Below are 144,179 nucleotides of genomic sequence, written 5' to 3' on the forward strand. Positions count from 1 at the left end.
TTGGTATTAGGGTGATGGTGGCCTCATAGAATGAGTTTGGAAGTTTACCTTCCTCTGCAATTTTCTGGAAGAGTTTCTGTCAGCTCTTCTCTAAATTTTTGGTAGAATTCAGCTGTGAAGCTGTCTGGACCTGAGCTTTTATTTGCTGGAAGTTTTGTGATTACAGTTTCAATTTCCGTGCTTGTGATGGATCTATTAAGATTTTCTATTTCTTCCTGGTTCAGTTTTGGAAAGTTGTACTTTTCTAAGAATTTGTCCATTTCTTCCACGTTGTCCATTTTATTGGCATATAATTGCTGATAGTAGTCTCTTATGATCCTTTGTATTTCTGTGTTGTCTGTTGTGATCTCTCCATTTTCATTTCTAATTTTATTGATTTAATTTTCCTCCCTTTGTTTCTTGATGAGTCTGGCTAATGATTTGTCAATTTTATTTATCCTTTCAAAGAACCAGCTTTTGGTTTTGTTGATTTTTTGCTATGGTCTGTTTTGTTTCTTTTGCATTTATTTCTGCTCTAATTTTTAAGTTTTCTTTCCTTCTACTAACCCTGGAGTTCTTCATTTCTTCCTTTTCTAGTTGCTTTAGGTGTAGAATTAGGTTATTTATTTGACTTTTTTTCTTTTTTCTTGAGGTATACCTGTAATGCTATGAACTTTCCCCTTAGCACTGCTTTTACAGTGTTCCATAGGTTTTGGACTGTTGTGTTTTCATTTTCATTCATTTCAATGCATATTTTGATTTCTTTTTTGATTTCTTCTGTGATTTGTTGGTTATTCAGCAGCGTGTTGTTCAGCCTCCATATGTTGGAATTTTTAATAGTTTTTCTCCTGTAATTGAGATCTAATCTTACTGCATTGTGGTCAGAAAAGATGCTTGGAATGATTTCAATTTTTTTGAATTTACCAAGGCTAGATTTATGGCCCAGGATGTGATCTATCCTGGAGAAGGTTCCATGTGCACTTGAGAAAAAGGTGAAATTCATTGTTTTGGGGTGAAATGTCCTATCGATATCAATTAGGTCTAACTGGTCTATTGTACCATTTAAAATTTGTGTTTCTTTGTTAATTTTCTGTTTAGTTGATCTATCCATAGGTGTGAGTGGGGTATTAAAGTCTCCCACTATTACTGTGTTATTGATAATTTCCCCTTTCATACGTGTTAGCATTTGTCTTACATATTGCAGTGCTCCTATGTTGGGTGCATATATATTTATAATTGTTATATCTTCTTCTTGGATTGATCCTTTGATCATTATGTAGTGTCATTCTTTGTCCCTTTTTACAGCCTTTGTTTTAAAGTCTATTTTATCTGATATGAGTATTACTACTCCTGCTTTCTTTTGATCTCTATTTGCATGGAATATCTTTTTCCAGCCCTTCACTTTTAGTCTGTATGTGTCCCCTGTTTTGAGGTGGGTCTCTTGTGGACAACATATATAGGGGTCTTGTTTTTCTATCCATTCAGCCAGTCTTTGTCTTTTGGTTGGGGCATTCAACCCATTTACGTTTAAGGTAATTACTGATAAGTATGATCCCGTTGCCATTTACTTTATTGTTTTGGATTTGAGTTTATACATCGTTTTTGTGTCTCCTGTCTAGAGAATATCCTTTAGCATCTGTTGGAGAGCTGGTTTGGTGGTGCTGAATTCTCTCAGCTTTTGCTTGTCTGTAAAGCTTTTGATTTCTCCTTCATATTTAAATGAGATCCTTGCTGGGTACAGTAATCTGGGTTGTAGGTTATTTTCTTTCATCACCATAATATGTCTTGCCATTCCCTCCTGGCCTGAAGAGTTTCTATTGAAAGATCAGCTGTTATCCTTATGGGAATCCCCTTGTGTGTTATTTGTTGTTTTTCCCTTGCTGCTTTTAATATTTGTTCTTTGTGTTTGATCTTTGTTAATTTGATTAATATGTGTCTTGGGGTGTTTCGCCTTGGGTTTATCCTCTTTGGGACTCTCTGGGTTTCTTGGACTTGGGTAATTATTTCCTTCCCCATTTTAGGGAAGATTTCAACTATTATCTCCTCAAGTATTTTCTCATGGTCTTTCTTTTGTCTTCTTCTTCTGGGACTCCTATGATTCGAATGTTGTGGCATTTAATATTGTCCTGGAAGTCTCTGAGATTGTCCTCATTTCTTTTAATTCATTTTTCTTTTTTCCTCTCTGATTCATTTATTTCTACTTAGGAATATATGTACCTAAAGAAACTAAAGACCTATATATAGAAAACTATAAAACACTGATGAAAGAAATCAAAGAGGACACTAATAGATGGAGAAATATACCATGTTCATGGATTGGAAGAATCAATATAGTGAAAATGAGTATACTACCCAAAGCAATCTATAGATTCAGTGCAATCCCTATCAATCTACCAACGGTATTTTTCACAGAGCTAGAACAAATAATTTCACAATTTGTATGGAAATACAAAAAACCTTGAATAGCCAAAGCAGTCTTGAGAAAGAAGAATGGAACTGGAGGAATCAACCTGCCTGACTTCAGGCTCTACTACAAAGCCACAGTCATCAAGACAGTATGGTACTGGCACAAAGACAGAAATATAGATCAATGGAACAAAATAGAAAGCCCAGAGATCAACCCACGCACCTATGGACACCTTATCTTTGACAAAGGAGGCAAGAATATACAATGGAGAAAAGACAATCTCTTTAACACATGGTGCTGGGAAAACTGGTCAACCACTTGTAAAAGAATGAAACTAGAACACTTTCTAACACCATACACAAAAATAAACTCAAAATGGATTAAAGATCTAAACATAAGACCAGAAACTATAAAACTCTTAGAGGAGAACATAGGCAAAACAGTCTCCAACATACATCACAGTGGGATCCTCTATGACCCACCTCCCAGAATATTGGAAATAAAAGCAAAAATAAACAAATGGGATCTAATTAAAATTAAAAGCTTCTACACAACAAAAGAAACTATAAGCAAGATGAAAAGACAGCCTTCAGAATGGGAGAAAATAATAGCAAATGAAGCAATTAACAAACAACTAATCTCAAAAATATACAAGCAACTCCTACAGCTCTATTCCAGAAAAATAAATGACCCAATCAAAAAATGGGCCAAAGAACTAAATAGACATTTCTCCAAAGAAGACATACATATGGCTAAAACATGAAAAGATGCTCAACATCACTCATTATTAGAGAAATGCAAATCAAAACCACAATGAGGTACCATTTCACACCAGTCAGAATGGCTGTGGCCCAAAAGTCTACAAGCAATAAATGTTGGGAGAGGGTGTGGAGAAAAGGGAACCCTCTTACACTGTTGGTGGGAATGCAAACTAGTACAGCCACTATGGAGAACAGTGTGGAGATACCTTAAAAAACTGGAAATAGAACTGCCATACAACCCAGCAATCCCACTGCTGGGCATACACACTGAGGAAACCAGAATTGAAAGAGACATGTGTACCCCAATGTTCATCGCAGCACTGTTTATAATAGCCAGGACATGGAAGCAACCTAGATGTCCATCATCAGATGAACAGATAAGAAAGCAGTGCTACATATACACAATGAAGTATTACTCAGCCATTAAAAAGAATACATTTGAATCAGTTCTAATGAGGTGGATGAAACTGGAGCCTATTACACAGAGTGAAGTAAGCTGGAAAGAAAAACACCAATACAGTATGCTGCTGCTACTGCTGCTAAGTCGCTTCTGTTGTGTCTGACTGTGTGCAACCCCATAGATAGCAGCCCACCAGGCTCCCCCATCCTTGGGATTCTCCAGGCAAGAACACTGGAGTGGGTTGCCATTTCCTTTTCCAATGCATGAAAGTGAAAAGTGAAAGGGAAGTCACTCAGTCGTGTCCGATCCTCAGCGACCCCATGGACTGCAGCCTTCCAGGCTCCTCGGTCCATGGGATTTTCCAGGCAAGAGTACTGGAGTGGGGTGCCATTGCCTTCTCCAATACAGTATACTAATGCATATATATGGAATTTAGAAAGAGGGTAACGACGACCCTGTGTACGAGAGAGAAAAAGAGACACTGATGCATAGAACAGTCTTTTGGACTCTGTGGGAGAGGGTGGGTGGGGGATGATTTGGGAGAATGGCATTAAAACATGTATAATATCATATAAGAAACGAATCACCAGTCCAGGTTCGATGTAGGATACAGGAAGCTTGGGGCTGGTGCACTGGGATGACCCAGAGGGATGGTATGGGGAGGGAGGTGGGAGGGGGGTTCAGGATGGGGAACATGTGTACACCCATGGTGGATGCATGTTGATGTATGGCAAAGCCAATACAATATTGTAAAGTAAAATAAATAATTAAATAAATAAATTTAAAAAAAGAAAGAAAAAGTATCAGAATGAAAATGTTTTTAAGAAAAAAAAACAAAAAACACATCATGAAGAAGGCAATGGTAACCCACTCCAGTACTCTTGCCTGGAAAATCCCATGGACGGAGGAGCCTGGAAGGCTGCAGTCCATGGGGTCGCTGAGGATCGGACACGACTGAGTGACTTCACTTTCACTTTTCACTTTCATGCATTGGAAAAGGAAATGGCAACCCACTCCAGTGTTCTTGCCTAGAGAATCCCAGGGACGGGGGAGCCTGGTAGGCTGCAGTCCATGGGGTCGCACAGAGTCGGACACGACTGAAGCGACTTTGCAGCAAAACACGTCATAATAATTCCATTTTTAAAAAATCTGGGCCAGAATTAGGAAAGTCATTATTAAACGTCATTGTTAGAACATACTGACCAAAACACAAAGAATTTTTGGTGTGCTGCTTCCTTTGTTAGTTAGAATAACTTGCAATATTCAAAATAAATATGCATAGTTAAATATAATACACATCGAAAATTCTAGTCCTTCTTAGATTGAAAAATTCTTATTGCTCTATTTAGAACAAACCAGGAGCATGCTAAAAGACAGCATGAAATACAAAATTAACTCATGAGAATTGAAAGTCTACATAAGAAAACTTTGATTTACTGAGTGAAATATATGAATGCCAAACAGTACTTTTTTCTCCCTTATGTGAAAAGCCAACAGTATAATCTAAGGGCACAATTTCCATTTACCTATCAGATCTTTCCTTTTTTATTATATTTGAGGCTTTTATCTTTTTGATATGGAATAATATATTTAAACATAAATCAGTCATATCACACCAATCATGGATGATGTACTGATATAGTATGCATATAGTGAAGAAAATTCACATTTAAGTGGACCCAGGCAGTTCACTGGGAGGAGACAATGGCACCCCACTCCAGTACTCTTGCCTTTTTGCTTTCACGCATTGGAGAAGGAAATGGCAACCCACTTCAGTGTTCTTGCCTGGAGAATCCCAGGGACGGAGGAACCTGGTGGGCTGCCATCTGTGGGGTCGCACAGAGTTGGACACGACTGAAGTGACTTAGCAGCAGCAGCAGCAGGCAGTTCACTCATATTGTTCAGGGGTCAACTCTATACGCAAGGTTGTAAGTAAGTACTATATGACAACTCTACATGTTTGTTCTCTGATTTAAGGAGACTGATTTCTGTAGGAATTATTGTTTCTTTGTAATTAAAATATTATTCACTAATGACTTGCGTGCATGTGTGCAAAGTTGCTTCACTTGTGTCTGATTCTTTGAAATCTTATGAACTGTAGCCAGCCAGGCTCCTCTGTCCATGGGATTCTCCAAGCAAGCATACTGGAGTGGGTTTCATTTTCTCCTCCAGGGGATCCTCCTGACCCAAGGATCAAACCCATGACTCTTACATCTCCAGCATTGGCAGGTGGGTTCTTTACCACTAATGCCATCTGGGAAGCCCCTCACTAATGACTTTCAAGTACTCAAATTCAGTTGCAGGTCATAGAGAGTAAGTTAGAATCATTCTTTAAAAAACAGTGTGGTCACTGTTAACATTATAAAGTTCTAAAAAAATAAAGCACTTTTTAGAATTTATGTCAATGATTTAAGGATATCTCTCTAGATTCACATAAATTATAGCACTATCTGAAGTTGTAATAATAAGTTTTATAGACACTTTAGTTATTATAAGTCAATTTGATTAAAAACATGTTTTCATTTTCATAATTGGAAACATATATATAACATCAGAGTTAGTGCATCTGACCAGTAAAGTCAAAATAGGAAATTTAGAAATGTCCAATTATTTAGGCTTTCCATTGAAAAATTGAGCAGTCTTACATAAATTAGAATACTTTCTAGTATTATTTTTACATGTTATTATTTTTATATTCTCATAAAATCAGAGAGAAAGTATATTATTAAACCAGTATAATTTCCAATTATTCATCTTAATTAAATATATTAATTGAATGTGCCCCTTTTTAGACATATATACCAATTACTAAAGCTTCCTAAATCACTTATAAACAATGAAGGCTCTCCCCAGCCCAAAGTTTAATGGCTTTATAAGATTTCAAGCAATTCAAAAGGTCATTATTATTATAGTAAAACTTCCCCTCTTAGAAAATGAAAATACTTAACATATTAAAGTTATTTTTCTTTTGGAAATGTTTCAGTTCTCATATCTTAAATGTATATAACCCCTTCTAAATCTCTATAAAGGGGCTTCCCTGATAGCTCAGTTGGTAAAGAATCTGCCTGTAGTGCAGGAGACTCTGGTTTGATTCCTGGGTCAGGAAGATCCCCCAGAGAAGGGATAAGCTACGCACTCCAGTATTCTTGGGTTTCCCTTGTGGCTCAGCTGGTAAAGAATCGACCTGCAATGCAGGAGACCTGGGTTTGATCTCTGGGTTGGGAAGATCCCCTGGAGAAGGGATAAGGCTACCTGTTCCAATATTCTGGCCTGGGGAATTCCATGACTGTATAGTCCATGGGGTCGCAAAGAGTTGGACACGACTGAGCAACTTTCACAAAATCTCTATAAACCAAATATCACAGGTACATCTACAAATTTTAAAAGATCTGAGAAGCTGATTTATTAATTTTCACTTCCTTTATGTTAGATTTATCTAGGCAAGATATTCTAGAGTGAGCTCCAAACAAGTATTTGTGGGAAAAAAGTAGCTTTAAGTGTGAGAATCAATGCTCTGTTTTCCTATGTTCTCCAAGATCTTGCCTTTTAAATTTTTCCAAGTCTTGGTAGCTCTTCAACCCATTGAAACAAACTTTACAAAAAAATCTTATTTAGCTTTTCCTATTGGATTTAGCTGCAGATGGTGATTGCAGCCATGAAATTAAAAGACACTTGCTCCTTGGAAGGAAAGTCATGACCAACCTAGATAGCATATTCAAAAGCAGAGACGTTACTTTGTCAACAAAGGTCCATCTAGTCAAGGCTATGGTTTTTCCAGTGGTCATGTATGGATGTGAGAGTTGGACTGTGAAGAGAGCTGAGCGCCGAAGAATTGCTGCTTTTGAACTGTGGTGTTGGAGAAGACTTTTGAGAGTCCCTTGGACTGCAAGGAGATCCAACCAGTCCATTCCAAAGGAGATCAGCCCTGGGATTTCTTTGGAAGGAATGATGCTAAAGCTGAAACTCCAGTACTTTGGCCACCTCATGCTAAGAGTTGACTCATTGGAAAAGACTCTGATGCTGGGAGGGATTGGGGGCAGGAGGAGAAGGGGATGACAGAGGATGAGATGGCTGGATGGCATCACTGACTCGATGGACATGAGTTTGAGTGAACTCCGGGAGTTGGTGATGGGCAGGGAGGCCTGGCATGCTGCGATTCATGGGGTCGCAAAGAGTCGGACATGACTGAGCAACTGAACTGAACTGAACTGACTGGTCTTAGTAGGAGGATTTGTCCTAGTTACCTACCAGGCTATTAGCTAAGCTGTATTTGAAACATAATGCTAAATATTCTATTTATAGTAATAATACAAAATTTCCATTAAGGTAAATTTAGTGAGTACAATGTGAGTTCATCTAAATAAAAATATCAAGTCAATAGTATGCATAAAAGTTAGGTAGGAATTCTCTGGTGGTCCAGTGGCCAAGACTCCATGCTCCTAATACTGGGGGCCCAGGCTAGATTCCTAGTCAGGGAACTAGATCCCACATGCTGCAACTACAAGTTTGCATGCCCCAACTAAAGATTCTGCATGCTGCACCTAAGGCCTAGTACAGCCAAATAAATAAATAAATAAAAATATTTTTTTTAAAGTTAGGCAAATGGCAAAAGAATTAAAGAATATGCCAGTGACTGAAGTCTAGGAAAGACAAAAATGAGGCAATCTATATTAAAAAAAAATAGTACAGTGGCTTCCAAGTTCTTGATACTCAGAGATAGCTGCCTTCCTTAAAATTAAGTCATCCTCACTGGTAGGCTCTCTGTTCATAAACTCAACTACCACAAATCAGAGTTTCTGCTTAGTTTCTATTCCCAAGCCCCTGTGTAGTAAAAGTTGTTGTTGTTGTTTTTTAATCTCTTATCAAACATTTACTTAGAATCCATTGTGTGTCAGAAAGTAGATAAAATGTTGGTTATTCAGAGTCTGATCTCAAGGAACTCACAGCCTGCCTGGTGAGACAGAAAAATGAACAAATTGCATTAGTGCCATTAGAGCAACAACAGAATCAGGGACAAGAAAGAGAAGTTGTATAGGGTTGGTGTGATTAACCTCTTGGGGTGGGAAGTTATGAAAAATTTCTTGGGGAATCCGGGGGTTAATAAATTAATAATAATCTGCTAGGGAAAGACTGAAGGCAGGAGGAGAAGGGGACGACAGAGAATGAGATGGCATCACCGACTCAATGGACATGAATTTGGGTAAACTCTGGGAGTTGGTGATGGACAGGGAGGCCTGGCATGCTGCGGTTCATGGGGTCACAAAGAGTTGGACATGACTGAGGGACTGAACTGAACTGAACTGAACTAAGGTAATGCAGAAGGAAAGTGAAGATGTTCCATTGAGAGTCAGAGATGGAATTCTTGGGAGAGAAGAGTGCCTGAGTGCAAAGAGATGTGAAGCACCAAGGTTCGGTTGGATCACTCAAAAGAGCCCACTGTTGCTGATACTGAGAAGCAGTAGTAAGATAATCTGGTTAGAGAGAAAAACAGGAGGGAGATCATGAAGGAATACAGAGAGCTCTGGTGATTCTCTCAAGTCAACAGAGAATCCCTGATGGATTGAACAGTTTAACCAGAGCAGGGATATCATCAAAGTCATGTTAGTGAATCAAGAAAAGATGATTTGGGCATCAAGGGGAGGACTGGGGCCTTGGTAAGAGGATCAGTGAACAACAAAATGTGTCATGAAATCATAACACTAATTTTTTTAACAAAGTTGCATCTTTGATCAGAGTTGCAATAACCAACAATTCTTGAAGACTTCAACATTTATGTTTTTTGTTTGTATCAATATTTGTGGGGATACAGTCATAGGACAAGAAATCAAATTTCTGTATTGATGGCTGTAAGTGGTATTTTATGAAATGTATACTTAAAAATATATATGCTAAACTTTTGCCTAGAGCAAAAAATTCTTAATTTTTTTCATGAGAACACAAGCAACTCAACTTACCGGAGGGCAATTTTTCCTATATTCTACAGGCAGAAAGCACATTCAAAGTCAAGTTAGCTTTTGAATATCTACTGAAATTTGTGGGAGAGGGAGGAAAAACTATCAGCCACTGTAGCACATGCCTGTGTGTTGTGCAGAGTTGGCAAGTTAATATGAGAACTCCTAAAACTAATTTTTGTCAAACATCATCAATAACAGCACAGATCTTGGCCCTAATTTGCTGAGTATCATTTTGTTTCAACATTTCTGTAATAATTATAAATTAACTGGAAACAGGGATAAGGATAAAACTGGAAACAGAAAAGAGGTAAGTAAAAGATAATAAATTTTTTTCATATTGTAATGGAAAAAATCTCTTTTGATTCTCTTCTCACCACATATATTTAAAACTAATTATTCCTAATTTTGATAAAATGAGAAGTTTCAAAACAAAATCTCTCACAGGATATGTACTCTGAATTCTCACCATTAAATAACAAGTTCTTCTATTCTTCATGAATAAAATCTGAATAAATTTAATTAGTAATGAGAGAATTCCAACTCAAAATTGTTACTTCTACTTGTTTCAGTGACAATGGACTATGAAAAGGGACATAAAAGAACTAATTTACTACAAAATATACTCATAACTTTTATTATTAGAAATAATATTAGCCTACCAAACAAGAATATAATTAACTTTAATGCATTCATATCAATCTGGGTTTTGAATTTTTACAAAATATTTTTTTTTCAAAATATTTAAAAAAAAATCAAAATAGTTTCAAATGAAGATGTGAGCAAATACATTAATATTGGCACACTTTTAAAAATGTACTGCTGCTGCTGCTAAGTCACTTTAGTTGTGTCTGACTCTGTGTGACCCCATGGATGGCAGCCCACCAGGCTCCCCCATCCCTGGGATTCTCCAGGCAAGAACACTGGAGTGGGTTGCCATTTCCTTCTCCAATGCATGAAGGTGAAAAGTGAAAGGGAAGTCGCTCAGTCGTGTCTGACTCCTATGGACCCCATGGACTGCAGCCTACCAGGCTCCTCTGTCCATGGGATTTGCCAGGCAAGAGTACAGGAGTGGGGTGCCATCGCCTTAACCCACAATTTTAATTAAATAATATATTATTCTTTTAATTATTTCAAAGAATGCTCACCAAAATGAACATTAAATATTGAAAGCTACTGAAAAGATATTGTTTGGGATCATTATCATTCATGGGTTTCTAGAGCTCTGAAATGTTTGTTTTTAAATATTCTATCTAGTTTTATAGTTATTTGCCAGGGAAAGGATGTGCCAGCCTCCTCACTCTGCCATAGTGGAAGTCCCATCTAGCCACACCTTTTTGTAAAGGCCCACAGGACAGTTTTGTTTTAGGATACATCTGCTAACAGTGAATACTGGTTCAGAATTGAACAGTTAGGGGCCATTGCTTATGACCAGCAAAGAGTTTATGTGTTCCTAAACCTGGAACAGATCTGGATCCAAGTGGAGTTTCAGATGTACAATCACTGCAACTGGATTATGGAATATTGACTGCGAGGAAGAGACAGATGTAAGTCACTTTAGATTTTTCAGTTTATGTGACTGTATAATCATAGTTTTGTTATTTCGAAAAAAAATATTTATTTACCTTCGGTTTTGTGCCAAGCAGTAAGCTAAGCATTAGGAATACAGGGTAAACAAAATGATGCTGTGTGTAATTTTAGCTGGCATACATCAACAGTGTCATCAAATAAATTGAGAAATTGATAAATCATTATTATTTTTGACATGATTAATTGGGTGACTTTCATCAGAAATCTTCATAAATCTCAAGGTACCAAGTATGAACAAATGGAACCAAATTGAAAGAGGTAGTAATGATTACTTATTTCCACATGGGGGCGCATTTAGACTCAGAGACTTTTAGTTCTCTACACTTGTCCAAATGTCAGTGCTACTTTTTGGGAACAGAATGATTGTGGATATTTAAGTAATTCTTAGCATTATTTAATGTCTTCTTTTTGAGAAAAAGAAACAATAAGCACCTTTTCTCCAAAATAGTTGACAGAAATGTTATCTTTTGAAAATACAGTTTCTTTCTCTCCTATTTTCCTTCCTATGACTCTAGAAGCATTGCACAAAGAGGAAACTTGGCATGTGTTCAGTTTTTTCCCTTTTACATTTGCTCTTCAATTACTTAGAAAATCTAGAGGGATAACTGGTATGTGAGAGCCGGCACTCACGTAAGAGCCTGAATTTCCCCATGACCTAAAAATTTGTATTAAGTTAGTAGACAACTTTTAAGAAAAATGTGCAGAATTTGAGTGCTTTTCTGTCAAATGCATAGAATTCTCTGACCTTGAATTCTGACTTTGATAAAAGGAACAATAATTTTAGATTTTGGCAAAACTGTGGGCTATCTCCCTAAAAAGAAACATGTTATTGTATAGTAGCTTTGCATTTTTTCATTGTGTTTATGTACATGTTTCTAGTCATAATGTGGAGGAATAAAGCTATCACCTACCTTATTGATACAAAAAACCTTCATCATTATCTTACCTGTTCTAGAGGGAAAAGGTATCTTAATCAATATTTTGCAATCTTTCTTATTGGTAAGTGTGATATGAAATTTTTTTCACTTTAAATTGATATTAGTTACTTGCAGCAATACCTTCTATGATTTCTATAATTTAATAATTTGTTCTGTAATATTTTGAAATTTAGTTACACCCCTATCCCTCTCTACTCCTGAATGGAGGCAGAAGAACAGAAAAAATGGGAGAATTTTTGTTGCATTGTGGGTCTGACATGAGTCTTCTTGAGAGTTTTGACTGAAATGAAGAAAAGTGATTGTATCAAGTTTATAAAACGAGAAAATTAATCTATTACATTTTGACTCTAAAATTCTGTGATTTCATTATTTTTATATGATTTGTTATAAATTAGTGAGAAAATTTCTTAAACAAACATACTTGTCTGAATCTAACCATATGCTTTTTCTTTATTTGAATAGTTTTCTGTATTTTGTTCTAATAATACTGCCCAAAGTAATACTGAATCTACGCTCTTTATTAAATATTCTATTCTCATGGATGTAATACTATTTCTTATTTCTCTCAGAATATTAATGGTTGTTAATTTATTTCTCTTCCTGTTTTTAAAAATTATCTTCTCCCAAGTTAGTATCCATTTGTTCCCTTCTAATAGCTTTTTCTGGTTGTTTTCTGTGTCATGTTAAAAAATTTCGTGCACATTCATTAACTCTTGTTTTGTCTGTTTATTTTTTAGAAAGGCTACTATAATCTGATTGGAAACTTTGAGCATATATGGAGCTTTTTGCTTTTTGCCTGCACTTGAAAAGAATCTGACTAGGCCATTAAAAGCAGTATTAGTATCAATTGTTTAATACACTGTTTAGCTAAGCTACTCCATTGTATTGCTGCTGTGGCATCTTGTTTGTTTGGTCAAGTAGCCTGCAGGGACCTTATGCAAGCACTCACCCTAGATAGCATCCTGCAGATTCACAAGCGAATATTAGCTCCTGATGTGACTTTCCTAGTAGCCCTTGTAATCAACAGTCTCCTCCACCTCCCAGTGCCTTCCCCTCATATGACCTTTAAATATGACCCCTGCAGAATTTACCAGCACTCTGATCTTTTGGGTTGAATTTATCAATCCAGCCCAGCCTGGGAACCCCACAGCACTCCACCCATGGACCCTAATAAAGCTTTGTGCCCCAGGTCCTGCTTCTCTCTCTGCACTCAGCCTTGATTTCCCCATGTGGCTCCTCGAAGCATGCTTACTTCAGGACCTGTGAGTAGTAATCTTCTCAATTTCAATTTCTCTTGTGGTCTGGTGTTGAACTGCAGCTAACTTCTGGCATCCTGTGCTCTACTTAACATTTTTTTAACTAATTCATAACACACGCATACATACATATATTCATTCACCACATATATGCTGTTATTTCAAAACTGGAATCATGTGGTTCTGAATCTTGGAATTACAGTAACATTATCTTATGGGAATTACATAAAATTATTCAAATATTATTTGGTAATATGGTAGTTAATTCCCCTACAAGATTTCATTGTATGAACTGAGTATATGTGCTTTCATAGGTAGATCAGGTACAGAGGGAAGACACAACCCCCAGTGACATCCTTCTTAAGTCTCACTCCTCTGACTAGACTTGCCATGTTCTAATAAGAGTTCCCATAGACATCGCCAAAGTGGTGTCACCAACCAATGCTCTGCAGCGCCTTACCTATTTACATCAATCAAAGACGAGTCAGGCATCAAGCTTCAGGTTCAAAGGATATATAGGGACATAAACAGACACACAACAAAATTATGAAATAGAAACTGCAGAAAAAAGAAATAATTCTAGATTGTAATTTAAAGCTTATTAGGATGAGAAAAAGACTATTTGCTGCCATGTCAGTAAACAAGGTTACAGTCATCAGTGATTGCAGACCCACAGATGGCGACCTAGTGAGCCCTGAGGGAACTCAGGAAGGAAGGAATGCCTGCCATCTAGCAGCCATCAGACTGTAATCACTCTGTAAGGTAAGCCATGAAGAAACTCTGGATGTAAAAACACAGGATACTGGCCTCAGTTAGCTAAGATGAATATCAAAGGACTGATTTCAGTGAGCCCAGACTCTTCGATCTTCCCATACATAGAAATGTGCAAAATTCTTTAGGGATATCTGGTTTACTTTAATTAGCAATAATCTTTTGATATTCAGACTACCTGCCCTTTGTTGTAAAACGTCTATATAAACTGGCTCCCCCTACTCACCTCCTTGGAGCAATTATCTCAGGGCTATGTGAGATGCTCCCTCTCGGGGTTGAAGTCCTAAAAATTCCCACTGAGTAAAACATAACTCCCAACTTTTAGGTTGTGAATATTTTTTTAGTCTACAAGGGTATAATGTATGAGAATAAAGAGAATGAACAATTTGAGGGATTTTCTTAAAAATAAGTTTCAAACTTATTTGAGACATTTTTAGGGTATAAGTAGAAACACAGGCGTAGAGCCAAATAGACTGGGTTCAAATCTGACTCTACCACTCACTAGTTATTAGATGTTGAACAATTTATTTAATTTCTAGGACACTTTCCTTAGTTATTAAATGTTACTATTTAGTTACCATTTCTAACTTATAAGATTACTGTGAAAATTTTAAAAGACAATGAATTTAAGTTGCTCAGAATAGTGCCCAGCACAAGTATTTACTCAGCGAATGTAAATTTTTATGATTACAGAAGAATAAACATGTGCTTATTATATAAAATGAGAAGAAAGTGTAAAGGAGAGAAGCACTATATGACCCAAAGAGAAGCACTCTATGATCCAAGCATCACTAATTTATGCGCAGGAAAAATTTTTCCTGTTTGGTTGGTCAGAGTCCTCAGAGAAGGACTTTCCAGGTCTTGGGAGAGATGGGATGGCAGAATTCTGGGAACCAAGTAGGGCAAGACATCTGAGAGTATCAGGTTTCACCATATAATTATTTTTTCACCTATTTTCTTTCAATACCAGAATCCAGCTTGCATCAGGGGCTGGTATACCTCAGTTCTGAGTACCTTTGTTTTACTTTCTCTGTGGAATTAAGACTACATATTTACATACTCTCTATGGAATAAAACTACACCTTTAAAAAGTGGATCAATAGTCATCCCATTGCAGAGGAGGAAAGATTTCTTACCAGGATTTTTAAGCAGATCGATTCCAAGCTTTGACCAGAGTTCCAGGAAACATTGGGAAAGAGTTCAACCACAGAAACCCAGTATTGTCCATTATGATTTTTTACTCATCAACACACATCTGCATCTGTTTTTTCCCCCAAACCCCTGACTTCGTGCCACTACCAGATTTCCCAAGCATCCAATTTTGCTAAATCACCATATTTGCCATTGTGGGCAAATTCTCATGAAACTGCCCTCCTCCTAAAAAAAATAAAATAGACAAGTACATGATTTCCTTTATTACAAGGTCCTATTTTCAGCTAAGTAATTAATAAATTTAATAAGCTACTATATTGTTATTCATTAGATAATATCCATTGCTTAGATATTAATATGAGAGGATTCAGAAATAAAGATTCTGAACTTTAGTAACATTTTCCAATAGATAATCAACAGAAGCAAAAATGCTAGAAAAGACAGTTGCCACTCTTGCTTCAGCTGCATGAATATTCCAACAATGGACAGGGGATGAAGCAAACTCAGGCAAAGTTCAGGTTTACATCTGACATGATGAGACTGGAGAGTAACAGTGTACAGCAGAGTGTGGCTGGCCAATCCAAAAGGCATGGCCGGGTAGTCACAGATGGCAGGTGCTGATATACCAGGTCAGACAGATGCCATCACTGTGGATCCAAGTGCTTCGTCCATTTTACAGCCAGGGAATGAAGTGCAGCAGTAGTGAGAGTCAGAGGAGTCATTAACTGTTAGGCTGTGTGTCAGAGCTTTATCCACAGGGATTCAGAGCTGAACCAAAGCTCCAGTTCTATCAGGCATGGATTGGAAAGCAAGGTGGGAGTATAGGAAGTGTGGTGACGTAGAGACAATGTGCTAGCAGAGAGCATCCTGGTCATTAGCTGTAAGACCATTGCTAAACACTGCAGAAAGTTTCTCATAGTGTAGTCTACAGACACCCTGGACTAGAATCATAAGGTTAACGTGCCATGAAGACAGATTCTTGCTCTTTCTGTTTGGCTAGAGAGCTTAGGAGTTGCTTCTCTCACAGAAGACAATGCAGGTGTCCCAGTCAGTAGTATCTGGGGTTGTATGTTATACGGGAAGCAAGGTATCACAACAGTCCTTCACTTGAAATAAATGAACTGGCTATAATAACTTACAAGAGGCGCTGAAAGCTGTGTAACTATGTACTTACACCTTAAGAACTTTTATGATTAAAATATAGTTGATTTACAATATTAGTTTCAGGTGTATAGCATTGTGATTCAATATTTTACTAGATTTCATTCCACTTAAAGTTGTTATAAAATATTGGCTATTTTCCCTGTGTTGTACATTATTATACCTTTGTGTCTTATTTTATACATAGTAGTCTGTGTCTTATTTATTTTATACATAGCCCCTTATTCCCTTTCCCTGTCTTGCTGTTCCCCCATCCTCCTAACTAGTAACCACTAGTTTGTTCTCTGTAGCTGTGAGTCTGTTCCTGTTGTGTTATATTTTATGCACTTGATTTGTTTTTCAGATTCCACATAGTATAAATAAAAACATACATTATTTTCCTTTCTCTAACTTATTTTACTAAGCATAACACACTCTAGGTCTATCCAAGTTGTTTCAAATGGCAAAATTTCATTATTTTTTATGACTAATATTCCATTATGTGTGTGTGTATGTGTGTGTGTATGTGTATACCACATCTTCTTTATCCATCCTCTGTTGATGGACACTTGGGTTCCTTCCATATCTTGGCTATTGTAAACAATGTTTCTGTGAACATTGGGCTGCACATATTTTTTTTGAATTAGTGCTTTCATTTTCTTTGGCTATATACTCAGGAGTGGCATTGCAGAATCATTGTTTTTTTTTTTTAATGAATATCCATACTGTTTTCCATAACAGCTGCACCAACTTACATTTTCAGTAATATCCCAGTGTACTAGGGTCCCCCTTTCTCCACATTCTTGCCAACATTTGTAATTTGTTCTTTTTGATGACAGTCACTCTGACAGGTGTGAGATGATATCTCATTGCAATTTGATTTGCATTTCACTAATAATTAGTGATGTTGAGCATCTTTTCATATGCATGTTAGGCATCTGTATGTCTTCTTTGGAAGAATGTCTATTCTGGTTTTTCTGCTCATTTTTCAATTGGATTTTTATTTGGTATTGAGTTGTATAAACTGTTGATATATTTTGGATATTAACCCCTAAGCAGTCATAGCATTTGCAAATATCTTTTCTTTCCCATTCAGAAGGTTGTCTTTTCACTTTATCAATGTTTTCCTTTACAGTGCAAAAGCTTTAATTTCAATTAGATCACATTTATTTTTGCTTTTGTTTCATTTGCCTTAGGAGATAAATCCAAAAAATTATTGCTCCAATTCATGCCAAAGAGTGTTTTGCCTGTGTTCTCTTCCAAGAGTTTTATGGTTTTAGGACTTACACTTAGGTATTTAACCTATTTGAGGTTTATTTTTGTATACGCTATTAGAGAATGTTCTAATTGCACTCTTTTACATGTAGCTGTCCAGTTTTCCAACAATGCTTTTTGGAGAGATTGTTTTTTCCCCATTATATATTTTTGCCTCTTTTGTCATAAACTATGTTCAGCAAGGGTGTGACATTTCCCTCACTCCTCTGTTAACATTTTTAACAATTTTCCACCGTGGTCTGACCCATCAGCTTTCTCTGCTTTTTTCTCTAAAGTATCCATCATTCTCTCCTATACTATATATTTAATTTATTATTCAACTATTATTGTGTACTTTTACCAGAAGTTAAGTTTCATAAAGACATGAAGGGCAATTACTTATTTGTGTCTGGAATTGGTAGAAAGACAAAGATTTCTGTCTGACTTAATGCTATATTTTCAGTTTCTTATGCAGTATCTGACATACAGTAAGTGCTCAACAAATGAGTGAGCTAAGTTCACACTGGTTCACAGAAAAGAAGGAGGAGGTATGCACTCAACAATGTTTTCACCCTCCCAAGACATAAGGAGTCTCAAAAACATCCATTACTTCAGTAAATGAAGCATTTCAGAGACAAGCCTTCCCAGGGAGGGACCCAGGACTCATAAAAAGTGTTAGGAGATCTGCACTTCCATCACCTACAGACTGTACAAGCAGCAAACAGAACAGAGATAGCCAGACGTGGGTTATGGAAGTCTGCACTTTAGTGACTGAGCTTTTCAAACAGAGGAATTAGAAAGAGACTGAGCTGTACAAAAAAGATGCAAGGACCACCCCCAGACCCAAAGAAGAGCTGAGAACAACACAGACATAAGTGACAGCTGATAAAGAGAAAGTGCATAGACAGAGAACAGAAGCAATGGCTTAACCACTCCTGGCTATGGTTAAACAACACAGTTCTTAGTTAAGAAAGATTGCTAATGTTGTCTAGTTAAATTTTTTATATCATTTTTTAGCCTGTTTCAAATAGATTCATACTAAAGTTATTGGTTTTCTAAATTGAGGTTTAGTCTATAGTTTTTTAATTTAATTTTATTTTTAAACTTTACATAATTGTATTAGTTTTGCCAAATATCAGAGTGAATCCGCCACAGGTATACATGTGTTCCCCATTCTGAACTCTCCTCCCTCCTCCCTCCCCATACCATCCCTCTGGGTCGTCCCAGTGCACTAGCCCCAAGCATCCAGTATCGTGCATCGAACCTGGACTGGCAGCTCGTTTCTTACATGATATTTTACATGTTTCAGTGTCATTCTCCCAAATCTTCTCACCCTCTCCCTCTCCCACAGAGTCCATAAGACTGTTCTATACATCAGTGTCACTTTTGCTGTCTCATACACCGGGTTATTGTTACCATCTTTCTAAATTCCATATATATGCGTTAGTATACTGTATTGGTGTTTTTCCTTCTAGCTTACTTCACTCTGTATAATAGGCTCCAGTTTCATCCACCTCATTAGAACTGATTCAAATGTATTCTTTTTAATGGCTGAGTAATACTCCATTGTGTATATGTACCACTGCTTTCTTATCCATTCATCTGCTGATGGGCATCTAGGTTGCTTCCATGTCCTGGCTATTATAAACAGTGCTGCAATGAACATTGGGGTACACGTGTCTCTTTCCCTTCTGGTTTCCTCAGTGTGTATGCCCAGCAGTGGGATTGCTGGATCATAAGGCAGTTCTATTTCCAGTTTTTTAAGGAATCTCCACACTGTTCTCCATAGTGGTTGTACTAGTTTGCATTCCCACCAACAGTGTAAGAGGGTTCCCTTTTCTCCACACCCTCTCCAGCATTTATTGCTTGTAGACTTTTGGGCCACAGCCATTCTGACTGGTGTGAAATGGTACCTCATAGTGGTTTTGATTTGCATTTCTCTGATAATGAGTGATGTTGAGCATCTTTTCATGTGTTTGTTAGCCATCTGTATGTCCTCTTTGGAGAAATGTCTATTTAGTTCTTTAGCCCATTTTTTGATTGGGTCATTTATTTTTCTGGAATTGAGCTGTAGGAGTTGCTTGTATATTTTTGAGATTAGTTGTTTGTCAGTTGCTTCATTTGCTATTATTTTCTCCCATTCTGAAGGCTGTATTTTCACCTTGCTAATAGTTTCCTTTGATGTGCAGAAGCTTTTAAGGTTAATTAGGTCCATTTGTTTAATTTTGCTTTTATTTCCAATATTCTGGGAGGTGGGTCATAGAGGATCCTGCTGTGATGTATGTTGGAGAGTGTTTTGCCTATGTTCTCCTCTAGGAGTTTTATAGTTTCTGGTCTTACGTTTAGATCTTTAATCCATTTTGAGTTTATTTATGTGTATGGTGTTAGAAAGTGTTCTAGTTTCATTCTTTTACAAGTGGTTGACCAGATTTCCCAGCACCACTTGTTAAAGAGGTTGTCTTTAATCCATTGTATATTCTTGCCTCCTTTGTCAAAGATAAGGTGTCCATATGTGTGGGGATTTATCTCTGGGCTTTCTATTTTGTTCCATTGATCTATATTTCTGTCTTTGTGCCAGTACCATACTGTCTTGATAACTGTGGCTTTGTAGTAGAGCCTGAAGTCAGGTAGGTTGATTCCTCCAGTTCCATTCTTCTTTCTCAAGATCGCTTTGGCTATTCGAGGTTTTTTTGTATTTCCATAAAAATTGTGAAATTATTTGTTCTAGCTCTGTGAAGAATACTATTGGTAGCTTGATAGGGATTGCATTGAATCTATAAATTGCTTTGGGTAGTATACTCATTTTCACTATATTGATTCTTCCAATCCATGAACATGGTATATTTCTCCATCTATTAGTGTCCTCTTTGATTTCTTTCACCAGTCTTTTATAGTTTTCTATATATAGGTCTTTAGTTTCTTTAGGTAGATATATTCTTAAGTATTTTATTCTTTCCGTTGCAATGGTGAATGGAATTGTTTCCTTAATTTCTCTTTCTGTTTTCTCATTATTAGTGTATAGGAATGCAAGGGATTTCTGTGTGTTGATTTTATATCCTGCAACTTTACTATAGTCATTGATTAACTCTAGTAATTTTCTGGTGGAGTCTTTAGGGTTTTCTATGTAGAGGATCATGTCATCTGCAAACAGTGAGAGTTTTACTTCTTCTTTTCCAATTTGGATTCCTTTTATTTCTTTTTCTGCTCTGATTGCTGTGGCCAAAACTTCCAAAACTATGTTGAATAGTAATGGTGAAAGTGGGCACCCTTGTCTTGTTCCTGACTTTAGAGGAAATGCTTTCATTTTTTCACCATTGAGAATAATGTTTGCTGTGGGTTTGTCATATATAGCTTTTATTATGTTGAGGTATGTTCCTTCTATTCTTGCTTTCTGGAGAGTTTTTACATAAATGGATGTTGAATTTTGTCAAAGGCTTTCTCTGCATCTATTAAGATAATCATATGGCTTTTATTTTTCAATTTGTTAATGTGGTGTATTACATTGATTGATTTGCGGATATTGAAGAATCCTTGCATCCCTGGGATAAAGCCCACTTGGTCATGGTATATGATCTTTTTAATGTGTTGTTGGATTCTGATTGCTAGAATTTTGTTAAGGATTTTTGCATCTATGTTCATCAAATCTTAAAAATTAGAGCAGAAATAAATGCAAAAGAAACAAAAGAGACCATAGCAAAAATCAACAAAACCAAAAGCTGGTTCTTTGAAAGGATAAATAAAATTGACAAACCATTAGCCAGACTCATCAAGAAACAAAGGGAGAAAAATCAAATCAATAAAATTAGAAATGAAAATGGAGAGATCACAACAGACAACACAGAAATACAAAGGATCATAAGAGACTACTATCAACAATTATATGCCAATAAAATGGACAACATGGAAGAAATGGACAAATTCTTAGAAAAGTACAACTTTCCAGAACTCTACCAGGAAGAAATAGAAAATCTTAACAGACCCATCATAAGCACAGAAATTGAAACTGTAATCAAAAATCTTCCAGCAAACAAAAGCCCAGGTCCAGATGGCTTCACAGCTGAATTCTACCAAAAATTTAGAGAAGAGCTAACACCTACCCTGCTCAAACTCTTCCAGAAAATTGCAGAGGAAGGTAAACTTCCAAACTCATTCTATGAGGCCACCATCACCCTAATACCAAAACCTGACAAAGATCCCACAAAAAAAAGAAAACTATAGTCTATAGTTTGATTACAGTAATCTTCAGCCAATCATCTTGCTCTTAAGGATAACCTCTGGATGGGGTGGTCATTTTATCTATGTCTAGAATGTGCAAAACAGCAAGAGGAACCAGAGTCAGAATAAGCCTTGAATATAGCCTTCTACCATTTTGGGTGAGGCAGTCATAAGAAAAAAAGTGAAAAAGAAAGATGTTACATTGTTACCTGCTGCGCAGTGCTTAGTTTCTCAGTCCTGTCCGAGTCTTTATGACCTCATGGACTATAGCCCGCCAGGCTCCTCTGTCCATGGAGATTCTCCAGGCAAGAATAGGGGAGTGGGTTGCCATGCCCTCCTCCAGGGGATCTCCCCAACCCAGTGATTGAACCCAGCTCTCTCTCATTGCAGGTGGATTCTTTAGCCACAAGCGAAGCCCAAGAATACTGAAGTGGGTAGCCTATCCCATCTCCAGCAGATCTTCCTGACCTAGGAATCGAACTAGGATCTTCTGCATTGCATGTGGATTCTTTACCAGCTGAGCTACTAGGGAAGCCCTGTTAACTGCTGCTAAGTTTAATATGGTTGGGATTTAATATTTTAAAAATGCTAATTCATGAATGGTTTAAACTAGTCAGTCTATAGAGGGAAGGGAAAATACTGGTTGTTTGATTCTTAGGGAAAATGCTATCATCCTGAATAGACCAACAATAGTAAGACCTAATTAAGTCTATGTAAATTATATAATTCTTAGTTAGACTTATATTGATATATAGTGCATACATGCAATAATATAAATTAATTTATACTATATATTTTCTAAGTGGCATGCAATCTAGATACTTTTCCTTTTTATGATTTCCCTCTTTATTTCCTCTTAGGATTATGCCACTTAATTTTGGTGGGAATTATATTCTTACACTTTGTTTGACTTTTACTAGCTTTTTTCTTAAAGAAAAAAATAGTCCTTGAGCATTAAAGAATACAATAACATAGTCATATTCCTAAAATATTGTTATTTTTACATTGTGTTGAAGAAATTTCACCTTCATATGACACTGAAATTTCTGCTTTATTGACTATGCCAAAGCCTTTGACTGTGTGGATCACAATAAACTGTGGGAAATTCTGAAAGACCTGGAAATACCAGACCACCTGACCTGCCTCTTGAGAAACCTATATGCAGGTCAGGAAGCAACAGTTAGAACTGGACATGGAACAACAGACTGGTTCCAAATAGGAAAAGGAGTACATCAAGGCTGTATATTGTCACCCTGCTTATTTAACTTATATGCAGAGTACATCATGAGAAACACTGGGCTGGAAGAAGCACAAGCTGGAATCAAGATTGCCGGGAGAAATATCAATAACCTCAGATATGCAGATGACACCACCCTTATGGCACACCTTACCTCTTGATGAAAGTGAAAGAGGAGAGGGAAAAAGTTGGCTTAAAGCTCAACATTCAGCAAACAAAGATCATGGCATCTGGTCCCATCACTTCATGGGAAATAGATGGGGAAACAGTGACAGAATTTATTTTGGGGGCTCCAAAATCACTACAGATGGTGATTGCAGTCATGAAATTAAAAGACGCCTAGTCCTTGGAAGAAAAGTTATGACCAACCTAGATAACATATTGAAAAGCAGAGACATTACTTTGCCAACAAAGGTCTATCTCATCAAGGCTATGGTTTTTCCAGTGGTCATGTATGGATGTGAGAGTTGGACTGTGAAGAAAGCTGAGCACCGAAGAATTGATGGTTTTGAACTGTGGTGTTGGAGAAGACTCTTGAGAGTCCCTTGGACTGCAAGGAGATCCAACCAGTCCATTCTGAAGGAGATCAGCCCTGGGATTTCTTTGGAGGGAATGATGCTGAAGCTGAAACTCCAGTACTTTGGCCACCTCATGCGAAGAGTTGACTCATTGGAAAAGACTCTGATGCTGGGAGAGATTGGGGGCAGGAGGAGAAGGAGATGACAGAGGATGAGATGGCTGGATGGCATCACGGACTCGATGGACGTGAGTCTGAGTGAACTCTGGGAGTTAGTGATGGACAGGGAGGCCTGGCGGGCTGCAATTCATGGGGTCGCAAAGAGTCAGACACGACTGAGCGACTGAACTGAACTGAAAGGGAAAATCTTGTATAAAATGAGTTAATAAATATAAAACTCTAGTTTTCTGTGAGCATTTTTCAGAAAAAATGAAAACCTTAAGTGTCTCTTCATTTGATTAATTTTCTCCAGGTCAGTGGAATAATAATCTTTTAAAATTATTTATTTGAAGATAGATGAAATATAAAATAGTAGGTCACTTAAGGGAGATTTATCCATTTACCAACAATTTAAAATTTGTTTCCTAATTGAAAATTCTTCAACAAGGGGTCCAGGTTGATACCTTATTACAGAAACCATGAAGATAATACTTGATCAAAACACAGATTTATTATTCCTGGGGGAAAATAGATTGCCTAATTTACAAACAGGTTGTGGTTTTATTCTGCCATGCACTTGGCCTTTAATATTGTATGCTGTTTCAAATAGAAAATATTCTGTATTTGAAACATATAGGTAGGCAACTTTGGCATATTTAAAACCATGATCACTGTGCCTTCACCCACACCAACATGTCAAAAATAAGTTCTCTGTGAAAAGCACAAGGAGAAACAATAGGGACACCAGGAGGATGAATAGTAATCACTTGCAGTAATAGTCACTTGTTAGAGTTTACACTTTAACAGAGGACATTCCCTAAAATGTAATACTCAATACAACATGGGCTAGGAGCCAGTACCCTTAGCAAGATGGTTATGCAGTAAGCATGTGATCAGTTGCTTCAGTCATGTCTGAATCTTTGCAACCCTATGGACTCTTGCCCACCAGGGTCCTCTGTCCATGGAATTCTCCAGGCGAGGATACTGGAGTGGGTTGCCATGACTTCCTCCAGGGCATCTTCCTGATCCACATTTCTATGTCACCTGCAGTGGCAGGCAGGTTCTTTACCACTAGGGCCACATGGGAAGTCCATGGAGACGGTTACTAAATGCTATAAAGAGGAGATCACTGTGGGACTGTTACATCACAAAAGGCTTTGAGGCACAAGGATTTCTGCTCAATGTTATGTGGCAGACTTGATGGAAAGGGAACTTGGGGGAGAATGGATACATGTATATGTATGGCTGAGTCCCTTTGGTGTCCACTTGAAACTACCACAACATTGTTAATTGGCTATACTCTAAAATAAAGTAAAAAACTTAATTAGAAAAAAAGACCTTGGGAAAGTTTCTATTTACCTAGACTTTGAAGTACTTGCAATTCAGTTCAGCAGACATTCATGAATAGCCACCAGAAACTGAAATTCAAATTGAAATGAATATATGCCATATCTTTTCTTATCCATTCATCTGTTGATGAATACTTTGATTGTTTCCAAACCTTGGCAACTATAAATAATGTTCCTGTAAACATTAGGATGCATGTATCTTTTCAAATTAGTATTTTGGTTTCTTTTTAGATATTTTGGATATATACCCAGGAATGGAACTGCTGGGTCATATGGTAGTTCTAATTTTAGTTCTATGAGAAAACGTCACACTGTTTTCCACAGTGACACTGGTTGTACTATTTTACATTCCCATGAACAGTGTACTAGGCCTAGCTCCCTTTTCTCTACAACCTTGCTAACTAACATTTGTTCTTTTTGTTCTTCTTCGTGACAGTCATCCTGACAGATATAATATCTCACTGAGGTTTTGATTTGTATTTCCCTGATGACTATATATATATATATATATAGTATTCTGCATACAGTGGAATATCATTCAACCATAAGAAGAATGAAATTTTGCCATTTGCAGCATCATGGATGGACTTGGAGGCATTATGTTAGTGAAATAAGTCAGAAAGAGAAAGGCCAACATTACATGATACTGCTTATATGTGGAATCTAAAAAAAAAAAATACAACAAACTAGTAAATAAAAAAGAAATAGACTCACAGATATAGAGAACAAACTGGTGGTTACCAGTGGGGAGATGGAAGAGCAGGGTGATAGACAATATAGACGTAGGGAAAAAAGGGTCACTATGGGATTTTATGAAATCAAGTATGTGAAACTTTTTAAAATTGTGAAGCAATATAGAATTTAAAGAATCTTTTTTTCAATAAAAAATTAAAAAAAAATGTTTTAAGTGAAATGAAACTAAGACTCACAGAGTTCTTCCTATGTGCCAGGCACTGTTGTTGTGCTTAAAACAAAACAGCTTTACTTAAAACAAACGGTAGAAATTATCATCTCTAGACTGCAAGTGAGGAAATGTGAGGATGAGAGGAGTTGAGGAAGCATGCCCAACGACAAGTAACAAAAGAACTGGAGATGGAGCTATGTCCAGTCTGTCTTTTCTAGTCTTGCTCCTCACACAACACCATCATCTCTGCTCTTGAAGATATAGACAGAATGGTCCTAGCTACTAAAAACCAGTTTGATCGATCATCACACTGTACACCTTAAATGTATACAGTACTGTATGTCAACTATATCTCAGTAAAACTGGAAAAAAAAAGGATTTGATCTATGCAACATGCAGCTAATCTGAATATTGGCTGAAGTAGTGTATTCATGACAAAAAGGACTAAGGTATTCAAAGAGAGATTGTGGACAGATATTATGACATTTGGATTTTATTTTCTTAGGTAATTATTATCCATTGATTATTATCTAGATGGTTGACTGAATTTAACTTCTTTGAATTAAACTCTTAATTATTTTTATTGTGATAAGAAAACTCATGAAATCCACCACAAATACTAAAGTACACAGTACAGGATTAATAATTATAAAAGCACAGTTGAAAAGCAGATATCCTCGCTTCATTTTTACTTGAGGTTTTTGAAAAAACCCTTAAAAGTTCAAACATGTTTACAAAGCAATGGTGTTTAAGACAATAATTTGTCTTTTTCTGAGGATGTGTTCATTTAAGGCATTTTAATTTTAATAACAGCTGCTATTCTACACAGATGCTACTAGTAGTATTTTTTTTTTACATTTTCTGTAAAAAAAAAAAAATCTGTAAAAAAGTTCAGTTAAAAAACCATTTACCTAATTTTTTTTTTTCATAGTGCTATCAGCCCTGGGATTTCTTTGGACGGAATGATGCTAAAGCTGAAACTCCAGTACTTTGGCCACCTCATGTGAAGAGTTGACTCATTGGAAAAAACTCTGATGCTGGGATGGATTCGGGGCAGGAGGAGAAGGGGACGACGGAGGATGAGATGGCTGGATGGCATCACTGACTCAATGGACGTGAGTCTGAGTGAACTCTGGGAGTTGGTGATGGACAGGGAGGCCTGGCGTGCTGCGATTCATGGGGTCGCAAAGAGTTTGACACGACTGAGCGACTAATCTGATCTGATCTGATGTTATTTGTTGATTCTGACAGTGCATGTGTTTCTATTAAGAATGCTTTTGGCTGCAAGCAAGAATCTACCTAAGAGTTCGTTAAGAGATTCGGAGGTACAGTTGAAATTTGCTGTAACATGTCAGTGATTTCAGGGCTAATGCTCAGTGGCTTGTAAGGTCTGGGGAGCTGCCATCCTCTGTTTCAATCAAATGATTACTCCCCAGGTGATGATTGTTTTTAAATATTTAGAAGGTCATCCCACAATATCATGAAAGAGCTGAGTCCTTTCTCTCTCCTATACCCTCCATTTCTTTTTGGCTTAAGATAATTATGGAAACCTCAGACATGAGAATTACATTCAGTGAAGGAAATGGAGAAAGAATGGCCCATTCTACAGAACAACAAAATTCTCCTCAGGACACTTCCCCTAAAATCTCTTTGGACAGGGCCATGCCCCTTGGCCTCCTCTAGCTGCAAAGAAAGGTAGGAAATGTTTGTTATTTCTCTATTCCCTAGAGTAAAGCATGGAAAAAGGATTGAACATGAATACTGAGTGAGTTAAACAATAACTGTCACAATTTGGAGAAAAGCACTCAACAATTTATAAATGAGTTTTTGAAGTGATAAATTTTGTTCTTTCTCAAGTATCTAGGGTTGAAAGAGAGGATGAGACAAGAAGTATACCCAGTAAGCAGTACCATGAAGTCTAAATGAAACAACTGTCCTTACAGCTTGATGGAGCTATTTCCAATCCCATTACACAACTTAATTTTGATTAACTTGTTTTTATTTACTTAGGATTTGAATTCTATAATTACAGCTGAGTGTACTTAAGTAATTCTCCCAAAGCATCTTTTTAAATTAATTCTCTTCTCTTGTGAGGTACTGTGAGGAAATTTAATTTTACTTAGTCTTTATGAGATACACAAAGAGCTGAGCTGTGAGAGTATTCTCATGAGAAAGGAATCAAAGATAGGAAAGAAAAACTAGTATTTTTCTGTCTAGGATGCAACAGCCCCTGTCTGCTACATATACCATTTCATTTAATCCTCAAAAACCCTGTCAGTTCAGTTCAGTAGCTCAGTCATGTCTGACTCTTTGCGACCCCATGAATTGCAGCACGCCCAGGCCTCTGTGTCCATCATCAACTCCCGGAGTTCACCCAAACTCATGTGCATCGAGTCTGTGATGCCATCTCATCCTCTGTCATCCCTTTCTCCTCCTGTCCCCAGTCCCTCCCAGCATCAGAGTCTTTTCCAATGAGTCAACTCTTCATATGAGGTGGCCAAAGTATTGGAGTTTCAGCTTCAGCATCAGTCCTTCCAATGAACACCCAGGACTGATCTCCTTCAGAATGGACTGGTTGGATCTCCTTGCAGTCTAAGGAACTCTCAAGGATCTTCTCCAACACCACAGTTCAAAAGCATCAATTCTTCAGTGCTCAGCTTTCTTCACAGTCCAACTCTCACATCTATACATGACCACTGGAAAAACCATAGCCTTGACTAGATGGACCTTTCTTGGCAAAGTAATGTCTCTGCTTTTCAATATGCTATCTAGGTTGGTCATAACTTTCCTTCCAAGGAGCAAGCATCTTTTAATTCATGGCTGCAATCACCATCTGCAGTGATTTTGGAGCCCAAAAAAATAAAGTCTGACACTGTTTCCACTGTTTCCCCATCTATTTCCCATGAAGTGATGGGACCAGATGCCATGATCTTTGTTTGCTGAATGTTGAGCTTTAAGCCAACTTTTTCCCTCTCCTCTTTCACTTTCATCAAGAGGCTTTTTAGTTCTTCTTCACTTTCTGCCATAAGGGTGGTGTCATCTGCATATCTGAGGTTATTTGTATTTCTCCTGGCAATCTTGATTCCAGCTTGTGTTTCTTCCAGCCCAGCATTTCTCATGATGTACTCTGCATATAAGTTAAATAAGCAGGGTGACAATATACAGCCTTGACGTACTCCTTTTCCTATTTGGAACCAGTCTGTTGTTCTATGTTCAGTTCTAACTGTTGCTTCCTGATTTGCATATAGGTTTCTCAAGAGGCAGGTCAGGTGGTCTGGTATTCCCATCTCTTTCAGAATTTTCCACAGTTTGGGTATACTTAAATAGCAGTAAGACTGAAGCTGGAATATAAACCCAGGTTTCTTGTAATCCTAACACTATGATGTATTTCACTGTAACTGGAGATTTAAAAAAAAAAAAATCCATGAAGTATTATTTAGGATGTGTTGACAGCAAGTCATACAATGCAAGTGAATCACTTAGCACAGTTCCTGTCATGTAACAAAACATATTTTAGATTTAGTTATTCCTCACATTCCTAGGTATAAATATTTTAAAACACTCTTATACATGAAACTGACAAAGATTACCTGAAGTGTGTTTACATTCATGTAACTCACTCATGAACTGGGGAAGGACAGATATTGATTGGCAGATTTCCCTTTGTTCACCACCAAGGAAAGAATATCTGATAGAAATGTTTCATGCTGTCAAAGTGTTAAACTTTGGGTGAAAGTTAAAGTTAGTTTAAATGTGTGATCTTTTCCTCTTGTCTTCATTCCATTAATATTTACTGTTTTCACTCTGCTCCAGGCACTGACTGACTTCAGTGCATACAATAATGAGTAAGACACAGTCTTTGGCCTCAAGAGTATCATTATCTATTTCAATTCTTTCTGACTAGATCTTTGGTTTGTTGAGTGCAAAGCTCTTGATACTCGTTAATCTGTGGATGATGGGGATACGCACAGGGCCATAGGGGAGCTTAGGGAAGGCTTTCTAAGGATGCACTGATAGCCAAGGAGAGCCCTAAAGGTTTTTTTTTTTTTTTTTTTTCAAAGCAAGATCAGTGAGGCTAGGATCGGGAGCAGAGAGAAGGAGTAAAATGTATTTCAAGCCAGAAAACTGCATATAAGAAGTAAAGAAGTTAAAGAAAAAAAAAAAGAAAATATCAGGGAAGAGGAAATACTTTCATATGACTAGAACATGGAATTACTCAGTTCCATATACTGACCACAGATGCCTATTCAGAATTTGTAATGTTGCTACATGCTAGATTTCAAAGACTTAGAAAAAAAAAATTTTTTTTTGAAAAGGAAATTAAAATTTCTCAATAATATTTTTAGACTGATTTTATACTCAAATGATATTATTTTGAATATTTTTGGTTAAATCAAGTATATTATTAAAATTAATTATATCTTCTTTCTACCTTTCTAATGAGACTACTAGAACATTTAAATTATGTATGTGACTGCATTTGTGTTAGTGTTGTGTTTTTATTGGACAGTACTACTGGGAACATCAAATAGGAAGTACCACGGAACTCTCGGGAGATAATGAAAAAGAGTGAGGGAAAAAAAGTGATTGGTTTTTATTTTGCCTATAATGCAGGCTTTGAAGATAACACTTTCCTGTTTGGAGGACTTAAGTTTCTCACAAGTCCAACCACTGTAAAGGCCAAAACTGTATCTTTCTTACTCCTGGAAATTCACAACGTTTGTGTCTAACATGCCCACAAACAAGTGTGTCAGCTACAGTCACCATGAAATGGTGTTAGAGTTTCTTCTTTCCTTCTCTAACTTCCATTTTTGCGTGTTCCTTGGGAAAATCTCTTAGTGGTCATTGCAGAAGGACACCAAAGCCCACATAAAGGAAGTTACAGTGGAAACCTTTGGAGTTGTCAGCAGCCTCTCTCTCCTTCCTTCATATATCCTACCCTAATTGCACTTTAGGAAATCCACCCTCCTCCCACTTTTAGTCAGAAGGGTTCAGAAGGGATTTTCCCCTTGTCCTCAAACTTCAGATATGGACTTCCATTGGCTTAGAGGTGTCTGTGTGTCCCAAATCCTTGCCCACAGGGATTGGTTCAGAGACTGGCATGTAACCCAGTTAGAATCAGTGAGATATTGGTTAACGTTTGCTGTGGCTTCTGTGAGAGAAAATCTTCTTTCTTCTTCTATTGGAAGACGAGGAAGAGATTTTCTGTTGAGCTTGTTGTGCTCCACCTGTGCTCAGCTGCCAGCCAGCTTACAGTGATGAAGGAAGATCCTGCCAAAATGAGGCCAGGACTGCATTAACAAGACTGAAAAATAGCGAGGGAAGATGATTCTGTCTACTCTGCTAGGGAGTTCAACAAGCCAATCAACTTCGTGTACTGTTTGAGCCATGTTGAGATGCGTATTTCTCTGTTGCTATTCCCAGATATTCCAAAACCAAAGGGCCCTTGTGGCTCAGAACAGTGGTAGGTTGTGAGCAGAGGAGAGAAGAAAAGATTTCCTTTTCTGTGCCTTTGTCATTCTGTTCTCTAAAAATTTTTTGCTTGAAGTCAGAGTTTCATACACTTGCTAAAATTTACTTCTGAGGGAGAAGACAGAATTCTAGCTCCCTTTTGTAGCCCTGCATCTTCATCTGTAGTTCATGATAAAGTTTATCTTTAAAATTTGCCTCCCTTTCCTCAGTTATGCTTGCTCCTTGGAAGGAAAGCTATGACAAACCTAGACAGTGTATTACAAAACAGAGACATTACTTTGCCAACAAAGGTCTGTATAGTCAAAGCTATGGTTTTTCCAGTAGTCATGTATGGATGTGAGAGTTGCAGTGTAAACAAGGCTGAGTGCTGAAGAACTGATGTTTTTGAACTGTGGTGTTGGATAAGACTCTTGAGAGTCCCTTGGACTGCAGAGAGATCAAACCAGTCAATCCTAAAAGAAATCAACCCTGAATATTCATTGGAAGGACTGATGCTGAAGCTGAAGCTCCAATACTATGGCCACCTGATGTGAAAAGACTCACTGGAAAAATCCTGACACTAGGAAAAATTGAAGGTAGGAGAAGGGGATGACAGAGGATGAGATGGTTGGATGGCATAACCGACTCAATGGACATGAGTTTGAGTAAACTCCAGGAGATGGTGAAGGACAGAGAAGCCTGGCATTTTGCAGTCCATGGGGTCGCAAAGAGTCAGACACAACTGAGCAACTGAACAACAACTTCAGTTATGCAGTAAATACATCCATGAGTATAACAGAAGTAAAAGGACAGTGTTGTCCAGCTTGGCAATAGTCAAATTAAAATGTCCTGACACATAAATTTGTTCATATGATTAAATGTCTGTGTACATATTTTTATATCTTCTAGTTTATTGAAAATTGGACCAGACTTTTAAAGATGCTAAATATGAGTTCATTTATTTTACTGATGGAAAACCAAGTACCAAAAAGGTTAAGTTATATTTTTCTATTGAAACAGTAATCTAGGTAGCTATTCTCAAGCTTCAACCTAGGCTTTTAACTGAACAATATGTGAAACATCTATCATTAGGTATCTAAGGATCTAGTGAATTTGTCTGTACAATGTACAACTATGAAAAAACTGCATCACAATTATGTATCACTTGCAATCCTGTGCTGCTCACAATGTCAGGGAGCTGTCACAACCAGGATATACCCCTGTGATTCCTCTCACCTTTTCTGCATTTGGTCTTGAAGTTGAAATCCCACTTTGCATATCAAGGCTTTCCAGAAAAATGACCCTATATTATTATTCCATATTGCTTTATTTTTGAGGAACCCTACAAAATAACTTCTAAACACACTATGTGTTGATTTTATGCTTGGCAATAATTATGAATCAAAATATTTTCTGAAAAGGTTTATGCAGTAGGAGAAGAATACTAATAATCATAATGTTTCTTATTAACAGATCATACCTCAAATATTATAACACTTCTTAAACTATTTATCTTGATGTACTGATTGGGGCACATGGGGAGCTCTATCATTTATGTGCACTCATCAAAGTGCCTATACTAAATTAGGCACTCAGTAAGTACCTTATGTATTATGTAAGAATGATTTAATATGCTATGTGTTTAGAAACAGTTTTTTTCACTCAATATTTTGTTAATACAAGGATAAGTTTGATTGATTTGTGATTGGTAAGACAGGTAAACTATATTTTTATCTTGAACTTAATGTTTTGTTATAGGTTTTTAGGATACCTCAAGATTCTGCCTTAGTTATTTTGTTAGGTCAAAATTTAGGAAAAATATCGTTAATGACAACAGGCGTTCACTCTAGCACACTAGCAACTTTGAGTGGGAGAATTATGACAAATTCTTTCTCATATCCCCATTTAGCATTTACACTCTGCCAACACTGAGCATTAAGAGGTTTATTTTTTATTTTTTAATGCTCAATTTTGCTGTCAGAAATGTTTGGAAATTGGCTTGGATTGGCAAAAATATTGCTGGGTGGCCTACTTTAAATTCTTTAACCCAGTCACACTTTTCATCTAGAAATGGCAGAACAGATTTAAAAAATGAGCCTTTTAAAAGCATTTCCTCCAGATATAGCGAGCTAGCTCAGTGGTTCTAACGTGGTAGGGAAAAGAGCTATTCAAGGAGAGAAGGGAGTCTTTCAGAGCAAGATGATGGAAGAAAAAAGTAGCAAAGTCAATGTAAGTAATGAGTCAAAGCACTAAAGAACCAAAGGTGGAAAGAAAATTCCTCCTGGAGCAAACATATGAAAATAGAACAATTGTATTCTGACATTTGCAGGACAAGAAAAATAATGAGGATATGTCTGAAAAAAAGTAAATGATAAATTCAGGTCTTGCTTATTTCAAAGTTTTTCTTTTTGTTAACTCTCAAGATAAAACTATTAGCAATAAATAGAGTAAGGCTACAATGAAAGGAAATGATTTCAATCAGTTATTTGCATACTAGTTATTAGTATATGTCTCAAAAGTTATTTATGTGTCTTTCAATGTGCTCTACCTCCTGAACTCAACTGAGGATTTGTAATAAAGTCTTCAATACATATCATTCAGTAGATGAGTAAATAGATAAAGTCATTTATGTCTTGGTGCAGAGGAGGGTGATAGTTCAGCCCTGTCCAAGAAATCCCTGTGCTTGAACCCTGGTTGGAATTTTTCTTTTCAAAGCATGTTTTTCCTTGGGTAGGACAGTACCTGGCAGCCCACTCTCTTCCTGGTTTGGGAGAAGGTGATATTCACCACAAGCGGAGAGTAACTTTTTCGTTCCTTGAAAATAGCACAAGCTTAACAGCTAGCAGTGGAATTGTTGCCATGCTCTCTAAGACGGGCCTCCCATAATGGTTCAACAGGTAAAGAAACTTCTTGCAATGCAGGAGATGTAGGTTTGATCCCTGAGTTGGGAAGATCCCTTGGAGGAGTAAATGGCAACCCACTCCAGTATTCTTGCTGGGAAAATTCCATGAACAGAGGAGCCTGGTAGGCTACGGTCCATAGGATCACAAAGAATCAGATGTGACTGAGCACACACACTAGGAAGATGAGTTTCTGACACATTTCTGTCTTTTGTTTGTCTATTGACTTTTGGGGAACAAAACAGACCTGGTCCAAGTGATAAGATCAGATGGTAACATTTGTCAAGAGAGAGCCTGTTCAGGTATTATCTGGCCAATAATCTATCACCAACAATAAAAATCCCAGGTTAGCAAGAATTTATTGAACACCTATCTTGCACCATTAAGAAACCAAAAACCAACTTGAAAACTGACTTAAGGAGTTAATATTATCCAGAGACAAACATACATCTCAAAAGAAAATTATATTTCTTTGTGATAAGGACCATATGCAAACATGAAGGGATTTCTATAAAACCATAAAAGGGCAGAGATGTCTTAGTATCAAATACAAAATTAAATTAAATTACTACAATTAATTTGTCACAAGATAGCTCCCCTTTATTCTCCCAAACTGTCTGAGACTTTCTTTTTTAAGAATTTTAGACTACATCAATGAAACTACTCATTGAATTCTGGAAATTCAGAATTACAAAAGGAATAACTACTCGCAATATGATTTTTAAAAAACATTTTTTTTTGCCTATTATTTATTCAATTCAACAAATGTTTGAGTGTCACTCATAAGTTGTACACTCTTCTTAACATATAACTATGACAGAGTCACTAACTTCAAAGTGTTCAAAATGTGGAGATTCACACAAAAGGTAATTATAGAATATAGTAAGTTTAAAAACAAACAAAGGGATGGGGCATTAGGAGAGAGCTGGTAAAGAAGAAATTAGGGGGATCAAGGAAAACTTCCTAGGGGAGGAAATCAGTGAACTAAATATAACATAGAGAGTAGGGCTTTGGAAACTGGGATCTGAAGGAGGAGGGGCATTTCAAAGGAAAGGAGATAAGAGAGGCAGGACACAGCAAGGCAATCAGGTTTGCTGGGAACAGGGTGCAGGCAGGAAGAGGCCAGGTGAAGCTGGAAAGAGCAGCAGCAGCCTGATGATATGGTCAAGTATTGGCCAAAAGTCCAAGGAAAGAAGGGGGTAGATGTTCTGTCAATCCCTGAAATCATGTGAAAGAGGTTTGCCATTTATATGTGGACTTTCCTTCTAGGCAGCCTTTGGTTTGCATCAAAATCTCAAAATGATAGCCAAACAGTCAATACACAAAGGAAAATGTTCAAAAACATTTGCTGCCAGAGAAATGCAAGTTAAAATGACAAAGAGATACCACTACACATCTACCAACATATGTGAAGTTTTTAAAACCCTAAAACTATCAGATATTCATGGAGATGTGGAACAATTGGTGAGAGTGCAAAATGCTAAAACCACTTTGCACAATTATCAGTTTCTAATAATCATACAACTATTTTATGACCCAAATATACCATTCCTATACTTCCATCTCAAAAATAAGTGAATTTTTTTCCATAAAAGCATTTGTGCAAAATGTTCATAGCATTATTATTTATTATTATCCCAAAGCTGAACAAGCCTTAATGTCCATTAACAGAAGAATGGATAAAATCATTGTGTCAGTATCACAACAAATTACCAAAACTGAGTGACTTAAAAAATACAAATTTATTCTCTTACAATTCTAGAAGTCAAGACTTCAAAATGAGATATTTAGGGCTATAATCAAGGTGTCAATAGTGCTTATTCCTTCTGGGGGTTCCAGAAAAGAATCAGCTTCCAGAGGCTATGACATTCTTTAGCTCTTGGCTCTTCAGTCTTTGCTCCCATCACATTAACTTGTCTTTATTTTCACCTCCCACTTTGCTCTAATAAGGATTTTCGTGATTACATTAAACCCACCGGAATAGTACAGAACAATCTCTCCACTTAGGATCCTTAATCACATCTGCAAAGTCTCATTTAAATGTAAGGTAACATAACACAGGTTCTAGGTATTAGAACAGACATCATTGGGAGGCCATTATTCAGCCTAACACAAGATTGCTTATCCTACTCTTACAATTGAATAGTCGCTCAGCAGTAAAAAGGAACAAGTTACCCATACACATAAAGATATGGATGAACCTCTTGGACATGACGTTGAGCAAGAGAAAGTGATCATAAAGAGTATATAGTGCATGATTCTAAACTTATCTGTGTGAATAGAAGTCAAAAATAGAGGTCAAAAATACTTCTAGTGCTGATAGTAACTAGAGAGGGAGCCTTGGGAAAAGTTATGGAGTGACAGAAATGTTCTACATCTTGACCTGATGTGTAATTACATGTATTTTACTGTATATAATCAAATTCTTTAATTTATTCATTTTCTTTTGAGTATTATGCTTCTTCTCCTTTAACAATTTAAACGTACCCTGGTTAATACTGAATTCTTTATCCTGGTTTTCACAAACTACATTTTCTATTTCTTATGTGATCCCCATTTTAGTTAATGCTATTTCTTCTGTGATTCCCATTTTAGGTATTTCCCTTCATTTCCTGGGATAAATGATTCTGAACTATCACCCTCATGCCAGGGTCTCCAAAATCACTCACAGGCTCCATGACTTGCTAAAATGACACACAGGACTCCGAAAAGCCATTATACTCTTGGTTGTAGTTTATCACAGTAAAATGATATAGATTAAAATCAGCAAAGGGAAATACACCTGGTTGAAGTCCAGGAGAAACAAAGAGCACATTTCCAAGTTTCTTTTTCCAGTGAAATAGCAAAGAACACACTTAATTCTCCCAGCAGTGTGTGACAACTTTGTGCAAAGTGTTGCTAACTATGAAAGCTCACTCAAGCCATGGCATCCAGAGTTTTTATTGGGGGTCAGTCAGGTATAACAATACAGCTTCTTTGAGTCCAGTACATGGACCCCTCTCCACGCCCACCCAGCATCAGCAAAAGGGTAGGACCTCAGGCAAACAAAAACATTCTTCTCAGGCAGTACATTTCAAGGGCTCAGAGGTTATTCCCTAAGAGCTGACCAAGGGTCAGTCCTGAAGATGTGTTTTTGCCTTGAATGGTCAGGGTTTGAATAACCCAGGCCTGCCATATAACTCTTTACTGAATCAATTAGGTTCAAGTAGAGTGAATTCTGCCTTTGATATATCTCACAGATTTCGCTTCTCTTCTCTAATTTCCTGGTTTCTACATTATTCCCAGTCCTCATCTTCAATTATCTAGTATATTCTCGTAACAATCAAATGGGTGGTTCTACCATCATTTTCTCACTCACCCGAACAGATCTTCCACATTCTTATCAGTCATCTCCCTAAAAATAAAATCAGATAATGTCATTGCTCTTGTTAAGGGTTTATACAATTGGCAATAATCTTAAAGTACTTATAGAGTACCACATATCTTTTAGGAAATAATAATGTACAACTCTATTCTGTAAATTGGAGATATATATTCAATATGTTTACAAGTAGAAAAAGCTAGAGACAAACACTACATGTTCTTTATTCTTGTATATGGGTATTTGTGTGTGTGTGTGTGTGTGTGTGTGTGTATTTATACAGAAAAGTCTGGGAAAACTGTGGTAGCATTACTAGTAGTTTTCTCTGGGTGTTTAGAAAGTTGATGATTTTCTTAAGTATGTTCTAATTTTTTAAGTGAGCATGTGCTAATTTAAAACAGTAAAGTTATTAAACATAGCTGTAGCTTGCCAATGACTCAAAGATTAAATTTGAACTGTTCAATATGATTAAAAAAGTATCAGATACACAGAGGCCCCACCTGACTTTACATCCTCTTTTTCTGAAACTTTAAACCATGAAATCTGCTCTATAGTCATACTGAACTTGCTGCAACTCCCTAAACACCTCTGCTTGGTCAGCCCTTGATGTCTTTACACTTTTGCTTTATGACAAGCATGTCTGTCTCTTCTTTGTCTGGAAACTACTCTTTCAAAAACCAAATAAAATGTCATCTTCTCTGGGAACACTTTCCCAGTGTCCCGGGCAGAATTAAGAATCTTCTTCCAGTCACCCTGTGGTATCTTGTCTACATACGTTTTATAAAATTTAGTACATAAAACCTAACAGTTTATTGTTCATTTTTCTCTACTAGATTTTGAGAATTTAGATTCAAAAACACTCTTGTATCCATGTACTTATTTCAGAGGCTTTTCACAGCGCCTTGCAATACTTTTAAAAATTATTATCTATTTTCACAGAGATGAGGAAAAAGAGCAGTAATTTATAGACATGTAAACATCAATTGTCATATTTTCCACTAACTATTATAGTTTGCGAAGTTTCACTTTTTAATTATGCCAAAAAATAATCTTCCTTCTGTGCAGAGAACGAGAATCAATAGGTAATGCTAATGCAGGTTTGATTTATGCCTTTAGATGGTGCCATTACTTAGAATATTTCATCCAATGTCCAATTTCTGCGGCATTTATTTCAAGTTCTCCCATATTCAAATGTCTCTTAAAATCAAATATTTCTCAATTTTGCACCAATTTCTGGCTGTAATTGATGGACAATGATGAATAATATACCAGTAAAGAAAGAATATGTCGTTTCACATTGTATTTTTCCTTGGATTATGCTGCTGAATAAAAGTATCTGGTGCTGTCCATCTCCCATTATTTTCACTATTCTAGTAAAGCTAATAGGTCAGAATTTCCATGAAATGCTGTCTACATCAATATCCTAGTGGTAATCTCAGATCCAAAACTGGAAGTTTGGTTATGTCACAGGGGTCTGAAGGGAAGCATTCATCTCCATGATGAAGAGTCTTAAAAAGGAATAACATCAATTAGAAAAGAATGAACTAAGAAACTTTGAGAAGCATGTCTTAGACTTCAAAGATTCAGCTGAAGATGAGAGAAACAGACAAGCATCAAAGGTTTAAGTATCTTTGTGAGTTTTTTTTAAATCTATCTACTTATAATTTACATGTATGATGATTAATTTTGCGTGTAATATTCAGCGGGCTATGGGGTGGTCAAATATATAGTCAAACATTATTCTAGGTGTTCCTGAGAGGGTGTTTTGGGATGAGATCCATATTTGAATCTGCAAAGTAAAGCACCCACATTAGTAAAGACAAGTAAAGCATTGTTTTTCTTAACGTGGGTGGTGGTGTTCAGTTGCTCAGTTGTGTCCAACTCTGAGACCCCATGGACTGCAGCCTGAAAGGCTTCCTTGTCCTTCACCGTTTCCCGGAGTTTGCTCAAATTCATGTCCATTGACTGATGCCATACAACCATCTCATGCTCTGTCATCTCCTCCTTGTCCTGACTTCAGTTTTTCCCAACATCGGGGTCTTTTCCAATGAGTTGGCTCTCCACATCACATGGCCAAAGTATTGGAGCTTCGGCTTAGCCTCAGCCCTCCAAATGAATATTCAGGGTTGATTTCCCTTAGGATTGACTGGTTTGATCTCCTTGCAGTCCAAGGGATTCTCAAGAGTCTTCTCCAGCACCACAATTTGAAAGCATCAGTTCTTCAGTGCTCAGCCTTTTTTATTGTCCAGCTCTCACAATTGTACATGACTACCTGTAAAACCACTGCATTCACTATATGGACCTTTGTCGGCAAATTAATGTCTCTGTTTTTTAATACACTGTCTAGGTTTGTCATAGCTTTTCTTCCAAGGTATAATTGTCTCTTTTTTTTCCACTTTTTAAAAATTTTTATTTTATTTTTTAACTTTACAATATTGTATTGGTTTTGCCATATATCGAAAGGAATTGCTACAGGTATACATGTGTTCCCCATCCTGAACCCTCCTCCCTCCTCATACCATCGCTCCGGGTCATCCCAGTGCACCAGCCCCAAGCATCCAGTATCGTGCATCGAACCTGGACTGGTGATTCGTTTCTTATATGATATTATACATGTTTCAATGCCATTCTCCCAAATCATCACACCCTCTCCCTCTCCCACAGAGTCCAAAAGACTGTTCTATACATCAGTGTCTCTTTTGCTGTCTCGTATACAGGGTTATTGTTATCATCTTTCTAAATTCCATATATATGCGTTAGTATACTGTATTGGTGTTTTTCTTTCTGGCTTACTTCACTCTGTATAATAGGCTCCAGTTTCATCCACCTCATTAGAACTGATTCAAATGTATTCATTTTAATGGCTGAGTAATACTCCATTGCGTATATGTACCATTGCTTTCTTATCCATTCATCTGCTGATGGACATCTAGGTTGCTTCCATGTCCTGGCCATTATAAACAGTGCTGTGATGAACACTGGGGTACACGGGTCTCTTTCAATTCTGGTTTCCTCAGTGTGTATGCCCAGCAGTGGGATTGCTGGATCATAAGGCAGTTCTATTTCCAGTTTTTTAAGGAATCTCCACACTGTTCTCCATAGTGGCTGTACTAGTTTGCATTCCCACCAACAGTGTAAGAGGGTTCCCTTTTCTCCACACCCTCTCCAGCATTTATTGCTTGTAGACTTTTGGATCCCAGCCATTCTGACTGGTGTGAAATGGTACCTCATAGTGGTTTTGATTTGCATTTCTCTGATAATGAGTGATGTTGAGCATCTTTTCATGTGTTTGTTAGCCATCTGTATGTCTTCTTTGGAGAAATGTCTATTTAGTTCTTTGGCCCATTTTTTGATTGGGTTATTTATTTTTCTGGAATTGAGCTGTAGGAGTTGCTTGTATATTTTTGAGATTAGTTGTTTGTCAGTTGCTTCATTTGCTATTATTTTCTCCCATTCTGAAGGCTGTCTTTTCACCTTGCTTATAGTTTCCTTTGTTGTGCAGAAGCTTTTAAGTTTAATTAGGTCCCATTTGTTTATTTTTGCTTTTATTTCCAATATTCTGGGAGGTGGGTCATAGAGGATCCTGCTGTGATGTATGTCAGAGAGTGTTTTGCCTCTGTTCTCCTCTAGGAGTTTTTATAGTTTCTGGTCTTACGTTTAGATCTTTCATCCATTTTGAGTTTATTTTTGTGTATGGTGTTAGAAAGTGCTCTAGTTTCATTCTTTTACAAGTGGTTGACCAGTTTTCCCAGCACCACTTGTTAAAGAGATTGTCTTTAATCCATTGTATATTCTTGCCTCCTTTGTCAAAGATAAGGTGTCCATATGTGCATGGATTTATCTCTGGGCTTTCTATTTTGTTCCATTGATTGATATTTCTGTCTTTGTGCCAGTACCATACTGTCTTGATGACTGTGGCTTTGTAGTAGAGCCTGAAATCAGGCAGGTTGATTCCTCCAGTTCCATTCTTCTTTCTCAAGATAGTTTTGGCTATTTGAAGTTTTTTGTATTTCCATACAAATTGTGAAATTATTTGTTTTAGCTTTGTGAAGAATACCATTGGTAGCTTGATAGGGATTGCATTGAATCTATAAATTGCTTTGGGTAGTATACTCATTTTCACTATATTGATTCTTCCAATCCTTGAACATGGTATATTTCTCCATCTATTAGTGTCCTCTTTGATTTCTTTCACCAGTGTTTTATAGTTTTCTATATATAGGTCTTTAGTCTCTTTAGGTAATAATGAGAAAATAGAAACAATTCCATTCACCATTGCAATGAAAAGAATAAAATACTTAGGAATATAAGTGTCTTTTAATTTCATGGCTGCCATCACAGTTTGTAGGGATTTTGGAGCCCAAGAAAATAAAGTCTGTCACTGTTTCCATTATTTCCCCATCTATTTGCCATGAACAGTGGAAACAGTGTCAGACTTTATTTTCTGGTGCTCCAAAATCACTGCAGATGGTGACTGCAGCCATGAAATTAAAAGACCTTACTCCGTGGAAGGAAAGTTATGTCCAACCTAGATAGCATCATCAAAAGCAGAGACATTACTTTGCCAAAAAAGGTGCATCTAGTCAAGGCTATGGTTTTTCCAGTGGTCATGTATGGATGTGAGAGTTGAACTGTGAAGAAAGGTGAGTGCCAAAGAATTGATGCTTTTGAAGTGTGGTGTTGGAGAAGACTCTTGAGAGTCCTTTGGACTGCGAGGAGATCCAACCAGTCCATTCTGAAGGAGATCAGCCCTGGGATTTCTTTGGAAGGAATGATGCTAAAGCTGAAACTCCAGTACTTTGGCCGCCTCATGCAAAGAGTTGACTCATTGGAAAAGACTGTGATGCTGGGAGGGATTGGGGGCAGGAGGAGAAGGGGACAACAGAGGATGAGATGGCTGGATGGCATCACTGACTCAATGAACGTGAGTCTGGGTGAACTCCGGGAGTTGGTGATGGACAGGGAGGCCTGGCGTGCTGTGATTCATGGGGTTGCAAAGAGTCGGACACGACTGAGTGACTGAACTGAACTGAACTGATGGGACCAGATGTCATGATCTTCATTTTGCTGAGTTTTAAAGCCACGGTTTTCACTCTCATCTTTCACTTTCATCAAGAGGCTCTTTACTTCCTGCCATTACGGTGGTGTCATATGCATATCTAAGGTTATTGATAATTCTCCTGGAAATCTTGATTATAACTTGTGCTTCCTTCAGCCCAGCATTTCTCATGATGTACTCTGCATATAAGTTAAATAAGTAGAGTGATAATATACAACCTTGACATACTCCTTTCCCAATTTTGAACCAGTCTGTTGTTCCATGTCCAAATCTAAGTATTATTTCTTGACCTGGATACAACTTTCATGAGAGGCAGGCAAGATGATCTGGTATTTCCATCTCCTGAAGAATTTCCCACATTTTGTTATGATTCACACAGTCAAAGGCCTTATGCAATCATCTGAAGGCCTGAATAGAATAAAAAAATGAGTCTTCCCTTGAGTAGGAGAGAATTCCTTCTGACTGCTTTTGAACTAGGTTTTCGCCTTTTCCTGACTTCTCATTAAACAGAAACACTGGGTCTTCTTTGGGTCTCAAGACTGCTGATCTTCCTTCACCACACTTCAGCTCTAACTACATTATCTAGGTTCTCCTAGATCTCCAGCCTGCCAACATATCCTGCAGATTTTGAGATTTATAAGCATCCATGACCATATTGAGAAAGCCAATTCCTAGACAGGTTGTTAAGAAGTCTGGGGGTCCCTGAGGAGAGAAGGGCCTGGGGTTCTTGAGGAGGAGGAAAGGACAAACATTTTTTTCTATACATTCCTTAGTCACTAACAACTTTTTTTTTCTTTATGCCTGAAACTGATAAACAACTCAGTTTATATAATAACAATGCTATATAATCCAACAACCCAACAACACAAGAGAAGACTATACACATGACATCACCAGATGATCAACACTGAAATCAGATTGATTAAATTCTTAGTATCTGAGATGGAGAAACTCAATACAGTTAGCAAAAACCAGATCTGGAGCTGACTATGGCTCAGACCAGTAACTCCTTATTGCGAAATTCAGACTTAAAGTGAAATAAGTAGGGAAAACCACTAGACCTTTCGAGTATGACCTAAATCAAGTCCCATAATAATTATACAGCAGAAGTGAGAAATAGATTTAAGGGACTAGATCTGATAGACAGAGTGCCTGATGAACAATGGGTGGAGGTTTGTGACACTGTACAGGAGACAGGGATCAAGATCTTCCCTCCAAAAAAGAATGCAAAAAAGCAAAATGGCTGTCTGAGGAGGTCTTACAAATAACTGTGAAAAGAAGAGAAGTAAAAAGCAAAGGATAAAAGGCAAAATATACCCATTTGAATGCAGAGTTCCAAAAATAGCAAGGAGAGATAAGAAAGTCTTCCTCAGTGATCAGTGCAAAGAAATAGAGGAAAACAACAGAATGGGAAAGACTAGAGATCTCTTCAAGACAATTAGAGATACCAAGGGAACATTTCATGCAAAGATGGGCTCGATAAAGGACAGAAATGGTATGGACCTAACAGAAGCAGAAGATATTAAGAAAAGGTGGCAAGAATACACAGAAGAACTATACAAAAAAGACCTTAATGACCCAGATAATCACAATGGTGTGATCACTCAACTAGAGCCAGACATCCTGGAATGTAAAATCAAGTGGGCCTTAGGAAGCATCACTAGGAACAAAGCTAGTGAAGGTGATGGAGTTCCAGTTGAGCTATTTCAAATCCTGAAAGATGATGCTGTGAAAGTGCTGCACTCAATATGCCAGCAAATGTGGAAAACTCAACAGTTGCCACAGGACTGGAATAGATCAGTTTTCATTCCAATCCCAAAGAAAGGCAATGCCAAAGAATTAAACTACCACACAATTGCACTCATCTCACATGCTAGTAAAGTAATGCTCAAAATTCTCCAGGCCAGGCTTCAGCAATACATGAACTATGAACTTCCATATGTTCAAGTTGGTTTTAGAAAAGGCAGAGGAAACAGATATCAAATAGCTAACATCTGCTGGATCTTTGAAAAAGCAATAGAGTTCCAGAAAAACATCTACTTCTGCTTTATTGACTATGCCAAAGCCTTTGACTGAGTGGATCACAATAAACTGTGGAAAATTCTGAAAGAGATGGGAATACCAGACCAACTGACCTGCCTTCTGAGAAATCTGTATACAGGTCATGAAGCAACAGTTAGAAATGGACATGGAACAACAGACTGGTTCCAAATTGGGATATGAGTAGATCAAGGCTGAATATTGTCACCCTGTTTATTTACTTATATGCAGAGTACATCATGTGAAATGCCAGGCTGGATGAAGCACAAGCTGGAATCAAGACTGCCAGGAGAAATATCTATAACCTCAGATATGCAGAAGACATCACCCTTACAGCAGAAAGCAAGGGAGAACTAAAGAGCCTCTTGATGAAAGTGAAAGAGGATTGTGAAAAAGTTGGCTTAAAGCTCAAGATTCAGAAAACTAAGATCATGGCATCCAGTCCAATCAATTCATGGCAAATAGGTGGGGGTACAATGGAAACAGTGAGAAACTTTATTTTTGGGGGTTCTAAAATCACTGCAGATGGTGACTGCAGCCATGAAATTAAAAGATGCATGCTCCTTGGAAGAAAGGTTATGATCAACCTAGATGGCATATTAAAAATCAGAGACATTACTTTGCCAACATAGGTCTGTCTAGTCAAGGCTATGGTTTTTCCAGTGGTCATGTATGAATGTGAAAAGAAAGAAAGCTGAGCACTGAAGAACTGATGCTTTTGAACTGTGTTGTTGGAGAAGATTCTTGAGAGTTCTTGGACTACAAGGAGATGCAACCAGTCCATCCTAAAGGAAATCAGTCCTGAATATTCATTGGAAGGACTGGTGCTGAAGCTGAAACTCCAATAATTTGGCCACCTATTGCGAAGAACTGACTCATTTGAAAAGCCCCTGATGCTGGGAAAAATTGAAGGCAGGAGGAGAAGGGAACAACAGAGGATGAGATGGTTGGATGGGATCACTGACTCAATGGACATGAGTTTGAGTAAGCTGCAGGAGTTGGTGATAGATAGGGAAGCCTGGCGTGCTGCAGTCCATGGGGTAGCAAAGAGTTGGACAGGACTGAGTGACTGAACTGAACAACAATGCGTCCTGCTTCTGAACAGTTTCTTCTTCCTGAAAACCTTTTGACTAATCTTGATATCTTAGAATGTAAATTATGGGAGTGAGTCTGGTAGGATCTTTCTGTTGTTAAGTTCTAATCCTGTTATCCTAAAATGTAACCTATGGGAGTGGGCCTGGTAAAACTTTCACAAACTTGAGACATTCCTTTGATTTATTGTAATAATTAATTAAAAAGTCTATACCTCCCTTGCTAATACTAGCAAGGGCAGTACTCTCTATCCCCCTTCTGATGTCTTTGTCAGAAGCTTTCTCTGTTTTTTTTCATACCTTAATAAAACTTTGCTACACAAAAGCTCTTTAGTGATCAAGCCTGGCCCCTGATCCTGAAGCTAAATCTTCTTCAGAGATCATGAATCTAACATTGTTCACTCTAAGCTATCAATATGAGCCAATTCCTTATACTTTATTTATATCATAGTTGATTCTGTTTCTCTAGAGGACCCTGATATTACAACATAGATTAGTAAATTTTAATCTATGCCATAGTATTAACAATTGATTTTGAGCCATGAGTAAAACACTGAACAAGGTCAATGCATATGTCTTATTAAATCATATTTCCTCAATCAATATATAGTAACTAAGAGCAGATTCAATTGGAAAAACTTAAAAAATATCTTAATATTTTGTTCAGCATTACAGTTTTATAAAAAATAGTGCTTTTATCTATTATTTCTGTAGAGTTATTCCTTTATTTTTTTAATGAGTGGAAGAAGAGAAAACAGAAATAATTTTGCAAATAAAAAATAAAAATTAGTTTGTCAAGTTATCAGACATTTACTACAATCTTTCATAATTAGTCTCAGGTAAGTGGATATGGCTTTTAAAGTAGTTTCATAAAGAGAGACAAACAAAAGAAAGACAAAGGAAAAAGAGCAAAATTACCAGCACTTCAAGTAATTTTGAATTTCTGACTTCCCCTAGTTGGAACAAACATGAGAACTATGGCTCTCTGCCATGACTCTCCAACACAGTATTTCTGCTCTTTCCTACAGCACTCACACTGCAGAGAAGGAATAACAAGCAATCTGGTTTTAATTGGCATCAATTTTTGTACCAGTTATATATTCCCACTAGACAATCTACCCCTAAACTTAGTAATTTACAGCGATGACCATTTTTTAACCTCAGGATTTTCTGGATCAGTTGGGTGGTTTTTATATCTAGATTGATTTTCACTACACTTTCTCATGTGTGTGGGGCAGCTGATATATTTGTGATGGTCAGATGGTCTTGTATGACTTCACATTTCTGGTGATTAATATGAAGTTGACTGAGCGACTGAAGAACTGAACTGAGGGCACTTTATCCTCTACATGGCTTGCCATCCTTAAGCAGGCTAACTTATACTCTATTATATTAGTCTCAAATTTCTGAAGTGGACAAACATGTTTCAAAGCTCTGTTTATGTTGTCCTTTCTACTTTTCAGTTCTCTAAGGCAGGTCATATAGCCAAGATCTGTGTGGGTGAGGTTATGGCATACTTGCCATATATGCAGTGGATGCATGAAGAGATAGATAGTGGTACTGAATCTCATATACACTATACTTTTCATACTAATGCACAAGTACTATGCACAGTGTGGACATGGGAAAAGGGAGGATTCATGTCCTGGGTGAAACTGAGCTGGGTGGTACAAAATTTCATTATGCTACTTGGAACAGGATGAAATTTAAAACTTATGAATTGTTTATTTCTGGAATTTTCCAGGTAATATTTTTGGACTGTGGTTGTCAGCACATAACTGAAACCGTGGATAGTGAAATCATGGATAACAGGGAACTACTACAGTCAAAACAAGGAGAGGACTATTCTGTGGGCATTACTTTTCAATCTATGCTCTAAGAGAAAAGAAAAATAGACTAAATAGTAGGACAGACATAACTGGCAGATAAAAATAATGATTGTACCAGCAATCAGCACAGAAGGAAAAATACAGACAGAAGTAGTTTAAAGAAATAGAAGATCCGATATGTGACTAATAAGTATTACAGAGAGACAGGAAAGAGAAAGAGAGAAGAAATAGAAAATTTGGAGGAGTAGCACTATTAAAAAAAAAAAAAAAGAAATAGCCTACAGTCTTCTGGGCCTATATATTAAGTCCTTAGATTGAAAAATATATATAAAATAAAAACAGAACAAACTGAAATGCACTGAACACAATGTAGTCAAAATTTAGAATTAAAAAAAAATTCTAAAAGCTGTCAGACAGCAACAAAATATTACCCTTACAAAAGAATCTGCTGAACATAAAACTTTTCATCAGAAACAATGAATACAAACAAGACAATAAGCAATACTAGAGGACAATTATGTTGGACATAAAACAGCACACCAAACCAAACTACCACACAGTGTGAAGATGAAATAAAGATGTTTATGGACATAAATGGACCTCAATACTCACAGACTATCTATGAAGGCATAGCCAGAGCCAATAGGCTAGGGAGAATTTTTAAAAGTCTAGAAAGAACAAAATAATAATTAGCACATACATTTATAAAAAATCATTTTAAATGTAAAAATTGGTATGCAATAAAATTATTTCCTTAAAATAGCAATCTGGAACTAAAATGCCAGTTTATATTCACATGTAATTTGCAGCTAACCATAAGCAGAGAACAAATTAAAATGTCTTAGTGTTCTATTTTGGATGGGGATAAATAAAGGTAATTAATAAAGAAGGCTATTTTACTTTAAACAACACTGTATTGGACATTTGTTGGCCTTCTTTCCAGTCTTTTGATTTCCTTTGTTCTTTCTTAGATCTGTGCTGTCTTGTGAGTCACACACACACACACACACACACACACACACACAAAACCAGGTACTTGTTCTCTTCAGTCTGAATGGAAGACAAAAACCCAACACAAGGCTACAAGGATGCTGCCTCATCCAGATATTGAAAGAAAGAAAGTAATGTGGTATTTCATGGAAAGTTTAAAATTCATTGTGCAATCAATTAATCAATGTTGGAATCAAATGTCCAGAGAAGTGGTATCAGTGTTCAGCAACTGTAGTAATAGTATTATAACCAAATTTTACTAGATATAATTTTGGCTGCAACTCCATTCATATATTCATTTTCCAGTCATTTCTATGTTCATTCATTCATTAAAAATTATACCTTAATATCTACCTTGGGGTAAGCTAGGTGCTAGAAAAACAGTGGTGAGCAAGAAAAACAAAGCCCAGATTTTCAGTAAGCCTAAAATATAGTGAGAACAAAGAGACAGAGAGAGAGAAAGAGAGAGATAACTATATGAATAGTACGTGGAAAGTGGAACAGTATAAGGTGATAGGTGGTGATACAGGAGCTTTTTACATGGAATGGCCAAGAAAGACCATTCTCAGAGCTAAATTCTCCTGTTCCAGTTTTATAAGTTTTAGTTTTCTTTTTTTTGACACTTCTATAGATTCTTTGAGGCTCACCTTGTGGATTAGCAGGCTTCTATAGATTCCTTGGGGCTTCCCTTGTGGCTTAACTGGTAAAGAATCTGCCTGCAATGCAGGATACCTGGGTTCGATCCTGGGGTTGGGAAGATCCCATAGAGAAGGAAAAGGCTACCCACTCCAGTATTCTGGCCTGGGGGATTCCATGGACTGTATAGATTCTGTAAGATTTTTCTGCCAATGCTGCTGCTGCTGCTAAGTCACATCAGTCGTGTCCAACTCTGTGCGACCGGGTAGATGGAAGCCCACCAGGCTCCTCTGTCCCTGGGATTCTCCAGGCAAGAATACTGGAGTGGGTTGCCATTTCCTTCTCCATTGCCAGTGCTAGCCAAACTCAATTTCTATGATTTCCTTAGAGTCCTGATAGGTACTACCTGGTATTAGCCAATTTTCAAGGCCTGAAAACAATTCAATTCAGTCACTCAGTCCTGTCCAACTCTTTGCACCATGCCAGGCCTCCCTGTCCATCACCAACTCCTGGAGCTTACTCAAACTCATGTCCATCAAGTCGGTAATGCCATCCAACCATTTCACGCTCTGTCATCCCCTTCTCCACCTACCCTCAATCTTTCCCAGCATCAGGGTCTTTTCCAATGAGTCAGTTCTTCACAATCGGTCGCCAAACTATTGGAGTTTCAGCTTCAGCATCAGTCCTTCCAATGAATATTCAGGACTGATTTCCTTTAGTATGGACAGGTTGCATCTCCTTGCAGTCCAAGGGACTCTCAAGAATCTTCTCCAACAACACAGTTCAAAAGCATCAATTCTTCAGCGCTCAGCTTTCTTTATAGTCCAACTCTCACATCCATGCATGACTACTGGAAAAACCATAGCTTTGACTAGACGGACCTTTGTTGGCAAAGTAATGCCTCTGATTTTTAATATGCTGTCTAGTTTGGTCATAGCCTTTCTTCCAAGGAGCATGCATCTTTTAATTTCATGGCTGCAGTCACCATCTGCAGTGATTTTAGAACCCCCCAAAATAAAGTTTCTCATTGTTTCCATTGTACCCCCACCTATTTGCCATGAATTGATTGGACTGGATGCCATGATCTTAGTTTTCTGAATCTTGAGCTTTAAGCCAACCTTTTCACTTTCCTCTTTCACTTTCATCAAGAGGCTCGTTAGTTCTTCCTTGCTTTCTGCCATAAGGGTGGTGTCTTCTGTATATCTTAGGTTATTGATATTTCTCCTGGCAATCTTGATTCCACCTTGTGCTTCATCCAGCCCAGCATTTGCATTATGTACTCTGCATACAAGTTAAATGAGCTGGGTGACAATATTCAGCCTTGATCTACTCATATCCCAATTTGGAACCAGTCTGTCGTTCCATGTCCAGTTCTAACTGTTGCTTCCTGACCTGCATACAAACTTCTCAAGAGGCAGATCAGGTGGTCTGGTATTCCCATCTCTTTCAGAATTTTCCACAGTTTGTTGTGATCCACACAGTCAAAGGCTTTGGCATAGTCAATAAAGTGGAAGTAGATGTTTTTCTGGAACTCTCTTGCTTTTTCCATGATCCAGCAGATGTTGGCTATTTAATCTCTGGTTCCTCTCTCTTTCTAAATCCAGTTTGAACATCTGGAAGTTCATGGTTCATGTACTATTGAAACCTGGCTTGGAGAATTTTGAGCATTACTTTACTAGCTTGTGAGATGAGTGCAATTGTGCAGTAGTTTGAGTATTCTTTGGCATTGCCTTTCTTTGGGAATGGAATGAAAACTGACCTTTTTCAGTCCTGTGGCCACTTCTGAGTTTTCCAAATTTGCTGGCATATAGAGTGCAGCACTTTCACAGCATTATTTTTTAGAATTTCAAATAGTTCAGCTGGAATTCCATCACTTCCACTAGCTTTGTTCGTAGTGATGCTTCCTGAGGCCCACTTGACTTCACAACCCAAGATGTCTGGTTCTAGGTGAGTGATCACACCTTCTTGGTTTTCTGAATCATGAAGATATTTTTTGTATAGTTCTTCTGTGCATTCTTGCCACTTCTTCTTCTTAATATCTTCTGCTTATTTTAGGTCCATACAATTTCTGTCCTTTATTGTGCCCATCTTTGCATGAAATGTTCGCTTGGTATCTCTAGTTTTCTTGAAGAGATCTCTAGTCTTTCCCATTCTATTATTTTCCTCTATTTCTGTGCACTGATCATGGAGGAAGGCTTTCTTTTCTCTCCCTGCTATTCTTTGGAACTCTGCATTCAAATGATTATATCTTTCCTTTTCCCCTTTGCCTTTAGCTTCTCTTCTTTTCTCAGCTATTTGTAAGGCATCCTCAGACAACCATTTTGCCTTTTTGCATTTCTTTCTTAAGAGGATGGTTTGATAACTCCCTCCTGTACAATGTCATGAACCTCACTTCATCTTTGACTGCAAGGAATGTATCAATCTGATTTTGGTAAAAGACAGCTTTCACTTTTAGCATGAACTGAAAGTTCAGGTTTCCCAAACTGCCTTCAGGTTGTAGAATTCATGAGACTCACAGAATGCATCAAAAGCTTTTATGCTCATGGTTATAATTTGTTACAGAGAAGGGATATATTCAAATCAGCCAAAGAAAGAGACACATAGGTCAAGTCTAGGAGAGTTGCATATGCAAAGCTTCTGTTCTCAGGACACATTACCCTACTGGTACTGATGTGTGACAATATGCATGTGATATTGTCAACCAAGGAAGTTCACTAGAATTTTGGAGTCCAGAGTTTTAACTGGGGTTTCATTAAGCAGGCATGACTGATTGGAAGATTTCCCATGTGGCTGACCTCAATCCCTGGTCTCCCTTTCCCTTAATATAATATCATGTGGCCAGAGAGGCCCATCATGCAGTACCTTGTTAGTATTAGGTATCAGATTATCAGATGTGGTACCAAGGGTTTATCATGAAAAATAAAGATAATTCTATCACTCTGGAAATTCCAAGGCTGTAGAGGTTGACTTAGGAACCAGGGACCCAGCTGATCCTCTCTATGTGCAACATCAATTCTTTTTACTACACTGGTAAAATGTACATGTATTTTAAAAATTAAAACAAGTGTTATATTCTTATTTTAATAAATTAATATCAGATAAATATTCAAAGGAAGAAATTAAAAACCTCCTTCATTTCACTATTCAGCAACTGAGTTAGCTGCTTGATTGTGTCTGACTCTTTGTGATCCCATGGACTGTAGCCCACCAGGCTCCTCTGTCCATGGAATTCTCCAGGCAAGATTATTGGAGTGGTAGCCATTCCATTCTGCAGGCAACCAGATTGCAAATGCAATTCTGTATTTTGCTTGTAGTAGATACTTGAATTGATTTGCTCAGACTCCATTTCAACCTGTTTCCATTAGCAGTGTTCAGAAAGCTAAAAACATTTTTGAAACTTTCCAAAAAGGATGAGAGTCAAGATAAGGTCACTGGGATTCAGAAATGAGATGGAGGCCATTTTCTACAGCTTTGTTGGCTGAGAAACAATTCTGAAAATCCTAACTATTGGAGAACTTGGCTCCACTTCTAGTGTCTGGGCACCAGTGTCACAGATAGGAAACAACTGAGATGGCAGTGATAGCTGCAGTTAGGAGCAGCAACTTTCTAGTGTCTGCAGTAGATACTGTGCTGTGATCTCAAAACCAAAAGAATGCAGGTGAGTTCATTCCTATTGAACTGATTATGGTTTAAAAATAATTTTGTAAGTATTTAATTCCTGGTACTGAGTCCTTTCTTTACAATATACTTGGAGTGATTTTTATTCCCATCTGTGAAACCTGAGTGAAAGAATTTTTTTTAAAAAGAATACATTATAAATGTTTTCCCAAATGTTAAAATATTCTTAAGAAAAATCATTTTAAATTTCAACTTAAAAATTCCTCTACATTGTTCAGCTCTTCAGGAACTAACTTCTAGGATCAATTTAGAAAATCAAAATGTTTTCCTAAATTATTCATTTCTTCTGGAATCTGGGTTACCAAATCTGTTATTTTAAAAAAGAGTTCTGTATGTAGATAACAAACTTGTGGTTACCAAAAGGGAAAGCCTGTGGTGGAGGGATAAATTAGGAATTCGGGATTGACGGACACACACTACTCCATATTAAATAGCTTCCCAGGTGACTCAGTGGTAAAGAATCCACCTGCCAATAGAGGAGATGTGAAATGCAGGAGACGGGGTTTTAATCCCTGGGTCAGGAAGATCCCCTGGAGGAGGGAATGGCAAAAACACCCAGCATTCTTGCCTGGAAAATCCCATGAAAAGAGAAGCCTGGCAGGCTACAGTCCGTAGGTCACAAAGAGTTGGACATGATGAGCATGCATGCATGCATGGGCATATATAAAAGAGATAATCAAAGGACCTACTGTATAGAACAGGGAACTCTACTCAGTACTTCATAGTAACCCTATATAGGTAAATAATATGAAAAAGAATGGATATATGTATATGTATAACAGACTCACTTTGCTGTACACCTAAAACTAACACAACACTGTAAATTGACTATACTCCAATATAAAACAAAAACTAAATTAAGAAAAAAAGAGTTCTGTATATTTAAATTTTATAAAGTTTATGGGATATATCCAGTTATAGGAACATAATTGTAATGTTTCAATCTTCTATGACATCATTTATCTTTGCTTGAAGAAGCAAGACCTTAGAAAGATGTGATGGATACTGCCAAAGCAACTGTGCTTTCATAACCTGCTCAAATGTCTGAAAGTTTTATTTCAGATATTGCTATGAGTACATATTAGACATAGTTTATAACACAGACAAAATTTATAACTGTAAAATTTTCTTGGATCTTACTTATAATAAAATTTCCAGCAAATTTGGAAAACTCAGCAATGGCCAAAGGACTGGAAAAGGTCAATTTTCACTCTAATCCCAAAGAAGGGCAATGTCAAAGAATGTTCAAACTGTAGGACAGTTGCACTAATTTCAAATGCTAGCAAGGTAATGCTCAAAATCTTTCAAGATAAGCTTCAACAGTATGTGAACCAAGAACTTCCAGGTGTACAAGCTGAATTTAGACCAGGCAGAAGAAGCAGAGATCAAACTGCCAACATCTGTTGGATCACAGAAAAAGGAAGGGGACTCCAGAAAAGCATCTACTTCTATTTCATTGACTATGCTAAAGCTTTTGATTGTGTGGATCACAATAAACTGTTGAAAATTCTTAAAGAGATGGGAATACCATTCCACTTTATCTGCCTCCTGAGAAACTTCTATGCAAGTCAAGAAGCAACAGTTAGAACCAGACATGGAACAAAAGACTAGTTCAAATATGGGAAAGGAGTATATACCAAGGCTGTATATCATCATCCTGCTTATTCAACTTGTATGTAGAGTACATCATGAGAAATGTCAGGCTGGATGAAGCTCAAGCTGGAATCAAAATTACTGGGAGAAATATCAATAACCTCAAATATGCACATGATGCCACTGTTATGACAGAAAGAGAAGAGGAATTAAAAAGCCTCTTGATAAAATTGAAAGATGAGAGTGAAAAAGCTAGCTTAAAAATCAACATTCAAAAAACTATGATCATGTCATCTGGTCCCATCACTTCATGGCAAATAGATGAGGAAATAATGGAAACAGTGACAGATTTTATTTTCTTGGGCTCCAAAATCACTACAAACTGTGACTGCAGCCATGAAATTAAAAGACACTTATTCCTTGGAAGAAAAGCTAGACAGCATATTAAAAAACAGAGACATTACTTTGCTGATAAAGGTCCATCTAGTCAAAGCTATGGTTTTTCTAATAGTCATGTACAGAAGTGAATGCTGGACCATAAAGAAGGCTGAGTGTCAAAGAATTGATGCTTTCGAATTGTGGTGCTAGAGAAGATCCTTGAGAGTACTCTGGAGATCAAACCAGTCAGTCCTAAAAGAAATAAACCCTGAATATTCATTGGAAGGATTGATGCTGAAGTTTCAATACTTTGGCTACCTTATGCAAAGAATTGACTCACTGGAAAAGACCCTGATGCTGAGAAAGATTGAAGGCACAAGGAGAAGGGGGTGACAGAGGACGAGATGGTTGGATGGCATCATGGGTTCAGTGGACATTAGTTTGAGCATGCTTCGAGAGAGCAAAGGACGGGGAAGCCTGGTGTACTGCAGTCTATGGGATCAAAAAGATCAAAAACAGCTGAGTGACAGAGTAACAACAACTTATAATAAAATTTGTCATCTTATGTACCCTTTTCATTTGTTCTTAATTTGTGCTTTAGCTATGAGTAGGCATTTTAGATGGAGAAGGAAATGGCAGCGCACTCTAGTATTCTTGCCTAGAGAATTCCAGGGACAGAGGAGCCTGGTGGGCTGCCGTCTATGGGGTTGCACAGAGTCGGACACGACTGAAGCAACTTAGCATGCATGCATGCATGCACTGGAGAAGGAAATGGCAACCTACTCCAGTGTTCTTACCTGGAGAATCCCAGGGACAGAGAAGCCTGGTGGGCTACTGTCTACGGGTCGCACAGAGTCGGACACGACTGATGCGACTTAGCAGCAGCAGCAGGCATTTTAGACAAGGTTTCTATCCTTATAGCGAGCTTGGAAGATGACTAGAGTGTTTTCTAATTGGGATGTTCAATTTTGGGGGCTTCCTGATGATGCATAATGTCTTTTTCTTCTAGTCTAAGTTCTTATACTAATTGTACTGCTTGGAGGCAAGGAATACTGATTCAGCCTCTTGTCTGATATGACAGGGGAGTGCACAGGGCTGAACTGCCTGTGTTTTCCTTTCTAAGCAGCGTGACTAATAGTCCTATTGGTGACTTCTGTTGCACATTTGTTCTTCCACAAGGAAAGCACTACTAATAGTCAGTGACCTCTCTGCATTTGCAGACTTGGAGTTATGAGGTTGCTCAGCATCCTGGCTTAAAATCCGAAAATTTCAATTTGTCAATGTACTTTTTGTTTTAAATTAATTACTATTGTATTTTTTTCTTATTCATAAAATCTGGGGTTCGGGGCATTAATTAATCTGTTGTACATTTTACAGATTTATTATGTTGGCATTTCTTCAGTGCTACAATTCAGAAGATCCTCAATCTGTTATATTTGGTGATAAAAATGTTTACAATTGTACTTTATTTTAATGCTTTAAGTATAATTTTGATATACTCCTATAAGTTTTGATATGTGGTGTTTTAAATATCATAACTTTTATACTTTCCTACAATTCCTCTTTGACAAAGAATTATTTAGCAAAGTGTTTAAATTCTTATTGTTTGGTGGTACTGTTTCATAGTTTTTTCACTAATATGAGGTTTTATTATGATAGGATCTGAAAGTGTCATCAGTACTTTTCTAATTGAGGGATTTTAAGATGTTTATATATTCTGGGCAAGTAAAAATATATAATCATTTCATATATTACATATAATACTGAAATTTTATGATTATTATTATTATTCAGTTCTCTTTATCTTATATAACTTAGGCCTGCAATGGGGAGCCATTTCCCATCCACAGAATTCTTATAGATGTATAAGAATCAAGTTAAGTTTCAAGATCTTGGGCTATCTATATATATCTGTCATTTCCTCCTATTTCTAGACTATATACAATTTTTATGAACAAGAGTTGAATATAAAAATGGACAATCTCACTTTCTGGAACTGTGAATTTTTATAGAAAATAAAACATGTCCAGTCATATTTATACTAGTATTCAACTTTTCAATTCTTCAGGTTAAGTAGGCCTGTTTGAAAATTTGACCAGAATCTGCCACAGTAAAAGTTTTCTGTTATTTCCAGCTAGTAATAAAAGCATCGATAAGCTACAGTTGCAACATGCTAAAAGAAAAATGTGTTGCAAATTCTTCAAATTTCAGATTAACAATACATATTTTAGTCATAGGTGGCAATAAAAAGGTAAAACCATCCCCCACCCCAAATCTGTTAAAGACATTGAATTAGAACCAGAAATATGGTAGAACAATTAAGAAAAAGGCAAACTTTTTTTGTTTTTGTTTACTTTTTTAATATGATTTTAAGTGTAATGGTTTTTATTATTGGGTTCCCATGGCATGTGCCCAGTCTAGCCTCAGATTATATAATGAAAGTATTTGTTTGAGCCCATCTCAAAATGAGCTTTCACATTTCTGTTTTTTTTTTTTTTTTCATGTTCATTTGTCACACTTTCTTTTGCCCTTCCTCATCTTGAGCGTCTCCCTCATCCATTCCATTTTTTCCCCAACTCTACCTGCATTCTCTCATGAGCAAATGCCTGGATCCCATTCCTACTTCCCCAAATATTCTTTCCTTCTCCTAACTATAATTTTATTCACACGCTACCTGCCAGATAAAGTGTTTCATACACATTAACTCATTTGGTCCTCAAAGCAACACTTTAAGTTAGATATTCTCATTACACTTATTTTAAAGATGACTAAACTGATGCATAGATAAGTGCATTTCCAAAGGCCACATACTGGTAAGTGGCAGAACCAGGTCTAAAACAGGCTGTCAGATTCCAAGGTACTTGGTTTCTAATGACAAAACTTCCGTCAAAGCCCTGCCTGAGAATCAGGGAATGTATTGTGTCAGTCTTCAGCTTCTTCTTTGCTCCCCATTAAATGTCATTGTCCTGAATAATCTCTCAGTGAAACCTAAACCTTACCAGGGACATGGTGCTTACTAAGTGACAGGCTGGGTCTGGTGATTTATCTCTAGTACCACATTTAGTTCTTAAATCTTCTTTGTGAGATAGGTATTATTTTCTTATTAAGAAATGAGGAGATGGAAGTACTAGAAATGATTAATTTGCTTAACATCATATAGTTTATAACAGTCGGATCTTGGATTCATATATACCTATAGCTGACTCCAAAGTGTTTACTTTGAAGCCCATACCATCCATACACACTAATTTCTTTTCCCATCTTATTAACATAAAAGACAATCTTGTCTTTCAGATTGAAAGTTTTCCTTCTTAACTGAGTCATTGCAATTCTCTAGTCATTCACTCTAAATTGATGCTTTTGAACTGTGGTGTTGGAGAAGACTCTTGAGAATCCCTTGGACTGCAAGGAGATCCAACCAGTCCATTCTGAAGGAGATTAGCCCTGGGATTTCTTTGGAAGGAATGATGCTAAAGCTGAAACTCCAGTACTTTGGCCACCTCATGCAAAGAGTTGACTCATTGGAAAATACTCTGATGCTGGGAGGGATTGGGGGCAGGAGGAGAAGGGGACGACAGAGGATGAGATGGCTGGATGGCATCACTGACTCGATGGACGTGGGTCTGAGTGAACTCCGGGAGTTGGTGATGGACAGGGAGGCCTGGCGTGCTGCGATTCATGGGGTTGCAAAGAGTCGGACACGACTGAGCAACTGATCTAATCTGATCTGATGCTTACAGTAATTTTTCCTTCCTTATAAGGCTAACATTTCTGACTATGTTTTCTATCTTTTGTATCATTTTAGTTATCAAATATTTGTTTGAGAATATGGTAGTCTGGACTGAGCACTGTGTGGACATGACCAACAGAGATGTGGTCCCTATCCTCACAGGTCTCAATGTAGAATATATACAAATCATGATGTAGATTTTTATCATGCATAATGATAGGCCCAGTTCCAGATAACTCTTGTTAACAATTCCATCAACTTTCCCTTTTATTTCTTGCATCTTCAGTGTATATTCTCTTTGCCTCTATTTTCTATATTTATGGTAGTTTACAGATAAGTCCAAAAGTCCTTGTATTGTAAAACAAACATCCACAAAATTTCTCCTTAATTCTGTTGCAATACTGAGTTCTATTCCTCTTTCTCTTTTCATCATGAAATATTCTCACAAATACACAAATGATCTGAAGTTAACGCCTTAACTATCCATTCACTCTGGAATCCTTTGGATATCTGGCTTCTATTACAACTACTTTATTGGTATCTCAGGATAATTCTGTGTGTCTGCCAGGCTCTTGATAACAGTTTCTTTTTGTGTGTATATGTGTTAATATGCATTTTTCATAATATAGCACCTGCAGAAAAAAAGCTTATTATCTGCCAAGGATCAACTATCAGCTCATGCAAAGTCCCTTACTGTTTGCTCATGTGATTGCATCTTTTGTTATTAAAACTGTAGCATTCATTAAAATAACTAGCAAATCCTCTGCTTCAGGTACAATTTTCAAATCTCTTTTACTTTATTATTCATTATTATCTCTTTTCAGTTCAGTTCAGTTGCTCAGTTGTGTCTGACTCTTTGCCACCCCGTGGACTGCAGCACTCCAGGCTTCCCTGTCCATCACAAATTTCCAGAGCATACCCAAACTCATGTCCATTGAGTCAGTGATGCCATCCAACCATCTCATCCTCTGTCACCCCCTTCTACTCCTGCCTTCAATCTTTCCCAGCATCAGGGTCTTTTCAAATGAGTCAGTTCTTTGCATCAGGTGGCCAAAGTATTAGAGTTTAGGCTTCAGCATCAGGCCTTCCAATGATATTCAGGACTGATTTCCTTTACGATTGACTAGTTTGATCTCCTTTCAGTCCAAGGGACTTTCAAGAGTCCTTTCCAACACTACAATTCAAAACCATAAATTCATCAGTGCTCAGCTTTTCTTATAGTCCAACTCTCACAACCATACATGACTACAAGAAAAACCATAGCTTTGACTAGATGGAACTTTGTTGGCAAAGTAATGTCTCTGCTTTTTAATATGCTGTTTAGGTTGGTCATAACTTTTCTTCCAAGTAGCAAGTGTCTTTTAATTTGATGGCTGCAGTCACCATCTGCAGTGATTTTGGAGCCCAAGAAAATAAAGTCTGACATTGTTTCCATTGTTTCCCCATCTATTTGCCATGAAGTGATGGGACTGGATGCCACTATCTTAGTTTTTTGAACACTGAACTTTAAGCCAACATTTTTCACTCTCCTTTTTCACTTTCATCAAGAGGCTCTTTAGTTCTTCTTCACTTTCTGCCATAAGGGTGGTGTCATCTGCATATCTGAGGTTATTGATATTTCTCCCGGCAATCTTGATTCCAGCTTGTGTTTCATCCAGCCTGGCATTTCGCATGATGTACTCTTCATATAAGGTAAATAAGCAGGGTGACAAGATATAGCCTTGACGTACTCTTTTCCCTATTTGGAACCAGTCTGTTTTTCCATGTCCTGGTCTAACTGTTGCTTCTTGACCTGCATACAGATTTCTCTGGAGGCAGGTAATATGGTCTGGTATTTCCATCTCTTGAAGAATTTTCCATAGTGTTTGATCTACACAGTCAAAAAAAAAGGCTTTGGTGAAATCAATAAAGCAGATGTTTTTTTTCTGGTATTCTCTTGCTTTTTTGATGATCCAATGAATGTTGGCTATTTGATCTCTGGTTTCTCTGTTTTTTCTAAATCCAGCTTGAACATCTGGAAGTTCTCAGTTCACATACTATTGAAGCCTCACTTAGAGAATTTTGAGCATTATTTTGCTAATTTGTGAGATTAGTGTAATTGTGCGGTAGTTTGAACATTTTTGGCATTGCCTTTCTTTGGCATTGGAATGAAAACTGAACTTTTCCAGTACTGTGGCCACTGCTGAGTTTTCCAAATTTGCTGGCATATTGAGTGCAGCACTTTCATGGCATCATTTTTTAGGATTTGAAATAGCTCAGCTGGAATTCCATCACCTCCACTAGCTTTGTTCCTAGTGATGCTTCCTGAGGCCCACTTGACTTCACATTCCAGGATGTCTGGCTCTAGGTGAGTGATCACACCACTATGGTTATCTAAGTCATGAAGATCTTTTTTGTACTGTTCTTCAGTGTATTCCTTTCACCTCTTAATATCTTCTGTTTCTGTTAGGTCCATACCATTTTTGCCCTTTATTGTGCCCATCTTTTCATGAAATATTCCCTCGGTATCTCTAATTTTCTTGAAGCTGTCTCTGGTCTTTCCCATTCTATTATTTTCCTTGATTTCTTTGCATTGATCACTATGGAAGGCTTTCTTATCTCTCCTTGCTGTTCTTTGGAATCTGCATTCAAATGGTTATATCTTTCCCTTTCTCCTTTGCCTTTAGCTTCTCTTTTTTTCTCATCTATCTGTAAAGCCTCCTAGGACAACCATTTCGCCTTTTTGCACTTCTTTTTCTTGGGGATGATCTTGATCACTGCCTCCTGTACAATGTCACAAACCTCTGTCCATAGTTCTTCAGGCACTCTGTCTATAAGATCTAATCTCTTGAATCTATTTGGCACTTCCACTGTATAATGGTAAGGGATTTGATTTAGGTCATACCTAAATGGTCTAGTGGTTTTCCCTAGTTTCTTCAATTTCAGTCTGAATTTGGTAATAAGGAGTTCATGATCTGAACCACAGTCAGCTCCTGGTCTTGTTTTTGCTAACTGTATAGGGCTTCTCCATGTTTGACTGCAAAGAATGTAATCAATCTGATTTTGGTGTTGACCATCTGGTGTGATGTTCTTATGTAGAATCTTGTCTTGTGTTGTTGGAAGAGGGTGTTTGCTATGACCAGTTTGTTCTCTTTGCAAAACTCTGTTAGTCTTTGCCTTGCTTCATTTTGTACTTGAAGGCCAAACTTGCCTGTTACTCCAGGTATCTCTTGATTTCCTACTTTTGCATCCCAGTCCCCTATGATGAAAAGGACATGTTTTTTGGGTGTTAATTCAAGAAGGTCTTATAGGTCTTCATAGAATCATTCAACTTCACCTTCTTATTACTTCTTTCAGTAATGTTTTTAGATCTTAGATTTTTATTTTCTCTATGTAATATATGGTAGGTTCTTCAGTCAGGTAGTAGGCCCCAAGAGAAGAAGTCAAAGAATTTCTCCCTACCTGACATTGCCTCACCCTCCAATGCAGTCCAAGGTCTTAGTTACATCCTGACTCCATGCCAGCAGCTGCCTGATTTACGCAGGGCATTAAGCTTGGTCTTGGGAGTAGAGAAAAAGGGAACCAAGTAACAATAAGTTTACCATGTCTCCAGAATCTGTTGCTTCAAGAAAATGATAATCTCTATTTTTATTACCACATACATATGGATTTAAACTATTATTTATTGGGTGCTAACTGCATGTCCCAGGAGCTACAATCCTTGACATTATTTACCACCTACAATTGCCTTTGGCTCTTCCTTTATTTCCCTGAAATATCACCAAGTCCTTTAGATTTAATGACCTTATCCCTGTACTCATCTGCTGAATATTGTCTCATGCATTATGCCTTAGGTTGTATCTACCTGTATGATCACATTATTTTCTCAACTATTTCTAATCTATGTTTTGGCCAAATTCTTGTACTTTGTTGACAGGTTAGTTTTCCTGATTCCTCCATAGCTTTTCTTATACCACCTCTGTTATTAAAAGTTGTCACTGACTCTCCATCACCTGTGAAATAAAGTCCAAATTCTCTCCTTGGTATATAAGTTTGTTCATAACCTGACTGGACTCCATTGTTCAGATTCCTCACTCAAATTAACATTATATACTCAGGGGAAAATGAGCAACTCAAAGAGGAGACTGAGAATTCAGTTTGAATACTATTTTAATAGGGAAAACAGAGGAAGATGAAGCCTCTTCCTGTTGTTCAGTCGCTAAGTAGTGTTCAACTCTTTGCAACCCCACCAACTGTAGCACACCAGGCTTATTTGTCCATGAAATTTCCTAGGCAATAATGTTGGAGTGGGTTGCCGTTCCCTTTTCCAGGGGTCTTCCTAACCCAGGGATCGAACCTGTGTCTCCTGCATTGCAGGCAGATTCTTCACACTGAGCCACCTGGGAAGCCCTCTGTAAGCCCCTTGCTGCTGCTAAGTAACCTCAGTTGTGTCTGACTCTGTGCGACCCCATAGATGGCAGCCCACCAGGCTCCTCCATCTCTGGGATTCTCCAGGAAAGAACACTGGAGTGGGTTGCCATTTCCTTCTCCAGTGCATGAAAGTAAAAAGTCAAAGTGAAGTCGCTCAGTCATGTCCGACTCTTAGCGACCCCATGGACTACAGCCCACCAGGCTCCTCTGTCCATAGGATTTTCTAGGCAAGAGTACTGGAGTGGGGTGCCATTGCCTTCTCTGGTGTAAGCCTCTTAGGGGAGAGTAAATGAATTTTAGGGAAGATGAATGGGCCCTTAGAAAAACAGCTGGGAAATATCATAGTTTGTGGCAAACTTCATCTGGATGTGGTATCAAATTCTAGTGTCTTTGCCTGGAATAAGAGTTAATCTCCCTGGTTGATGAAGCTCTCAGGAAAGGAATCTATGACAATTGGGTTTCTTTTGGAGGATCTGTCTTTGGGCAGATAAGGGGACTGAAGAGAAAGCTTCTCTTTCCATTTGATCTTTTCCAAGTGCCTACAGCTCAAAATAATACTTCCTAAATATCTTACCAAAGTGGCATATTTAGGGGTTGTATATTCTCCCTACCTTCACACCAAACATAAGCACTCATTATTCAACATAGATACCTCAGTATCCTATCCTTCTGTCTTTTATTGTTCCATTTCTTTTGCCTCCACCCACCCATATGTTTCTCTCAAGGCCCAGTTCTCAAATGTCACATGATCCAGGAAGGAGTCTCTGTCTTCTTAACCCTCACTTTTAGCCTGCTGTGACAATACCCATCAGTTTGCCCTTATCTAGTTACTGCCTGCTGCTGCTGCTAAGTTGCTTCTGTCGTGTCTGACTCCTAGCGACCCCATGAACTGCAGCCTACCAGGCTCCTCCATCCATGGGATTTGCCAGGCAAGAGTCCTGGAGTGGGGTGCCATTGCCTTCTCCATAGTTACTGCCTACTACCAGTAAATCCATGTGAGCCCATTTGTGCTGGTGTTGGGGGATAATTGATTCATGACTTCCTTTCCTAAGAAATAGTGTGTAGTGTATATGTAGGAAAATCATATATATCATATGAAAATCTGAAAATTACAGTCTAAGACATAACTGTAAACCTCTGCCTTTTTGTTCATTTAGTTCTGCTCAAGGAAATTTGGATTTCCTAGATAATAAAAATTATACAGATTGAAAGTAACTTATTCAAATAAACAAACGCTAGGAAAATGAGATCGAGTTTTTTCTCTTTGTGCATTTGCTACATTAGATTGTCTTTATATATTTTTGATTGAACAAATTAGCATAAGTAGAATCTACAAAAACTATCTGATGCACCTGTGATCAAACATTCAGGAGGATTCATCTTAGAAAAGTGCAGATAATTTGAGTATATTCTTTAATACTTATATTTATGAGTATCTTTCAAATAAATACAAAGCAGTCACATAGACTACGAGTTACACCTTCACATATAGCAAGACAACGGAGAGTCACATATTGCTATGCTGGAAAAGTCCTGAGGCAATTTAGAAACACTCAAGGTTTATTAACATAATGTATTTTTTTCACTGTATTAAAGGGATCCCCTAGCTTTTGAATGCTTCTGCTTTTATCCATTTATACAACAGTCTGATGAAGTAGGTGAGATATTATTAAATACATAATAAAACTGAGAAAATGCAAATCCAAAATTAAAGTTCTCTTAAGTCAGCATTAAAATGAATACAATGTGGTGCAGACACTATGGAGAACAGCACGGAGGATCCTTAAAATCTAAAAATAGAGCTACCATTTGATCCTGCACGCCCACTCCTGGACATACATCCAGAGAAAAACATAATTTGAAAAGACACATGCACCCCAGTATTCATATCAGTACTATTTACAGTGGCCAAGATGTGCAATTTAAGTGTCCATCAACAGATAAATATAAGCATGTAGTACACAGAAAAGAATGAAATAATGCCATCTGAAGCAGTATGGATGGACCTAGAGATTATCATACTAAGAAAAATAAGCCGACAAACACAAATGTATGATATGTGACATTAAAAAAAAAAAAGAAAGATACAAATTAATTTATAACTTATTTACAACACAAAAACAGACTCACTGACATGGAGAATGGATATATGATTACCAAAGAGGAGGGGAAGAGAGGGTTAAGTCAGGAGTTTGGGATTAAAATATATATAATAATATATGGCAAAACCAATACCATATTGTAAAGTTAAAAAAAAAAAGCAGAGACATTACTTTGCCAACAACAAAAAAATATATATATACAATACTATATACAAAATAGATAACCAACAAAGACTTACATGTATAGCACAGGGAACTATACTCAATATCTTATAGCATATAATGCAAAAGTATATAAAACAAGAATACATATATATAACTGAATCACTTTACTGTATGCCCGAAACTTATATGACATTGCAAGTCAATTATATTTTAATAAAAATTTTAAAATAAAATAAAATGAACACAATATCCCTGATGTTTCATGTCTTATTTAAATCACTTGACTTAGTATAAATTAGTATATAGCATATATTTTCATTGATGGTGGTCATAGTATTGTGGTTTCTGTGTCACTGTGTTTCTATTAAGTGATAGAATCTATTTAAAGATGAAAAAATATTGATTTCAAAATTTCAGAAGTTTTATGACTGAAAGTTTGAGTTTAAAAGTGAATTTAACAAGCAGTAAAAAAAAAATCTCAATTTTACTTCTAGTTTTTAACCATTTTACATTAGCAAACATCTGTGCTAATTTAATGAAGTTTAACAATATTTTTAAAAAACTTTTTGAAAGATAAATTTTGCTTATTTTAATGATTTTTGTCCTTGAGTGTTTCTGAAACAGTAGATAAATGAAGAGAAGCATAAAAAATGAGATCCTCCTTTGGTGTTATCAGAAAGGGGACTCTACCATGAGATATCAAATTAATGTCTTCACAGTGACCACTGAATTTTATCATCAAAATATTTCCAGTATTGTTGATGTAAGGATTACAAGTCTAGCTTTATTCCCAGAACAAATGTCAACAATGTTTTTAGCAAATATGTTATATTTCATTTACAAAAGTTATATGAGAGTTTATATTAGGTATGCTGCTGCTGCTGCTGCTAAGTTGCTTCAGTCGTGTCCAACTCTGTGCGACCCCATAGATGGCAGCCCACCAGGCTCCGCCATCCCTGGGATTCTCCAGGCAAGAACACTGGAGTGGGTTGCCATTTCCTTCCCCAGTGCATGAAATTTAAAAGTGAAAGTGAAGTCGCTCAGTCGTGTCCGACTCCTAGCGACCCCGTGGACTGCAGCCTACCAGGTTCCTCTGTCCATGGGATTTTCCAGGCAAGAGTACTGGAGTGGGTTGCCATTGCCTTCTCTGATATTAGGTATAGAAAGAAATAAAATAAAATTAGTTTTGCCATAGTTCAAACTCAGTCTTCCAAAAGGAATTTTCCAGGACCCTCTTAAACCCAACATTCAACTGGATATTGGTTCAACCCGGCACTAAGGCCAGACACAGTCATTGGCAAAACAAATACATGGAATTTTGTTTGTGGATTTTAAAAAATTAATATTATCTTATTGCAATTGAGATTTCTGAAAGTTGAGGAAGATTTTTATGCTTGAATGGAATGAACTGTTAATACCAAATGGCAACCCACTCCAGTGTTCTTGCCTGGAGAATCCCAGGGACGGCGGAGCCTGGTGGGCTGCCGTCCATGGGGTCTCACAGAGTCGGACATGACTGAAGTGATTTAGCAGCAGCAGCAGCAGCAGCACCTTGATGCATTTGTAGACAAAATGTATGGTATAGAAAGAATATCTTTGTTTTTCTGTATTTATTATAGAATTCATTTTTACTAAAATTTTTTTCTGAAAACTTGGGTTCTGGACTGAAAGCAAGCCCTGGTAATATAATTTACATAAATATTGACAGTGAGAACTCTAAAGAGAATTACTCATTCTGAGCTGTATGTTTGCATTTCAAGGGGTGAGGAAGTAGGTCTAGGAACTTGGAGATATCTCTGAGTCACAAAGCTGAAGACATTGGGATTACCTGGCCCTTTGAGGAATTTATTTATATTTCAAAAGATTAGAATGAGAACTCAAAGTCCTTGCCATATATTCCATGAGAAACAAAAGTTTTTCTATTCCCCCCCTTTTTTTAAAGGAGGAATAGTCTCCTCTGTCTTCTATACAAATATCCAGATTTATGTTTTTTCAGCAGTTCTGTACACATAGGACACTAACCTGACTTTATTGAAAGAGTAAGAATTGTGGTGTGGGAAACTGCATGATTATGATTTGTTTTTTTCAAACTTTAAATGTTTTATTTTGTATTCAGGTGTAGCTAATTAACAATGCTGTGGTAGTATTATTTGAGTTTAAATGAGTAACAACCATGTGGACCTGACTCAAAAAAACTGTGTGTGCAATCAGGACAAAATTAGTAAATATGAAAACCTAAGTGAGATATCTTAGATACATGCATTTTCACATAAATTAGAATCCAGAAACATAGCTATTTCCCATGGGAGAAACTCATAGTGGAAAGGAGATCACATGGGAACTATTAAATCTATTGTTAATTTTTATACAGTTTATATATCAATGCTTGACCAATATTACCTTCTCCTCTATGTTCCTACAGCATTTTCCATTACAATACTTATCACATCTTCTAATATTAATATTTTGATATATTGCTCAATTTTTTTTGTTCTGGTAATTATTTTAATTACCATGACTTTCTCCATTACATTAGACTGTGACATTCTGTCTTCAGTGTCAAGCAAGAATGCTGAAAGAAACCAACGAAGAAAGGTGTAGTTAAAGAAAGAAAGAAGGAAAAAAGAGTAGGGGGAGGGTGTTAAATTTTTTGGATACTTTTGAGTACTGAAATCTAAGGCTGTAAGTATCTTAAGACTATAAAGCCTTAAAACCATAGACAACAGATCTGGGAGACAAGAGAGAGCCACTCTTCTTATCCTTTCTTCCCCTCATCTTAAGTAGACAGAGATAGTTATCTCTGGGCTAAAAATGAGAATTGGCAGAGAAGCAAGACCTTAGAATTTTCTTATACTTAATAGGAGGTTCCTTCAATAGGCTAGTAGGGGTAATGGAACTCCAGGTAAATTGATAAACTTGACCACAGAGAAGACTTGTACCTCATATCCCTGGGTGGAACCTGGAAACAGCCAGCCTCCCAGCAGAATGCTGTGAATGTGTACTCTAGAGTGGTGTCCTGGTAGGTTCATCAGGCAGATTTGTAGAGTCTCCACCCATTCCAGGGCAGTCACAGGAGCAGGCTGCACTGATTGTAAAGACCATCCTGAACAAAGAACCATGGACAAGAGGTCTTGAGATGGGGTCAAGGAGTATGTATTAACAATCTACCTCTATCAATCACAAATACCAGGTAGGACAGAGTGCCTTCCCAGATGACAAGGTGGAGAGATGACAGCCAAGGGCCCATTAAATGATGCCACGGCACTAAGTATGCCTCTCATCCTCTCACCACTGACTTAGACACAGTCCTGGCGGAGGCGGGGGGGCGGGGGGCGGTGCGGAAGAAAAATTATAAAGGAGACTACTCAAAATCAGCCAAAATTAAAAACATCAGTTGAGATTTCATTTTTGATCCCTTGTAGAATGAGGGCTCATGGTAGAAAGTAAACTGAATAACAGAAAAATTGATCAAATGCATTATTATTATTCACATTAATATATCCTGAGCTATGGCTTGAACATCAGACCACAAGTTTTACACAGTTTTATGTCTTTCCCATTAGACTACAATCTTCTCCTAAGAAAGACTTACTACTTATTCTTCTTGCCTGTCCCTCCCTGTAATCTACTTCTAAAATAAATAACACAATCCTGAATGGAGATTGAGAGTTGAGAAATCAGCTATTATGGTAGGTAATACATGTTTATGAACAACATCTCTCTGCTGTCACAAAATTCAACAACTTAGGCTTTGTTTTGTCTTCACATTTCTCAAAATATGTAGTGTTAACCTGACCCTCTGTCAGGCAATTTTTGCTTAAAATTCCTAATGGCAGTACTATCACGAACTGCTTTCCAAATTAAAACAAAATGTTCACTTCAGGAAATATTTCTAGAGTATTGTTCACTTCCCTTATTCACTGTGGTGAAAAGAAACTCAGAAAATTACATTTTCTATATTTCCTTACTGCTTCAATTTAAGTTGGAATTCTGAGCCTTATAAAAATGTCTTTCAGCTACAATGTGTCAATTCCTGACTTCTTGCAAGAATAGATTTCTCTTATGCCTCTGTAGGAAGTAGTAACAATGATTCTTCAAAGGAGACCAACTTGGCTACTGATTAAATATGGGGACTATCGTGTGGGCATGTGGAGAGAGGGGCATTGCCTGCACACATACATACACATGCAACAGAATTATTTGAAAAATGGGAGAAAAATGAATGGCTTTGGAAAATCAGGTCATTTTGCAAATACAATATAAATTTTCATATGCTGCACAGTAGTACTTGTGCAATTTTGTTGAATGCATTACTTCCCTCACAACATTTATCAATTGTCAGAAATTTACATCAGAATTAAGACTGGAAATAGAGAAAAATAATCACTTCTCCCATGAAATCAAATGTAGGGAATTTTTTTTTTTTTTTTTGCTTTTTGAAAGGAAAAATAGCCATTTCTGGCTCATTATAGTTAATAAGTAGAAATGTGAATATCAATTGATTGAAAATCAGAAATCACTGAGGCAAAAATGGCTCATTTAAATCAGTACTATTGAATCAAAGTTAATCACCTCTCATCCAGCATCAAAGAACAGTGTCAGAAACAGCACATTGTGAAAGCTAAATTCAGGATCCTTCTAACTTTTTTAGGACCAGTTCATACTGAACAACTTTATTCCCCATAGCAGAACTTTAGTACCAGATTAGGGGACTAAGTCACAAGTGAATCAGTAAGGTGGATATCTGATGCACTGAGTACTTCAACTACAAAAAGTCACAGAATCCAGATCATCCATGCTACTAGAACTTCAGTTCAGTTGCTCAGTTGTGTCCAACTCTTTGTGACCCCATGGACTGCAGCACACCTCGCTTCCCTGTCCATCACCAACTCCGGGAGCCTACTCAAACTCATGTCCATCATGTTGGTGTTGCCATCCAACCATCTCATTCTCTGTTGTCCCCCTTCTCCTCCTGCCTTCAATCTTTCCCAGCATCAGGGTCTTTTCAAATGAGTCAGTTCTTCACATCAGGTGGCCAAAGTATTGGAGTTTCAGTTTCAGCATCAGTCCTTCCAATGAATATTCAGGACTGATTTCTTTTAGGATGGACTGGTTGGATCTCCTTGCAATCCAAGGGACTCTCAAGAGTCTTCTCCAACACCACAGTTCAAAAGCATCAATTCTTCAGTGCTCAGCTTTCTTTATAGTCCAACTCTCACATCCATACATGACTACTGGAAAATGACTACTGGAACTTACTCTTAGAATAATACAAAAATGTCACATCTGTCTTTAAAAGTAGGTATAGCAAAGGTTTCCTTAATGGGTGAAATTCTTTTGTATCTAATGAAGGAAAATAAAGTAATGCATGTCATTGGAAAGACTTTTTTCAATGGGCATTTAGATTATTTTTTAGATCTAATTAAACTGTTAGCCAGGGCTTCCCTGGTGGCTCAGATGGTTTAAAGAGGCTGCCTGCAGTGCAGGAGATCTGAGTTCGATCCCTGGGTCAGGAAGATCCCCTGGAGAAGGAAATGGCAACCCACTCCAGTATCCTTGCCTGGAAAATTCCATGGACAGAGGAGTCTGGCAGGCTATAGTCCATGAGGTCACAAAGAGTCAGACATGACTGAGTGACTTCATTTTCACTTTCATGCTGTTAGCCAGTATAGTCAGCCTCCTTTCCAGATTATAATACCTAAATTGTCTGATCATAGTTCTTCCTAAACATACTTTTCCTGATGAATTCATTTGGTCCTTTCAATGTAGCAGGCCTTTCTTTGTGCTATCTCAGGATCGATTTAAATATCTATTTCAGGTATTTGCTGAGAGTCCACTGTCAGCTCCTTTCTACAATCTGTCTCCTGCTTTCAGCCCTCTGAACACCTGCTCCATGCCCATATGGATGTCATTTTCTATTTCCTGAAATTTACTGATCTGTTTAGGCTCTCTTGACTTCATGTACCATTTTGCCTGTTTTATAGAATTCTTGGATTTGTCCTTCAGTAAATTATTATTGATAATCTACTGTGCTCTGGTCACAAAGTACTGTGTTTCCCACCAACATTAGTGTATACTCTCCCGTTCTCAAAGAGACCATTCTATCAAGTCAGCATCCAAGGAGTAGAATTTAGACACCTGACTCTTAAATCTCCAGGCCTTCTGTGGTATTCCATCATCTTCCTGTGTTCCTTTCACTTGTTGAGGTAATTCCTGCCATCTGGCCAAACTTCAAATGCCAATTGTGCCAGGAAATCTCCTTAGAAAAAATTAGCACTAGAATACTCCTTCTCCCATGACTACCAGTTGGTGTCAGTCTAACAGTATTTGTCACACATGTCGTAGAGTGTATGGTAATTTGGGGATGCATCTGTCTCTCCTAATAAAGAGTGATCTATTGGAAAACATTTCCTCTATTTCATCCATAAAGCTGGACGCATATATAGTTGAATAGTAAAAGTTTGCTGATGTGACTAGCTGGTCTGTCAACATCATTACTAGCTCACTCACTTTCAACTTTCTCAGTGTTCATTTGTTCAATCCAAGTGCAGCTGTAAAGAGAAACTCTGCTATGAGAGGAATCCAGCTGGGGAAATGAATTGGGGGGCATGAACTTAGAATGGCAGGATACTCCTAAATTCATTTGGAAGGTTTGGAGGCTACATGGTATTGTTAAGGTCATTGACATGCTTGTCAGGTTGCCATATTGTTTCTGCTGACAATTAGCTAAGTAATTATTGACAAGTTTCACATTTCTGAGAAACTCTCAGGTTTTTCAATTCACATAGCAATCATTCATTTATCATCTTTTGTCTGCTAGGCACTATACTAGGTACTTTAGTCAAAAAAGGAATAAGGCACTATCTCTAAACCAAAGGAGCTTGAGTGTAGCAATTATATAACCATATACACCAATAATTACTATAAAAATAAGTTGAGAACATTTATTGTGCAAAGTTCAGTGGGAATGGAGGGAAGAGAGTGATAGTTTTGGCTAACTTGGTGAAGGCTTTACAGAGAGGGTATGTATTAGTTCTGGCTGTTTCCTTGACGGATAAAGAGTTGTGACAGTGCTTTCTATGCAATGGCAACAGCATGTGTAAATGCAGAACAGTAGGAAACTGAATGAGCTGGTTAGAGGCAGTGTGCTGTTGAGAATTGTTTGAACCAGAGACCTGATGGGAGAAGATCAGAAATGGGCTACAGGAAGCCAAAGAAAACTCTGCATTTCCTGAGAAGTGTGCACATTTTTCTTGCATATCATTGGATTTCAAATTGTGCCTTTTGGAGTCTAATGTTCTATGGAGGACCTCCAGGGCTGCTTCCATCTAGAGATGTGAAACAGAGAAAGAGGAGGGCTAGAAGTTTAACTGGTCTTTTACTTCAACCATTTTAGCTCTTAATTTGTGGTTTTATTTTGGGGTTTTGCAGAAGATTAAGCTTCACAATCTTATTTCTAAAAATAAAGTAATGCAAAGTTCTGTGATAAAACATGCAGAGACTGGATGGAGTTTAAGGATGGATGCATTTGTCCTATAGAAAGAGCCTTAGGGCAGCACTCTGGAGCATGAACCTAAGACTACAGAGACTTGGCCCAGGGAGGCTATTCAAAGCTCTTACAGGCACGTAAGGGAGAGATGATGAGGCCCAAATGGGAAAACAGTGGCGGCAGCAGTGACAGGGGCTGGAAAGAACAATGTCATCTATAGAAACCAAAGTGTTAATAAAACGGAATTGGACCGGTTAATCACTACTCTCTAACATGGTGGTAGGCTGTTGCTCTCAGCATTTGTTTTTCCTCTTTTCAAGCCATATTCACCTTCTATTAATTTCCCTCTACTGCTGATAATGCCCTCTTCCCAGCAATGTGGCTGTCTAGTCATTACTGCAGGCTTCTGAAATGTGGTTTATAAAGAGGTGAGTAGTCTGGCTGATTCTTACCCACTAGCCTACCATGGCTTGTTCAGGTCTCACAACATTGACAAAAAAGTCGCCGGGTGTCTTCCTTGCAAAATCCCTATTAGTGCAAGTTTCTGTGAATCTAACTGAATATCTGGCCTGCAGATCCAAAACGAGCATTTAATTGATCTTACAGCATTTCCTTTGAACCTTCAAAGTTTCTACTTGATACTTTTCTAGTTCTCCTGTGAATGGTTTATATTTTTTGTGCTCATACATTTGAAGGATAAAAATTTTGGCAGCACATCTGAAAGAAGAATGCTACTATATGAGTCATCAATCATTACTGTATAAGCACTATATATTGTAACAGTGTCTTGATAGGGTTATAAAACTATCCACAGACTGCCTGGATCTAAACTTAGTCTACACCGTTTGTTAGTGAAGACTAAACAATTTTGACCAAGATTCACAACTTTCTTAACTTTCTAAATCTTAATTTTTCTCATACTAAAATGAAGGAAGTTTATTTGAAGGTTAAATGAGATAATCCACGTAAAGCATTTTGTACAATGGCCGGTGCATATTAGATTTCAACAAAAGTTAGCTACCTTATCATGACTTTGAAATTATCACGTCATTATTATTTTCATATGGACTTCACTCATAGCTCAGTCAGTAAAGAATCTGCCTGCAATGCAGGAGACCTGGGTTCAATTCCTGGGTTGGGAAGATCCCCTGGAGAACAAAGTGGCAACCCTCTCCAGTATTCTTGCCTGGAGAATCCCATGGACAGAGGAGCCTGGTGGAGTACATGGGGTCGCTAGAGTCGGACACGACTTAGGACAAAACCACCACTATTTTCATACAGTCAACAATTTGCGTCATATTCCCTTTGCTTCCTGTCCATATTTTCTGTCTTGAATACTCATGAGGAAACGTTTTTATGAATTTTTATAACACATAGTCTTAATTCTTACTCACTTCTAGCTACCTTGCTTTACACAATGCTGCATGACCTACACAGCTAGCATTATATCTGATGACACTCCATATGCTTATAGGCTTAGAGGCATATATGCAAGATGACTTTTTACACTTTTGTTAAAATTAGGAGGCAAACCATCCAAGTTTCACATAATACCACACGTATATGACAGTGGGAGGAGAAACACTGGACTATGCTATAAAGTCCCTTCATAAAAGTATAATAGCTGCAAGAGTTGTTGACAAATTATTGAACTGAGATTTAGGAAACTAGAACTCTAACTTAACTCTCAGTTTTCTGGTTTAAGGAGTGGGCCTAAGATCTGACAGCTCTAAATACCTGCTGATTCAAAGGCCAATGAGAACAAGAAAACAGTACATTTGCCACACTGACACATCGTTATTATCCAAAGCCCATAATTTAGATTGCAGTTCACTCTTGGTGCACATTTCATGGGTTTTGACAAATGTGTAATAACAGATATCCACTACTATAGTACCATACATAGTACTAAAAACCTCCATCCTCCCTTTTTAACCCTCCCTCCCCTTTAACTCCTCTATTGGTAACTACTGATCTTTGGTTGTACCTTTTTCAGAATGTCATATAGTGAGAGTCACACAATATGTAGCCTTTTCAGATTGACTTCTTTCACTTAGAAATATATGTGTAATTTCCTCCAAGTCTTTTCATGGCTGGATAGCTCATTTATTTTCAGTGCTAAATAATATTCCATGGTCTGGATGCTCCGCAGTTTACTTATTCATTCACCTCCTGAAGGACTATTTGATTGTTTCCAAGCTGGGCAATTATAAATAGAGCTAATACAAATACTCATGTGTAGGTGAAGTTTTCAATTCCTTTGGACAAATAAATACCAAGGAGCATGAACACTAGATTATATGGTGTGAAAATGTTTATTTTGTAACAAACTGTTTTCCAAAGTGGTAGTACTATCTTGCATTTCAGTCAGCAATTAAGTTCTTGTTGCTTCCACATTCTCTCCAGCATTTGGTGTTGGCACTCTTCTGGTCTGTGGCCATTCTAATATGTTGCATCTCATTTCATTTGTAATCTCCAAGTTGGTGATGGACAGGGAGGCCTGGTGTGCTGCGATTCATGGGGTTGCAAAGAGTCGGACACAACTGAGCGACTGAACTGAACTGAACTGAATGATACATGATGTGGAGCACCTTTTAACATGGTTTTCTGCCATCTGTAATTCTTTTATTTTGATGATGTGTCTGTTAAGGTCTTTTCCTCATTTTCAAATCAAGTTGCTTGTTTTCCTTATTTTTGATTTTTTAAATTTGCTTCTTTTTCCTATATTTTGAATAACAGTCTTTTACCAGGTGTGTCTTTTGCAACTACTTTCTCTCAACCTGTGACTTGTCTATTATCTTGATCTTTCATTAAATTTTAATAGATCCAACAGTGTTGGTAGAGGTGAAATTTTGATGCTCAGGAGTCAAAGTTTTCACTATGCAAAATGAACTGTAAGTTGGAGGTTGTTTTCATGAATTCATTCAAAACATCAATTATTTCTTTAGGATTTACCTCTCTCCTAAAAAAATATCTGTTAAGAATTCTGATTAAGTGACTAATCTAGTCAGCTGTATTTTGGCTCAATTAAGTTTATCACTGTTCACAAAATATATACCAAGATCATAATGCAAGAGATTTCATTATAGATTTAAATTTAAATCACCTTGGTTATGCTCATGATTACAATCTGATTGGATATAGAATTCTTGGATCACACTTTCCTCCCTTACCCGTTAGACTGTGAGACATTGTCTTCTTAAATTTAGCACTGATAAGAAGTGTGCAATCAACTTGATTATTATATCTCTTTTATTTACCAGGATGCAGGATTTTTTCACTTATATCACTGAAATAGCAAATAGAAATAGGGAGACAGGATAGGTCTAGATGTTAGTATTTCCTTGATTTTGCTTTGTGCCTGGTGACAGTTCTGATATGCTAAACCCAGATATTTTGATTTTGATAATGGTTTCTGTTTAACTTGCTCTGGTTTTCTCTTTGGGCATACCCATCATCCACACAATGTATGTCTTTTTCTCGATTACTCTTATAATTCTCACAGGTTTCTCCTTTATTTCTGCATCAATAGTAAGCTTTCACACTACTTTATTCATCACTGAGTTGGATTTATAGTGCATCATTCTGTTCTTTATTGGTACAACTGCAGATTTCACTTCTTGAAATTGTACTTTTATTTACTTCTCTTCCTTTTATTCTTTACATTTTCCTTTTCCTATCTGTTTCCATTTCTTCTCATTTTTTATCTGTTTGAAGTCCCATGTTTACTTCAAACATTTTCTAAAATTTTCTTTGCTTTTAAATATATATTTTGAAAAGAATGCCTTTTCTTTGCATATTTTAAACCATGCTCCCCTTTCAGATATGCACAGTTTATTACTTGAACAACTATGAAGATTTTTGTTCATTTAAAATTTCTTAAAGAGAGAGAAAACCTATTCTTACCCAGTGTTTGAACATTGGGCCTGCAGAGTATCCCAAATACCTTTATCATCCACTTACATTTAGTAAAATCAGGATTCTTTCGAATCCTATGCCAATGTAGATCCACATTTCTGCGGCAAATTATCAATGACAACCAGCCTTCTCTATTGTCAGTATCTAAACCATACAGAAAATTAGAAAAAAAATTATGTTCCTCTCTGAAAAAATGTAATATCATACATCATTTTAAAGTAAATGATGAGTGTTACATGGAGGTTATAAGATACTAATGATTTTTTATTTGATTATTTAACCTTTCCACATCACAACTTTCTTTTCTCTAAAATGGGGATAATAATCCTTATCATGGCAACTCTGTGTGTGTGTGTGTGTGTGTGTGTGTTTACGTGTGTGTACGTGTGTGTGTGTGGTCTCAGTTGTGTCTGACTCTTTGCAACAGCATGGATTATAGTCCACCAGCCTCCTCTGTTCATGGGATTTCCCAGACAAGAACACTGGCGTGAGTTGCCATTTCCTTCTTCAGAGCATCTTCCCAACCCAGGGGTCAAATCTGCATCTCTTGTAGAAAATGCAAGTGATATTTCCACAAAAAACTTACAGAGCAGAAAAGCAAGTAAAAATGCATGAAGCTATTCAGAAGAATTTAATAATAGGTTTTAATATATTCATTTAAGATAATGATTTCCCACATAAACTAAAGACAAGAAAAAGTTTGCCTATATCCATGCTCACTGAAAAAGCCTGCTCATAGGCAATCAAGGTCTGCTGTTGTACATTTCACATTTGGGGTGACACATACCAGTAAAGGGGCTTCCCTGAGAGCTCAGTTGGTAAAGAATCTGCCTGCAATGCAGGAGACCCTGGTTTGATTCCTGGATCAGAAAGATCTGCTGGAGGAAGGATAGGCTACCCATTCCAGTATTCTTGGGCTTCCCTTGTGGCTCAGCAGGTAAATAATCTATCTGTAATGTGGGGGACCTGGGTTTGATCCCTGGGTTGGGGAGATCCCCTGGAGAAGAAAAGGATACCCACTCCAGTATTCTGGCCTGGAGAATTCCATGGACTGCATGGTCCATGGGGTTGCAAAGAGTTGGACATGACTTTCACTTCACTTCACTTCATACTAGTAAAGACTCATTAGTTGTTAGATATACGTTATCTGCATTTATTCTGCAGCAAGTGAAATGGGGTTTTAATGGCATATCAAATTTTATTGTAAATCTTCCAATGGATTACAATTAATTACAATTAATTCTCAATGTTGGTTTATTTAGCAGTAAGAATGAATATGTTTGTGTTTCACCTCAATCTTAAGGGATAAGATTTATATATTTAAACTCCAATGACTTTCTTTGAGACTCAATAGGCTGCATAGCTAGAAAAGGTTCTTACAGAATACACAATGAAACTAGAAGCTGCTAAGTCACTTCAGTCATGTCTGACTCTGTGCAACCCCATAGACGGCAGCCCACCAGGCTCCCCCGTCCCTGGGATTCTCCAGGCAAGAACACTGGAGTGGGTTGCCATTTCCTTCTCCAATGCATGAAAGTGAAAAGTGAAAGTGAAGTCGCTCAGTCGTGTCTGACTCTTAGCGACCCCATGGACTGCAGCCTACCAGGCTCCTCTGTCCATGGTGTTTTCCAGGCAAGAGTACTGGAGTGGGGTGCCATTGCCTTCTCCAAAGGTGATCAGCCTAAGTCAGGTTTAAATCCCTTATGAGTTTACCGATCACATTTTGTTGATGCTGATCACCACAATTCTTTCTCTGAACTATCATACTACAATGCCTTGTAATTTTTTTTTTTTTAAAGAGGTGGGTGTTTAAAAATGGACTCATTTGATGTTTTTTTTAGACAATTCCACATAATGTTACTAGTGAGCTAATGATGGAATTCAGCTTGCCACCCGTCACCACCCCCCTCCAGAGGCCACTCTTCAAAGCAAGTTGCTTTATAGAACTTTCCCAACTGTGTGAGAATTTTGGAGTTAACTAGCAACAAGCCTGAAAATTTGGTTACATATGTAAGTACAAAGCTGTTTCATCAAATTCCTGTTCTGGCCCTCAACCCAGTGCATTTCAACAAAGGCGTCATCTACCTCCTTCTTAACATTTATCAGACACTTGAAAAAAACATAGTCAACCCAAATACATGAAATAAATAAAAGAATTTTTCAGAACCCACTTCTACTTGCCTCACACTGAAGATGTATTCAGAGCAGTTTGAATAAAAACTCATGGGTTTCTTAATTGAAAATGGACCAGAGAAAATAATTTATGGTTATTTCCCACCTACAATTTTATTTCTCTGGAGTAATTTTAGATAGCATTTATCCAAGATCTATTACAGAAAATTTAATTTGCTTGCTCTATAATAATACACATATTCACGTATGCTTTTCATCTTATTAAAAATAATCAGAAATAGATTAAATGTCATTGCTAGACATGAAGTTACAAGAGTCTCATTATTTCTTAAGTAGTTCCTAAAGTTTTCAAATTCTACTTTTGATGGTTCAATTTCCTTTTCTAAGCATTATACTAGTTAATTCAAGTAATTCTCACACTTTTTTTTTAACCCATTAAACTATTGGGTGACCATTTACTTTTTATTTCTGATTTAAAAAGAAGAATTAGCATTATAAAAATAAAAAGAAGGTACACTTTAGTCAAGACCTGATGAACTTCAACTCAATGTGCGTCCAGATTGTGACCCATCAGCATGGAAGGGCACATAAAATCATAAAACTCTGAAATAGAAAGCAGGCTGGCTAGAGACTATAGGACCCAAACAATGTGGTGGTGAATTTCCTGGGCTTGCTTTTTGTTTCATATCCCCCAGATGTGGGGCTGGAGGAGCCAGCACTGAAGGAAACATCAACAGATGCAGACAAAAATATCCCCCCAAAAGCCCAATCACTTAGCCAAAGGACAGAAAAGGAGCAACACAGAATGAAAGAAAACATTTTAATAATAATTATTTTACTCTAGCCAAACATCATAGAAAAATATATGGCCACTCCCTTATCCATACCAGTAAAGCTAAGTAGGAAGCCTAGACATCTACCCTCACCTTGTTGTAGCAAATTACTTCAAATTGCATCCTGAGGTGGTGTTAAGAAAGGGTGAGTAGGGAGATATGACCTTCCATTCACTGTGCATTAATAAACCCTGCTTCCCCATGGTCAGTGAAGACCTGATGGCAAATCTTTCGCAGTGCTTTAACACCTTTCCTACTCTTTGCTGTGAAAGTCAGAGGAGGCCAGGAAGACAAAGGACTGTCACCCATGGCAGCAATAATGAGATCACCTCTTTCCCATAGAGTCAGTGGAGATAATCTGTGAAACAATGAGGCCCTCCTGCCTCTCCCAGACAGAGTGGTATCAGGCCCAGTGTGGAGCCAGAACTCCCACTCTTGCCCAAAAGTAACTGACAATCCTCCTTGGGTATTAGCTTTCCTGGTACCTCAGTCAGTAAAGAATCTACCTGTTATGCTGAGGACCGGGGTTCTATCCCGAGATCAGGAAGATCCCCTGGAGAAGGAAATGGCAACTCACTCCAGTATTATTGCCCAAAAATCCCATGCAGAGAGGAGCCTGGTGGGCTATAGTCTTTGGGGTTGCAAAGAGTTGGACACAACTGAGTGACTAAACCACCACAAACGGGAAACTTGGATTTCCACCAAATCTGGCAATAACAGGTAGTGTCCCCCCTTCCCTTGCCAGAGAGGTATCAAAGAAAGTCAGCTAGTGAATAGATTTAAATAAGACTCAGAACCTTATGACAAGATACACAAAATGTCCAGATTCCAATAGAAAAATTCATCAGACCAAGAACCAGGAAAATCTCAACTCGAAAGAGAAAAAAAAGACAACCAATAGACTCTAATAAGAGATGACAGAGATGTGAGAATTACCTGGAAATTTAAAGCAGCCATAAAAATCTTTATTTGAGCAAAAAACAGACATGTGAGGCAGGTGGAAAAATAGGAAGCCTCAGCAAAGGAAAATTTAATGTCAGCAAAGGAAAAAACCTATAAAGAAGAATCAAATGGAAAATTTAGAAATGAAGAATACAGTTTAAAAAAAAAAATCAATGGATGGACCAAAAATGATGAATGAACAGAAGAAAGAAACAGTTATACAGAAGATAAAGCAATAGAAGTTACCTGACATAAATGATAGAAAATAGATTAAAACAGAATTATCAGAATTCCAGAGGCATGTAGGATTTTAAATTAATACATTTATGTCATTAGAGGCCTAGTGGGAGAAGTCAAAGAAGGTGGGGATGAAAATTATTTGAAGAAATATAGCTGAAATTATCCCAAATTTAAAAAGAGACAAAACCTTCCAAGATAATAAGTTAAGCAAACCACAAATAAGAGAAAAGCACAAGGAAAACTATGCCAAGACATACTATAGTCAATCTGAGAAACTGGAGACAATGAAAATAACTTGGAAGTAGCAAGCGAGAAAATATATCTTACTTTTTGGGCTCCAAAATCACTGCAGATGGTGACTGCAGCCATGAAATTAAAAGATGCATGCTCCTTGGATGGAAAGTTATGACCAACCTAGACAGCATATTAAAAAGCAGAGACATTACTTTGCCAACAAAGTAGTCATGTATGGATGCGAGAGTTGGACTATAAAAAAAGCTGTGTCGAAGAACTGAAGTTTTTGAACTGTGGTGTTGGAGAAGACTCTTGAGAGTCCCTTGGACTGCAAGGAGATCCAATCAGTCTATTCTAAAGGAGATCAGTCCTGGGTGTTCATTGGAAGGACTGATGTTGAAGCTGAAACTTCAGTACTTTGGCCAACTGATGCAAAGAACTGACTCATTTGAAAATACCCTGATGCGGGAAAGATTGAAGGCAGGAGGAGAACGGGACAACAGAGGATGAGATAGTTGGATGGCATCACCAGCTCAATGGACATGAATTTGAGTAGGCTCTGGGAGTTGGTGATGGACAGGGAAGCCTGGTGTGCTGCAGTCCATGGGGTCGCAAAGAGTCGGACTTGACTGAGCGACTGGACTGAATAAATGGGGAGAAAAGCATTTAGAATACAGGGATTTCTCATGAGAAATTATGGAGTTAAAAAGGATATAATACATTGTTTCCAAAGCTAAAGCAAAGAAAATTTGAGCCAGAATTCTATAATCAAAGTATTACTCAGGAATAGAGAGAAATTAAGACATTCTCAAATGAAGGAAAACTAAGAGAATAAGTCACCCTCAGACGCATCCCAAAAGAATGGTTACAGAAAATTCTCTAAACAGAAATGAAATGATAAAGGAAGAATCTTGAAACATGATAAAAAAAAAAGAAGGAACAGGATAAAAACAAAAATGCAGGCAAATTCAGTAGAATTTTTTCTCCTCTCAAGATTTTCTAAATTATAGTTAATATTCGAGGCAATTGATTTTAACATTGTCTGATATGGTACTAAACGGGTGTAGAAAAAAATTGATAACAATTATAAATCAAAGAGGATAAACAAGCCTAAAAGGAGATACAATTTCTACATTTTACTCAAACTAATAAAATGTTGACAACATAGACTATGATATTATGTATATATAATACTTATAGTAACAAGTAAAGAAGCAATATAAAGAGATACATTCAAAAATACTATAGATAAATATAAATGAAATTCTAAAAACATTCAAGTAACCCAGAGGAAGACAGTAAATAAAAAAAAAAAAAAAAACAAAGAAATGAGAAGCAGAGAGAGCAAATGGTAAACAAAAAGTAAATTGGCAGACTTAACTCCTAATATAAAAAACAATTATGTTAAATGTAAGTAAATACACCAATTAAAAGGAGAGTGTATCAAAAGTGTGACCCAAATATAAAAGAGACTTACTTCAAACATAACAACTTAGAAAAGTTGAAAGTAAAACGATGGGAAAAATTACTCTAAGCATATATGAATCAAAAGAATGCAAAAGCAGCTGTAGTAATATCAAATGAAATAGACCTCAGGGTGAATAAAATTACCAAAGACAGAATTAGGCTCCACATAATGATCAAAGGATCACTCCACCAGGAACACCTAATTTGTTATTGTGCATACAAACCAAACAAATCTGTGAATTAAAAACTGATAGAATTGAAAGGAGAAATAGTCAACTCTACATATAATGCGAGATATCAACATCTCTATTAACAATTGACAGAATAAAATAGTAAATCAAGTATTTGTAAGAACTTATCAATACCATCAGGTAACAGCGGAGAAGGCAATGGCACCCCACTCCAGTACTCTTGCCTGGAGAATCCCATGGATGGAGGAGCCTGGTGGGCTGCAGTCCATGGGGTCGCTGAGGGTCGGACACAACTGAGCCACTTCACTTTCACTTTTCACTTTCATGCATTGGAGAAGGAAATGGCAACCCACTCCAGTGTTCTTGCCTGGAGAATCCCAGGGATGGGGGAGCCTGGTGGGCTGCCGTCTATGGGGTCGCACAGAGTCAGACACGACTGAAGTGACTTAGCAGCAGCAGCAACAACAACTAACAGACACATATAGAATACTTACTCAACAATAGCAGAATGTACATTTTAAAAGAACCTATGAAACGTAATACCAAGATAGACTATATCCCATAAAAAATAACTCAACAAATTTAAGAGAATTGAAATCATATATGATGTGTGTTCTGTTTACAATGAACTTAAACTAAGTATCAATAGCAGAAAGATAACAGGAAAATCTACAAATACTTGGAAACCAAACAACACATTTCTAAATTATTTATCAGTGAAGCAGAATTTCTTAGGGGAAACCACAAAATACATCCAACTGAATGAAAGATGAAACTACAACACATCAAAATTTGTAGGATACAACTAAAGCAGTATTCGGAAATTTATAGCATTAAGTGCTTATGTTAGAAAAGTAGGAAAGTCCTGAAACCTTTATCTAAGCTTTCATCTCAAGAAACTAGAGAGAAAAAAAAAAAAATCTAAAACAAGCAGGAGAAAAGGAATAATAAAGAGATGAAATCAATGAAAATGAGAAGAGAAAAACAAAATCAAGGAAACAAAAAACTGCTTCATTGAAAAGATCAATAAAATCAACAAACCCCTAAATCAAGAACGAAATTTAGAACAGAATTACAGACTCTAACACATCACAGGGACAATAAGAAAATACCTTAAACAATTCTACACACATAAATTTCACAACATAAATAAAATTGAACAATTCATTTAAAACCATGAGCTGCCACAGTTCATGCAATATGAAAAAAATCATTTGAGTAGCCCTATAAATACGAAGCGGTGTGCTCTCAAGTGGGTGCCTCTAAGTCTTACTTGTTTAATCAAAGAAGAAAACCCTCCCTTGCTTTTGAAGTGAATGCATTCTCCTTCTATTGGTTCCAAGGACCCCAGGCAGGAGGACCCTTGTTGGGGCCCCACTCAAAAATTTCTGCAAAGGTGCCTAGGATAAGAAGCTCTCAGAACTGGAAGATACAGTACTCTTTCTTCCTGTCCCATAAAACCACCACTAAGGTATTACTGTATTGGAGAAGGCAATGACACCCCACTCCACTACTCCTGCCTGGAAAATCCCATGGATGGAGGAGCCTGGTAGGCTGCTGTCCATGGGGTCGCTATGAGTCAGACACGACTCAACGACTTCACTTTCACTTTTCACTTTCATGCACTGGAGAAGGAAATGGCAACCCATCCAGTATTTTTGCCTGGAGAATCCCAGGGACAGGTGAGCCTGGTGGGCTGCCGTCTATGGGGTCGCACAGAGCAGGACATGACTGAAGCAACTTAGCAGCAGTAGCAGCAGCAAGGTAATACTGTATATTATTGTTTTGGTCCAAGGTAAGGTGTAGCGGCTGCACTTTGCTGGAGGAGCTGTGAAGAGATACCCCATGTCCAAGGTAAGAGGAACCCAAGTAAGACGGTAGGTGTTGTGAGAGGGCATCGGAGGGCAGACACACTGAAACCATAATCACAGAAAACTAGCCAATCTGATCACACGGTCCACAGCCTTGTCTAACTCAATGAAACTAAGCCATGCCGTGTGGGGCCACCCAAGACAGACGGGTCATGGTGGAGAGGTCTGACAGAATGTGGTCCACTGGAGAAGGGAATGGCAAAACATTTCAGTATTCTTGCCTTGAGAACCTTATGAACAGTATGAAAAAGGCAAAATGATAGGATACTGAAAGAACTGCCGAGGTCAGTAAGTGCCCAATATGCTACTGGAGATCAGTGGAGAAATAACTCCAGAAAGACTGAAGAGATGGAGCCAAAGCAAAAGCAATACCCAGTGGTGTGTGTGACTGGTGATAGAAGCAAGGTCCGATGCTGTGAAGAGCAATATTGCATAGGAATCTGGAATGTCAGGTCCATGAATCAAGGCAAATTGGAAGTGGTCAAACAGGAGATGGCAAGAGTGAATATTGACATTCTAGGAATCAGCAAACTAAAATGGACTGGAATGGGTGAATTTAATTCAGATGACCATTATATCTACTACTGTGGGCAGGAATCCCTTAGAAGAAATGGAGTAGCCAACGTGGTCAACAAAAGAGTCCAAAATGTAGTACTTGGATGCAATCTCAAAAACGACAGAATGATCTCTGTTCGTTTCCAAGGCAAACAATTCAATATCACGGTAATCCAAGCCTATGCCCCAACCAGTAACACTAAAGAAGCTGAAGTTGAATGGTTCCAGGATCTTCCCAACCCAGGGATCGAACCCTGGTCTCCTTCATTGTAGACAGACGCTTTACCATCTGAGCCACCAGGGAATTCAATGAAGACCTACAAGATCTTTTAGAAATAACACCCAAAAAGGATGTCCTTTTCATCATAGGGGACTGGAATGCAAAAGTAGGACGTCAAGAAACACCTGGAGTAACAGGCAAACTTGGCCTTGGACTAAGGAATGAAGCAGGGCAAAGGCTAATAGAGTTTTGTCAAGAGAACGCACTGGTCATAGCAAACACCCTCTTTCAACAACACAAGAGAAGACTCTACACATGGACATCACCAGATGGTCAACACTGAAATCAGATTGATTATATTCTTTGGAGCCAAAGATGGAGAAGCTCTAAACGGTCAGCAAAAACAAGACCGGGAGCTGACTGTGGCTCAGATTATGAACTCCTTATTGCCAAATTCAGACTTAAATTGAAGAAAGTAGAGAAAGCACTAGACCACTGAGGTATAACCTAACTCAAATCCCTTATGATTATACAGTGGAAGTGAGAAATAGATTTAAGGGACTAGATCTGATAGAGTGCATGATGAACTATGGATGGAGGTTCGTGACATTGTACAGGAGACAGGGATCAAGACCTTGCCCATGGAAAAGAAATGCAAAAAAAGCAAAATAGCTGTCTGAGGAGGCCTTATAAATAGCTGTGAAAAGAAGAGAAGCGAAAAGCAAAGGAGAAAAGGAAATATATAAGCATCGAATGAAGAGTTCCAAAGAATAACAAGGAGAGATAAGAAAGCCTTCTTCAGCGATCAATGCAAAGAAATAGAGGAAAACAACAGAATGGGAAAGACTAGAGATCTCTTCAAGAAAATTAGAGATACCAAGGGAACATTTCATGCAAAGATGGGCTCGATAAAGGACAGAAATGGTATGGACCTAACAGAAGCAGAAGATATTAAGAAGAGGTGACAAGAATACACAGAAGAACTATACAAAAAAGATCTTCATGACTCAGATAATCACAATGATGTGATCACCCACCTAGAGACAGACATCCTGGAATGTGTGGTCAAGTGGGCCTTAGAAAGCATCACTATGAACAAAGCTGGTGGAGGTAATGGAATTCCAGTTGAGCTATTCCAAATCCTGAAAAATGGTGCTGTGAAAGTGCTGCACTCAGTATGCCAGCAAAATTGGAAAACTCAGCAGTGGCCACAGGACTGGAAAAGGTCAGTCTTCATTCCAATCCCAAATAAAGGCAATGCCAAAGAATGTTTAAACTGCCGCACAATTGTACTCATTTCACATGCTAGTAAAGTAATGCTCAAAATTCTCCAAGCCAGTCTTCAGCAATATGTGAACTGTGAACTTCCAGATGTTCAAGCTGGTTTTAGAAAAGGCAGAGGAACCACAGACCAAATTGCCAACATCTGCTGGATCATGGAAAAAACAAGAGAGTTCCAGAAAAACATCTATTTCTGCTTTATTGACTATGCCAAAGCCTTTGACTATGTGGATCACAATAAACTGGAAAATTCTGAAAGAGATGAGAATACCAGACCACCTGACCTGCCTCTTGAGAAACCTATATGCAGGTCAGGGAGCAACAGTTAGAACTGAACATGGAACAACAGACAGGTTCTAAATAGGAAAAGGAGTACATCAAGGCTGTATAATGTCACCCTGATTATTTAACTTATATGCAGAGTACATCATGAGAAACGCTGGGCTGGAAGAAGCACAAGCTGGAATCAAGATTGCCTGGAGAAATATCAATAACCTCAGATATGCAGATGACACCACCCTTATGCAGAAAGTGAAGAGGAACTCAAAAGCCTCTTGATGAAAGTGAAAGTGGAGAGTGAAAATGTTGGCTTAAAGCTCAACATTCAGAAAACTAAGATCATGGCATCTGGTCCCTCATTTCATGGCAAACAGATGGGGAGACAGTAGAAACAGTGCCAGACTTTATTTTTTGGGGCTCCAAAATCACTGCAGATGGTGATTGCAGCCATGAAATTGAAGACGCTTGCTCCTTGGAAGGAAAGTTATGACCAATCTAGATAGCATATTAAAAAGCAGAGACATTGCTTTGCCAACAAAGGTACATCTAGTCGAGGCCATGGTTTTTCCAGTGGTCATGTATGGATGTGAGAGTTGGACTGTGAAGAAAGCTGAGCACCAAAGAATTGATGCTTTTGAACTGTGGTGTTGGAGAAGACTCCTGAGAGTCCCTTGGACTGCAAGGAGATCGAACCAGTCCATTCTAAAGGAGATCACTCCTGAGTGTTCATTGGAAGGACTGATGCTAAAGCTGAAACTCCAATACTTTGGCCACGTCCACCTCATGCGAAGAGTTGACTCATTGGAAGAGATTCTGATGCTGGGAGGGATTGGGGGCAGGAGGAGAAAGGGACAACAGAGGATGAGATGACTGGATGGCATCACCAACTTGATGGACATGAGTTTGGGTGAACTCCGGGAGTTGGTGATGCACAGGGAGGCCTGGCGTGCTGCAATTCATGGGGTTGCAGAGTCAGACTTGACTTAGCGACTGAACTAAATTGAACTGATAAATATGAAAGAGACTTTTTTAAATATAAAACTTCCCCCCAAAATGTCCAGGCCCAGATATATACTAGGGAATCTTATCATGTATTTAAGGATTTTAACACTGTCTAAGTTAGCTTGAACCTCTGTAACAAATACTCTAGACAGTGTCAGTTAGTCAACAAGCATCTCTCACAATTGTGGGGGTTTAAAGTCTCTTCTTATAAGTGCACTAATATCACCACAAAACTGCTTCCATCATGATCTAATTATCTAGCAAAGACCCATCTCCAAATACCACTGGAGATTAAGATTTCAACATATTAATTTTGAGGGGACACATTTTTCCATGACATTTAGCACCCCTTCAAATTCATGTTCTTATTTTATGCAAAATATATAATCTAAATAGGCTGAGAATTGTCCAAATCTCTAAATTGTAGTTCTTTTTCTTCTCAACAATTATGTCCTCAGTTCATTTAACATGACTCTCAGTTTTATCTGAGACCTCACCAGAATGGACTTTATCACCCTCATTTCTGGGGCTTCCTTGTGAGCTCGGCTTGTAAAGAATCCACCTGCAATGCAGGAGACCCTGGTTTGATTCCTGGGTCAGGAAGATCCCCTGGAGAAGGGATAGACTACCCATTCCAGAATTCTTGGGCTTCCCTGGTGGCTCAGATGGTAAAGAATCTGCCCACTATATGGGAGACCTGAGTTCGATCCCTGGGTTGGGAAGATTCCCCAGAGGAGAGCATGGCAGCTCACTTCATTATTCTTGCATAGTGGGTCCCCATGGATAGTAGAGCTTGGTGGGCCACAGTACATGAGATGACAGAGTCGGACATGACTGAAGTGACTTTGCACACACATCCTCATTTCTACCAGTATTCTGTACATGATTATTTATGTATCCTGTAAGAAGATGGAAGCTTTTTCTTTTTCCAGTAGACTTCTTTTCTTTCTGAGCTTCCACCAGAATCACCATTAAAAATCACTTCACAACATTATTGGCTTTTTCTAGCATGTACTTTAAAACTCTTCCAGCCTCTATCCATTAACCCATTCCAAACTTCTTTCACATTTTAAAGTATTTGTTATAGTAGCACCCCACTTCTTAGCACGAATTTCTGTTTAGCTGCTGTAACAAACTCCATGGCTTAAAAAATGAAATTTCCTCACAATTATGGAAGCTTGAATTCAGAGATTAGGGTGTCAACATGGTCACATTTTGGTGAGGTTCCCTCTTCTTTGTTTATAGATGACTACCCATTTGCTGTATCCTCATACGGCATAGAGAGGTGGCAGTGGAAGGAGGGAGGAAGAGAGAGAGAGTGAGAGAAAATAAATTGGAAGACACAACATAGTAAAGGTATCAATTCATTCCAAACTGACATACAGCAATTCCTATCAAAATCCCAGCAGGAATTTGTGTGCATGTGAACATAGACACTGATACTCTAAAATTTATACAGAAAGGTATATTAACCAGACTAGCCAAATCATGTTTAAAAAAGGAAGAATTAACAAGTTGGAGAAATCAGGTTACATATTTTATGCAACTTCATTAAACAAGAAAGACTGTGTGGTACTGTCAGAGGCACTGACACAAAATCAATGAAACAGAACAGAGAATTCTGAAATAGACGCACTCAAATACAGCAAACTAAATCTTTAACAAACATGCAAATGAAATTTAATTGATGAAGGATAGCCTTTTGATACCTGGGACTTTCTAGATGGCACAGTGGTGAGGAATCTGCCTGCGAATGCAAGAGACATGGGTTTGATCCCTAGATTAGGAAGATCCCCTGGAGTAGGAAATGACTGCCTTCCTTATTAAATAACTCCCTTCAATATTCTTGCCTGGAAAATTCCGTAGGCAAAGGGGCTTGGTGGGCTACAGTCCATGGGGTTCCAGGATACAGTTCATGGGGTTGCAAAGAGTCAGACAAAACTGAGTAGAGCACATACACACACACAGCTCTTTGACAAATGGTGGTGAAACAATTGGATGTCCATAGGCAAAAACTGAATTTTAACCTAAATATTACCTTTTATACAAAAATTATTTCAATATATGAATCACAAACTTAATTTCTATAAATCTATAAAAATTTTATAAGATAACATTGATAAAAAATCCTTCTAATACAAACTGATAAAATAGTTTGTAGACTTGACAGGATCCATAAAAGAAAAATATAATAAACTTTAGAAAAAAAATCAGTTTGCTGTACTTGAGTGGGTCTATTTCTGGGTTCTTTACTCTGTTGTATTAATCTATGTCTCAGTCTCTCTCTGACAATATCACATAATCTTGTTTAATGTAGCTGTATAATAAGTCTTGAAATTGGGTAGTCTGATTCCTCCTATTTTATTCTTCTTTCCCTCAAATAAACTTTGTTCTGTTAAGACTGTTAAGAAGAAAAGACAAGCTAGCAAGTAGGAGATAATATTTGCAAAGGACTAATATCTAAAATATATAATGAACTTTCTAATCTCAAAAGTGAAAATCAATCTAAATAGAAACTGGGCAGAAGACATGACAAGAAATATTCCTAAAGATGATATACAGATGGCAAATAGATAAATGAAAAGCTGTTTATTATCAAAAGATGTTCATTGTGCCTGTTGTTCAGTTACTAAGTCCTGCCCGACTCTTTGTAACTCCCATGGACTTCTATCTTCTGCTTGACTATGCCCAATTTACCTTGATTCATGAGCTGAACATTCCAGGTTCCTATGCAATACTGTCCTTTATATCATCAGACTTTACTCTCACCATCAGACACATCCACAATTGAGTGTCATTTTCACTTTGGCCCAGCCAGTTCATTCTTTTGGAGCTATTAGTAATTGCCCTCTGCACTTCCCCTGTAGCATATTGGACAACTTCTAACCTGGGGATGTCGGGGGGTCTCAACTTCTGATATCATATCTTTTTGCCTTTTCATACTCTCCGTGGGGTTCTCCAGGCAAGAATACTGGAGTGGGTTGCTATTTATTCCTCAAGTGGACCATGATTTATCAGAAGTCCTCAAAAATTAAAACCACCTAATTCTCCATACACACTGATCAGAATGACTAAAATAAAATATAGTGACAGAATGAAATGCTAGTAATAGAAAAGAAACTGGATTACTCATATATTGCTAGTGTGAATGAAATGGTACAGGTACTCTGAAAAACATTTTGGCAATTTCTTTTTAAACTAAATATACAACTAACACATGGCTTAACAATTACATTCTTGGGTATTTTTCCAAGAGAAATAAGACTTAAGTTTACACAAAAACCTGTACACCGATGCCCATAGCAAGTTTAATTGCAATAGCCAAAGCTGGAAGCAACTCAGATATCCTTCAGCAGATAAAAGTTTTATATTTATATTTTAAAAAGTATATCCATATGAATATTACTTAATATAAAACATATAGACTATTGATACACACAACAGAATGGACAAATCTCTGGAGAAGTATTCTGAGTGATAAAAGACCACTTTGAAAGGTTATATATACTACATGGTTGCTTTTATATAATGTTCTTAAAATGGCAAAGTTATAAGAATGGAAAACAGATTAGTGGTTTCTGATTAGTTAAAGATGAAGAGGGCTAATGGTGGGAAGTGATTGTGACTATAGAGAGGAAGGATACATATAGTTTTAAGACTGTTTTGTAATTTGGCTGCATTAATGTCAACTTTAATATCATGCTTGTGATATTGTACTATAGAAAGTTGATACCATGGGGGGAAAATAGGCCTAGGGTACACAATATCTCTGCATGATTTCTTATAACTACCTGTAAATCTACAATCATCTCAGACTGAAAAATCTAATTAAAAAGAGTTTACCAGTCACTGGTTGCACACCATAAATATATTTCATGCATACTTGTTATTAATTTTTTAAATATTTTTGACATTTAAAAATTTAATATACTTTAGAAACCTTTAAATTCCTTTCAAAAATTAGCTTTTTAAGTAAGCCTGTGAAATTATTCCTCCTCCTTCCCACCCACCAAAAAAATGTGACGATAGATTGAAAATAAACTGCAGATAACAAGCTATTTCACATTATTTCATTTTATATATAAAATACAAAAGTAAGGTGTTGCAAATCAACTTAAGCCAATTTGATCTTCATAACTCTTGTGTTATTTTTGGTAGATAATGACAAGCCCTAAAAATGTTTGAGGAAAGGATTAGTTTTTTCCTCCGTACCTCATTACCAGGTATAATAAAACCAAATATCAGAAAAACTCTAAGTAAGATATTGTTTCAATGATAGCATGTTTAATATAACATTATAACATATAATGATCCTAATATACATAATATTTAATTATTTAATATACATAATATGACTATGTATGATATATATTGTACACAGAAAATGTCAATATATCTGAAATCATTAATTTTTTTTATAGTCTTTGGGAAATTTGTTATTTTTTTCTATTTTTATTTTATTTTTTAACTTTACAATATTGTATTGGTTTTGCCATATATCAACATGAATCAGCCACAGGTATACACGTGTTCCCCATCCTGAACCCTTCTCCCTCTTCCCTCCCCGTACCATCCCTCTGGGTCATCCCAGTGCACCAGCCCCAAAAATCCAGTATCGTGCATCGAACCTGGACTGGTGATTCGTTTCATATATGATATTATACATGTTTCAATGCCTTCTCCCAAATCATCCCACCCTCTCCTTCTCCCACAGAGTCCAAAAGACTGTTCTATACATCAGTGTCTCTTTTGCTGTCTCATATACAGGGTTATTGTTATCATCTTTCTAAATTCCATATATATGCTTTAGTATACTGTATTGGTGTTTTTCTTTCTGGCTTACTTCACTCTGTATAATAGGCTCCAGTTTCATCCACCTCATTAGAACTGATTCAAATGAATTCTTTTTAATGACTGAGTAACACTCCATTGTGTATATGTACCACTGCTTTCTTATCCATTCATCTGCTGATGGACATCTAGGTTGCTTCCATGTCCTGGCTATTATAAACAGTGTTGCAATCAACATTGGGGTACACGTGTCTCTTTCAATTCTGGTTTCCTCAGTGTGTATGCCCAGCAGTGGGATTGCTGGATCATAAGGCAGTTCTATTTCCAGTTTTTTAAGGAATCTTCACACTGTTCTCCATAGTGGCTGTACTAGTTTGCATTCCCACCAACAATGTAAGAGGGTTCCCTTTTCTCCACATCCTCTCCAACATTTATTGCTTGTAGACTTTTGGATCCCAGCCATTCTGACTGGTGTGTAATGATACCTCATAGTGGTTTTGATTTGCATTTCTCTGATAATGAGTGATGTTGAGCATCTTTTCATGTGTTTGTTAGCCATCTGTATATCTTCTTTGGAGAAATGTCTATTTAGTTCTTTGGCCCATTTTTTGATTGGGTCATTTATTTTTCTGGAATTGAGCTGTAGGAGTTGCTTGCATATTTTTGAGATTAGTTGTTTGTCAGTTGCTTCATTTGCTATCATTTTCTCCCATTCTGAAGGCTGTCTTTTCACCTTGCTTATAGTTTCCTTTGTTGTGTAGAAGCTTTTAAGTTTAATTAGGTCCCATTTGTTTATTTTTGCTTTTATTTCCAATATTCTGGGAGGTGGGTCATAGAGGATCCTGCTGTGATGTATGTCAGAGAGTGTTTTGCCTATGTTCTCCTCTAGGAGTTTTATAGTTTCTGGTCTTAGGTTTAGATCTTTAATCCATTTTGAGTTTATTTTTGTGTATGGTGTTAGAAAGTGGTCTAGTTTCATTCTTTTACAAGTGGTTGACCAGTTTTCCCAGCACCACTTGTTAAAGAGGTTGTCTTTAATCCATTGTATATTCTTGCCTCCTTTGTCAAAGATAAGGTGTCCATATGTGCGTGGATTTATCTCTGGGTTTCCTATTTTGTTCCATTGATCAATATTTCTGTATTTGTGCCAGTACCATACTGTCTTGATGACTGTGGCTTTGTAGTAGAGCCTGAAGTCAGGCAGGTTGATTCCTCCAGTTCCATTTTTCTTTCTCAAGATTGCTTTCGCTATTTGAAGTTTTTTGTGTTTCCATACAAATTGTGAAATTATTTGTTTTAGCTCTGTGAAGAATACCATTGGTAGCTTGATAGGGATTGCATTGAATCTATAAATTGCTTTGGGTAGTATACTCATTTTCACTATATTGGTTCTTCCAATCCATGAACATGGTATATTTCTCCATCTATTAGTGTCCCCTTTGATTTCTTTCACCAGTGTTTTATAGTTTTCTATATATAGGTCTTTAGTTTCTTTAGGTAGATATATTCCTAAGTATTTTATTCTTTTCGTTGCAATGGTGAATGGAATTGTTTCCTTAATTTCTCTATTTTCTCAGAATTAGTGTATAGGAATGCAAGGGATTTCTGTGTGTTGATTTTATATCCTGCAACTTTACTATATTCATTGATTAGTTATAGTAATTTTCTGGTGGAGTCTTTAGGGTTTTCTATGTAGAGGATCATGTCATCTGCAAACAGTGAGAGTTTTACTTCTTCTTTTCCAATTTGGATTCCTTTTATTCCTTTTTCTGCTCTGATTGCTGTGGCCAAAACTTCCAAAATGATGTTGAATAGCAGTGGTGAGAGTGGGCACCCTTGTCTTGTTCCTGACTTTGGAGGAAATGCTTTCAATTTTTCACCATTGAGGATAATGTTTGCTGTGGGTTTGTCATATATAGTTTTTATTATGTTGAGGTATGTTCCTTCTATTCCTGCTTTCTGGAGAGTTCTTATCATAAATGGATGTTGAATTTTGTTGAAGGCTTTCTCTGCATCTATTGAGATAATCTTATGGTTTTTATTTTTCAATTTGTTAATGTGGTGTATTACATTGATTGATTTGCGGATATTGAAGAATCCTTGCATCCCTGGGATAAAGCCCTCCTGGTCATGGTGTATGATCTTTTTAATGTGTTGTTGGATTCTGATTGATAGAATTTTGTTGAGGATTTTTGCATCTATGTTCATCATTGATATTGGCCTGTATTTTTCTTTTTTGTGGCATATTTGTCAGGTTTTGGTGTCAGGGTGATGGTGGCCTCATAGAATGAGTTTGGAAGTTTATCTTTCTCTGCAGTTTTCTGGAAGAGTTTGAGTAGGATAGGTGTTAGCTCTTCTCTAAACTTTTGGTAGAATTCAGCTGTGAAGCCGTCTGGACCTGAGCTTTTATTTGCTGGAAGTTTTCTGATTACAGTTTCAATTTCCATGCTTGTGATGTGTCTGTTAAGATTTTCTATATCTTCCTGGTTCAGTTTTGGAAAGTTGTACTTTTCTAAGAATTTGTCCATTTCTTCCATGTTGTCCATTTTATTGGTATATAATTGCTGATAGTAATCTCTTATGATCCTTTGTATTTCTGTGTTGTCTGTTGTTATCTCTCCATTTTCATTTCTAATTTTATTGATTTGATTTTTCTCCCTTTGTTTCTTGATGAGTCTGGCTAATGGTTTGTCAATTTTATTTATCCTTTCAAAGAACCAGCTTTTGGCTTTTGGATTTTTGCTATGGTCTGTTTTGTTTCTTTTGCATTTATTTCTGCCCTAATTTTTAAGATTTCTTTTCTTCTACTAACCCTGGGGTTCTTCATTTCTTCCTTTTCTAGTTGCTTTAGGTGTAGAGTTAGGTTATTTATTTGACTTTTTTCTTGTTTCTTGAGGTATGCCTGTATTGCTATGAACTTTTTCCCCTTAGGACTGCTTTTACAGTGTCCCACAGGTTTTGGGTTGTTGTGTTTTCATTTTCACTCATTTCTATGCAAATTTTGATTTCTTTTTTGATTTCTTCTGTGATTTGTTGGTGATTCAGCAGCGTATTGTTCAGCCTCCATATGTTGGAATTTTTAATAGTTTTTCTCCTGTAATTGAGATCTAATCTTACTGCATTGTGGTCAGAAAAGATGCTTGGAATGATTTCAATTTTTTTGAATTTACCAAGGCTAGATTTATGGCCCAGGATGTGATCTATCCTGGAGAAGGTTCCGTGTGCGCTTGAGAAAAAGGTGAAATTCATTGTTTTGGGATGAAATGTCCTATATATATCAATTAGGTCTAACTGGTCTATTGTATTGTTTAAAGTTTGTGACATTCAAATCATAGGAGTCCCAGAAAAAGAAGACAAAAGAAAGACTATGAGAAAATACTTGAGGAGATAATAGTTGAAAATTTCCCTAAAATGGGGAAGGAAATAATTACCCAAGTCCAAGAAACCCAGAGAGTCCCAAACAGGATAAACCCAAAGCGAAATACCCCAAGACACATATTAATCAAATTAACAAAGATCAAACACAAAGAACAAATATTAAAAGCAGCAAGGGAAAAACAACAAATATCACACAAGGGAATTCCCATAAGGATAACAGCTGATCTTTCTTTTTTTTTTTTTTTAATTTTTAAACTTTACACAATTGTATTAGTTTCACCAAACATCAAAATGAATCCATCACAGGCACACATGTGCTCCCCACCCTGAACCCTCCTCCCTCCTCCCTCCCCACACCATCCCTCTGGGTCGTCCCAGTGCACTAGCCCCAAGCATCCAGTATCATGCATTGAACCTGGACTGGCATCTCGTTTCATACATGATATTTTACATGTTTCAATGCCATTCTCCCAAATCTTCCCACCCTCTCCCTCTCCCACAGAGTCCATAAGACTGTTCCATACATCAGTGTCTCTTTTGCTGTCTCGTACACAGGGTTATTGCTATCATCTTTCTAAATTCCATATATATGCGTTAGTGTACTGTATTGGTGTTTTTCCTTCTGTCTTACTTCACTCTGTATAATAGGCTCCAGTTTCATCCACCTCATTAGAACTGATTCAAATGAATTCTTTTTAATGACTGAGTAATACTCCATTGTGTATATGTACCACTGCTTTCTTATCCATTCATCTGCTGATGGGCATCTAGGTTGCTTCCATGTCCTGGCTATTATAAACAGTGCTGCGATGAACATTGGGGTACACGTGTCTCTTTCCCTTCTGGTTTCCTCAGTGTGTATGCCCAGCAGTAGGATTGCTGGATCATAAGGCAGTTCTATTTCCAGTTTTTTAAGGAATCTCCACACTGTTCTCCATAGTGGCTGTACTAGTTTGCATTCCCACCAACAGTGTAAGAGGGTTCCCTTTTCTCCACACCCTCTCCAACATTTATTATTTGTAGACTTTTGGATCGCAGCCATTCTGACTGGTGTGAAATGGTACCTCATAGTGGTTTTGATTTGCATTTCTCTGATAATGAGTGATGTTGAGCATCTTTTCATGTGTTTGTTAGCCATCTGTATGTCTTCTTTGGAGAAATGTCTATTTAGTTCTTTGGCCCATTTTTTGATTGGGTCATTTGTTTTTCTGGAGTTGAGCTGTAGGAGTTGCTTGATTATTTTTGAGATTACTTGTTTGTCAGTTGCTTCATTTGCTATTATTTTCTCCCATTCTGAAGGCTGTACAAGGAACCCAGAGAGTCCCAAACAGGATAAACCCAAGGTGAAACACCCCAAGACACATATTAATCAAATTAACAAAGATCAAACACAAAGAACAAATATTAAAAGCAGCAAGGGAAAAACAACAAATAACACACAAGGGAATTCCCATAAGGATAACAGCTGATCTTTCAATAGAAACTCTTCAGGCCAGGAGGGAATGGCAAGACATACTTAAAATGATGAAAGAAAATAACCTACAGCCCAGATTATTGTACCCAGCAAGGATTTCATTCAAGTATGAAGGAGAAATCAAAAGCTTTTCAGACAAGCAAAAGCTGAGAGAATTCTGCACCACCAAACCAGCTCTCCAGCAAATACTAAAGGATATTCTCTAGACAGGAAACACAAAAACAGTGTATAAGTTCGAACCCAAAACAATAAAGTAAATGGCAACGGGATCATACTTATCAATAATTACCTTAAACGTAAATGGGTTGAATGCCCCAACCAAAAGACAAAGACTGGCTGAATGGGTACAAAAACAAGACCCCTACATATGTTGTCTACAAGAGACCCACCTCAAAACAAGGGACACATACAGACTGAAAGTGAAGGGCTGGAAAAAGATTTTCCATGCAAATAGAAACCAAATGAAAGCAGGAGTAGCAATACTCATATCAGATAAAATAGACTTTAAAACAAAGGCTGTGAAAAGAGACAAAGAAGGTCACTACGTAATGATCAAAGGATCAATCCAAGAAGAAGATATAACAATTATAAATATATATGCACCCAACATGGGAGCACCGCAGTATGTAAGACAAATGCTGATCTTTCAATAGAAACTCTCCAAGCCAGGAGGGAATGGCAAGACATACTTAAAGTGATGAAAGAAAATAGCCTACAGCCCAGATTATTGTACTCAGCAAGGATCTCATTCAAATATGAAGGAGAAATCAAAAGCTTTACAGACAAGCAAAAGCTGAGAGAATTCAGCACCACCAAACCAGCTCTCCAACGAATACTAAAGGATATTCTTTAGACAGGAAACACAAAAAGGGTGTATAAATTCGAACCCAAAACAATAAAGTAAATGGCAACGGGATCATACTTATCAATAATTACCTTAAACGTAAATGGGTTGAATGCCCCAACCAAAAGACAAAGACTGGCTGAATGGGTACAAAAACAAGACCCCTACATATGTTGTCTACAAGAGACCCACCTCAAAACAGGGGACACATACAGACTGAAAGTGAAGGGCTGGAAAAAGATTTTCCATGCAAATAGAGACCAAAAGAAAGCAGGAGTAGCAATACTCATATCAGATAAAATAGACTTTAAAACAAAGGCTGTGAAAAGAGACAAAGAAGGTCACTACGTAATGATCAAAGGATCAATCCAAGAAGAAGATATAACAATTATAAATATATGTGCACCCAACATAGGAGCACCGCAATATGTAAGACAAATGCTAATAAGTATGAAAGGAGAAATTAACAATAACACAATAATAGTGGGAGACTTTAATACCCCACTCACACCTATGGGCAGATCAACTAAACAGAAAATTAATTTTTATATTTAAGCATAGTTTATAATATTGTATTAGTTTCAGGTATAGAAAATAGTGATTCAATATTTTTATGGGTTATTATCCACTTAAAATTATGAAAAATTAACAGCTGTATTTTTCTATGCTGTACAACATATCCTTGTTACTTATTTACTTTATACATAATAATTTATATTTCCTAGTCATGTATCCTTATTGTGCCCTTTCCCACTTTTTTCTACTTGTAACCACTACTTTGTACTCTATATCAGTGAGTACAGATTTATTATATCTACAAATTCATTGTATCTTCTTGCTTATTTTATTTTTTTAATTTGTTTTAATTGGAGGCTAATTACTTTACAATATTGTATTGGTTTTGCCATACATCGACATGAATTCACCTCATGGGTACTTGTGTTGCCCATCCTGAACCCCTCTCCCACTTCCCTCCCCATACCATCCCTCTGGGTCATCCCAGTGCACCAGCCCCGAGCATCCTGTATCATGCATCAAACCTGGATTGGAGATCCATTTCACATATGATAATATACATGTTTCAATGCCATTATCCCAAATCATCCCACCCTCTCCCTCTCCCACAGAGTCCAAAAGACTGTTCTATACATCTGTGTCTCTTTTGCTGTCTCACATACAAGGTTATTGCTACCATCATTCTAAATTCCATATATATGTGTTAGTATACTGTATTGGTGTTTTTCTTTCTGGCTTACTTCACTCCGTATAATAGGCTCCAGTTTCATCCACCTCATTAGAACTGATTCAAATGTATTCTTTTTAATGGCTGAGTAATACTCCATTGTATATTTTCAGATTCCAAATATAAGCAATAACACAGGATTTGTGTTTCTCTCTCTTCTTTGTTTCAATAAGTGTGATACCTCTAGGTCCATCCATCTTGTAGCAAATAATAGAATTTACTTTTACTCTCTGACTAATACTCCATCATAAGTATATACCAAATATTCTTTATCCATCCTTTTGCTGATGGACAATTAGGTTGTGTCCATATTTACAATATTTACAATAGTAAATAATGCTGCTATGAACACTGGGGAGTACATATCTTTCCAAATTACTGTTTACATATTCTTTGGATATATGTTCAATAGTGGAAACTTCACTCTATTTTCCAAGATGGCTGCGTCAATTTACAGTCCCACCAACAGTACACTGGGCTTCATTTTCCCCACATCCTTCCCGGCACATCTGTTATTTCTTGACTTCTGGATGACAGCCATTCTGACAGGTGTGAGGCAATATCTCATGGTAGTTTCAATCGGCATTTCTCTGATGATGGGTATCTTTTCATGTGTCTGTTGGCCAAAGGCATATTTTTTGATATTGAGTTGTATAAGCTATTTGTATATTTTGAATATTAACTCCTTAATGGTTATATCATTTACAAATACTTTTATTTAGTAGATTGTCTTTTCATTTTTGGTGGTTTTCTTTGCTGTGAAAAAGCTTTTAAGTTTAATTAGGTCTCATTTGCTTACTTTTGCTTTTGTTTCCTCTGCCTTAGGAAACAGATTCAAAAAAATATTACTGTGATAAATGTCAAAGAGTGTTCTCCCTATGTTTTCTTCTAGGAGCTTTGTGGTTTCAGGTGTTAGGTTTTAAATCCATTTTGAGTTCATTTTTGTATATGGCATTACAGAATGTCCTAATTTCCTTGTTCTACATGGAGCTGTCCAGTTTCCTAGCACCACTGACTGAAGATACTGTCTTTTCCCTTGTATATTTTTGCCTCCTTTCTCATAGATTGACTCATTAAATATGTGAGTTTATTTCTGAGCTCTCTATTCTATTCCATTCTTCTATGTACCTATTTTTCTGCCAGTACCATGCTGTTTTGACTATTGTTTTGTAAATAATATAGCTTTGCAGTATACTCTGAAGTCAGGGAGCATAATACTTTCTGCTTTGTGCTTTTCCTTAAATTTACTCCTAGATATGTTTTCTTTTCACTTGGTACTATTGGTAGGAATTCAAAATGGTGAAGTTACTGTGGAAAACAGTATGGAGGTTCCTCAAAATCTAAAAACAGAACTACCATATGATCCAGAAAACCCATTTGTGAATGTTTATGTGAAAGAATTGAAATCAGGATCTTGAAAAGATGCTGGAACTATTATGTTCATTGCAGCATCATTCATATTAGCCAAGATGTGGAAACTTCTTAAATTTCCATTGATGAATGAATAAAGAAAATGTGATATATGCATACAATTGAATGCTATGGAGATTTTAAAAAAGGAAATCCTGTAATACCAGACAACACAGATGAACCATAAGAACATTATTTTATGTGAAATAAGTCAGTCATAGAAAGATATTGCATGAGTCTACTAAGGTATCTAAAATAGCTAAATTTATAGAATCAAAGAGTGGACTGTTGGTTGCCAGGGGCTAGGGGACAGGGAAATGGGAAGTTACTAATCAATGGGCATAAAGTTTCAGTCAAGTGAGATGAATAAGCTCTAGAGATTTGCTACACAATTTTGTTATGAGACTGAATCTTATGTTAAGAGCTCTTATAATAAAATTTAAAAGGAAAATGAAAAACATACATATAAAGTGGTGGAAAACAAATAGAGAATAAAATCTGAAGTGTTTCTTAAACATGCTTTAGAATAGGAATGTGACAAAGGCAGAGAAAAAGGGAGGACAAAATAATAATTACATAGTGCTTTGATGATTAAGAATATTTAGGTTTATTACGCATTTTTTGGCAAGGATACACAGAAGAACTGTACAAAAAAGATCTTCACAACCCAGATAATCACGATGGTGTGATCACTGACCTAGAGCCAGACATCCTGGAACGTGAAGTCAAGTGGGCCTTAGAAAGCATCACTACGAACAAAGCTAGTGGAGGTGATGGAATTCCAGTGGAGCTATTCCAAATCCTGAAAGATGATGCTGTGAAAGTGCTGCACTCAATATGCCAGCGAATTTGGAAAACTCAGCAGTGGCCACAGGACTGGAAAAGGTCAGTTTTCATTCCAATCCCAAAGAAAGGCAATGCCAAAGAATGCTCAAACTACTACACAATTGCACTCATTTCACACGCTAGTAAAGTAATGCTCAAAATTCTCCAAGCCAGGCTTCAGCAATATGTGAACCGTGAACTTCCTGATGTTCAAGCTGGTTTTAGAAAAGGCAGAGGAACCAGAGATCAAATTGCCAACATCTGTTGGATCATGGAAAAAGCAAGAGAGTTCCAGAAAAGCATCTATTTCTGCTTTATTGACTATGCCAAAGCTTTTGACTGTGTGGATCACAATCATCTGTGGAAAATTCTGAAAGTGATGGGAATACCAGACCACCTGATCTGCCTCTTGAGAAATCTGTATGCAGGTCAGGAAGCAACAGTTAGAACTGGACATGGAACAACAGACTGGTTCCAAATAGGAAAAGGAGTTCATCAAGGCTATATATTGTCACCCCGTTTATTTAACTTATATGCAGAGTATATCATGAAAAATGCTGGGCTGGAAGAAGCACAAGCTGGAATCAAGATTGCCTGGAGAAATATCAATAACCTCAGATATGCAGATGACACCACCCTTATGCAGAAAGTGAAGAGGAACTCAAAAGCCTCTTGATGAAAGTGAAAGAGGAGAGTGAAAAAGTTGGCTTAATGCTCAACATTCAGAAAACAAAGATCATGGCATCTGGTCCCACCACTTCATGGGAAATAGATGGGGAAACAGTGGAAACAGTGTCAGACTTTATTTTTCTGGGCTCCAAAATTACTGCAGCCATGACATTAAAAGACGCTTACTCCTTGGAAGGAAAGTTTTGACCAACCTAGACAGCATATTCAAAAGCAGAGACATTACTTTGCCAACAAAGGTTCGTCTAGTCAAGGCTATGGTTTTTCCTGTGGTCATGTGTGGATGTGAGAGTTGGACTGTGAAGAAAGCTGAGTGCCGAAGAATTGATGCTTTTGAACTGTGGTGTTGGAGAAGACTCTTGAGAGTCCCTTGGACTGCAAGGAGATCCAACCAGTCCATTCTGAAGGAGATCAGCCCTGGGATTTCTTTGGAGGGAATGATGCTAAAGCTGAAACTCCAATACTTTGGCCACCTCATGCGAAGAGTTGACTCATTGGAAAAGACTCTGATGCTGGGAGGGATTGGGGGCAAGAGGAGAGGGGGACGACAGAGGATGAGATGGCTGGATGGCATCACTGACTCGATGGACATGAGTCTGAGTGAACCCCGGGAGTTGGTGATGGACAGGGAGGCCTGGCGTGCTGCGATTCATGGGGTCGCAAAGAGTCGGACAGGACTGAGTGACTGATCTGATCTGATCTGATGCATTTTTTTTTTGATTTTTTATTAAAGATTTTAAGATTTTTTTTTAATGTAGACCATTTTTAAAGTCTTTTTTTTTAATTTTATTTTTAAACTTTACATAATTGTATTAGTTTTGCCAAATATCAAAATGAATCCGCCACAGTTATACATGTGTAAAAAAGAGCAGTTGGAGCTGGGGAGGACTGGAAAACACTAATGGCAAAAGTCAAAAGGTACAATTAAAAGCAGTTCAAAACCCAAGGCAGATTTTTTTTAAAGAAAAGTGAATTACACTTTAAAAGGTCAAAACAATTGTAAATTAGACGAAAAAAGCAAATGTTAAAGGAAGAAAAAGTCAAGAGACCAATCATCTGGAAACTTCACTGACAAAGCAAAAGTTGCAAATAGCACTCAGCTTCCATTGTAACTGCTAACTCTTGGGTAGAATCCTTGTATCATGAACATGTATAGTTACTGGCATAAACATTATAAGAAAATCCAAGGAAACACAAAGGGTTGAGGAGGGGGATAAGGGAAGGTGGGATGTCAAGAAGTTCCATAGGTTTAAGTGGAAGGAAGCTTTGGAAAAAGAAAATCCAAAACTGAATTCTTAGTCAACTTCCTCTAATAAAATCAGAAGAAGATAGAAAATATTGTTAACCTAAAAAGATGAACATGAGTCACACACATACAAATAATCACCAAGCCACTTAGAACAAAAGCAAATTGATATAAAGCCCCAGCAGAACAAACTCCTATCTCCAATGCAAATATATAACCACATTTCCAAAGAAAATTTAAGTCATAAAACCAACCACATTTATGAGTAATAAGAAAAAGAAACAATATTTCAAATTTGAAAGAAGATAGGTTTCCCAAGACAATTCCCACACTCCTGGTGACAAATTTTCAGACCTGATAAAATGTTTATTAGCCCTTCTGCAAAGCTGTGACATATATATATAGATTTTTAATCGGCAAGCAAATTTGGAATTAAATATTCACCTACTTCTTTAGGCATTTCAGTTCTATCAGATGATCATGAAAGATGGAAAATGGAAAACAAATAGAAATCAAATTTTCCCATGAAATACATCACTGGCAAAATGTTTAGACTTCATTTGCATTGCATATGTCAATAATGCTTTTTAAAATAAATGATCTATGTTTGTAACAGTTCTATATGGCTGTGAAGATAGATGGTCAATAGTAGAATAAGAAATCTAAGCAACAGAATTCAGATAATTCCTAAGAACATTAAAAATAAGATATATATTGTGCATTAAATTAACTCCTGCATATCAAGAATTGATGCACATAAAGCTGGAAATCAAATATTGCTATTTGATAAGGTCACTGAATAGATCTGTCTAGATAGCACTACACAATTCTTGAGGGCACTATTTGAACAAGCTCTGATTTAAACTCACTACCTGCAGTTGGGATGTGCAGAAACTTACCAGGTAAGGAAAACAGAAATTATCTGAGGAATCATATATCCCAGGTCTTTAACCTGAGACTACAAACTATCACATCATTTAATTTTTACCTTTTTTTGCTTTGTCAGGAAACAAATCATATCAACACTTAGCCATTATCACCTTCTCCAATACGTTACTGGCTCAGATGGTAAAGAATCTGCCTGCAGTAAAGAAGACCTGGGTTTGATCCCAGTTTTCATGCGTGGAAAATTCCATGGACAGAGGAGCCAGGCGGGCTACAGTCCATAGGGTCATAAAGAGTTGGACACGACTTAGTATCTAACACTTTCACTTTCTTTCAGCATTTACTTCAGAATTATAATGGCTGAGCCAAATGGGCTAAATTTATGACAGCTCAACTCCAAAGCATCTCATGATCATTTTAGCGAGTATTCCCAGGATGTTATGTTCAGGATGCAGTTCTCTCACATCACTTCAGTCCATTCTCCAAAACCTACCAAAAAGGACCTAGCCTGAGTTTCTAATGAGGCTGATGAGATGTCCTCTCTACTCTGTTCAAACATGACTGCCAAGCTGCATCAATCTGGTAACTAGGATAGAAGCTCACTATACGGGAATTTTTTTCATCTCCAACTCTCCACAGCCACATTGAAACCAAAGTTGACTTTTGTAAGGCTAAAATTGAATAAATAATAGAAAGGGAATACTGTAAGTCCCTAAATACCTAAAACTACTGTCAAAGCAAGACCTGACCTGGGGTCTCTTGCTGGGCCAGTTCTTTGGTTTATATCAACTCTGTGTAATTTAGGGAAGATCATACCATTCTTTTCTTAATATCTGGAATCATTTAGAATCTAGAAGATTTCCTATATGTTCTCCATCTCTTATTTCTATCCAGACCCAGAGAGCAACTTTTCCTCCAACTGTTTAAAAAAGCCATTCAACTCAGGATCTTATTTGTCCAGAATGAATGACGGTGAGAACATCAAATCCCTTAAGGAAAAACTGCAATAACCAAACTCACAGGAGTGTGCTCTGGTCCCTTACCTCTCAAGACAATAAAAAAAGTAAATATAGACACATTAGGAACTTTATTAGCCTTATCTGTAATCTCTTGATTCAGCCTTCTATGTTTATGAACATCATATTTGCTTTGGTTTATGTAAAAAAAAAATAATATTCAACAATGAGAGGTACTTTTTCTATCTTCAGGTGAGTTTTTATGTTTGTGCTGTTGAGTACAGTATGATGAATAATATTTACTTGAAAAAAAATAAAAGACAATGTGGCCAATTTAATTCAAGAATGCCAATTTAAGAAGGCGCATTTAATTCAGGAGTCTATAAAGCCCTAAAACCTTAATTATCCTATTTCCATAACCATGACATGTGGGAAAACATATTACATAGGCACAGTGAATAGAAAAAGAGTATTCAATTTGATCTTCAGGAAGAGTCATCTGCATGACAAAAATCATATATAAGTTTTCTATGCTTTAAATTCAGTTATCTAGGAGAGATTTGTTTTCCTCTTAAATGACAACTCATGAAGCTCTTGACATGTTAATTTCCAAAATGGTATCTTCAATATTTAGCATAGTACTTGGCACTCCCTAAATGTTTAATATTAAATGAAAGCATGTGAATTACTTCTTTAAAAAGTATTAAGGTTAATGACCACACCCATAGCTCTCTAATTGAAGGATCATTATGTGGGTCATGGAAGTATGTTGAATTTCTTTCATGATGATAATCACAAATATGACCTGCTTGAAAGACTTAAGGAAATATTTCTTAAGACTGTTTTTAGTTTGTTATAAACTATATTCTAACAATTCCCTTAAACTAACTTTGAGCATCTACACTATTTAACACTTACATGTCTCTGGAGGAAGTTGATATCAGATATAACAAAGAGAAACTTTTATGGCTCCCTTGTTACCCTATAGTAAAACCTGCCTTCACTTTCAAAGCCTTCTTTATGGCTCTTGCAAACTGGGGTAGTGCTTTTTCCGTCTGTCCTAAAAATAATCATATTATACTTTTATTATTCATGCCTACCCACCTACCATACTAATTCTGAGTTCCTTATAGTTAAGTGCTTATCTTTGCTTTTGTAGCATCTGGGGTAGAGTTGGCATGTAGAAGATATTTAGTTAATGTCTGTAGAAAGAAAAGAGAATGAATAAATCAAATCTTAATGAGGCAAAAAATAATTAAAAAAGAAGAGATACATTCAATTTCTTAGCAAGAGGTTAAGAAACAGAATTCTTTAGCATATAACCTTTTCTAACCTTTTACTCTTTCATTCCTCAGCACCAGCAACCTATTTACAATGATTTAAAATTATGATCTGACATTAGTTTCACCTTTCATCCCATGAGCAAACTTTCTATGGAGTAACAATGGTTTTCAAGTAGATGGACTGACCTGATAGCTTTTATAAGAAAAAACACATAGGTTTTTTTTTTTTTTTTTTCCTATTGTAGGCATCAAGGACTTGCCAGAACTAATATAAAAAGAAAAAATAATGAGTTTGAGCTTCTGCTTTTGTTTGTGAAATCCATATTTTATATTACAGTGGTTGCCAGGAGAGCTCTGAAGGGCTGAGAAACATTAAAAAATAATACATGTAACCTTCACAAAAGCCCTTCTCCAAGAATCTTTTCTTTCACACAAAGATATTAACTGTATAGTTAATCTGAAAAACTGCAAAGGTTGCAATAAGAAAGATAACTGTCAACATTTCAATTTCAGAAGTAATGTTTCATTTTCCTAGACTTAATCATATAATTTTAGGGCCATACAGTGCTTGAGAAAAAAATGAAAACTGACTGGATAATTATTCCTTGGAATATAACTTAGAAACTCTATTTGGGTAGTATTTGCCATAAATGTTCCCCCATGATATATGCTATATATCAGGCTTTTAAAGCTCTAAAATTTCTGAATGTTAACCTTTATCAGTGAGGTAATATGACCTTGCTTATGAATGAATGAGATAAACTCTTAATATTGAATGTAAAAATTCTGAAGTGGCTGAAGACAAAGCGAGAGGAAATCTGTAAAGTGAAAATTACAATGTATAAAACTGCTGTGTAAGACTCTTGTGATCTCGTCTGTCAAGCCAGGACTTCAGTGATATGGGGAATGCCCACATGGGATCTATATCAATCTTCCTAGTTTGCTTTCTTGGTAATTATCTCCTACTATAACCTTTACTACTTCAATGATGGCCCAGCTTCTAATGATGTATAGCTTCTTTAACCCATCCTAAGATTCTTCCAAGATAAGATGGGTCCAGCATAAATGGGGAGAGTAGTCCCTTCACAACCTCTTTTAAATTTATATTTAGTCGTGTGCACATGCATGTGTGCTAAGTCACTTCAGTCATGACTTATTCTTTGAGACTCTCAAAGAAAATGGAGATACTGGGCAATGGCTTAGAATGAATATATATATATATATATATATATATATATATATATATATATATGCCAAGTTGCTTCAGTTGTGCCCGACTCTTTGTGACCCTATGGACTGTAGCCCGCCAGGCTCCTCTGTCCATGAGATTCTCCAGGCAAGAATACTGGAGTGGATTGCCATGCCCTTCTCCAGGGGATCTTCCTGATCCAGGGATGGAACTCAAGTCTCTTATGTCTCCTACATTGGCAGGTAGGTTCTTTAACACTAGCACCACCTCACCAAGGCAAATGAGCACTACTTCTGACCCACAATTTGACTGCTATTCAGTGAAAGGAGTTCTGCATGTTCTTCCTGTGGACCTTTCTCTTTTAGGGCTCAGTTAGAAAATATTAACACATCAGTGTTCCAATATTTGAGACAAGCACTGTGTACTACCTACCATGAATTTATTCCTTCCTTCTTTCACCCTATACTTTCTCCTTCACCTTACAGTCATTCAACTGGGGCTACACTTATGCCATCTTTACAATGCCCACAGTGTGTTATGGGTTTCATTTTCACTATTTACAGACTGACCTGGTGAATATAGTCTGTTCTATATGACATAAAACTAATATTTCAGCTTGGAAAAATGAGTGCATGAGACAAATATTAATATTATGGCATTTACTTCTTCATACCTTTATCTAAAAATAAAACTTCGTGTTTTTCAGACAGGCTTTCTGATTGAATGCATATAAATCTATATCAAGCAACCATAGAAATGAAAATTTCCTCAATTGTTAATGTGTAAAGTCTTTATTCTTACATATATTTGCAATTTTTCCTAATTTTATAAATAAACTACAGAAGCACTTATCAAAAGAAAAACAAACTAACTGCCATCTGGAAAGAAACTCAGGTCAAAGTGTATGAGTGGTTCCCAGCACAGGGAACTAGTGGGATTTTGACCCACTAGTGGGGTGAACTGGAAAGAGAACTGTCCTGAGTGGTCCTGAGTCTCCTACTCTAATTCTACTCTGCATCAATCATTTGGCCATTGTTGATCAAATGATCATTCTGAGACCCAGTTACTTCATTTGTAAAATGAGGATATTAATCCATCACTATCTGAAATGCACAATTATTAGAGATTGCTATGGTCATTACAGGGGCTTCCCTTGTGGCTCAGAGGGTAAAGAATTTACTGGCAATGTAGGAGACCTGGTTTCGATCCCTGGGTTGGAAAGATACACAGGAGGTGGGCATGGCAACCCACTCCAGTATTCTTGCCTAGAGAATCCCCAAGGACAGAGGAGCCTGATGGGCTACATACAGTCCATGGCATTGCAAAGAGTTGGACACAACTGAGCAAGTCACACTCAAGGTTATTACAGATTAACACGAAGTATTACATGAGTCTGAGGTTTAGATTCTCAGTTTCTTGAGAGATAAAGGATGTCTTAATAGACATTTATGGTGACATATGCTTAGCCCACTTCTTGTGCCAATTGTGTTGCCAGATTATATTCAGTAATGTGGTAGTTCACACATGATCTCTGGAATCAGATAGCCTTTGTTAGAATAAAGGGTCTATCACTTTAAAATTGTGTAATTAAGGGCAATTTTCCTTTTACTGCACCTGTTTTTCACTTTCTTTACATGTAAAATTGTATAATAGTAAAGTAATTCTGAAGCTCCAGTACTTTGGGCACCTGACGTGAAGTGCCAATTCATTGAAAAATACCATGATGCTGGGAAAGATGGAAGGCAGGAGAAGGGGGCAGAGGACAGAGGATGAGATAGATGGTTGGATGGCATCATCAACTCAATGGACATGAGTCTGAGCAAACTCTGGGAGACAGTGAAAGACAGGGAAGCCTGGCATGCTGAAATTCATGAAGTTGCAAAGAGGTGGATATGACAGAGTGACTGAAAAACAACAACAAATACTTCAAGGTACAGTATATAGTTACATAGAAGTACTTTTCCCTCATAAGCTATTAATTAGTTCAATTTGGAATAGATATTCTAAATTGTTTAAATTAAAATTATATTCTGCTAAAAAAAAAAACAATAAAATCCCTTGCCTTCTGGAAACCCAGACATTGTCGTATGACATATGATATATGACATATGTCATTGATGACATATAAAGAAATAAATAAGAAACAAATTCATAGCTTTTTAACTCCGTTATGAAGGCAATTTGATTAATTTTTAAAAACTGAATCTCTTGCAAAATAAAAGAATCAAACACTAAAATTATTTTAAATATTTTAAAGTTTGAATTTGACATTGCATGTTTTGCACAAAAATTTGTTTTTAAATTTTTTAGAAAGAAATGGCTACTTATTTTTTTTTGAGTCTAATAATTTCATTTTATTGGTAATTTCTTTTTCATTGAGGCATGATTAATACCTTAGTGTTATCCTGATCATAGTATATGTTTATGATCTCTTAACCATAAGTTTTCTGGAATAAACCTATGAAGAGGGAGACATTACACTGTGACTGAATTAGGCAGCATTCACTGGTGCTTAGAATATGTTAAAATGAGTTGATGCTTTAAGATTACCCAATTCATCACTATAATTTCATGCATGGATTTTCATTTTTGTGAACAGAATTGTACCAAATTAAAACACTTGTCAATAAAGAAATAAGCCTTTTATGGGTTGAGAAGACGTTTTCTCAGTAGTTTTATGTCCAGTTATTACTTTTTGCATAAAATGCATTTGATCAAAACAAGGATAATGTGTGAGTTCATAAACAGAGAGAAAAGCATTGTAAATCCAACTCCTTTTTATGCTAATCATATTCAAATGCTTTAAAATAGCTTTGTTTGTTTGTAGCAATATAAGGAAAAAGAAGGTTTTCATTCTGTCCCTCATTTTTTCAAATGCATAAAATCTACAAATTTTAAGGAAAAAACACCTTTGTGTCTTTGGGAAAAGATACAAAACAAAGAGAAAATACCAAACTATTTTCCTAAATGAAAGCATAGAAAACTGAATCTGGTCATCTTTGTTCTCCAAATATACACCTTTTATTTAATTCAGGAATGCTGACTGATATCTAATAATCTAGAAAGGGATAAAACAAATAGGCAGACAAAATCTCAATTATTAAAGATGAAAAAACGCAACCCGGTACCATTGTATATAGGAAGAAACTCTCTTATATCCCAGCACTGAGACATGACTGCTTTCAGAATAAATTAATGATTACACATTGATGATAATTCCAAGTCACTACTATACACACACACACACACACACACACACACACACAAGGGTGTGTGTGTGTGTGTTCAGTCATATCTGACTCGTTGTGATCCATGGACTGTAGCCTGTCACACTCCTCTGTCCATGGGATTCTCCAGGCAAGGATACTGCAATGTGTAGCCATTTCCTTCTCCAGGGGATTTTTCCCCACCCAGGGATCAAACCCAGTCTCCTATATTGCAGGTGAATTCTTTACTGTCTGAGCCAACATATGGGCTTCCCAGGTTCGCTAATGATAAAGAACCTGCCTGCCAATGCAGAAGACATAAGAGACTCGGAGTTCTATCCATGGATCAGGAAGATACCCTGGAGGAGGGCATGGCAACCCACTCCAGTATTCTTGCCTGGAGAACCCCATGGACAGAGGAGCCTGGAGGGCTACAGTCCATAGGGTCACAAAGAGCTGGACATGACCGAGCGACAAAGCACAGCACAACATATACATATTCACTCTAAGCTAATACCCAGTAGCTCCATTTGCTTTGAGAGCTTCCATTTAACTAATATTTATTGAGTAATTAATGATTATTGGAAGAGGACCCCATGCCCGAAAGGAGGCGGCCAAGAGGAGTTACCCTACATCCAAGGTCAGGGGCAGCGGTCAAGAGTGCCAGACTGCGATGGCACAGGAACAGCCAAGAGGAGCTACCCCACGTCCGAGGCCAGGGGCGGCGGCCGGGAGGAGCTACCCCATTTCCAAGGGGTGGTGGCTGCATGGGTGGAGGAGGGCCTAGAAGAGCTATTCCACGTTCAAGGTCAGAAGGGGCGGCCATGAGGAGATACCCACCCCTAGTCCAAGGTAAGGAGCAGGGGCTGTGCTTTGCTGGAGCAGCCGTGAAGAGATACCCTAAGGCCAAGGTGAGAGAAACCCAAGTAGACAGTGGGTGTTGCAAGAGGGCATCAGAGGGCAAACACACTGAAACCATACTCACAGAAAACTAGTCAATCTAATCACACTAGGACCACAGCCTTATCTAAGTCAATGAAACTAAGCCATGCCATGTGGGGCCACCCAAGATGGGTGGGCATGGTGGAGAGGCCTGACAGAATGTGGCCCACTGGAGAAGGGAATGGCAAACCACTTCAGTACTCTTGCCTTCAGAACCCCATGAACAGTATGAAAAGGCAAAATGATAGGATACTGAAAGAGAAACTCCCCAGGTAAGTAGGTGCCCAAATGCTACTGGAGATCAGTGGAGAAATAACTCCAAAAAGAATGAAGGGATGGAGCCAAAGCAAAAAGAATACCCAGCTGTGGATGTGACTGGTGATAGAAGCAAGGTCTGATGCTGTAAAGAGCAATATTGCATAGGAACCTGGAATGTTAGGTCCATGAATCAAGGCAAATTGGAAGTGGTCAAACAAGAGATGGCAAGAGTGAACGTCGATATTCTAGGAATCAGTGAACTAAAATGGACTTGAATGGGTGAATTTAACTCAGATGACCATTATATCTACTATTGTGGGCAGGAATCCCTTAGAAGAAATGGAGTAGCCATCATGGTCAACAAAACAGTTTGAAATGCAGTACTTGGATGCAATCTCAAAAATGACAAAATGATCTCTGTTTGTTTCCAAGGCAAACCATTCAATATCTATGCCAAAGTAAATCCAAGTCTATGCCCCAACGAGTAACGCTGAAGAAGCCGAAGTTGAATGGTTCTATGAAGACCTACAAGACCTTTTAGAACTAACACCCAAAAAAGATGTCCTTTTCATTATAGGGGACTGGAATGCAAAAGTAGGAGGTCAAGAACACCTGGAGTAACAGGCAAATTTGGCCTTGGAATACGGAATGAAGCAGGGCAAAGACTAATAGAGTTTTGCCAAGAAAATGCACTGGTCATAGCAAACACCTTCTTCCAACAACACGAGAAGACTCTATACATGGACATCACCAGATGGTCAACACCGAAATCAGATTGATTGTATTCTTTGCAGCCAAAGATAGAGAAGCTCTATACAGTCAACAAAAAAAAAGACCAGGAGCTGACAGTGGCTCAGATCATGAACTCCTTATTGTCAAATTCAGACTTAAATTGAAGAAAGTAAGGAAAACCACTAGACCATTCAGGTATGACCTAAATCAAATCCCTTATGATATACAGTGGAAGTGAGAAATAGACTTAAGGGCCTAGATCTGATAGATAGAGTGCTTGATGAACTGTGGACTGAGGTTCGTGACACTGTAGAGGAGACAGGGATCAAGACCATCCCCATGGAAAAGAAATACAAAAAAAGCAAAACGGCTGTCTGGGGAGGCCTTACAAATAGCTGTGAAAAGAAGAGAAGCGAAAAGCAAAGGAGAAAAGGAAAGATATAAGCATCTGAATGCAGAGTTCCAAAGAATAGCAAGGAGAGATAAGAAAGCCGTCCTCAGCGATCAATGCAAAGAAATAGAGGAAAACAACAGAATGGGAAAGACTAGAGATCTCTTCAAGAAAATTAGGGATACCAAGGGAACATTTCATGCAAAGATGCAGTCAACAAGGGACAGAAGTGGTATGGAACTAACAGAAGCAGAAGATATTAAGAAGAGGTGGCAAGAATACACAGAAGAACTGTACAAAAAAGATCTTCATGACCCAGATAATCACGATGGTGTGATCACTGACCTAGAGCCAGACATCCTGGAATGTGAAGTCAAGTGCACCTTAGAAAGCATCACTATGAACAAAGCTAGTGGAGGTGATGGAATTCCAGTGGAGCTATTTCAAATCCTAAAAGATGATGCTGTGAAAGTGCTGCATTCAATATGCCAGCAAATTTGGAAAACTCAGCAGTGGCCACAGGACTGGAAAAGGTCAGTTTTCATTCCAATCCCAAAGAAAGGCAATGCCAAAGAATGCTCAAACAACTGCACAATTGCACTCATCTCACACGCTAGTAAAGTAATGCTCAAAATTCTCCAAGCCAGGCTTCAGCAATATGAGAACTGTGAACTTCCAGTTGTTCAAGCTAAGTTTTGAAAAGGCAGAGGAACCAGAGACCAAATTGCCAACATCCGCTCATTATGGAAAAAGCAAGAGAGTTCCAGAAAAACATCTATTTCTGCTTTATTGACTATGCCAAAGCCTTTGACTGTGTGGATCACAATAAACTGTGGAAAATTCTGAAAGAGATGGGAATACAAGACCACCTGATCTGCCTCTTGAGAATTCTGTATGCAGGTCAGGAAGCAACAGTAAGAACTGGACATGGAACAACAGACTAGTCCAAATAGGAAAAGGAGTATGTCAAGACCGTATATTGTCACCCTGATTATTTAACTTCTATGCAGTGTACATCGTGAGAAATGCTGGACTGGAAGAAGCACAAGCTGGAATCAAGATTGCCAGGAGAAATATCAATTACCTCAGATATGCAGATGACATCACCCTAATGGTAGAAAATAAAGAGGAACTAAAAAGCCTCTTGATGAAGGTGAAAGAGGAGAGTGAAAAAGTTGGCTTAAAACTCAACATTCAGAAAACGAAGATCGTGGCATCTGGTCCCATCACTTCATGAGAAATAGATGGGGAAACAGTGGAAACAGTGACAGACTTTATTTTTGGGGTTCCAAAATCACCGCAGATGGTGACTGCAGCCATGAAATTAAAAGACACTTACTCCTTGGAAGAAAAGTTATGACCTAGTTAGCATATTGAAAAGCAGAGACATTACTTTGCCAACAAAGGTCCGTCTAGTCAAGGCTATGGTTTTTCCAGTGGTCATGTATGGATGTGAGAGTTGGACTGTGAAGAAAGCTGAGTGCTGAAGAGTTGATGCTTTTGAACTGTGGTATTGGAGAAGACTCTTGAGAGTCCCTTGGACTGCAAGGAGATCCAACCAGTCCATTCTGAAGGAGATCAGCCCTGGGATTTCGTTGGAAGGAATGATGCTAAAGCTGAAACTCCAGTACTTTGGCCACCTCATGAGAAGAGTTGACTCATTGGAAAAGACTCTGATGCTTGAAGGGATTGGGGGCAGGAGGAGAAGGAGATGACAGAGGATGAGATGGCTGGACGGCATCACTGGCTCGATGGACGTGAGTCTGAGTGAACTCCGGGAGTTGGTGATGGACAGGGAGGCCTGGCGTGCTGCGATTCATGGGGTTGCAAAGAGTAGGACATGACTGAGCGACCGAACTGAACCGAACTGAATGATTATTGGGTGCCAAGAAGTGTTCTAGCAATCAGAATTAGTAGTAAAATAAATAGATAAAATCTCCGTCTTTGTGGAGTAAAAGTTGTAGTGGATTTAAGAAATATACATCAATCAAGAAATATATAGTTGATTTGAAAAGATAAAAAAGAGTTTTGTACCTTGTAATTATTATAAATGGTTTCAATTTTGCTTTGAATACTAAAAAATTTTAATTGCTTATTCTACCCCAAGTATTTACAGTGCACAGGATTTCTTTAGGAATTTCTTAGCAGAGCTTAAGTTAGTGGCTTAAATGACTTAAATAAAATGAATTTTAGAACCAAGTTTACACAATTTTTAGAGGTCTGTGACAACAAAGAAAGATTTCATTTGAAACATTTAATGTAAATAATAGTAGAAAAAAGCAAATACTGTAAAATTTATTTATTGACCAACTCAATCTTTTTTGTAAAACACTGCCCTCCACAATTGTGTGCATAGACTTATTCTTGATACAATTATGTATTACCACTCCTTTAAAATTATCTTCCTTTTAATTATATTAAATTTCCCAATCCCTAGAGACATATAGAGGATCAAATATACATTCTTTTTCTTAACTGATGGTTTTTCATTCTTTTAATTTACGATGATGGCTGTTAGTTTTTTCTTAAGATGATGTAAGTGGAAGAGACAGTTCTTCAAATATAGCAGAATATTTCAGCATTTCACCTTACAACTGAAAAGTAATTTGTCAGTGATTCAACACCATGTTCCATGAAACACAACCTCAATGACAACTGATCTCCATGTCAGAAAGTAGATCTGAAAATATGGTTTAAAATAGGACAGAGGTTTCAGCAGTCCTATAAATGCTCACACTTCATATTGAATATTCTTTTGTAGTACCTGTATTCTGGACTGAATGCTTATGTCTCCCCAGCTGCCAAATCTATATCCTAAAATCCTAATTTCCAAGGTGATGATACATGGAGATGAGCTCTTTCGAAAGGAATTAGGTCATGGGGTGGAGCTCTCATTAATGGTACTAGTGCCTTTAGTTAAAGAGCAAGAGACAGAGAATCTCTTGCATGCTCTGCCATGTGTGGACACAAGAAGAAGATTTAAATCAGGAAGATAAGTCTCACCAGAACCCACCCTGACCATGCTGCCATTCTGATTTTGGACTCCAGCCTCCAGAACTGTGAGAAATAAATACCAGTCAATGTACTTTGTTAAAGCCATCCAAACTGACTAATAAGCCACTTTCCAGAGTTCTGCTTATATGATTCTTATCAATAAACCTATACTTCAGAAGCATATGTAATAAAATGTGTGTTAAAAGCTTGGCTAGATATTCTGACTTTTTTCTCCTTTAATTATTAAATATATACACCCATATATTGTAGCGGAGAAGGCAATGGCACCCCACTCCAGCACTCTTGCCTGGAAAATCCCATGGACGGAGGAGCCTGGTGGGCCGCAGTCCATGGGGTCGCTAAGAGTCGGACACGACTGAGTGACTTCACTTTCACTTTTCACTTTCATGCATTGGAGAAGGAAATGGCAACCCACTCCAGTGTTCTTGCCTGGAGAATCCCAGGGTCGGGGAAGCCCAGTGGGCTGCCATCTATGGGGTCACACGGAGTCGGACACGACTGAAGCGACTTAGCAGCAGCAGCAGCAGCATGTATTGTAGGCTGAATTGTGTCCCCCGAAAGTTCATGTGATGAATTCCTAATCCTTAGTATTAATACCACAGAATGTGACTGTGCTTGGAGATAGGGTCTTAGGAAGTAATTTAGCTAAAATGAGATCATTTCTAACATCTTATAAGGAGAAGAAATTTGGAAATATATGTGTACAGAGGGAAGACCATGTGAGGATATTGGGAGAAGATGGTATTTCATAAGCCAAGGAGAGAGGTTTGGGAACACGTGTACACCCATGGCAGATTCATGTTGATGTATGGCAAAACCAACACAATATTGTAATTAGCCTCCAATTAAAATAAATAAATTTAAATAAAAAAAAATAAAACCATTGATCCTAGCAAAAAAAAAAGAAGAAGAAGAAGAAACTGACCCTGTCTGCACCTTGATCTCAGACTTCTAGCTTCCAGAATCGTGAGGAAATAAATTTCAGTTGTTTAAGCCACACAGTATGTAGCACTTTGGCATGGCACCCTTAGCAATCTCATACACTATGCTTATGTCATTCTGTCCAATCTACCAGATGGGTAATCCATCCTCTTATACAGGGCTTTCCCTACAAGCTTGACTATGATCTCATGGCCTCCTATGTCTAGCTAGTACATTGCTAATCAGTGATATATTTTTTCCTTTCCTCCTTTTCTTTCTATTTACAACTTCTTTCAATTTGATTAATTTTTCTACCACCATATTTTGATTATTTTCTTTATCTCCACATTTCAGAAGAGTAATTTATGAACAAAATTCATATTTCCCATTTACCTGTCAACTCAGTGCAATCAGGTTTATATAAGAGCCCTCTATTTAATTACTCTTGTTAAGGTTTCTAGTGATCTAATGGCTAAATCCAGTGGCTAATTTTTAGCCTTTAAATTATTTTATCTTTTTACCAGTTTTGTACTCCATTCTTAAAATGCTCAGCTGGTTATCATATTTTCTTTACACTCATGAACCAAGTAATCTATTCTCCTGCATGGGCTCTTCATCTTTTAAGTGTTGATATTACGTTTACTTCTTTGGCCACCTTCTCTACACTCTCAATACTATATTCTCAGGTAATTTCAGCCATTCTCATGATTTCACTGATTTACAGGATCACCAATATGTTAATAATTCTTCAATCCTATCACCTGCCCTCCCCTCTCCACTACCCTATCCATTTGCCAGTTATGTACCTTGTCTACCACATATGAATTCATTTTTTATCCCCCTTTTATTTATGTGTCTGTTTCAGTAGTCTTTCAATTAGTGATCCTACCTTTTCAGAAGAGTTCCATGGAGCTATCTGAACATAGTCTTCCAGGCTATGCTACCAGGGAAGTATGCTCCTAAGTAAGCCTCAAATAAAACGGAATTTACAGCTCTCATGTTGTGGATCTTTTTTTTAGTCAGATCAGATCAGATTAGGTCAGATCAGTCGCTCAGTCATGTCCCACTCTTTGTGACTCCATGAATCGCAGCACGCCAGGCCTCCCTGTCCATCACCAACTCCCGGAGTTCACTCAGACTCACGTCCATCGAGTCAGTGATGCCATCCAGCCATCTCATCCTCTGTCGTCCCCTTCTCCTCCTGCCCCCAATCCCTCCTCAGAGTCTTTTCCAATGAGTCAACTCTTCGCATGAGGTGGCCAAAGTACTGGAGTTTCAGCTTTAGCATCATTCCTTCCAACAAAATCCCAGGGCTGATCTCCTTCAGAATGGACTGGTTGGATCTCCTTGCAGTCCAAGGGACTCTCAAGAGTCTTCTCCAACACCACAGTTCAAAAGCATCAACTCTTCGGCGCTCAGCCTTCTTCACAGTCCAAATCTCACATCCATACATGACCACTGGAAAAACCATAGCCTTGACTAGATGAACCTTTGTTGGCAAAGTAATGTCTCTGCTTTTGAATATGCTATCTAGGTTGGTCATAACTTTCCTTCCAAGGAGTAAGCATCTTTTAATTTCATGGCTGCAGTCACCATCTGCAGTGATTTTGGAGCCCAGAAAAATAAAGTCTGACACTATTTCCACTGTTTCCCCATCTATTTCCCATGAAGTGGTGGGACTGGATGCCATGATGTTTGTTTTCTGAATGTTGAGCTTTAAGCCAACTTTTTCACTCTCCACTTTCACTTTCATCAAGAGGCTTTTGAGTTCCTCTTCATTTTCTGCCATAAGGGTGGTGTCATCTGCATATCTGAGGTAATTGATATTTCTCCAGGCAATCTTGATTCCAGCTTGTGTTTCTTCCAGTCCAGCATTTCTCATGATGTAGTCTGCATATAAGTTAAATAAACAGAGTGACAATATACAGCCTTGATGAACTCCTTTTACTATTTGGAACCAGTCTGTTGTTCCATGTCCAGTTCTAACTGTTGCTTCCTGACCTGAATACAAATATCTCAAGAGGCAGGTCAGGTGTTCTGGTATTCACATCTCTTTCAGAATTTTCCACAGTTTATTGTGATCCACACAGTCAAAGACTTTGGCATAGTCAATAAAGCAGAAATAGATGTTTTTCTGGAACTCTCTTGCATTTTCTATGATCCAACAGATGTTGGCAATTTGATCTCTGGTTCCTCTGCCTTTTCTAAAACCAGCTTGAACATCAGGAAGTTCATGGTTGACATATTGCTGAAGCCTGGCTTGGAGAATTTTGAGCATTACTTTACTAGCGTGTGAGATGAGTGCAATTGTGTAGTAGTTTGAGCATTCTTTGGCATTGCCTTTCTTTGGGATTGGAATGAAAACTGACCTTTTCCAGTCCTGTGGCCACTGCTGAGTTTTCCAAATTTGCTGGCATATTGAGTGCAGCACTTCCACAGCATCATCTTTCAGGATTTGGAATAGGTCAACTGGAATTCCATCACCTCCACTAGCTTTGTTCATAGTGATGCTTCCTAAGGCCCACTTGACTTCACATTCCAGGATGTCTGGCTCTAGGTCAGTGATCACACCATCGTGATTATCTGGGTCGTGAAGATCTTTTTTGTACAGTTCTTCTGTGTATTCTTGCCATCTCTTCTTAATATCTTCTGTTAGGTCCATACCATTTCTGTCCTTTATTGAGCCCATCTTTGCATGAAATGTTCCTTTGGTATCTCTAATTTTCTTGAAGAGATCTCTAGTCTTTCCCATTCTGTTGTTTTCCTCTATTTCTTTGCATTGATCACTGAAGAAGGCTTTCTTATCTCTTCTTGCTATTCTTTGGAACTCTGCATTCAGATGCTTATATCTTTCCTTTTCTCCTTTGCTTTTCGCTTCTCTTCTTTTCACAGCTATTTGTAAGGCCTCCCCAGACAGCCATTTTGCTTTTTTGCATTTCTTTTCCATGGGGATGGTCTTGATCCCTGTCTCCTCTACAATGTCATGAACCTCATTCCATAGTTCATCAGGCACTCTATCTATCAGATCTAGGCCCTTAAATCTATTTCTCACTTCCACTGTATAATCATAAGGGATTTGATTTAGGTCATACCTGAATGGTCTAGTGGTTTTCCCTACTTTCTTCAATTTAAATCTGAATTTGGCAATAAGGAGTTCATGGTCTGAGCCACAGTCAGCTCCTGGTCTTGCTTTTGCTGACTATATAGAGCTTCTCCATGTTTGGCTGCAAAGAATACAATCAGTCTCATTTCGGTGTTGACCATCTGGTGATGTCCATGTATAGAGTCTTTTCTTGTGTTGTTGGAAGAGGGTGTTTGTTATGACCAGTGCATTTTCTTGGCAAAACTCTACTAGTCTTTGCCCTGCTTCTTTCTGTATTCCAAGGCCAAATTTGCCTGTTACTCCAGGTGTTTCTTGACTTCCTACTTTTGCATTCCAGTCCCCTATAATGAAAAGGGCATCCTTTTTGGGTGTTAGTTCTAAAAGGTCTTGTAGGTCTTCATGGAACCATTCAGCTTCAGCTTCTTCAGCATTACTGGTTGGGGCATAGACTTGGATTACACTGGTATTCAATGATTTGCCTTGGAAAGGAACAGAGATCATTCTGTCGTTTTTGAGATTGCATCCAAGTACTGCATTTCAGACTCTTGTTGACCATGATAGCCACTCCATTTCTTCTGAGGGATTCCTTCCCACAGTAGTAGATATAATGGTCATCTGAGTTAAATTCACCCATTCCAGTCCATTTCAGTTTGCTGATTCCTAGAATGCTGACATTCACTCTTGCCATCTCTTGTTTGACCACTTCCAATTTGCCTTGATTCATGGACCTGACATTCCAGGTTCCTATGCAATATTGTTCTTTACAGCATCAGACCTTGCTTCTATCACCAGTCACATCCACAGCTGTGTATTGTTTTTGCTTTGGCTCCATCCCTTCATTCTTTCTGGAGTTATTTCTCCACTGATCTCTAGTAGCATATTGGGTACCTACAGACCTGGGGAGTTCCTCTTTCAGTATCCTATCATTTTGCTTTTTCATACTGTTCATGGGGTTCTCAAGGCAAGAATACTGAAGTGTTTTGCCATTCCCTTCTCCAGTGGACCACTTTCTGTCAAATCTCTCCACCATGACCCGCCCGTCTTGGGTGGCCCCACAGGGCATGGCTTAGTTTCATTGAGTTAGACAAGGCTGTGGTCCTAGTGTGATTAGATTGACTAGTTTTCTGTGAGTATGGTTTCAGTGTGTTTGCCCTCTGATGCCCTCTTTCAACACCCAGTGTCTTACTTGGGTTTCTCTTACCTTGGGTGTGGGGTATCTCTTCACCGTTGCTCCAGCAAAGCGCAGTCATTGCTCCTTACCTTGGACGAGCGGTATCTCCTCACTGCCGCCCTTCCTGACCTTCAATGTGGGATAGCTCCTCTAGGCCTTCCTGTGCCCGCACAGCCACGACTCCTTACTCCAAAGGAAGTTCTCTCACGTGGACAGACAATCAAGAGTAGGGAATAATTGGGAAATAACTAAAGTGTATTTATAGAGGACTGAAATTTTACTGTGGATCAGAACACTGAGGGACTTCTCCTGCTGCTGCTGCTAAGTCGCTTCAGTCGTGTCCAACTCTGTGCGACCCCAGAGACAGCAACCCACCAGGCCCCCCATCCCTGGGATTCTCCAGGCAAGAACACTGGAGTGAGGGACTTCTAATCCAGAGCAATTCATAAAAGTCATAAAAAAACTCTGATTTTAGTTTAAAAGAGTTTTGACAAGAAATGGACTGGAGAGTTTAACTTTATAAGGCCCTTGCTTTGACACTGACAGCAAATTATTTTCATGAGGTGTCCTAGAATCATGGAAAAATCTTCAGAATCAGAACCAGAATTTAAATTCTGAATCAGCCACTTAATAACAAGATAACTAGGGCAAATGGTTTAATACCATTGAGTCACACTGTCGTCAGCTGTGAATAGGAATAACAACTCCAGAATGGGTATTATAAAGATAAAAGAGAAATATAACATAGAAAAGCATTTTATTTTTACCTCATTCTCCTCAAGATATGTCAACTGTCCTTAAAAGGAAACTAATTTAACATAGCACTTGCCAATTAGAGATAAGAGAAAAAATGTAAAGTATTCCAGAAATATCCAGGAACTCAAAAAAATCAAAGATGCAAAGTTTTATCACCTCATCTTATTTCTTCTACTATACTTAGTAGGCTTCTTTGTATTTGTTTATTCACCCATTATAGAACTCACCTGTCAGAGGCCAACATTTTTTATCTCAAGTACTTTTAACTTTGGAATTTAATGGCTAGTTTCCATACAGACTGTACTAGTGAGTTAAAATAAAAAAGTATGCTTACTGTACTAAGCTCACATTTTTTTTTAAGTAGAAGATATTGACTTTAGCCAGTTTAAATTAAAATGAAATTAGTTAGACAGTACAAGAGCTTCTTCTGAATTCTAGAAAGGAGCTAAAAAATAAATCTGAGAGAAGGCAGGATCTATGGAACTGTGGCATTAGTACCAGTACTTCATGGGGCTTACCCTGCAGAACACCTGTTCATATGATTCACCTATGACAATTCTCAGTCTCTGCTGTTACTGGCTTATACTGGGTCATAGTCAGTCAACTGTGACTGGCTATGATGATCACATCAGATTGACATGGTTGTTCCCATGGGTACAATGGGCTTGTGAAAGAGGGAAATGCCAAGAAAATTTAAACACAAAAAAGAGAAAATAATCTGAACAAGAAATATGAGGGGAAGAGGAAAAATGATAGAAAATATGCTACAAATAGGAAACCCATAGAAAAATTCAATTATAATGCAATTATTGTTAGGTTTGAAAATTATTCCAGGAATTGGTTTAAATGAGATAAACATAAACCATGAAGTCTTAGATAGGTGGAAACTCAAAAGAGCAGAAAATTATACCAAGAAAACAATAACCAAAAGAAAGCTGATACTGCTATGCTGCTACTGCTAAGTCACTTAAGTCGTGTCTGACTCTGTGCAACCCCATAGACGGCAGCCCACCAGGCTCCCCCATCCCTGGGATTCTCCAGGCAAGAAGACTGGAGTGGGTTGCCATTTCCTTCTCCAATGCATGAATAAATCTGTTTAAAAATGAAAAGAAAGCACCACTTAGAGAAGTACTTGCATACCAAACTGCTATGCTAGTATTATTCAAAAATAAACTCTAGGCACAAAAGCATTGGTAAAAACAGAGCGTCAACTACATAAAGCTATAAAGTCCTGCTTACCAAGATGATAAGGTAATTGTTAATTTGCACTTACATTATAATATAGCTTCAAAATGTGTAAATAAAAAGTGACAATTCACTATTATAAAAGGTGATTTTAACAGACTGTCCTTGTTGTTCTTGCTCAGTCACTAAGTTGTGTTCCACTCTTTGTGACCCCATGGACTATAGCATGCCAGGCTTCCCTGTCCATCAACAACTCCTGGAATTTTCCCAAATTCATGTCCATTGAGTTGTTGATGTCCTCCAACCATTTCATCTTCTGTCACCCCCTTCTCCTCCTGCCTTCAATCTTTCCCAGCATCAGGGTCATTTCCAATGAGTTGGCTCTTCACATCAAGTGGCCAAAGTATTAAGCTTCAGTTTCAGCACCAGTCCTTACAATGACTATTCAGGGTTGATTTCCTTTAGGATTGACAGGTTTGATCTTCTTGCTATCCAAGGGACTCTCAAGAGTCTTCTCTAGCACCACAATTCAAAACCACCAATTCTTCAGCACTCAGTCTTCTTCATGGTCCAACTCTCATATCTGTACATGAGTACTGGAAAAACCCATAGCTTTGACTGTACGGATCTTTGTCAGCAAAGTGATGTCTCTGATTTTTAATACACTGTCTAGGTTTGTCATAGCTTTTCTTCCAAGGAGCAAGCATCTTTTAATTTCATGGATGCAGTCATCATCTGCAGTGATTTCGGAGCCCAAGAAAATAAAATCTATTACTGTCTCCACTTTTTCCCCTTCTATTTGCCATGAAGTGATGGGATGATGCCATACTTTTAGTTTTTTGAATGTTGAGTTTTAAGCCAGGCTTTTCACTCTTTTTCACCCTCATCAAGAGGCTATTTAGTTCCTCTTCACTTTCTGCCAGTAGAGTGGTATCATCTGTATATCTGAGGTTGTTGATATTTCTCCTGGAAATCAGCAATTAATAAATCCAGCAGATTTTTAAAAATCAATGATTATATAAAAGATTTGAACCGCATAACTAGTAAGCCTTATAGACAAATAGACCTAATGATAAATGTGACTTCTATATATAGAATTTACTTAGATAAAAATTCATAGTCAAGGTCTTAATATTAAAAGAAGAAAGAAATTCTTATATTTAGGAAAATATTGAAAACATTAGAATTCACTATACATGAATGTTGTTCATGTAAAAAAATCAGTATAATTGATGAGAGCTTTTAGGATGGCAGCTGTCATCTAGGCCTTTATAATTTTCTTCCTTTTTCTCCTTCAAATTATTGAGTATCATTTTCAAATGACTTGGTAAGATCAGATCCAATTTGTTAACTTTATTTGTTAAAGATGGTCAAATGCACATGAGGCATGCATACAGCAAAGCCATTATAATAATGACATTACCCAAACCAGTGATTCTCAACTCTGCTTGACATTAAAATTGCCTAAGGATTTTCTAAAGGATATATATGTCTCAAACAGATGAAGAAATATGTTAATGAATCAGAAGAATCAAAATAGTAAAAATGAATACACTACCCAAAGCAATCTATAGATTCAATGCAATCCTTATCAGGCTACCAATGGTATTTTTCAGAGAACTAGAACAAATAATTTCACAATTTGTATGGAAATACAAAAAACTTCGAATAGCCAAAGCTATCTTGAGAAAGAAGAATGGAACTGGAGGAATCAACCTGCCTGACTTCAGGATCTACTACGAAGCTACAGTCATCAAGACAGTATGGTACTAGCACAAAGACAGAAAAATAGATCAATGGAACAAAATAGAAAGCCGAGATAAATCCACGCACCTATGGACACCTTATCTTTGACAAAGGAAGCAAGAATATACAATGGAGAAAAGACAATCTCTTTAACAAAGTGTGCTGGGAAAACTGGTCAACTACTTGTAAAAGAATGAAACTAGAATGCTTTCTAGCACCATACACAAAAATAAGCTCAAAATGGATTAAAGATCTAAATTTAAGACCAGAAACTATAAAACCTAGAGGAAAGCATAGGTAAAACACTCTTTGACATAAATCACAGCAGGATCCTCTATGACCCACCTCCCAGAATATTGGAAATAAAAGCAAAAACAAATGAGACCTAATTAAACTTAAAAGCTTTTGCACAATGAAGGAAACTATAAGCAAGGTGAAAAGACAGCCTTCAGAATAGGAGAAAATAATAGCAAATGAAGCCACTGACAAAGAATTAATCTCAAAAATATACAAGCAGCTGATGCAGCTCAATTCCAGAAAAATAAACGACCCGATCAAAAAATGGGCCAAAGAACTAAACAGACGTTTCTCCAAAGAAGACATACAGATGGCTAACAAACACATGAAAAGATGCTCAACATCACTCATTATCAGAGAAATGCAAATCAAAACCACAATGAGGTACCATCTCACCCATGTCAGAATGGCTGCCATCAAAAAGTCTACAAACAATAAATGTTGGAGAGGGTGCAGAGAAAAGGGAACCCTCTTACATTATTGATGGGAATGCAAACTAGTACAACCACTATGGAGAACAGTGTGGAGATTCCTTAAAAAAACTGGAAATAGAACTGCCATGCTGCTACCACTAAGTCACTTCAGTTGTGTCCGACCCTTAGCGACCCCATGGACTGCAGCCTTCCAGGCTCCTCCATCCATGGGATTTTCCAGGCAAGAGTATTGGAGTAGGGTGACATTGCCTTCTCCCAGAACTGCCATATGACCCAACAATCCCACTGCCGGGCATACACACCGAAGAAACCAGAAGTGAAAGAGACATGTGTACCCCAGTTTTCATTGCAGTGCTATTTACAATAGCCAGGACATGGAGGCAACCTAGATGTCCATCAGCAGATGAATGGATAAGAAAGCTGTGGTACATATACACAATGAAATATTACTCAGCTCTTTAAAAGAATCCATTTGAATCAATTCTAATGAGGTAGATGAAACTGGAGCCTATTATACAGAGTGAAGTAATTCAGAAAGAAAAACACCAATACATTGAAAATATAAAGTAAATACACCAATACAGTATATTAATGCATATATATGGAATTTAGAAAGATGGTAATGACCCTATATGTGAGACAGCAAAAGAGACACACATGTAAAGAATAGACTTTTGGACTCTGTGGGAGAAGACAAGGGTGGGATGATTTTAGAGAATAGCATTGAAACATGTATATTACCATATGTGAAATAGATCACCAGTCCAGGTTCGATGTATGAGACAGGGTGCTCAGGGCTGGTGCACTGGGATGACCCTGAGAGATGGGATGGGGAGGGAGGTGGGAGGGGTGTTCAGGATTGGGGACACATGTACACCCATGGCTGATTCATGTCAATGTATGGCAAAAACCACTACAATATTATAAAGCAATTCTCCTCCAATTAAAATAAATTAGTTTACCAAAAGAATAAATTAAAGTGTGGTGATTTCCCTGGCAGTCCAGTGGTTAAGATTCTACTCTCCCAATGCAGGGGTCACAGATTTGATCTCTAATCTGGAAGCAAAGATCCTTCAAGGGAGGGTCAAAAAATAAATAATAAAAAATTTAAATGAGAAAAAAATATATATGTGTGTCTATGTCCTAATAAAAGATATTCTGATTTAACTTGTCTGATTTGAGGACCAAATCTGTTTTTCTTTAAAGCATCAAAGGTAATTTAGTATGTATCCAGGGCTGAGGATCATTCTTTTAAATTAGCAGTGGTCAAATAATTTTAATGGAGATGAACATAGCAGAACCTTGTTGCCCCACTCCCCCAAGCCCTGAAGGTACAAAGGTCCATCCGCGTTCCCTGCCTCTTATTATAGAAAAACTGAAATCTCCCAAGCCTCCAATATCACTGAGGATGGTAACTGCAGACAGAAAATTAAAAGATACTTACTCCTTGGAAGGAAAGCTATGACAAACCTAGACAGCATATTAAAAAGCAGAAACATTACTTTGCCAACAAAGGTTCATACAGTCGAAGCTTTGGTTTTCCCATTAATCATGTACAGCTGTGAGAGTTGGATAATAAGAAAGGCTGAGTGCCAAAGAATTGATGCCTTCAAACTACGGTGCTGGAGATGCCTCTTGAGAGTCCCTTGGACAGCAAGAAGATCAAAGCAGTCAATCCTAAAGGAAATCAGTCCTGAATATTCATTGGAAGGACTCATGCTGAAGCTGAAGCTTCAATACTTTGGCCACCTGATGCAAAGAAGCAAATCATTGGAAAAGACCCTGATGCTGGAAAAAATTGAAGGCAGGAGGAGAAGGGGACGATAGAGGACGATATGGTTGGATGGCATCACCAACTCATTAGACATGAGTTTGGGCAAACTCTGGGTGATAGTGAAGGACAGGGAAGCTGGGTGTGCTGCAGTCCATGGGGCTGCAGAGAGTGGGACATGACTGAGTGAGTGAACAACAAACCTTGCCTTCTTGCTTCACAAAAGAGCAGGCTCAAACTGTTAATGATTAGCACAATGTAATCACAGAATCCTTCAGTATCTAATGCACATTCCTGAGTCATTTTAAGATCATTAGTTTAACCACATTAACAATGTTCTTTTTTCACATATGAGGTAACATATTCATGGGGTTTAGTAATTAAAATGGACATCTTTAGGAAGCTATTATTTAACCTACAACAAGGGTGATAATAGTATCTCTCAGGCTCATGATAAAGATTAAGTACAATAATTCCCAGAAACCACCTGTAACATAGTAAGTTGTTTAGTCACTAAGTCGTGTCCGATTCTTTGTGACCCCATGGACTATAGTCCACCAGGCACCTCTGTTCATGGGATTTTCCAGGCAAGAATACTTGAGTGGGTTGACATTTCTTTCTCTAGGGGACATATCTTCTTAATCCAGGGATCTAACCCACATCTCCTGCATTGGCAGACAGATTATTTATCACTGAGCCACCAGGGAAGTCCTAACATGATAAGTGCTTAACTAATATTACTATTTTTAAGAGTCTTGATGCTCCTACTGATGGACACCCTAGAGGACATAATCTAAACCACATAATTCAGCATTTCATTTTTTATTATTTGAACTGTGGTGTTGGAGAAGACTCTTGAGAGTCCATTGGACTGCAAGGAGATCCAACCATCCATCCTAAAGGAAATCAGTCCTGAATATTCATTGGAAGGACTGATACGGAAGTTGAAGCTCCAATACTTTGGCCACTTGATGTGAAGAACTGACTTATTGGAAAGACAGGAGGAGGAGATGACAGAGGATGAGACGGTTGGATGGCATCACTGACTTGATGGACATGAATTTGAGCAAGCTCCAGGAGTTGGTGTGGGACAGGGAAAACTGGCATGCTGCATCCATGGGGTCACAAAGAGTTGGACCTGACTGAGCAACTGAACTGATTGAACTCAGTGGGTGATTGTATTTAATTTGCTTTAGTGTCATCTAGTGAATATCAGTCACTCCTCTTGGCCACTCAAAATATCTGAACACTTTCCCACTGTTTAGGGAAGTTCCTTTCTTTGTAAATTCCTGTCATGGAAGTCAGATAGTGGTTTTTCTGGGTTTTATTGCAGCTAAGGTGCAGAAATGTGGCGTATGCTTTACCAATCAGATGGATCTATGGTGAATTTTGACCGAAGATAATAAAATGAAGATGAAACCTCTGTGTAAGAACCATTTCAATGATGGTGATGGCACACCCATCTAGAGGAGGAGTTGAAGACCTTCAAGAAAGAAGAATATAGGGCCTACCATTCACAGGGTTCTGGCCACAGTCAGTGCTTGGCCCCCATGGTGAGAGTAGCATCTACCCTTGAACAGTTGACTTCAGTGTGATTCATGGCACTGTGCCCGGTGCCACAGTCCCCAGTCCTGGCTTCCCAGGAAATTATGTAAGCTATCTGATATCCTGTTTAAAACAGATTTATGTCTTTTTTCTCCCCAGCCACTACAAAGACAAACATTTTTATGCTGATTCTGCTATTAAATTGTTCTCTCTCCAACAACAAGGACCCTACATTTTCCTTCATATTCTCAATGTAGCCTAAAAAATGTTTATGTAGAACATGCATGGAATCAAAGCCTGGGAGCTTGAAAATGAATAATATGAAATTGTATCCTCTATTGGCATAAGTCAAGAAATATAACACAAATTATAACAAAGAACGCTTCTAAACATTAATAATATCAGAATATGATCAAATGAAGGGAAAGTCAAGCAAATCTGTATGAATACACAATCATCAAAGACTCAAAGCCAAATAAAACTTATTTTTGGTTTTACAGTTAAGAAATGGGCTTCAGAAAGGGAAAAGATGTTAGTATAAGATGAGAAGTTCTCCAGAGTCAGAACTTTGCCTGACTGTGGCAATCAAACCATCCCTGGGCTGAAGCAGCATAGGTACCATCGAGCCCTTTGGACAAAATGCTCCCACTTGTGCTCTTCAGAAATAATTAGCTAAGTGTCATTTCTTACTATGTTACAAGTTAAGAGATTCAAACTACTGATTTAGGGTAATTCAAATTGCACAAAATGAAAGCAATATTTTTTTTCCATTTTCAGTAGAGTAAAATTCTTAAAAATGTCATTTCAAGGTGAAATCAAACTGCCTACTTCCTACTCTGCTGAATGAGTAACACAGAAGTTTGAAAAATATATTTAGTTGAATATCTGTTCAGGCTTTTTTCTTACAGACATGTGAAAATCCTAACATTATGTTTCATTTCTACTGTATAATCCAGATCTTCTCTCCCCATGTAACACTGGCTTCTGCTTAATAGATATAAATTACTTTTAGAAAAGAATTGAAAATGTGGTCTGTGAACTGATTAGAATAGCATATGCAACAAACTTGGTTAGAAATATTATTTAAACTTGGAAACAAAAGAGTGTTTACGATAATGATGTACTTACTGGGCCTGATCAGACTATACAAAAATCTACTAAACTGACCTACTATTAGGCCATAGATTATCTCTATAAATAGACATATGAAACTAGATTTACATATTCACCTCTCTTTAACCAGAGTGTTGAATACAATACTCTCAAATTAACTTTGTTAATGTCTTAGTTCTGTTATTTTCATTTTTTTATTAATACTTTTTCCATCTACTTCCCTGTTTCTGTCCATTTGAGGAAGAAGGAAGAATGGAAGAGTGAGGACGTTCTCCCTTTCTACACTGACCAGTGCTCAGTAATTACTGTTTCTAATACAGATGATTTAATCAAATCTTTGTATAAGCCAAAGGCTTGAATAACTTCACAGAGCCTTTATAGAAAAAATAGATACAGGTCTCCTTGAGAGCTGAGGGATTTACACTGTTATGAGAATGAGTAAATAAAACTGTCATCCCGGAAAAAGTCATTGTCAGGGTACTGAGAAAATGCCTTGGGATTATTTGCATGTGCGTCTCTGAGAGATGCGGCTGGAGAAATGAGTTGATTATAGGAGCACTGGCTTTTGAATTGCTCTCCCTCCTCGCTCTCCCTCTTCTCAACTCAAAGATTAGGTTATATATATTAGAAACAAAGGAAATCTAAGGCATGATAGGCATGTGTTGTTAATATGCATGAAGTCAAAGAACTGAGGGCCCTGAACACAGATGAGGCTGGGTTAGAATGTTAGACATACCACCTCCTTGTTAACAAATTTAATGTGAATAATGTCACTTCTCTGTGCCTCACTTTTAAAATCTCTAAAATGGGGCTACAGTAACAGTCTTTCGGGTTACTTAGTTTTATTTTTTTTTAATGAGTATATGGAAGATATTGTCTTCCTAAAGAAGTTAAAATGGTAAAAGACACTCAAATGTGAGCAAATGCTATTGGAATAACTCCCAGTTTATTTTCTATTTCAGTAATGTAGTTCTATTCTCTCCCACCCCCAGCAGCACTTTTGCAATAAAAGCAAGGCTATGTGGCTTGTTGCCCTATAAAGGAGAAGGTGACCTCCTTGTAGATCACAGAGCAAAGAAATGTGTATACCACATAGGGAAACACTAAACCACCACAGAGAAGTTAAAAGCCTTTCCTCTACAGCTTATAGAACCTATTGAGATGAACAGTGTACTTTTAGAAAGGCACTAGGTAACTTGTTTCTTTTTTTAAGTAGACATTTGTAATTCCTGAAGGTATATTGCAAATCAAGGGATTAAAGAAAGACCTAGATGTTTTTTTGTTTTTTAGAGGCAAACCCCCAGGGAAAGGGGCTAGCTTCTCATTCATCTATCTATCTTTTTGCCTATCTGGGCTTCCCTGGTGGCTCAGTGGTAAAGAATCCGCTTGCAATGCAGGAGACACAGGAGACATGGGTTCATTCCTTGGGTAGGGAAGATCCCATAGGAAAGAGAATGGCACCCTCTAGAGAGGGAGATGGCTAACCTCTGTGAAACCAATCACCATATTTTATTTCTATCAAGGAGAGTGAAAAGACCATGAGTTAAATAATCCATGGACACTCTAACAGAAAAGGAACTGAGAATAGATGCTAAACCACAGAGACATGTTGGGTGAACTTCCTTAGAGGAAGATGAAACACAGAAGACAACCCAGTTCCCTAAGTCCATGACATTATGAATATTTCTTCCTATAGCCACTCTTAACAGGAAATAAGAACTTCATGGGTCAGGTCCCTCAGTGAAGTAAACATGATGAGGACTTTGAATTTTGCAAGGACTGGTTATTTACGTGAAAGAAACTTTTAAACTGCATATGATAAAGTCATCTGTAATTAGAAATTATGTTTCTTCCATTGGAAAATTGGAGTCCAGAGCAAAAAGAAAAATGAAATGCAAAGTTGAGAAAATTAGGTTTTCCTAGTTTATCTCATTCATTTTGATGCTATTAAAGCTTAATATATTTTCAAGAATAATCTATGTGGAAAGAGGAATCTATAGGCTTGAGCATAGCAGAGCAGCATAGAGGCACCCAGAAGGGTGGTCAGGTTCTCCAAATGCACTGGCAGAGGACAGAGATCACCAGTAAGAATGGACAAGAATCTCTGGATTCTTAACTGAGTGACTCACATGATAATAATGGTGATGGAGTTTCCTGAAGAAATATGGTACAGAAAGGTCAGGGCTATACCTCATCTAACAGAAAAATGAGGATTTCCAACCAAACAAATAATTCTATGGTGAGAGGGTACCAAGGATATACACCAGGAGTCAGTCAATAGTCTAGTTCTCATTGTTTCTTGGAGAAAGTAGTTATATAAAGATCTATGAGATAGTCCCCAATTGTTTTATTTTTATCTCATTTTACCCTACCCTTCTCTTGGTTAATATTAATATGTTTCTTATATATTTTTATCTTTCTTCCAATACAATCTTAAATTGTTTTTCAATTAAACTAATTAACATCCAATTAAATTAAACATGGAATATAGTGAAAAGATTAGTAAACACAGCAAAAATACCTAGTATAATGCATTACATTCATTTCATGCATACTGTTTTACACAGTTAAGATTATAATTTTACTAATCATTATGCCCTTTTAAAATCCCCTTTAACTTAATATATTATGATTACTTTTGTCTCTTCCATTTCATCTTGGGGAGGGTACATTCACCATTAAGAAAATTTTTTATCATTGAAAACCAGAATTTTTAGAGCACATCAGTGCCTGGCTTTTCCCTAGTATTTCAGACCAACTAACCAGGAAGCTAAGAATATATTGATTTACTAATATGAGCTCCATGTTAGGTTAGGTCAGAAACCAAAACTGGATTAATGAAAAAGTGTATCAAGAGAGATGCTTTTGTAATAGAAAATAGGGAGGGATCTGTGAAACGCTGGGAAACTCGTGTGCCTAAGATGCTGGTTTGACTTTGGAGAGAGAGAGGGAAGACTAGGGCAAGTATACTTAACTGTTATACAAAGGAGGCCTTGAGTCATTGAAACTCTGATTTGCTTAATATGCCTATCCACCCCTCACCTTCCACCTCATTGGCTGACAGTAGCCCAGTGAGAAGCATGACCTCTGGGCATACTAGACAATAAATTTAAAATCTCAGCTGTTGGACTCTCTGGTATTCTATTCCCATCTGCCAGGGTCATTCTTATGATTGCCCCCTGGTCATTCATAACTGAAGAAAGAACATTTAAAAATTTCTCACAGATTTATATTTATAGCAGTGGTACCAGTTCATCTTTGAGCTAAACTTCCTTTCCTTTAGGAAAATCATCAAAACAAATCTCTAATGTGGAAGTCCTTATTTAAAAATATAACATTTGGCATACTGAAAAATTTTAACAGAGTTAGATCAGGGCTTGTTTCAAATTCGAGATTAATAGAAAGGTGAATTTAAAGCTGAATTCTAACCATCACTACCCTGATCTTTACATTTTAAAACTTGATGTACATTTTTAAATGCTCAGTTATGTTTGCTTTCCTTCTATAACTTCGTCTCAGATACCATTATTCTTTCCTATGTATTTTCTCTACTTTTGGCAACTTTTCTCTCCTGCTGTCTCAGTTGCCACTTGTGTTCATGGATAATTGTAGCTCTTACCTGAAAGTACCTTTCTGGGTCTGCAAAACCTGTTCCGTGTTTCCGCTGCAGTTGAAGTCTATTGTTAAACCATCCAATGCTATAAAGCAAAGCTTCTGGGTTTCTGCTGCTGAAAGGTATTACATGCTGCATTCTTTTGTGTTGGGGTGATTTGCTGCTCTTTCAAAAGGAGTTTTCTAGTGGAAATAATTATTTGAAGTGGAGAAAGGGCATTTAAATTGCTCACAGATTTCAGTTTATAAGTGTAGTAGTACCAACACATATTTTGATTAAAGTACCTTTACTTTGGGAAAATCATTAAAATGAGTCTTTTATTTATAAAAAATGTTAAAGAAACAATGTCTCATTGTTCTTAGAATTATAAAGACAAGACTAACATGAAAGCAGATGGTTGAAACTGAAAATACCAAGGGTATGCTTTAGACATTTAAACATAGTTTTAAAATTTAAGAATATGTATTTCCCTAAATATATATATTTAGCCTTAACTCTCTCTCTCTCTTTTTTTTGGTGATGTAGGTGTTGTTTTAATGCATTATTTTCTTGAAGAGACTTTGAGAACAGAGTATTTCCGGGAGCACCTAGGACTGGCGGTTCATGCTCCACATAGCTGGGCAAAGAAGCTAGACCAGAATGCCGGGGTCTTATTCATGATGCTTTTTGAATGAATCTTTCATAATCTAACAATTGTTTTGTCAAATGTTTTGATTTTCCTCTTTCAGCTACTGTTCTGTTTCCAAAGAAGAAAATGTGTATTCCATTGCCAATCACTCCACAATAGGAAACTACATGGCCATTGGAAGTAGGAAGCAATGAGTTTCCCATAGCTATAGGTCCAAAGTGGATCTCAGGATGAAGGTTTCTGGGGATCCCCATTGGTGGAGGTCGAATAGACACCCACCGATTTTAAGTCTGAAGATTAGCCTTTCTAGTTGCAGTGTACCCTTTTTCCAGTAATTTTTTCTCTTATCTTCAACTTTTGGTAAAGGGCCATACATAGAGGAATGTTTTTCCAGGAAAGAAATCATATTTTTTTTCTTCTATATGAACCACCCTACTCATTTTCTCACTTTGAAACATTTCTGGCATTTATAGATCAAAAACATTTGGTTTGTTGGCTTTGACAATAATGATTGCAGTGTGTGTGTGTGTGTGTGTGTGTGCAGTTATATATGTACATACAAGTATATCTATCACTCAGTATGTTCAGGTTACAGAGAATGGGGTTTTGTGTGCTAATTTTACTTCTGCTTTATTGACTACATCAAAGCCTTTGTGTGGATCACAACAAACTGTGAAAAATTCTTAAAGTGATGGGAATACCAGACCACCTTACCAGCCTCCTAAGAAATCTGTATGCAGGTCAAGAGGCAACAGTTAGAACCAGACACAGATCAACAGACTGGTTCCATGTTGGGAAAGGAGTACGTCAAGGCTATATATTGTCACCCTGCTTATTTAACTTATATGAGTTGTACATCATGTGAAATGCCAGGCTGGATGAAGCACAAGCTGGAATCAAGATTGCCAGGAGAAATATCAATAACCTCAGATATGCAGGTGACAATACCCTTATGGCAGAAAGTGAAGAGGAACTGAAGAGCCTCTTGATGAAAGTGAAAGAGGAGAGTGCAAAAGTTGGCTTAAAGCTCAACATTCAGAAAACTAAGATCATGGCATCCGGTTCTATCACTTCATTGCAAATAAATGGGGAAACAATGGAAACAATGTCAGACTTTATTTTGGGGGGCTCCAAAATTACTGAAGATGGTGACTGCAGCCATGAAATTAAAAGACAGTTGCTCCTTTGAAAAAAAAGCTATGACTAACCTAGACAGCATATTAAAAAGCAGAGGCATCATGTTGGCCTTTGCCAACAAAAGCCTGTCTAGTTAAACTTACGGTTTTTCCAGTAGTCATGTATGGATGTGAAATTTGGACTATAAAGAAAGCTGAGTGCTGAAGAACTGATGCTTCTGAACTGTGGTATTGGAGAAGACTCTTGAGAGTCCCTTGGACTGCAAGGAGATTCAACCAGTCCATCCTAAAGGAAATCACTCCTAAATATTCATTGGAAGGACTAATGTTGAAGCTGAAACTGCAAAACTTTGGCCAACTGATGCAAAGAACTAACTCATTGGAAAAGACCCTGATGCTGGGAAAGATTGAAGGCAGGAGGAGAAGGGGATGACAGAGGGTAGGATGGTTTGATGGCATCACTGACTCAAAGGACTTGAGTTTGAACATGCTCCAGGAGCTGGTGACCAACATGGAAGCCTGGCATGCTGCAGTCCATGAGTTGGAAAGGGTCAGACACAACTGATTGACTGAACTGAACTGAAACCCTTCAATTTATCAGTTTTTCCTTCTTTATATCTAAATATTTTGAATCAAATATAACAACTGAAAGTATAAGAATACCAAAGAAGGGTTCTACGTGATGGTGATATAAACAATGTGAATTCTATAATAGAACTTTTAACATAAATCAAGATCTGAAGGAGCATAACAACATCTACCTTTTAACATTGCTTCTCACAGAATTCATTTGCTTGGATGTGGCTAATTGAATTGGGATAATAACAACAGACTCAGAATTCTGTGCATACCATGAAAGTTGGTGTGTTGGGAGAATGCATGTGGTAAAAAATAGGGTGGCAGATTATTCTGATTGACTACAGTAGAGTTGTTCTCAACTGGTTAGACTTTTTGACCTCCTAGGGGACACTTGGCAATGTCTGGAGATACTTTTTATTGACACAACTGGATTTAGGGAGTGTAGTTACTGGCATCTAGTGGGTAGTGGTTGGGGGTGCTGCTAAGAATCCTTAGTACAGGATGGCGCCAACAGCTACAGCCACAGTACCATAGATGGGAAGTCCTGTTGCACTGAAGCATGCCTTCCTGCCAAGGGGAAGAAGGAAAAGCATGGCCATGGGCTGAACAACACCCAGAGTGTTTCTAAAATTACACACAGAGAAGGCAGGGTCTGGATGCTTGGTAAAAATATGTCCCTCTTTCCCTCATTTGCTTACATGTTATATATAGTTATTGTTCAAAAAATTAATATAGTAATAGTTACATAAGATAGCCTGGAGAAGGAAATGGCAATCCACTCCAGTATTCTTGCCTGGAGAATCCCATGGACAGAGGAGCCCAGCAAGCTACAGTTCAGGAGGTCACAAGGGTCAGACATGACTGAAGTGACTTAGCACACACACAGGATAGAGTAGAAACCTTAGCTCTAAGGGACTGGCTGAATGCCTCTCGGAGTGTTATCAGGCATACATTTGTTTAAATTTCTATAATGATTTATCCAGTACTGTTTTTCTTATGCTCTAATTTGAAATAAAATATTATTTAAATTTGAAAATTTGACATAAATTACATGAAAATTATTTCAAAATAACTGAAGAGTCTGAGCCTACTTTATACTTTCTAAATGTATATAAAATCATATTTTTCTAATGGAAAAGATTTTTTTTTTATCACTGATAGAATGATTTGCTTAATTGCCATTGATGAATCACAGGAGACTATTTTTTAATTCCTAATTTAAGATACAGCAATAGCTAATTTCACTTTCTCTGGGGAGTGTGACCCTAAATTTGCCAAAGTCTGTATATAGTAGGCTGGTCATCATGATGATGTATCTGCAATGCCAAAAACCTGGTACATTTAAAAGGTAGCCCTATCAGTGAAAATCTCCATCCTAATACTTGACAACAATCTGGAATGATGCCTACAAGACTGAAACTTTTATTGAATTTTCTGGTTTGTTTTGGCACTTTGATGACACAATCTATACTTACGATTTCCTTCTAAGATTATCTCTCATATTTGGTGTTAAATCTCTATTTCAGAATGAAAAGTAGCAATTATGTCTGTAGGTAAGGTTCTATTCATTACAAATATTTATGTACTCTGAAATAAGAAAGACAAACCCTGTTTTCATTCACTTCTCAGTGGTGGAGTCGTCATAAAATCTGAATCATTAAATCAAAGATTAAAGGCATTAAGAGAATGAGTAGGCTTGTTTTTAGTCAAAACCTTTAAAGAATTTAGCAGCCATGTTTGAAGAAATGCCCCCTTAGTCTAATACAGCAGAAAAAGTTCAAGTTAACACGATTAAAGGGGAAATATTTAGTTTGGTATTTATCAGTTTAAGCTAATGTTTAGTTATCATGTAATCTGTGCCAACCTTTGATTATTTTATACAACTACTATTCCATGACATTTACTTACTGCTGATGATATGCCAGACATTGATCAAATTTCTCTACATGTATTACATTATTTAATTCTGACAATAAGTCATTTACAATGAAAACATTTACATTTGATAGTTGAAGGAACAAAAGCACAAAGTTTAAATCATATCCCCAGTTACAAGTAAACCATGAAGCTTGGATGAAGATGGCATAGACGTGTAAAATGCTATTACCACTCTTTAGAAACTTTTAGAAAAATAAGAATTTGAGATATGTCATGTACCGTTTTTTTTTTTTTTTTTTTTTCTTTCCTTTGCACCATCAGAATTTGGGTTCATGAAACAGGAATGCTGGACAAACTCTGTCACTACAGACTGCTTTATTCTAATGAAGCCTGTTAAATTTCCTAACACATTCCATAATTGGTAAAGGAAAGATGAGATATCAGTTATAAAAATGCTTAGTAATTTGAAGATTGAAGTTGTAATTGCCAGCCCCAATAGGCATGATGACACTAGTTTGTAAATTAATTATTATCTCAATGATGAGATGATTAACTTAACTCCTTTTTTGTAGCAGCACTTAATCACTGGAGGGGGAGGGGATGGGAAAATAAAACCCTCTAAGATGTACTGATTAAATAAATATGAATCACCTTGGGTGTTCTACCCCCTCCTTCCTTCCTTCATTCCTTTCTATCTTGAATGTTCAAATCTCCTATATCATTAGCTATTGCTGGATAATCAACAACCCCAACATGGTAGCTTGAAGGAAAAAAAAAAACCTACCTTATTACTTTTCTCATGAACTGAAGAGGTGGCTAAGCAGCTCTGTTGATCTGAGTCAGGACTGACTATAGCTTGTGAGTTGACCAGGAGCTGGCTGATTCAGGATGGCTTCAGTAAGAGTGACTCATCACTGCTTTAAGTGGTTTCTCATCTTCCAGCAGTTAACACAGGCTTGTACGTACAAGTGTCATTTGAGATCCACACTTAAAAGTGGCACAATGTCACTTCTACCACACTCCTGATCAAAACAAACCATGAGGCATGAGGTAAGAGGTGGGTTTGTAGATTCCTTTTTTAAAGAGATGGAGCTACAGAGTTCTGTTACGAAGGGTGAGAATACAGGGAGGTGTGGAAAACTGAGACCATTCTGGCAAACAATCTTTCAGGCCTCCCATGGTCACTGCCTAGTAGCAGTCACTCCTCTTTCAGGGCTCGAATCTCTTTCTTGTTTAATAGTCAGTCTTTGACTAAGGTGTCCTTCAGTTTTAGGAAAACTCCTTCAGTTTTCTTATACTCTTTTACTATGAACCCCTTCACTTTCTTTGGTGTTGTATGGCTTGCAGGATATATGATTATTCATGTTCCCTTCCAGATTGATATCCACCACTCTTGACTCCAGCATATATCCATAAACTGATCTTGAGTGCTTCCAGTGTTAAGAGGCGACTTTTTGTGTCAGGAGTCAATCCAGCAGAGATTTGGCCTGAAAAATTTATCCCTTCCCCCCAGACACCAGGGACCAGAATATGGTCATTAGCTTTTACAGACCTTAAAATAGGAATTTGTGTATTTATGACTTGTTAAAGCTTAGCAAGCCTCAGAGATGTTACCTTTATTATATCTATTAATCTAGTAATCCCTCATTCCCTTTCTTAGTTGGTCTTTGTGCCTACAACTCTCCTGTACATTCTGCTTCTTCTCCATCTCATTCTTGCTCATCTCAGTTCTAGGTATGGTTGTTATAAATATAGCTTTCCAGAGTAACTCTTTCATAACAAGGGAAAGCATTCTGGGATCACTCTCTAAACTTTGCTGCTCCAGAAACCCTTACTTTTCATACTACTTTTCATAATAGGGCTTGGCCAGTCTCAGTTTTTTTTTTTTGACTTTTAAATATAAAATTTGCAAAATTTAGATTACTGATTTTTAAATTGCTCTTATTATTTTGTTTGGTTCTGAGGAGAACGAGGAAATCATAGTGAAATACACTACAAGTATTCATACCATGGACCTTTTTTCTAAGAATTCTTTCTCAAAAACTGCAGTTTTTTTTTTTTTTTTTTTTTTTCCCACAGCATGGCTATAAGTCACACTGATTAATAGGACATGTTGGATTTTTTTTTTTAACTGAAATAGCCTAAGTTTTTAATAGATAAGCATGGGGCCTTAATATAGTTTCTCTTCACCAGGTATCTTTTCCACTTCTATGGAAACTCATAAATTAATATTGTAAATTTAAAAATAAACATAAGGTAATAGCAGTACCAAATTCTGATCAGACCACAAATATGTTAATACTCAGTATCTGTCAAATGTCAAGTTCTAATACACCAAAAAAAATTAAACAGACATCCTGAGAAAGGTTATTAACCACAATTTAATAATTCAGAATGAGGTAGCATATCAGCTTGGTCTAGAGACTACCTTATAGAGAAATGTGATATACATCTCAAGCTGAGAATCCTCATGTCTATTAGTTTACTTGTCACTGCTTCAACCGTAAATACTTCAGTTTTCTCAAGATTAAATTAATTTCCATTTTAACATATCTACAGATAAAGTAGAGAAAAAAATCCCTCATAACATTTCCTTTGTTGCCTTCACACATTTTCAAAATATCCCTTGTTTCTCAAGTTCTCTTTTGGCTTTTTCAACAGAAACAGTTTCTTTCAATCCTTACACACCTAAAGTGGAACTAATTTAGATTTTAGCCTGGTAAATACTAGAAAGGATTTATTTTCACCTTATTTTCTTAAGCTTATTTGAATCCATACTGCCTGGTAGGTACACAGTAATGCTATTTTTAGTTAAATAACTGTTGGAGAGGGCAGTAATTTATACAAATGTCACATGTAAAGAACAATCACTTTTACTGATTAATGTAGTTTAAGTAAGAACCCTTCTGAATTAAGCAGTTTGTCATAGGAATATGGATTGACAATCTGTTAGACAAAGTGAAAATTCTATGATTCTCAAAAGATTAATTTTAATGTGGAATTTTACTATCTAAATCCAATAGTCCAATTCAACAACTAAACATTGAATCCTGACTGTAAGCAGAGTTTTACTAAAGAGAAAATAAAAAATCCCTAACTAAGAAGAATTTTGGGACAAGATCATCATATAATTCTAAGATACAAAGTAGATTATAAAAGTGACAAAGGATAGCTACATGCAGAAGAAAGAAAATGGATCACTATCTTAAACTATACATAAAAACTAACTTAAAATGTGTTAAAGATTTTAACATAACACCTGAAACCATAAAACTCTTAGAATATAAACATAGGCTATAGGCAACTTGCCACTGATGGTGGTTGATGGATTTTTGGATTTGAGCCTAAAAGCAAAGGCAACAAAAATGAAAACAAACAACTGGGACTTCTTTAAAAAAAAAAAAAAAAAAAAACTTCTAACTGCAAAGGAAATCATCAACAAAATGAAAAGACAACCTACTAAATGAGAGAAAATATTTGTAAGTCATTTATCTGATAAGGGGTTAATATTTAAAATACAGAAAGAACTCATAAACAATAGCAAAAAAAACAACAAGAAATAATCCAATTAAATAATGGGCAGAGGATCTAAATAGGTATTTGTCCAAAGGATACATATAGATGACCAACAGACACATGAACAGATTCTAACACCATTAACTGAAATACAAATACCTGTTAGAATAACTATTATCAAAAAGACAAGAAATAACAAATTAGTAAATGAAAGTGATTGATATTTTTGTTTAAAGGCCTTAGTTTTCAAACTGATTATTGGACTGATATTTCATTGATATTCATTCATCTCCCGTGATCTTTTAAAATTAAAAGTTTGAAAAGTTCCTTAATATCCTTATGTAAATATTTAGTAACTAATAATTCTAATTCATTGTCCATAAACATATGTTCTTAAATTTCATTAAGATATAATTTGCTAGTTTGGTGTATTTGTTCATTCAGATAACTGTGGACTATTAATTTCTGTCTCAGTGTTTCTTTCTTTTCAATAAAAATGACCTCAAATTAGCTTTTTCCCATGACTCATATGTAGAAAAAAGCACTTAAATTTAATTAAAATTATGTCCCACTGGTTTATAACAAAGACCTACATCAAGTCACAGTTGACAGGAAATTTGAACTTAAATATCCCACACCTCAATATAGTTTTCAGTTTTCTTTGATAATTATTGAACACTTAACAAATAGGCTAACATTTGAATTAAAATAAGATAATGGATTATGTATATACATACACACACACACACACACACACATATATATCTCATGAATGGGGGGGGCACAAATTCAAATTCAGGGGGCACCTATAATTCAGGAGGCACCTCTGTAAGACAGATGTGATTGTCTACAAAAGTCAAGAAAAAGTCATTTGCATTCAATATTAATTAATACTGGCTATCAACTAAAAATAAGCTAGTGAAGTTGCTCAGTCATGTCTGACTCTTTGCGACCCCATGGACTGTAGCCTACAACACTCCACTGTCCATGGGATTTTCCAGGCAAGAGTACTGGAGTGGGTTTCATTTCCTTCTCCAGAGGATCTTCCCAACCCAGGGATCAAACCTAGGTCTCCCACATTGTAGGCAGATGCTTTACCATATGAGCCACCAGGGAAGTTCAAAAAATAAGCTAAATGCTATTTTAAAAATTCTGTCTCAATAAAACATAACAGAATAATAACTATATCATTAAAGCATAAATAAAGATAGAGAATGAATTTATTTATGGTTACAAGAGAGGAAGGGTTGGGGTGGATAGTTAGGGAGTTTGGGATTGACATGTACACACTGTTATATTTAAAATGAATAGCCAACAATGACCTGCTGTATAGCACAGGGAACTCTAATTAATACTAATTAACAACCTAAATAGGAAAAGACTTTGAACAAGTATAGATACATGCATATGTATAATTGAATCACTTTGCTGTATACCTGAAACTAATACAACATTGTTGATCAACTCTATTCCACTATAAAATAAAAAGTTAAAAAAATGTATATCCATATAGTCATCATCCAATAACAAAAATTACTTTCCGAAGGCACTTTTATCTAAGAAATAAAAGTTAACTTCTGATTTAAAAAATCATAAATATTTCTTGAGAGCCATATTTTTAAAGAATAACCATAAATCTGTGACACAAAAAGTTGTTTTCCTTATCATTTTATTTTATCAACATAATAGTTATCTATATAACTTACAACAAATGTAGTGGCTTAAAACACAAACCATTTTCTTATCTCATAGTTTCTGTGGATGTCCAAGAGTGGTTTAGCTGGACAATTCTGGCTCAGAGTCTCTCTTGAGCTGGTAGACAAGGTCTCAGTCAGGGCTGTGGTCATCTCAGGTTAGACTGAAAGATTTACTTCCTAGCTGGTTGACATAGCTGTTAGCAGGTCTCAAAAGAACCTCTTCTAAGCTTATTCATGTGGTGGGAGCAGGCTTGCTATATGGCCTTTTCTTTGGCTTCTTGAGTGTC

The sequence above is a fragment of the Bos taurus genome, chromosome 6, assembly GCF_002263795.3.
Source record: "Bos taurus isolate L1 Dominette 01449 registration number 42190680 breed Hereford chromosome 6, ARS-UCD2.0, whole genome shotgun sequence".
Taxonomy (NCBI): Eukaryota; Metazoa; Chordata; class Mammalia; order Artiodactyla; family Bovidae; genus Bos; species Bos taurus.